The sequence below is a fragment of the Manduca sexta genome, chromosome 14 (assembly GCF_014839805.1).
Source record: "Manduca sexta isolate Smith_Timp_Sample1 chromosome 14, JHU_Msex_v1.0, whole genome shotgun sequence".
In the NCBI taxonomy this organism is placed as follows: Eukaryota; Metazoa; Arthropoda; class Insecta; order Lepidoptera; family Sphingidae; genus Manduca; species Manduca sexta.
In genome coordinates, this window is record NC_051128.1 from 288,153 (window position 1) to 432,331 (window position 144,179).

Sequence of the window (144,179 nt, forward strand, 5' to 3'; positions counted from 1 at the left end):
GCCTAAGGAATTAGATATTAAGTTTCATAATAGATATTTATATCGCCGATGGTAGGCTATATTTTATATCCGCCCGGATAGCGATTACCAAGGTGTTAAAACCCGCCATAGTGACCCACGGAAGTGTGTCGCTTTCCGGAATCAGTCTGTGTATATCCGTTCCAACAGGCCGGCATAATTGTGTCGACTGCCGAGGGGTAATCTCTCATCAGTCGACTTTCTATTGGACCCTACTCCACTTACCATCAAGTACAGTGTCACTTTACCATATCTGTATGAAACAATATCGGCATAATAAACAGAGATTGCAGCCCTGTTCATGACTTAAATTGATAACGTAGCTGCATCTACTTAAAAAGACTCGCAGACGAGATTGTGGTGGCTTGACCGAGTTTTTACCTCATGAAGCTTAACGTGGAGTAATAGAGGCAATGGTTGCGTTAGTTTAATGGATTTCAGGTCTTCTAACCGTTCTGTCAGTGTAAGAATGGTAGAAAATATTTTTAATACAACCACGTATTGCGCTTTCAGAATCGCCTAATGGTCTCACCTCGGGAAGCTCATTCATTATCTTTGCCGCGCCATTATTTATAGAATAGTTTCCCGCACACGTGTACCTTAGTATTTATTATAAGAGAAGTTTAAAAAAGGAATAATGATACCGGCATGTATTATATACCGTCCCACTGCTGGGCAACGACCTCCACTAACTAAGAGGTTTTAGACCTTAGTCCACCACGCTGGCTGACTTCACATACCTTTGCAATTCTTATGAAGAATTCTCAAGTATGTAGGTTCCCTCACGGTGTTTTCCTTCTCTGTTCAGCGCACGATAACTGATAAGCAATAAAGACGTAACTTCAAAGTCGGAGGTGTGAGCCTTTGGTTTGAAATCTTCGGTCTTTCTTCTTTTTAAACCATGCCATTACAAAGAAAGCAAAACACTGCTGGGGTTTCGCTAAGTTTAATTTCTAAAATTTAGAAATTTTTGCCATGACTTTTCTACTTTGACACTGGCAAAATCACTGTCTCCAACGATAGAGCCGCAATCTAAAAATGAATTTGAATTGTGTTTTCAAAAACTGTATGAATTAATAACATACGAGTGTGTTGTGTTAAAAATTACAAGCGAAATACAACAGTATCATTGTGTAAATAAATTGCACACACCAATTAGACGATTGATTATAATAATCAACTCTAATTTATGCTCAAATGTGCATAATGAAATTCAGACGGCGACGATTAATTGGATTGAATAATTATTACTGTCATGTGATATGTAAATTTTCGATATCACTTTACTCCTATGCTGAGAAATTAAATCATGCGAAATTGGAGGGGAATGCGCGTAGTAGGATGAGATGCAAGTAAATTATACAGCTAAAGTCTATATATTTGGTATGAACAATGTTTCGGAGGTAAGTCGCAAAACAATTTTATGACTACAATTGTTCTTATAGATTTAGAATAATTTTGTTTTTATTTTATACAATATTTATTGATTCAAATGTAATCTTCGATCGCCCTCGGGCTATTAAATTTCATAAACGCATAAATATTTTTACGATATCTTTTTATACTATTATACTTTTTATAGTTAAAGGGACAAATAAATATTAATATTTAGATTGAAACAAACTTATAATATGGTGCAACCAAGCCAACAAGGAGAGATTATTAAAATAATAGGTGTAGCAGAACTCGGGAGGAAAAGAGTTTAATTCGAGGGGATAATGCTAGATGCTCCTTTGTTTACCCTTATTGGAGACAGGGTTGTGAATTTGTTATAAAAATAGCAAGGTATCAACTAATAAGTTTTTGAAATTTGAGTTCGTCTTTCAAGCCACTATGTGTCGTGCCATCATGCAATAGTATGTAAGAACTGTTGTGTTCTAGTTGACACATCGCGAGAAATATTTAAAGTAATAAAACTACAAAATAGCTTTACTTTTTATTAATATCAACCTTTAAACAACTTTTTCTTCCTTTCGCTGTATTTTTTCATCTGAAAAAAAGGTATTATTAATTTTAAAAAAAATATCAGGCCATATCATTCCTATCTATGATCTCATATTATAATACATTGCTTAGTAAATATTTATCGCTAAACACTTTACCCCACCCCAAGTTTCTGATTTCTTTTCCTTAACAAGCGACAGCACAGAGTACATACCCTAGTCTTCGGAAATCATTGCTTTCTGTTATCAAATTTGCTTCTTACCAAGCCTATACTATAAAACACCCTTCATCATTTCGTTGTAGTCGTGTATAAAACCACAGCAGATGAAGAAATCTTTTAATTTACCTATTGAAATATCTTCCTCGGAATCATTCCACTTCTGCTTCTGGCTGGTTCCGAAGATCAAGTAAATTGTATTTGTGATAATATACACCGCCGAGGATATGTAGAATACTTTACGCCAATCGTCAGGATCAGTCTGAAATGTTACACTGTTGTATATTCTGAGGTTAAATGTTGGGTTATTGGTATGCGAGAGTTTGTCCAGCAGTGGCGAAAGGTCCGTATAATCCGATTTCTGCGGGCTTCCCTTTCATAATTTATCTAGAATCTGATTATCATAAAAACGATTTGCAGCATTAATGCATCTTAAGACTTATATGTTGTGTCAGGTTTCCTCTCCGAAAACTACACCTTTCGCCACTGTTATCCAGCTAAATAATTGTTGGTCTATTTGGCAAGTAGTAGTAGATGTGGGAGCATTGTTTTCGTATGTAGGATTTGTTAATACAGCCAGTTTTACCTCATCCTTGAGTACCGCTCCAGCTACCAACGGCGCTATGATGGATATGATATTGGCGCTGCAGTTGGTGATGCCCAACAGAGTGCCCGCGAAGTTTGGTGCCAAGTCCAGGTGTACTAGCTGGAAAATAAATATTTTTTAATGATTTACGCTATGAACTAAACGACAGCAAGTGATATATTCACTTAGGTGGTTAAAATAAAATTTAAGAATAATATCATAATTGATTATTGGGTCATCTACTAGTGAGCATGATACTTTTTGCTGGTGGGATATATTTTATATCTGCCCGGATAGCGACCATCATAGACAAGGTTTTAAACCCCGCCATAGTGGCCCATGTAATTGAGAGGCGTTCCGGGATCAGTCTGTTTATATCTTGTTTCCTCAGGCCGGCATAATTATGATAACTGTCGAGGGGTAATCGTCTCTCGGTCGTCGACATTATATTGAACCTCATTCCACTTACCATCAGGTGTAGTGAAGTCATTTTTACGCTCCCGTATAAAAAAATGATCTTGTTCTTCAAGAATGCGTTAAAATGATTTTACCATGAGACCAGTGATGTGTCCCACATTCAGTCCCACTACGATAGTTAGAAGGATGACTGCCACCATCACGTTGCCAGCGGGGGTATAGGAGAGACCGATTAATGCTATTGCTGGCCCGAAGAATCCTGTACATGAAGAGAATACGGCTTATTTAAGATGAAATATGAGAAACTATCTTACTAATACTACTTCATATTTACAATATATTACCTTCTTCGAATTTGTTATAAATAAAAAAGTTTCAGGATATACATCTAGAATATTGAAGCACGAGCATAAATTGCTAAACAATTGAACTTTGCCAAACTATATCTTGGATATACTATACGGTAATTTAATTTCAATAAATACATACGAGTAATTTTATTTCGAGTAAGGATCTTGAAGCAAAAGCTGGACCAGAAGCAAATACGAAATCAATAAACAGGAACCAGCAGAAGGCAAAGAGTTTAGTTCTATTATAATATGGTAACTTGCCAATAGAATTTGATAGTTTTCTGACAGCAGTGACGCTGAGCCATCCCTTATTCGGCATGTAATCCGCAAGAAAAGCGAACGGGAAGCTCAGCAGGTACATGGCGAAGTAAGGTAATGCTGACATCACTCCGTTCTGAAATACCATCACCTCTTATTATACTCGTACACTCACCTTCATCATATTATGTTGGTGGTTGGATATTTATATTCGATAGAGACCATCGTACATAAGATGTGAAATCGGTCATCTACGTAAGTGTGTCACGTTTCGGGGTCAGCCTGGTATAATTGTGTCGACTGCCGAGGGATAATCATCTCTAGTGAGTCGAAATACTCTTGGGAGCCTACTCCCCTTACTATCGGGTGCAGTGATGCGACTTTGTCGTGCCGGTATTAAAAAATAAATTAGTATGCAAAAGAAACTGACTAGGTGCTTGATAACTTATTATTTGATGAGGATTATATTTTAACGTTGTATCTTGACGCCTTATATATTGATATACTGGGGTTAATTTAGTCCCAGCATAGGTGCCCTTATAATAATAATATGTATTACTAAGGCAATCAAATAACAATTTAAAAATACTTGAAACTTACGGCTTTAATGTCGACACCTAGAATCTGTTTCATATAAGAAGGCATCTCAGTCATGAGAGTCCAGAATCCCCAGTTCTGTCCGCAGTGGAGGATGATCAGTGAAATGAAAGGCATGGAGGTCCATATTGCTTTCCAGGGCGTTTTTAGTTTCTATAAAATAACAAAGTAACACTTATTAGAAATGACAATATCCATTTATTGAAAAACCTATTTTTTTTTTTAATTAAAAAGATGCATAATATACTTGCGTGGAAATAATATAAACGTAATATACAAGTACAATACTGAGTAATAATATCTATGCAATAAATAACCTTCTGTTTTCCAACTTGCCCTAGAGAGCTCTGTATATACAATCGTTCCTCTTCGCTGATCATTCTAGACTTTTGAGGAGAGTCTGAGCCTAGGAATATGTAGATGATAGTCCAAAGTAGGCCTACAGCTCCGTTTGCGTAAAATATCGCTGGCCAGCCCCAAATGCTAGCAATGAAGCCAGCAGCCACTAATTGAATTGCATTTCCAAGTTGAGAGCCTGAAATCAATGGTGTAATTTTAAAATTACTTTGATGTTAAAATATTTATTGAAGAGTAGCTTCCGCTCGCAGCTTCGCCCGCGTGGATTTCGGACTTCAAAAATGGAGGAGGTGCTCAATTTGTCGGGATGTTTTTTTAAGTATGGTGGTATGCAGGTGGTCCGATTGTCCTGTCAGGGTCTGATGATGGGATCCTGGTGAAATCGAAGGAAGCTTATAGCATGATTCAGTATTCACGCGTGATGGCTTATTATTAGCGTATTTCATGTATAACTTTGGTGTTTCTATACCGATTTCTATGAATCTTTTTAAGGAATATTTAATAATATTAACTTTTTAATTAGGGATGACTGAGAGTGTTATAAACGTAAGAGTAGTCAAATATAATGAGAAAGCTTCGAACTGCTAAGCTATCGGGAGTTACACGTGTTATTGTGAGTCAACCATAAAAGATAGACATATGCTGTCGCGGGATATTTTTACATAATTTTAAGGCGCACATTTCCGTCAGACATGATTCTGTGTAGCTTTAACCATTAAGGTTGCACACGCGACGGAAGCTTAAAAATGGAGTAACTTCTCCCGTTTTCCCAACATTTCCCTTCACTGCTCTGCTCCTATTAATTGTAGCGTGATGAAAAGTATACTATAACCAGCACAGGAGTATGACAAATAATTGTACCAAGTTTCGTTAAAATCCGTCGAGTAGTTTTTGTTTCTATAACGGTTATACAGACAGACAGACAGACAGACAGACAGACAGACAGACAGACAGAAAGACAGACAGACAGACAAAAATTTTACTAATTGCATTTTTGGCATCAGTATCGATCCCTAATCACCCCCTGATAGTTATTTTGGAAATATATTTCATGTACAGAATTGACCTCTCTACAGATTTATTATAAGTATAGATATAGATAGATAGATATAGATATTTGAAACAACAAAATATATACTATAACGGTATTTTATGTAAAACAATACAACATATTGTAGATATATAGAAAGTAGACCTCCTAGGAAAAAAAAGATGATTGGGTATAAAAAATACATCGAGAGAATACAGTGAGACAACTGTTCCAACATTAATCCAGTCCATTTATATTGACAATAAAACAGCAGAAAAGCTAAATGAATTGGCCGGTGTTATGGATCAAATCAATTTAAAGGCTATATTACCAGAATGTACCAAAGCACCCAGTCGACTCTTTTCTTCCACAGGAGCCCACTTGCCAATCAGGTTGTGTATTGATGGAACAATAAATCCTTGGGTCAGACCTTGGAATACTCTGCATGCACACACCAACTTCCAACCACCCTGGAAAGTGAATATATTACTAAGATAAAGAACAAGAACGCAGTCAACAAAACAAAAAAGGATCATTTTTTATCCAGGTTAAAGTTGTTGATCACAAGTAACTTCATTTGATTTTCTGTTTCTAAAGCAATTTAAACGTGACTTGTGCTACCGCCTGTCTTAGCCGTAAGTGTATCTAAATTAATGCCAAAATATCTATTTTACCAGTTTACTTCGTAAGAACTCGGAAATATCCATTTAAGCTGGTTTCTCATTACTTATAAGTTACCAATTGATGGCCTGGATAATTGCTGCTGTGTTACATTTCTAAAGTTCTTACATAGTAAGCGCTCCATGGTATCAACACGGATACAACAGCGTTGATGCCGATGCAGACTGTGACGAGGATGGACCCTCCAAGCCTGGCGGCGAGCTCTCCCGCCGGGATCTGGAGGACGATGTACCCCCAGAAGAATGACGACAGGATTACACTTTGTTTTTGGATGCTCCAGTCGAAAGACTGAATGGGTAAATATAAGATTGTGATGAATCTGCTTTTGAAGCAAATTGTGAAGTTTTTTTTTGGTAATTCTAAAAACATTACCTTGGGACATGAAGCCTCAGGAGGGGTCGAAGTCAAGCAAGCGGCTCGCCGGAAAAATTTACTCAAATTACTTCTGCAATTTCCATGAAAAAGCTTGTTGCGCTGGCCACATTTAGTAGAAAAAGAGCAGAAGAATATTGAGCTATACCACCACGATCGATTAGATCAACGGTCGGCAACACGCGGCCCGCGAACGTTCTGTTTGTGGCCCGTGATTGTTTTGTAATAAAGCTTAAACATCAAAATAAATATATTAAATTAAGAGTGAGCACCTAAAGCAGGGTTTCTAGGTTTAATGTTATAAGTATGGCCCGCCTTTAGTTAATTTGCCGCGTTGTGGCCCTTGCTTACCAAAAGGTTGCCGACCGCTGAATTAGATCCATTCATGAGAGTGTATAGTGCTTTTATTTATTTTTTGTTTATATAATGGCTCGACAAAGTAGTTACTTTGTCTAGCCACTGCACCTGATGGTATATGAAGGGTCCAGATATTTGATATCTACTCACATCCTCCGAATCTTTATCTGTCATTGCAACGATGGCTATGCTCATATTTACTCTCATGCCGTACGCAAGTACCAGTGCGAACAGCAACAGAATCGCTTGTAAATGGCGAATACCAAATGTACTATCTGGAAAAAAGAATTTGTTACATAGAATATGCTAAAGTATGTGACATGGCGATAAGCTTGCTCTGTTAGATGATGACCTCGGCATACAGAATCGGAATGAAGTGCCGCATTGGTCCACGCTATATTTGGATTTTGTCAAGTTTATAGATGTATGGAATTAATTCTTTAGGCAAAAAAAAGTAGAATTTACCAATACACCTACATAGTGAATGAGTTATCATCTTACCTACTGTTATATTTAGTACACCATTTTTTGCTCGCGGCTCCGTCCATATGGATTATGGAACTCCTTTGGGCTTTCTCGAAATAAAAGTGTCAATGTGTACTCCTAAAAACAAGTAGCCTATTAATCTACTAATATAATCCGTAAGTTACCTATTTTCTAAAAAAAATATGTTTTTTACACTAACTTGGCTTTTTATCAGCGTTGTTTTCTTCGTCAGCCATTTTATCACAGCGTAGTTTCGGTTGCACGCGTCCACAGTTCTTAGAAACTGACAAGTTGATAGCGACCGATTTACTGTCAGAAAATTGTTCTGACATAATTTAAAATTGCGATAAGATCACAGAGACTATGATAAGCTACAAAATTGTTTAGAGTCCTGTACCTAATGTGTCACTAGAAGTTTTAAAGACGATGTCTTCTATAACGTCTCTGTCGACAGCCACTGTTCTTTAACGAAATCGAATATCAAAGAAAATACGACGGCCTGGTTACTTTAATAGTTAGCTAGAGAAAATTCTTAAAGGATATATGTAGCTCTGCCAGTAGTCTCTTAGTGTGCTCGCTTTCAAAGGCTTTATCTTTTGAATCAAAATGGAAAACGCACTTACTTATTAACTTAAAAAAAGGAGATAAAAGACGCCGTACGGAACCCTTGTTGTGTAAGTTTGACTCGCACATTGTTAAAATATTAAGAAACTTCTTATGAATCGCCCCGATGGTGGTAAGCTTCTATGTCAACAGCAAAACCATCGCACAAGTGTGAGTGACAGATAAATAAAAACCGAACGTAATATTCTTATTATTTTCAAAATTTATTTACTTATTTAAAATCGATTTTAAAAGTGAAGGTACACCACAATGCTTATATGGTAATTTAGTGTCTAAATAGATAAACAGGTAAGCGGTCCTCCTGAAAATAGCCGGCGCCTGCCGCCCGTACACTTGAAACAACGCCGGAGGCACGACCAACCCGCTGAATACCGATAAAACCAATGTGTGATTTTTTGCTGCCGAGTATTGTAAATATTTCTATAGCTGAATGTGTATTTATTCTCAAGAACTCTACGTCTTGTTGGCATTCGTGCCTTTTATTTTTCTTACTGAATGGAAGCAAAATTACGTTGACTTTTTCTATGACTTTCTCAAAGCTAAAATAAACTTGAAATGTAAAAGTGGTATGTTGCACTGAAATATTTTTATAATATGAAGTCTTTCGAGCAAATTCGAGCGCAAATTGAAAGGGTTCGTAGGATTGTGAAATTTCTTACGTAAAAATATGGAAGTAGCGTTCACAGACCTCTATTGCGGGTACCGGTCGGGAAAACACTTTGAGACCTTTACATATGTATTGTGCTATGTTTATTGGTTTTATTTTACGCCGTGGATACCAATGGGTCTTGCATGAAGTAATTCTAGCGATACTTTACGAATGACAGACTCTATTAACTGAGCGTTAGTAACAGATGAGGTATTTTTTATTAAAGTAATTAACAAGAAGAGACCAAGGCATGGTAGTAAGGAAAGAAGGGTGAGATGAGAAAAATGTTAGTCAAGCCTTTTGGTTTTCACGGAGGGAAATGGCTACAAAAAATATACTTTTGGGTATAAACGATTATAATTAATATCAAATAAATGTAACAGACTTTACGGATGACCAACACCTCAGTCCGTTCCGTGACTACAAAGGCTGCAAAGACTTGGAAACTTCAGGAGAAAATTATAATATAAAAACCGAGATAAAATCCGCAAAATAATTTTATTTAAAGTCATAATATTTAATACTAAACTGGAAAATCTTTATAACTTCTGTTTTTGCAGGATATAAAGTAGTCTATATATAATAGCACTCAGGAGGAATATAACTTACTATCGAGAGAGATCAAACAAACAAACAAATTTTCATCTTTACGTGTTATTATTTTTATTATCTCCAAAACGCAGAGCGGAGGTGCTAGTGCCAAAAATTTCGCCGAATTTATATCCTAGTTTATTAAGTAAAGCTAGATCAGACACAAATTCAAATCCTGTTTACGTCAATGTATTTTTTCTAGTCAAAAGATGTACATTTAAGTTGTCGGATAGACCAGGGATTTGAATAAAATACTTCACGCATCATGTAGAAGAGCTTATATTCTTTTATATGTACCTGTACTGCCACTAGTCTAAAGAGGCGATGGTGATTTTTTTATGTAGATTTTATGTACTCTAATTTTTATTTCAGTCACTGGTCTATTTTTAAGACATGCAGTGAATTGTGTTCGCAATAGAAAGTTGTTTCTTTATGTTAGTTTGCGATGTTGTAGACAAATATAATACCTAGTCACTACTTCAAAAAAGTAAGGGTAATCCTTTTAAGCGAGTATTCAAGCGTTTAAAAATCTATATAAATAGGTAATTGAATAAAAGTAATAAAATATTTTATTATAATTTATTGTAAAATTAATAACTATCAGGTACAAAAATAACAAAACAGTATCACCTATGATAAATTTATATCGCTTTTTCTGTTCTCGATTCTGGTGGCGCTTCTGAAACAAGAAAAAATATATTCACAAATAAAAAGGTTTAAGACGCTATTTACGAGTTTGTGTACTAACTCTACCAATTATAATTTTTCAAACAAAAATCGAAGCTCCTCACAATTATTAGGGCAAAAAGTTGTCTAAATTGATAAAGTATCAGTCGTTTTCATCTTATTATTTTCTTTGAAGACATATTGGGTTCGCTTTTGAAATGTTCTCGTATTTTCCCTTATTTGAGCTCTGTAATTTCTCTGATATGAAATACAAAGGGAGTAATTGTTTTGAAAGAAAAGTTATTATCATAATAAATGCTTTGGGGGTCGATAAGAAAGGATGTCGAGGCGATGAATGTTGTGTAGGGCTATGTTGACAACCGAATAAAGACGAAAGTAATATTGATAAGGAGACTAACGTTGACAACCGACTCAAAGACGAAAGTAATATTGATAAGGAAAGATGCCGTGACCTCCTCTCCAGGTCGAAAATGTGACATCGAGCACAAAGAAAGGCCTTGTTCCTGTAATTTTACAGGTGAGCCAGCAAATTGTAATCGTGTTTTATTTTTTATTGCTTTTAATGACGAAACGAGCTTGCCGTTCGCCTGATGGTAATCAATACGACTGCCCATAAACAGTAGAAATACCATACAAAGTATTTTCTGGTATTCCACTGCGCTCGTCATCCTTAAACATGAGATGTCTTATTTCGTCCAGTAGTTATGCTGGCTACTTGTATTTGTAGTTGCTGGCTATTTGGCTATCGAGTAAGCTAAAGATGCTCTTTATGGGAATAATGTACTTCACAGTATACGTAATATTTGTTCCGGGGAATCGGTGGAGATATTTTAAATTTATTACGTTTTTATCCGCACACGGCAAAGTAACCCATTGGGGTTATTGGGTGTATTGGAACCTGATAATAAATAGAAAAAAAATTATCTAGACTATCAACTGACGAGAGATTGTCCTACGCTAGTCGAAAGAATTTTGCCGGCCTGTTTGAAACCAGATACACACAAACTAATTCCAGAACGCGACACTTTTACAGAGTCCACTCTGGCAGGTTTTAAAATGGTAGCCATGTTGCATTTAGTAACTTTGAAATAGAAGGTGCTTCATGGCACAACAGAATTGTACTTCTCTAATGCTTACCCCAATACACGGTAATTACTCTACCTATGGTTTAATTCTTAAAATCGTGCCCGATATCGCGATAGGCTTGCTCTCTATCACATCATGGAATACTACACTCTTCTCCCTATCTCTTCGGATATGTAGTCATGATGTGTGTGTCAGAAGAACTTGCATACAGGTACTTGTAAAGACCTACTTATCTAAATGTCTCACCGATAGATTCGCTGCTGCTGGCCTCGTCGTTCCATCTCTGTCTCTCGCTGGTTCCACATATGAGGTAGAACGTGTTGCCAATGATGTAAAGACCAGATGCCACGTAGAACACTTTCCTCCATTCCCCAGGGTCCGACTGTAAGAAGTTTTACGATATTACTGTCACAGTCGCTTAGCGTTGTATAAGTTTTTTGTCTTCAGGGCTTGTAATATACGTTTATTTTTATTATTATTCGAAATATACCAAACCTATTATTCGAATGTTTATTCTGTAATGTTATGCATTGTTTAATATTATTATACGTAACTGATAATAGTTCGTAGATGTATGTTTGTGCTTCTAGTTAAATTTTATTAATATTTTTAAATTTTCGAAAAGTTCGAATAGTGACCATTATTCGAATAACAAGCCCAACATTTTGATGTAAGACTTCGTTATAATATAATTACGATAATAACTTATTATAATGTATCAGGTTAACATAATATTATAATGACCTCCTTTAGAAAGCCTAGCTTTGTAATTAAATTTTCTACTGGTGTTGTTTCTGTTAGATAGCCGTGACTCGTGGATACCATCAGCAGCTTGTTCGTTTCGTCATTCAGTTATATCAAAAAAACTACAAAATGTTATAATATTATATTCAGAAAGAACTAAATCGAAATAAATAGGACTATAGTTTATTAGACATTACAGTGAAGTGAGTTTGTAATACAATGTTTTTTAGCAATTTCGCTATAATCTTTGGACACGTATTTACCTTTAGGTTAGAGACCTTTTCTCGTTATTAAATTGTGTAAAGAACTCAAACAGCTTGGACCAGTAGTTACTAATACAGGTTTTTTATAAATTAATCCTTATGGCTAGTTAGGATAAGATTCTACTTACCTCGTCTTTTAAAATGGCGCCTGCAGCGAGGGGTGCGATGATGGAGATAATGTTGGCTATGCAGTTGGTGATGCCCATCAGAGTGCCCGCGAAGTCGGGAGCCATGTCAATGTGGACTAACTGTTAATAAAATATATATTTTAATTCGGCAGAAGGAGGTAACAAAGAAATCTTCTGCTACTAAATGCCTATTTCTTCTCTTTAAATGTATATAGTGTATCCACTAGGTATTCCATTGGCAGTATGGATGTGCTGGAATAACGAAAACAGTAATCATTTGCGTTTAGAACACCATTATTAAAGACAACAGGCATCACTCCATCAGCATTCCGGCCTGTAATTTCGTTTAAGAATTCTTAAATTTAAAGGAAGGCGAAAACTACGTTTAGAAAAACTGGTGGAATAGTCAATTATTTGAAAGAGGAAATATTCGTAATATCCAACAATACTTACCATGAAACCAGTAAGATGACCAGCGTTCAGACCCACTACGATAGTGAGCAGCACGACAGCGGCAGTCACGTTACCAGCAGGTGAATATGACAGACCAATCAGAGCTATCGCAGGACCGAACAGACCTGAGCAAATATATTTAAATCGATTATAGACCTTATCACTGACTTCATCGGCAATTAACGGCATCGTCACCTGCGTCTAAATTAGCGGCATAAGAATTCTATAGGGTTAATGAATTAGTGATTTTTTTTGTTCAGAGATCACGTTTATGTATAAAAATTCACAGAAGTTATCTGTGGTATTTCTACTATTTTTATCAGACGCTTACAATTCTATTACTAGTTGCGTCGTTTTTCATTTATTTATTTAATTTCTGTTTGATTAATTTCGTTTGCGGGATGCTGACAAATTAGTTTTCTCTGAGACTCGCCGAGCTTCACTGCTCGGTGTCATAAAATGCGTGCCACTGCTGATCCTGGCTTACAGGAGTTGTAGTGATAGGTGTGAGGGCGGGAAAGTCTCTTACCTATAGAATTGTTCAGTTTTCTGGTAGTAGTGATGGTGAGATAGTTCTTCTTGAGGACGTAGTCGGAGAAGAAACCGAACGGGAAACTTAGCAAGTACATGGCCAAGTACGGTAGTGCTGACATCACACCGTTCTGAAAATATATCCCAGAACATTATTAAAATCATTTTGGGATTTTGTTCTATGATGTGATAGGGTGTGAGCCTCTCAGCATGTTATCATTATGTTGTAATATAAGGCGATTGTGAGATTTGTTCATCATAACCCTTCTCATAAGTTATAATTGTCTGACTTGACAAATTAAAAAATACTTGGTTTCTGAAATTACACTATCTATACCAAGGGTACATACAAATAAATAAAATTCACGGTAGAATTAAGAATTTATTATTTTTGAAGAGTCTCGTGTATATTTAACTTACAGATTTTATGTCAACTCCCAGAACTTGGTTGAGGTACGAAGGCATTTCAGTCATGAGGGTCCAGAAGCCCCAGCCTTGGCAGCAGTGCACGAATATCAGCGACAGGAACGGCAGCGAGGTTAAGATCGACTTCCATGGTGTTTTCAATTTCTTAAAAAGTAAAAGAATTTAAAATTTTCCTAGAAATATATTATTTTATTAGTATTTATAGAATATAATATAGGTAAAACTATTTAGATTAAATAATTATCTGATTGTAAGATACCGCATTATAGTTTCTATGTGAATATCGATAAAAATATTAATACATTGTCGATAGTAAAATAAAACCCCCAAAACAATTCGTTCCGATTACTTGCATTCAAGGGTCACCCATTACAATTATTTTAAATATTTCGGCATAATTACAACTCAACGTTATACATAATAAGCGACATTATAAATTACATTGTATTTATCGAGACCAATAGATTCTCTGCCTGGATAAAAAAATCACTCACCCTTGTTTTACCAACATGGCCCAATGAAGTCTGAATGTACAGCTTCTCTTCAGCGCTGATCATGCCCGAAGTTTCGGGGGAAGCAGACCCCACGAACACATAGAACGCGGTCCAGATCGCTCCGAGGGCTCCGTTGACGTAAAATATCACGGGCCAGCCCCAGTATTGAGCTATAAACCCTGATGCTATGAGCTGCAATGCAGTACCCAACTGACCACCTAAGAAGAGTTTATATGTTTAGAAAAGATATATTCTTCTACTCCTAAGTTTTGACTTAATTCGTCTTTTTTATGTCATCTTTCATACAAATTTAGCACGCTAAGTTTCATATTTAAATATAAGGACAAAGCAAGTTTTAGGAAAAGATTCTGGATTTTTTTTAGTGTCTTATAGACACTGACCTCCATGAATTTAGCATAAATAAGAGATTAGAAAGGGCTACAGTACATTTTACAATGCTCGTCTCCGTAAGATGTTTGAAGGTACATCTGAGTATGCCCCAATGATTGCACTGGAAGAGTATTGCTTTTTAGAGACGTAAATCGTGCTTAGAAGGCATGAGATAAAGGAGGGTCAGTCATTGACAGAAGGTGTTTGACTAAGTTTCCCCAAATATTTTCCTTATTAATCTAACACACAATATTTATGCATGTGTTATTGTTATCTTCTAAATTGAGGAAAATCTATATTTTTAATAATAATTTCCTCTTAGGTTAGGTCTAAGAGAAGCAGGTATGGGTTGTGAACATAAAATCCCTGGGTCATTCCCAAATCGGTAAAAGTTGAGTGTGGATTTTTCTTACATCATTTACTCGGAATTAGCCGGGTTTGACGTCAAAAGCTAATGGTTCGTGGTAACAAGAAAACCAAAACTAAACTAAATCCTTTATGAGACTTCCGTGCAATATTGTTACCGAATCAACATTAGCATAATGATTAATAATTTAATAACCTGTACATACCAGCATATATTATGGTTCCCAGTCTACTCTTCTCTTCTATGGGCACCCACTTTCCAATCAAATTATGCATTGACGGATAGATAAAACCTTGCGATAAACCTTGAAGGACGCGGCAAGCGCAAACTGCTTGCCAACCACCCTGTAAGGCAAAGAAATTGTAACCCAGGTGGAACTCCCGAGGTAGTAGTACCTTTTTACAAATAACAACGAGAAGTAATAGGTTGCTGTGCAACTAGAGAATACAGGAAGACTAAAATATATCCTTCCCTCTTTCAAATACTTATTCGTTAAAGGCAGTTCTAACAGCACAATATGGTATAAAAGCTGAATGCGAGAGATATTTTTATTTTACAATATTAAAAAAAAGAGTAATAAATAACAATATACAATTTTAAACTCTGTGGGATATATTTTGAGTCCAATATGAAATGTGGGAATATTGCACGCATTTAACGTTTTTATAGCGGCTTGTGTTGTTAATTAAATCTTTTTAAGCTGGACCGAGCGCTCTGCTGTCACGTACTTCAACCCTTTTGTTTTTATTACTTATTTTATACCTTTTTAAAAACAATTAAGCTATCTCTGACTTCGTGCCTACGTTTGCTTACATAAAATTATATTGGCTTCAAGTATCTATTCATTTACTGTTAAATTCTCTTGGTGAACTTTTCTGTTAATTTTTATACTTCGCTGATGAATTTTTTTTTTTGCGCTTTAATCATAAAAATACTTACATAGTGAGCGGCGATGGGTATACACAACGAAACAATGGAGTTAATTCCGATGGACACTGTGACGAGGATCTTCCCCCCGAACCTGGCGGCCATCTCCCCGCCAGGGATCTGGAGTATCACATACCCCCAGAAAAACGAGGACAGGATCACGCTCTGAGTCTGCATGCTCCAGTCGAATGCCTAGAAGAAGAAAATATGAGCATTTCCATATAAGCATAATTATGAGGGTAAATAGGCTCAAGAAAACCAATCCGGCCATGCTGCTCTAATTTGGAAAACATGAAGCAAATAAATAATGTGAAACAAGTCTTTGATGAGAACATCATCATGAGTTTTGGGAGGTTATAGGATATATTTCTGGACAGTGACCACCATGGTATAATTTCGGCATAGCAGCTTGTCCCGACTAGTAGCTTTCCGGGGCTACACCGAGACCATCTAATAAGACAGATTACCAAAACTTGAAACATTATTGAAAAAGCGTCTCTCATTTGTTAAAATATTTAGGCTTCCTTGTATTTAACACTTGGTCTAATATAGTCAAGAAATAGTAGTACAGTTTTTGTTGAGAAACAATTATCTTGAATAATATGCTCATTAAATTACATCAGGTGTACTCAAATTTTTAGAAACTGTGATTTATTATTTGGAAACTATCTTAAACACTTGTACTTTAAATTCGAGATTATCTAGCTTCTGACATGACGTAGCAGTTAAGACATGATACGGAACATTACCAATATCTAATCATATTTATTGAGACACGTGCACTCTTCAAGTGGAGCCTTGGTTCAGACTTCAGAGTCTCTGACATATCATGTCCGATTAATTTGGAATTTGAATATCTGAAAAATATCTTGAATACTAGTACTGGTCGTCTCAATTCGTATCTGAGACCTAATCAGCTGGCTTCTATCGAAAACGTAAATTAACATCTACCCGCAATTAAAGAAAACTCATATTTAAAAACTGAATTTTGTCCTCGTAAAACATTCTCATCTTTATCAATTCTGATTGTGTTTTTGCGACCGATCCTGATCTATGAATTAATATAATATTAATTAGAGATCTCAGAGAAAAACATAAATTATTAAAACGGCTTGAGATTAAGGAAAGCCTTCCTTTACAATTTAGTTAAGAACTTGAAGACGAAACATTTGAAATTTTAATCTAGTTGAGGAAAGATTAAACCGCACGCGAAAAAATTGAAATGCCTTCCTCTTGTTGCAACAAGGAAAATTGCACGATGAGCTAGCCTATATCAGTATCTGTGCAGATAGCACCGTTATTTTCGCTGCCGAGCAGTTGTCACTATTGTGTTGCGATTTGAAGGACATTGTACCCAGCGTTTTTGCGTTATTTTATTGATATGAAGAACGCAGTACCATGAAAAACATTTCGGCAGTTGTCAGTTAAGAAGATGCAGAACAGAATTCAGGAACAAATATCTGAAGCTATTGTTAGGCTATTAACTCCTGACAACTGTACCAAAAAAATATATAAATTACTATAATAATAAAAGAAAACTGTAAATTATTACTTCGAGATTTTAGTTCGACAATAGATTTTTTTCAATATAAACTCATTGATATCACTGAATAAACTTAATTTTATATAAACATAAATGTTTTATGCACTTCGAAGGTAAAATCTGGCCTAGCGCAAGTCAGCAGATTTCGCTTATGTGAAATGAAATGTATGGTGGACTAAAGCGTATACTCTCTTAGTAGTAGAAGAGGCCAGTGCTCAGCAGTAGGCAGTATAAGGTTGTATTACTTATGTATTAAGTACCAAATTCGTCAAACACTTTATTTAAACAGTGTCAAGGGCGGAAAGGCCTATCGATCTATTGTATAAAATACAGCACGTAATTTCACATACATTAAAAATAAATTATATTTTGTAGCGTATATATTATTACTGAACGTTATAATTGGTTTCCAGTGCTTTTTTATCGAGCAACGGTGTTGAAATGTTTTTTATTTATAATTTAAAGGTATTTTATATACCTTACCGTATTGTATATACCTTAGTGGTCAAATTGACAACTAATATCTGATGTCTCACAGTGACGAGGACAGTTCAATATAATATGTAGTCATTTTTTATTTTTGGCATTTTCTATTACGCGAGCAATTTCTTTTACGGTTAAAGAACTTTATTATCTCATAAGAATTCGATTCACTTACATGAGATACAAACAAAATAAAATAAGTTTATATGTATAGGCTACGAGTACAGGTGTTTGTATAATATCTATAATACATATGCGTAAACATTAATGGGTACAATTCTATAAACTACATTAATTACAATTAATCACAATATTTAAAACTATGAAGGTAGTTCTAAATCGGTGGGACGATGATGATGATGATGCAGTTATGATTATAAATCAAGATACTACACAAGATACAATACTACGAATCTATTATTTAGTGTACTGGGCAGAAGTCCATGATCACGAGACGGACAATATCCATAAGTATCTTAAGCAGGCCTCTTACCAGTGGCGAAGGTTTCAAAAGGTAACCCAAAACATAAAAAAATGCCTAGTTAACATATCGCGGACAATTTAACCGACAACAAACACTAAGACAAACGTAAATAAACCGAAAAGGGAAGCCGGTAACAATGGGCTTGTATGGACGTTTCGTCTCTGCCCATTACACTCTAATGTAAACTTTCTACCAACAATTCTATGTTCTTTGAAAAAAAAATCCAATTAAACATCTCCTTTGAAGTAGGTTAATAAGACGTCTAGTATACTTACGTTCTCATTAGATTTATCTGTCATGGCCACAATCGCCATGCTGATGTTGACTCTCATGCCGTACACCAGCACCATGGCGATGAACAGCATCAGGGTCTGCAGATGCCTGATGCCGAGGAGTGCATCTGTGGACAACAGGAATTTTATAGTAGTTGACCAATAAGCTGATATGTATGTTGACTTATCGTATGGTAAATCATTGACAAGAGGATTTTCTTTATATGAATTTTGAGGGTGTGTGGAGTCTACCAATCTCCATTAGGCCAGTGTGGTGGACTAAGGCCTAATTCCTCTCAGTAGTAGAGGAAGCCCATGTCCAGTAGCAGTATTCTCTCATAGTGGGACATCGAGATGCCTTCAAATCGCATCAGACTCACGACACAATAAGACAGCAACGTGCCATTAATATTTCGTTCTCATACTGTGTTAGTGAGTTGATGCAACTAAATTGCATAGCTAATGAACAGTTATACCAATAAATGACAATAACAATGTTCATAATATACATGATACAAAAACAATTTTATCTAAATGAGATAATATGAAGAAGTCCATCTTCAGATAAGCTGGTCTCGTGATAGCCTAAGGTTGATGAACGCGCCCAAAACTCGTGGAGTTTGTTAAAGATCTTATCATGTAATCTGGGATTAGATTCCGCGAAAACTACAAAGGAAGAGTTCTGATGATCCTACAAATTGGCTTTACCTTGATATGTCGATTAAGATAAGTGTAGGCTTTGTTTTCAAAAACAACGTCAGTGGGCAGGTTTTTACATACAAATTAATGTTTTGACAAGCAGACTTTTTTGTAAGCCACACTTGCCTATAAATATTATCAACCATGTTATCCGATTCCTACAGGCCAGCATAATTGTATCGATTACCAGGGGGTAATCATCTCTCGTCAGTCGACATGCATTTGAATGTTACTCCACTACAAGTGTAGTGGGGTCACTTGGCCCAGCACGTTTAAAAAAAAATACCATGTTGAGCTTTCATTTATTTAGTTAGAAGTACATTGTACTGTGTTCTTTAGAGAAACATTTATTTAGGCTTACAACCATACAGACAGTCAATTTCGCCAACATATAATGCATAAAGCCATCGTAAAGTCGACGACAAATTGACAACCCCATTTCTATAGTGTTGAATCGATAATCATTGGTACATGATTATAGGTTTGTCATTCAGTAGTACACACTAATGCTTTTTATCCTTGAAGGGGTAAGCAGAAGCGCAACTGGTGTACCCACTTTTCGACATGCGTATGCCATATCGGGTACTAATTCCAAGCTCCGGGTTGATACTGAGTAGAGAAACATAATATCACATAAGACTTTTTTAACACGGGATCGAACCCAACTACGCTTATAATTATGTATAATACTATGATAAAACATTGGTATTTTTAAACCTTTATAAAAATATAATTTCTAAATTCCATTGGGAGATTTGTTTGCCGAAATGATTAAGGAAATGAAAATATTTTTATAACTTTTTATAGATTAAATCACCCGGAAAGAGGTTTAAATTCCGCTGGGACATCCTAAATAAACAAAATTTGTTTTTATATTGAATTAATTATTCTTATCAGTCTTACTCTTACTTATTAAAATGCGAATGTTTGTAAAGATTTTTGGATGTTTGTTAGAAGTGAAAACAGATATTTTAACAGGCTCCAAAGGAATTCAGCATACAGACCATGCCCTAAGTTAACATATTATGGCTTTCTTTTAGTTCTAGAAAAGTTAATATTCTGGGACATTATTTCAGGTGTATTTTGAGGATATAAACTCCGATCAAGTTGCCACAATCCATATTGTACTAAATTGTACATACGATGTTATGTTTTAAACGATCCAGTTCTTTTGTTTATCGAACGGTGATGGGAGTAGCAAGCTACTCCCCTTTTTTTTGGGGGGAAATCACTTTAAGATCCCGCATTAGTCCGAATAATCAAAGCGGGTATGTCGAGGTTACCAGCATGCTTTGTACATCGGCGTATCGACTAAAACCTCTCCATAGCCTTCATCGATACATTAGAGGTGGTTTCGAGGTACCATAAGGTACCTCAAATGTCTACTGGAAGAACCTCAGCGGTATAATGTGTAAACAGTCCGTCGGTACATTGAACTCGGCTGGCGTCCACAACAACGGCGAAGACTCCACACCAATTTCTCCCGTTTATGGATGGACATACCGCCTCGAGTGTATGTCTTATAACCCTGATGGGATCTGATTAGTAGTCTTGTTCGACAAGTAGGGTTGACTGTGGCGACATTCTTTTAGGCCCCCGTCCACAGGGTTGAAGCTACTCGCTTGTTGGTGAGCCTACTTAAAAGCAATTACTCAGTATTACGATGGCCTACACTTGGCGTATTTGACAAATATTTGCGTATTTCGGACAAAGTAATATCGACTTTGTGTTATTTATGAACAAAGTTGTCGTTGCTAAATAACGCAAATATTCGCTCAAATACACCAAATGTGCATTCATTACATATTAGCACAGCACCTACTACGTAATATCACTTTATGACACTTACACCTCACACCATGATCACAGTTGTTACGTTTGCTTAATAACATTCTTTACAATAAATAACCTCTCAACACAATGGAGCACAAGCTGTTAGGAGGTAAAACTAAACAATGAGCGTATTTATTCAGTTGGTTACTGACTTACAAGATACCTACGTAGAAAGTCTACAAGGTCATTAGACATCAGTGGTACGCGGTGCATTCATCTTTTTTTTATTGAATAACGAGACGAGCTTGTCGTTCGCGTGATGGTAAGCGATACGACCGCCCGTAAACAGAAGAAACACCATCCAACACCTTTTATTACAAAGTATTGTTTGGTGTTCCGCTGCGCTCGCCATCCTGTGTCATGAGATGTTAGATCTTATTGTGTCCACCAGTTACATCTTTACGGCTACCTGGCATTAAGTAGTAAATCATAAAGTATAACATTGAAATAAAACTATTTTTCGGATTTTATCGCGGGTTTTTTTCTCCTGAATTTTCCGTCGTTTTACGTCCCTTCAGGTAGTGGTTTAGGTGACTCGGGTTTTCGGGTCCAATCGTATTCTTTACTATTTTAGTTTACCACACAATTATAGAACGAAACATCAAACCAGAATCACGATAGAATAGTTTTGCGTCTGCTGTAAAAATATATGAAAATAATGAAATTTTAGTTACTTAAATATTATTTTTTTATCTATTTTGCTTTACTCTTGAAAAATAATCCGACAGACGTTGACCCGAAAGACATATGCAGCATTGTGCGACTTTAAAAAAGCTACAAGTCAGCTTTACGTTTAAAACATGGGTTAAAAGAATGCCAGACTTAATATTTGAAGCGAAATTACTTCACAAAATATTTTATGTTAAATTTTTTAAATTCAACCTCAACGGGTCGAATTAAAAATAACCGTGTTCTGAAATATGCAGAAACACATTATTATTAAAGTATTTAAATATTTTAAATAAATTATTTTTCTTGGTAAGGATAATAACCACATTGAACTTGATAATAGCGACTCTGTTAACCAAAATGGGTAGCATTGAAAGACGTACGTTCTAAAGTTGTCTGTTCGGATTTTTGTCATGTATAGTATATATAGTCAGGTGTATATTCCGTGGTTAGTGGTGAGCATTTGTAACTACCGAGTCTAGTCAATGACTAATCTTAAAGTACTGCTTTAAAACAGTAGTAAACATTACAATTGTAAATGACTCCTTACATATTATAAAACAATTACAAAAAACAACTTTTTGTTTTTGTACACCCTCGCCGTATCTTCTGTCTGAATGCGACAAACTTAAAAACCACTGAATGTATTATTGTCATTATCATTCATGGAAAATTGGCGTATTATATTATGCTCAACTATTCGTGAGAAGCCGGCGTGGGTCATTAGTTAATTATAAAAATCGTTGAATTTCAAATTCTAGTTCAGTAAAAATGTTCACAACGACTCACCAGGCTTTTTTGCAGTCAATTTTTCTGTTAAACTCATTTTATTATCACTTTTTTTAATTCAAACTTTGTTTCTAACACGCCGCCACACAGAGCGGCTGCAAACGATAGATTTATCACGATTAGGTCGTTTCAGGCTTATACTAGCCCAGTATCCGCGTAAAGTTGCCCACAAAATTGCGTTTTGTCAGCGTTTTTTACCCGCTGGCGTTTTTTTACCCGCCAGTACGGCAATCTCCAACGAATACTGGTAAGTTAATGAACTAAACGCTATTCACTTTCAGCAACGAAGGTCATACGTTGATATGAACGGAGAAATTTTAAATGTCCTTGCCGGTTCTTGTGTATAATTGACCAAAGTTTTGCAATACCGATTATTTCTATTTCAGAAAGAAATACTATTTTTTTTTATAGGTTCACAGGAAAGTGATCTTCCTGCCCCTGATGGTGAGTGGAGTGGGGTCCACTGTGGCGGGTTTTAATACTTTGTGTGGGGTCGCTTATCGGGCGAATATCCTGCCACCAGCAAATTTATCAATACCATATTTTGCGTATCACGCCCGTAAAAGTATAAATAGTTTTACATGTTACTCATAGATGGCATTTTCATAAGTCCATTAACTTTTAAAATAATAGTGCCACTGATCGACTCTACCATCATGATCTTTGTCTAGAAAAAAATATGTTGGTTTTCAGGCCTGACTAATTACAATCATCAATAAATATTCAATGCTCTTTTTATTACAATACAATATGTCTATTTTGCAAAAAAAAAGCGGCCTATAAACGAGCCTTATGCCGAAAGACGCCACACATCTCATCTGTCGATAAGAAGTATTACAGTTTATCAGATTTGAAGATAAAACATATTAAGCAAATTTTGTGCTTATCGCTTATATGATAATGCATTTTATGGCGGAGCTTTTGTGTCGTATGAAGCGTCTGGTGAAGGAAAACTGTTCTTTTTCGATTCCATTATTTCCATTTTATTATTCTAAAATTTATTGTTTCTAGTTAATTCATGAAGCGATTTAAGTATCGTAAGCGTCAGTGCATTATTTTTTTAATATTGCTGGTTGAATGACGTGACGACCTAGCCGTTCGCCTGATGATAAGCGATACGGCCAACCATAAACAATAGAAACACCAACCAACAGCTTGAATTACAAATTATTGTTTGGTATTCCACTGCGCTCGCCATCCTGTGATATGAGATGTTATGTCTCATTATGTCCAGTAGTTACACTGGCTATAATGTCCTTCAAACCGGAACACAACAGTGACTACATACTTATATAATACATGGATAGTCTGAGTCAAGTTTTTGGTAATGTAGATATTGAAGAGGGTAGTTTTAAGATATTTAAAGTACCAGATAACTCTTCAGCTTTTGTAATCCAAGATCCTTTCCTTCAATACCGCTTACACATTAACAATTTGTTCGTCGAACATTTATGCTCATTAATATACACCCTTTATTACAGCGGGATTATTGACCGATAAATAAGACTCTATAATTAGTACTATACTTAGTAAGTGAAAAAGTACCTTTGAGTGTTTTATTATTATTTTCTTATGGGGGCTCCACTCCACTTACCATCAGGTGGGGTCCAATTGCCGTGTCAGAAGAAGAAGCCAACAATCAGTTACTATAATAGTAATCTCCCATAGTAACATCTACCGCCTAGGGTTATCTTAACCTTTATCTGTCATAATAGGCTAATGACGTCAGGATTTGTTTTTCATTGTCTTAAACTCGTGTAGAGGCTGATTCTTTCATCTGTCATTTTGTATAATTATTGGTATTGCGAAATCTAAATAAATATAATTCCTACAAACTTTACATTAGGTAAATAAGTTGTTATTGGCAAGAGTTAACAAAGATTTGATTAAAATAATGTAGTTATAAACAGTTAAAATTACACCTGTCTCATTGCCACCATGCCTTCAATATTTAAGACAAAGATATATTTTTAACCGACTTCTTTACGTATGCATAATTAATTGTATTGATGACTGTAAATTGACTTCTAAAAGAATGTGTAGTGGATAGCCCCACGCTACCCCATACCCTTTGTAAAAGGAGACTGAATAATTTATAGGTTAATAAGAGCACAACAAGGTATATTTGTGTTCATAGAATTGATCCTAGTGCCTACAGCTTAGAGTATTGCGCTAGTATGGGTTCTGAAGCTACGAGAGCCTACTTAAGTATGGAACGGACTGCCGAGACGAATATCCGCTGGTTCAAAAAACAAGGACACACACCTCTTGACTTTTTTAAAATTATGTGTGTGTTCTTTATGACTTATCGCTTGCTTTAATGGTGAAGGAAAACATCGTGAGGAAACCTGCACATCTGAGAAAATCTCTATAGGAATTTTAAGTGTGTGTGTACACTACCAATACACACTAGGCCAGCGTGATGGACTAAGACATAATCCTTCTTATTATTAGAGGAAGCCCGTGCCCAGTAGTGGGACGGTATACATACAGGGCTAATATTATTATGTTATTATGTTATTATTATGTGTTCTGTAGAAATTCTGAAGTACTTTGCTTTAACGAGAGCTGATATGTATGCAACTAGCTGCCATGGGATTTTGATCGGTATGTAAGGTTATTCAAGGAGTATGTCAGTCATCCTTGGGCTTACTAAGTTAGTGTTGTTATGTGTCCAGCATAAACTGTACCCATTTGTCTTTGAGTGATGATTTACGAAGCATCTTTAAATCACCATCTTGCTTTCCTTATTTCACTCCAATACACAATCGGAATAAAAATATTAGGTTTTGTAAAGTGGATTTGGTTTAGATTGTCAACAGGCCCCCTGCCAAGTCTAGCAGATTAGATCAAAACATACTGATGATTATTGGTAGTGACCCAACGAGAATCTCAAATATGACAGAACGATAAGATGCTATCAGAAATGGGTCAACTATCACCTTGTCACATAAACTTATCGAGACGATTGGCTTATCAGAGCGTCCAGCTGCTCAATGCTCATGTGATATGCAAAATGTCATTTTGTGATCGATTTTTTTATCTCACTCGTATAAATACGAAAGTTTGTAAAGATGAATGTTTGTTAGAAATAAACCAAAAAACTGTTGCACAGATTTAGATATAACTAGGTGTTATTCATGGCTGTACCAGCCAGAAACTCTTTACCCGCTACAAAAATCCCAAAATTTATGTATCTATAACGCAATCTGTATAATTCCAGCGCCATCTAATTGAAAATCTGATAAAAATTCAAATATATCCCACAGGAGCAAACTGCCGGGATAAAAAGTAACTTATATATTTATCTAGGACACAGTCAATACAAAGTGTACAGAGTTTCATCCAAATCCGTTCAACGGTGCTGCGTTTAGTTTTAACAGAAATCCAAACATTTTCACAAACTGTAATTTTTTTACTTTTACGGAAAAAAAGATGTTATTACGCGTACTAAGGTCCACCCCGGGAACACAACTAAAGTCTTTGCAACGTATAGAAAATTATCATATAAAATCCGCGAAATTTAGTAAAATAGTTTTATTTAATGATCATTAATAACATACATATACGCTGCATTTTATCCCGGGAAATTTTTGGCGCAGGCGAACCCGTGAGCAGAACTTGGTCAATTCGAATTTATCGCGACCTTGTCTCCCAAGACCTTTATCTTTTATCTATATCAGTAGGAGAGACTGCGCTAATATTACTGTACCGTGCTATCGAGATTTGGGCATTCCGCATTCGAGTCCTTCAAAATGGTCATTCCAAATGTCGCAATTTTTTTTTTATTTGTTAAGATTGTACAAGTAAACTTAATATTTTATACATTTTTAAGTAATTATATTATGGAAATAATTTATATATATTCAGTTAATACCTGAAATTTATTAATTACACAATATCACGCTAATTGTAATTATAATACAACGGATATAGAAATCATGTGTCAACCGCAGTATAATTTACCAAAACAAAAAGTCGAAAATATTTGCTGATCTCACTGTTTTAGTGAGATCAAATCTAACATCTTTTAAGTCACTCTCCAAAGGCTCTTAATCTAAAGTACGTTTGATTATTTACATTTTATATTTTTGTATCTAAAATTCTTAGCAAAACCACATTTTTTTTACAATATTCCATATTCTTGTCTAACAAAAGACGTACGCTCTGCAAAACAATTCAAGTCAAAAAATCCAAAACGATTAATCTTGCTAAAAGAAATGCTTCAAGAAGCATTGATACTCCAGACCAGTTTGAAGAAATAGAATGTTAGAATATCTAGATTACTTATTTTTAAAGAAAATTTTCGAGACACAATGGTTTGCTGCTTTTATTGTGTCTTAAAGTAAATAAATTAAACGGCACGTGATATCATATTGTGTTGATCCTTTTCACACAGTGTAAGCATTAAAGTATTAATAAGACTTAGTTTTATCATTAGCCACAGGATGTTCACCGTTGGAAGTCCTTTCCCAAAGATTTCTAAATCGACCTGTTGCCAGCAGACTACATCCAGAATTTTTAATTATATAAGCGACTTAATTGGAGGAATTAATATTATATAATTATAATTAAATAATTCTATGTGAAGCGGCGATAGCCTAGTTGGGTGTGGAATGGACTGCCAAGACAAATGTCCGCAGGTTCAAATCCCAAGGGCAACACACCTCTGACTTTTCTAAAATCATGTGTGTTTTCTTTGTGAATTTATCGTTCGCTTTAACGGTGAAGGAAAACATCGTGAAGAAACCTGCACATCTGAAAGTTCTCTATAGGAATTTGGAAGGTGTGTGAAGTCTACCATCCGCACTAAGCCAGCGTGGTGGACTAAGGCCTAATCCCTCTCAGTAGTAGAGGAGGCCCATGCTCAGTAGTGAGCAAGTATATAATACAGAGCTGATATTATTATTTTTAATTCTATGTACCTTGACTTATCATAAGTGCAGCTATGTTCGCCTACATGATGAATAAAGCATTTTATTTTATTTATTTTAATTTCGTCTTTTATTAGATCGTCGATAGTCCTGCTTACAGGCGAATATCCAACTCTGCGCTTCCCGATATGAGAAAAAATAATTCACTAAAACTTATTGAACTCAGAGGTAAGTTACAAAAATATATTAGCGACTTGTGGCTATGTCGCTTTTCAACTGTTTTTATTTTCGTAAAGCTATAGATAACAATGTACTCGAATGTTTCTCTACGACGGAAATATGCAAGCTAAGTAAAATATTAAGTCAGTTGAAAGATAAATTGTATTTTTATGTGCAGTTTCTTTTGTAAGTTTTTGTCGTTAGATATGAGTATCATTAGAAAGTTTATTGGGACAATAAATTGTAAGATCAACTTTGATCTTAACATTATTTATTTTCCTAGGGTCGAAATCACACAATAATTTTAATGAATTATGATCATAAATACCACCTTTCGCGCCGTCAATAATAAATTGTTTTACAATAATGTATAACCGAATAAAGAACATAGTTCATTCGTTCATATATTTCATTATTTATCTATATTAAAATGTGAACCAATTCTTTACACTTCGTAATCAACGCAAACGCCAGTCTTTTAAGTCTGAAATATGTGGCAGCATTCGAATAAAAATCCCCCCAGAACACAATGTAATGAAATTCTCTGCGAACTGAACACTAATTCCTTTAGAAATGTTGGATTCTTCGCTCTTACAATACTGATTTCATAAAATATTGAAATCGTTGGTGATGAGTTTTTATAGAAGACTGCCTCGGTGGCATAGTTCTGTTGCAGGTAAGGTGCAACACTGCTTTGATGTTCTGGTTTCGAATCCAAGGTCAGTAAGGTGATATTGAGGTTTTTTGTTCAGTATCAGCCCGAAGTCTGGAGTTCGTAGCCAATATAGCGATAGTCTTGTTTCCTATCATATCCTTAATACCACCCAAAGCATTGCCGGCACCAAAAACTAAATCAAAGCCTCCTGATCCAGTTGACATAATTGATTAGCAACATTGAAGCCCTTGTAACTACTGGACAAAATGAGACCTAACATCTCATGTCTTAGGATGACGAGCACTGTGGAATACCAAACAATACTGTGTAATTCAAGGTGTTGGATGATTTTTCTACTGCTTGTGGGCGGTCGTATCGTTAACCATCAGCCGAACGTCAAGCTCGTCTCTTCATTCAAAAGATTTAAAAAAAAGTTAATATATACCCGACAAGATACCGAAGAGGCAAGCTTTGTGGGCTTGATGACGATTTAATTTGACGAGTCGTAGTTTTTCTTAACCGCAAATATTGTTCTTTCAAATCGAAATCCTTATCGCAAGGACAATAAAACATTATCGTCTTAATCTGTCACTCAACTGAAGAATGAGTTAATCCGAGTAAAGCCTGAGCTTACTCCAAAAAATACCACTTTCTTTTTAAAGGTAGTGCGGTGTTCATTCTTATCTACCACATGGCTGGAACGAAATCACATAAATCAAAGTGATGTAACTTTGAAGTTTAATTCCTGTAGTTAGTGGTTTCTTCTTCTTAATCGTTCCCCCATTACTGAGGATCGTGACTCCTGCGTCACGAAATCTGTTTCCAGTTGATACGATCCGTCGCCTGATGAAGGCCGGTGCTGATGGGGATCTCCAGCTGTTCGGAGATCGGGTCTGACCATCTCTTCAGGTTTCGACCTCTAGGTCTTTAGTTAGTGGTTGGTGGTAAAAAAATGTCTTTTCTTATACGTGCATGGAAAAGTGACTCCACTTTACCTGATGGTAAGTGGAGTCCAGATAGAAAGTCAAATGACGAGAGCTGTTTATCTTTCGCCACTTCAGTCCTAACTTCATCAGGAGCGTGCTGCGTATCAAAAGTCAAACTAATAGTTGTAAATTACATTTCGTATCAATGTGTATATAATTTGTAGTGCCTATTTTTACGATAAGGTAAGCACTTTGCTATATTCTAAGATAAAAAAGTGGCTTTTACAATGTAATAATTTAAGGTTAAGTATATCTTTGCATCTAGTTTTATCTAAATCCATTCAGTGGTTTCTACAGTTTTACAGTTAGTTCTAACATCCAAACTATACATGTACCTATAGATTATGTTGTACTGTTTTGTTATATGTATAAATTAGTATTTCTTTATTTATTATTGAATGACGAGACGAGCTTGCCATTCGCCTGATGGTAAGCGCTACGACCGCTCATAAACAGTAGAAACATCATCCAACACCTTGAATTACAAAGCATTGTTTGATATTCTACTGCGCTCGCCATCCCAAAGCAAGAGTTGTTAAGTCTTATTATGTCCAATAATTACACCGGTTACTATGTTCTTCAAACTGGAACATAACAGTGACTACACATTGATGCTTGGCGGAAAAATAGACACTGCGCTGGTACCTATCCAGACGGACTGTCACATATGAGAGACCTACCATCAATATTTGCTCTGACAAATGGTATTTAGTTGGTTCACATTTAATATATTCAAGGTTTTGAATGCAATAGTCTGCAACTATTCATCTTGCGGAATCATTTATCATGTCCGAGTCCATGACGTTTCTTTGGATCTTGGTTTTTGAGAAACTGAATAGAATCTTGGCTTCGCTTTGAATCTAGATATTTTTGCTCCATTTGATTTGAATTAATAACTTTTATATCAGTATATACAGGCTTCAAAACCATGTAGCCCTCGGTTCTTTAAATGGTCAATAATAATGAAAAATATTCGATTTCTGAAACAAGTAATAAACTTGGGATAGAAATACTTTACAAGGTTAATGGGGTGGAAAAAGGCCAGAGAACCGTCAGGAAACTAGTCGCAATTACCCCGCAGAAGAAGTAGGCGTGAGCTAATAAAAATTAAGAAGAAATTGAATTCCCAAAACAAGAAATATCTTGGATGTTATTTGGCGGACAAAAAGACAAATCAACAGTTAAATGCTTCCAATTATATAATGTTTATTTGCCAAATGTAATTTTCTACTGGAGGAACAAAATCTAGATTTTTAATAAATTATATTCATTTTAAATTTATTTCTCTGAAATCCCTCCGAGCCGAGTAGCCACGGTGGCCAATCTCAGCGGAGATAAACCCGGCATACAGGAGATATTATAGTGTACAAGTGTATGCGGGAAACAAAGGTGCACTCTCTGTTCCTTCACACTTATAGTTCAATGAGACATGACTGAAGAGAAATCAGGCGCTTGGCTAATAGCTTTACGAGGTATGGGGGTATATCACAGCACCAATTTCTTGACTCTGAACTGCGAATAAATAATTTAAAGATGGAAAAACCCAGTCTCAATCGTTTTTGGCTCGTCCCGAGATTCGAACCCTGGACCTCAACGCTTTATTCGTATTCGTACCGAGTAGGCAATAAAACTGCGCCACTGAGGCAGTCAAATCTTCCTATCAATTAATCCTATGCTAGTTATGATAGTTATTAACGTGTTTGCAATATCCCTGTCGTAGTAATAGTAGCAATATCACGCAACAACTAATAACTTTTTACTAAAGTTCGCAGGATCTTACTGGATGCAGGTCGCTTCTAACCGGTTACTCTGGAAATCTTTATGGAAGGGCTATGTAATGTTTACAAATAGATGAGGCGATCAAGGCTCTCGCATGATGAAATTTTTGTGTAGGCTAGTGATCGAGTAAGCATGGCACACGAACTAAATTAATCTCCACCTTATACCTTCCATGAATACTTACAATGCCTGAGATTAGTAAAGGAAGGGGTGTGTTTGGGCCATTTGAAGTTTCAACCACCAAACGAATCGCGACAGCACAATATGAACTCACATTTTTTGAAACAGTGGTAACGCTGGGGCCTGTGTGCTTAAATTGAGGCAAAGAAAAAGACACGACTGCATATGGTTTAACGGGAATGGTTGAGAACACGTGACTGGCGCATCGGTCTCTCAATCACAAACAAAAAATAAACGACATTGACTTACAAGTCATGTTTTGGGACTTCCTAACTTCTAAGGGAGCTGATTACCCGTGCAGCTGCAATAGAAAGTAGATTTAGTATACATAGGTGGTATTGCAGTATAATATAGCTGAATGGGAAGCCCATTGTTGGTGCAATAATTGCTTATGTTAGATAGAATTTTGTATTTTTAATTTTTGTGTCAACAATAAATTTCTTTCTTTCTATGCCACGCGTATTTAAACAGCTCGTAACCAGCTCGTAACGCACCTCATCGCGTTTATGAAAATAAAAATTGGCGTACGGAATACCAGTCTTCTCTAATTTCACTGAGATGCCATAACACAGCCGTGTTACGAGTTCACACTGGCATGGAATAAGGCCCTAGACGAGAATACCCATGCTATGTACCTGATGATCCAACATACATTATGCATCCATTCACAGCTTTATTGTACCAGATTGAACACTACATATGATGTCCTTTGTCAGTATCTATTTAAACGAAATTGTTATTTTACCAAAAGGTTACTCTCTAAATAATAAAAATTAAACTACGAATTACGTCATTGGAATGTAGGCAATAACGTAAACTATGAAAGCAATTAGTTGCTATTATAAAGATTTCACGTTATCAGATAAACTAAATCAACTTAGATAGTGTATTCAAGTAGATAGTGCCAGAATTATAAACAAAACATATCTGTATTTTGGATAAATCTTACAAAGTTATTTATTGATTCAATTTTCTTTATGACTAATGAATTAGAGTATCATATTTATTTATTTACTTATAAAAAGTACGTATAAAAAATGAATAATATTTGTATTATAATAGACATACATGCATGTTTATTTTGTATATATTATAGTATTTATGTCTATTTTTACTTAAATATAAAAGAAAACTTTTTAAATAAACTTATCTTTATTTGATGAACTGATAAGATCTTCAAACATTAGAATGTAAAAACAATTTTTCTTCGTGCTTACTTTTTGTTTTCCTACGCTAAACATATTCACCTTACCTACGCTCTATTATCAATATTATAGGGAATTTTGTAAAGATGTTGCATTTTTTTGAAAAATAATTCTCGGGACAAAAGTTCACTGTATATTTCCCGCAATTAATCCAGCCTTTTATCTTAATCAAGTAAATTATTTATTTATCCGAGGACCTACCACATAATATAATAAAAATAATGGTCTATCTATGTATAGATATATATAATGGTCTGTCTATCTAATATTTATACAAAACGTATAAATATTTTCTTAGTTCTAACAATATTTATATTGGCATATATTCTCAAATTGTTGGAATGCCCAAATTATTTTGTCACATGTCTTTGGTTCGCCTTTCCTGATCTATAGGTTTTAAAGAAGAAACTTATTCACACTGAGACTAAAAGGTATGGCAAATAACAACTGACGAAAACAAATATTTTACGGCCAGTGGTCATAATTTATTACCTGACTTATACAAGATAACCTGTGTAACTACTGGACATAATTGGACTTAAAATCTCATGTCTCAGGATGGCGAGCGCAATGGAATAACAAACAATACTTTTTAATTCTAGGTGGAGGTTGGTGTTTCTACTGTTTATTAGCGGTCGTATCGTTTATCATCAGGCGAATGGTAAGATTGTCTCGTCATTCAAAGCATTAAAAAAAAATTGGTGCTCTTAAAGCCTAGTCATAAAATTTCACCTTATAAAATCGTTGATCTTGTCAAAACTTCGATTATCTTTTTATATAAGTAATATAAGATGAAAATAAAAATCTTTTTCGGTTACATTTAATTTTTCCTTAGGAAAATAAAATCGGTCAACAGGTGACGAAAATTACTGTTGCAAAAACTTTTTACAGCCGGCTTTTGGTACCGAGTCGCAATAGTTTCTGCATTGGTTTAACATCTTTGTTTAGAACTTCTGTAAACAAAGTTTAACCGCGTGTATTTAGATTGAAAAAGATTTGCTAACTTTAATTAGTCCTGAAATAGGTTTTGTTTTTTAACGTATTAACGAGAGAAGTAAGCCGTTCGCGTGATAGCAAGCGATACGACAGCTCATAAATAAAAACAATCTAGAAATAATATTACGCACTACTTCGTGCCAGTCTTCCTGGGATATAAGATTTTAAATCACACAATACTTAGTAATTAACATCGAAATTCAACTATTTTCGGATCTTATCGCGGTTTTTTATACCATGATTTTCTCCCGAAGTTTCGAAGATTTTGCAGCCTTCATTTTCACTGGAAGACTGAAGTGTTGGTCGTCCGAAAAGTCAGAGTTACAAAATCGTCATACATGTTGCAATTAATTTTTTTTTTTATTTAGTTTTTGACGGTCCGATCTGCGCAGAATAAGCTCACAGTGTCTTGAAGTCTGACAGCCGATCTTTTAGGTTCCGATTTAATTAAATGTACAACAGGATCCCAGGCTTAATTCGACCTTTTTGTCACAAGACAGAACGCTGTATTGCTATCGCCACTGGGAGTGAATGAAATGTTAATTTCATCGGTCTTACGGCCTAATGTCGCCACACGGAAGTGTAGCAATAAGTAAGGTCCAAGTCCCTAACCCTATGTACCGTCAGCTCAAACTGACCGAACTTTTACACATTATCTTTAATCTATATATACATTATTCTTCAATATTTTTAATCGAAAACGAAGTGAACCCTATGAAGTTTATTTTAGTAAAGAAAAATATTGTTCCTAGGCACACAAAAGTTTAAAAGGAATTTGAATTTAGAATTTGTCTAGCTACATTTGCGGCTGACTGTACTTATATCGACCCACAGTAGTTGGACTATGAATCTCCGTCCTAATAAAATGAAAGATAAAATTTATTTTATAATTGTATTCATAGATGCCAGAATACAAGAAATGCGAAATTTACTTTACGTCACTCACAATGGTATTCGTTGAGATAAACTAAATTTAAACATAACATTATCATTAATCACTTATTTGTACGTGATAGTAGACATAACAACGCATATAAGTAATAAATGGTTTGTCTGTATTATTCTATAAGGGGATAAATTGGGAAAGGCGGAATGTTTGGGGTTTCTGAAATCTCACTTGTCATGATTGATTTTTTGTTCATCATCAGCCTACAGCTGTCCACTGCTGAACATAGGCCTCCCCTAAAGCGCGCCACGCTGTTCGGTCCCCTGCTCTCCTCATCTAGCGTCCACCGGCGATCCTACGAATATCGTCGGACCAGCGGAGGTCGTCCTACACTACGCTTACCGAGACGCGGTCTCCACTCTAGGTCTCGTCTGCTCCAGCGGCCATCGGTCCTACGACAGATATGGCCAGCCCACTGCCACTTCAGCTTTTCTGCTCATACTTCCCTTATCTTCGGCCAACTCAGCATAATACTTAGATTACATCAATTTGATATATTTTTTAGTTATTTTACTATCCCAGTGTATTTTCAATATTGTTCTATTATTCATTCTCGCAAATCGCAAAATGCAGATAATAATAATGTCTTTCTCCTACCTGCCAGCCCGAGCTGGTTACTTCGGTTTGTACATTGTATTCAAAATAAATTTTACTCCTAATTTAAATGTCCATAGTTATACAAGTAATTTTAATTGTTATTTACAAATAAAAATAATTATTCTTATACATTGTTTTGACGTATCATAACTGCAACTTTGTTCGCCTATGTGATAAATAAAGTATTTTATTTTCTTTAAACGGACTTATACACTTTATTGGTACTGAAATATTCTGAAATCTGTTATTATTGTTTTAATGTATCAACCCATTTCTAGCTAACACGACGATAACATTTTGTTATGGTCAAATTATATTGGACAGAAATTTCCAAAATCGTTAAGTCAGTGAACTTTCTTATGAATCATGTTTTGCTTAGTCATGATATTTCACCTACTTTAATTAAGCGGGGTTCACAGCTTTCACGGTAATTTTATTTTATTTACCTGCAATGGTTTTCGCAGATGTAATAAGAAAGAAGACTACGGTAGCAAAATGTTGTGAATATTTTTGTCAGAGATTTACTATGGGTTTAGTATACTATAGTTTGGCAGACCTTGGCAGATGTAAAATTAACATATTCGACAAAATACTATAGCAATGTTTTGTCTTAATTTTTAATTTCGATTTAGCTTTAGAATTAAATTAAATTTAACGAAATGTTAACAGAGATCAATCGTTGTATTAGGAGATAGGAATTACCTGCCGCTAAGCAAATTTTTTGTTCAATTTCGGGTGTGCATTTAACGGCTGCGCAGTGCCTCAAACTTGTGTCCTTGGGTCCCGTGATCCGAGATATAGTTTTGAAATAAACGCGGGTAAAACCACGCGTAGCATTTATAGTAGGTTTGAATTTCATATATTCAAGTTGGTTTTCGTATTTTGCCATATAGTTAAAAGCATTTTCCTCTTTACATGTGCTTTCCTTTTTGTATTATAGATATTCAGTTGCGAATACTAAAACTGCGTTTTTTATCCATTACCTATGTATTTCTTTTATTAAGAACTTGTGTAATCTAAATTTAGTGATTTAAAATGGAAAAAACTGCAAATAATTATTCTAAAGTACCGACTAAGGAGCTTTTAAAAGATCCAGGTAAGAACATTGTAACTACTGAACATAATAAGACTTAACATCTCATGTCTCAGGATGGCGAGCGCAGTAGAATACCAAACAATACTTTGTAATTTAAGGTGTTGAAGGATGTTTCTACTGTTTATGGGCGGTCGTATCGCTTACCATTAGGCGAACGGAAAACTCGTCTCGTCATTCAAAGCAATAAAAAATGACTATTTTATATTACGAATACTGCCTGTAAGTCTGTATGCAAGAGTACTGGGTGGATGACACCGCATTCTTTCTACCACTGTGCTGGGGTACTATTTTGTCACGGTTAGAGGGACTTTATAGCAGGGGTAAAAATATTATGAGACAACATTAATTCAGAGTAACGAGGGCAGTTGGAAGTCTTAAAAAATATTGATGATTTTGCCACTGTCTATAAACAGTAATTTAAATTAGTCAAAAACAACACGGTTTTACTTACGTATACAAAAAGTAGTCGGAATCGCCGACCAGTTTCGACCTATTAAGTAGGTCATCCTCAGGGGAGACTGTTTTTGACTAATTTAATATGTCTCGCGTAAGTTTTAATAATATTATTAACAGTAATTTAGTTCTATACATATAGATACACGCAAGCCTTTCACCCTCGAAGGAGTAGGCAGAAGTGCAACTGTTGCAACGATTTTTCCACTGAGTGTATTCCGTCTCATAATATGATGTGATTTCGGGCACAAATTCCAGACTGCGATCTGATACTGAGTTGAAAATTTCAATTACATTTTGCCCGACTCACGGAACGAACCCAAGACCTGGGCACTGCAGTCTGCAGTCGTAACGTAATATAACTACTAAACGAATAATAAATAAAATAAATCCAACATTTTTCATCAAGGCAGTTAAATAATATTTTCATCAAAAATAACTTTTGGCCAGTTTAAAACACTTTTCAAAAAATATCATTTTACTGTTTATAATCATGTTATCTAAAACTTGTTATACGGACCAGTGGAATCGCGAAAGTGGATTTAACATCGTTTTGACATCAAAGTAAATAAATTGAGTTTTGTCTAACATTTGAAATCATTTTTTTTCAAAACCTGTGAACAAAACTTGCGATAACTTGATTATGCTTCATGTTCAGAGTATGTGACGCTGATTTCAACTACTTAATGAAGCCTAAATATTTTATGAAGCTTTTAATGGAACTCTTTTGAGCAACTATTAAGGTAGTTATATGACCACTGCTTTGAGGTCCCAGGTTGGAATCCCGTGTCGGGCAAAATGGTATTTGTTGTATCCGCTTATTATCAGCCCGGTATCACGAACTTGGCAAAAAAATTATGTCCTGGTAGCGCCTCTGCTTACCCCTTCGGATATAAAGGCGTAATGTGTGTCATTATTTAATTAGACTTTGTATTTTTAGTTTCGTTCATATATTTGATAAGTTTTTATCGCGATGATAAGTTCATGGAAAAGTATTTTTTATTACTGAAATGTAATTTAAATTAGTCCGTGAAATTCCATTAATAACAAAACTCTTTTTGTGTTTAGCCTGTACAAACAGAGAGATAAAATAATTCAAATAAATGGTTAGATTCAGATCATGGGTCAGTAACATTTATTTAATTATAATATCCAATATGTACGTAAACTAAAAGTATAATAAAACGATTATACAATTCATTTTGACATCGCGTTACTAAATAAAACCACATACTTATCTACTTGGAAATAACACTAAATACAATAAGTTTCTTGAGCCGTAGATGTAAAATAAAAAAAGTATAAGTTTCAAACATAATAAATATTAATAAAAAAGTAATTTTCATTTTACGGGCCCTAAAGCTACTACTACTACTATAAGAAAATTCGCTGCAGTGGCAACATATTCGAATTAAACTACAAGTTAATAAAAAAATCTGAAACTAAAAGCAGGATTTTTCGTGAAAATATTGGTTATTAATGGATGATATTTGGCACAATGTCCGCAAAGGTAAAGACGATTATGTGGTTTAATTTAGTAACGCAACGTCAAAATGACCCTGTATAAGTTATTAAGGAAAAAAATAATATTGCAACAATAACAGCGAAGAACATAAAATTATTGTTGGTACAGTAGACTGATTAATTCGTATACGTAAGAACTCTATCAGCAAATAAGTCATATTATAAAGTTTCATAATACATGATAGATATAAACTTGATTTATTTCCAATGTATTTGAATACAAAACTCAAATGATTCTTCGTTCCAGATGCAGAAGTTCCACCGCACTATGGTTTCGGCGTGAGACACATCCAACTTATCATTTTCACTATTTGTCTCAGTAGTAACTTTTTAGCTAGAGGTCATCTAGGGGTCTCCATAGTTGCTATGACACATGCCCATGAAATTAAGGAGACACACATAGCTAATTTAAGTGACGTTGTAGAAGGACTTAGTGAAAACTTTGTTTTGGGAAATGTTAGTGAAAATATAAATGAATCGGATATAAAAAGTATTGGAGCAAATTATTCCGAAATCAAATTTGATGTTAATGATACTAAGGAATGGAATGTTTATAGGGTAAGTCAATTGTAATTTATCGTTTGCTTTAATGATAAAAGACATAAATGTACACATCTGGAAATTCTTTACAAGAATTTGGAAAAAAAGTGCAGCCTGCTAAGTCTTACTAGGCCAGCATGATTGACTAGAACTAAACGGTCTAAATTTATTCCATGATAATATGGTTAGTTCAATAATGAAAACACTTTATATACCAGATTAATTTTATTATCACACATCCAATAATGATGACCAACATAATTCTAGCGGCCTAATAACGTGTAAAAAAACCACCCAAATCTAGAAATTACAAAGGAGCTAATAACTTATATATTTTTTCAGACCTATAACTGGTCAAAACCAATCCAGGAGATGATCTTGGGATCCTTTTTCCTGGGCTATTGCATCATGATGTTCCCGATGGGAATGGTGTGTCAGCGCTGGGGAGGGAAGCTTCCATTTCAAATAGCCTTGTTTGCCAACGGAATTGTGTCATTTGCAACGCCATGGCTGGCTATGTGGGTAAGGTTTTCCCAGACCTTGAGCATTCATTCCTTAGTTGACGGCGCAGGAAATTCACAAACAATTGTATTGAAATCAATGTCAGATCTTTTTGAAAATTATGAACTACCATAATGTTCCTTATTTAATTAAAAAATAGTAATAGCAGTAAATATAAATATAGTTCATAAATTCATCAGATTTTTTTAGTCACACGACGTAATAGCGGGGTTTTTTTACCATTACTAAGAGCTTTAATTTCTTAAGCATTGGATTCAGCATCCCATCGGTTTCACATTACCACAATCTCCAACATAACCAGTGTTTCATGCATGCTAATAGCTTTATAACATATAACATATCTACAATTTGAGATGTCGTCATAACGATTCTTATTTGTTTAATGCCGTCTGAACTTTGACCATTTATAGCCAAACTAAGCAATTGAGGATGTGGCTCCATAATATTAAGTGGACGCTAATAAAAAGCATATCTGCCCAACATCTTGTGGCCTTCAAATACATTATCTTTTTACCTTTATATAGCTTAAATAGACAAATAAGAAGAAGCTCATTTAATTGTTACTGAACATTACCGTCAATATACATGCACAAAAACACCATAGATATTGCAATAAGGACAAGCGGTAACAGCGAAAACGTAGGGTTATTGGATCTACAACTTTTTGGTTGTTGTATTACAAATAGATTCAATTATTATAGGGTGGATGGAAGGCTGTATGCTGTTGCCGAATTATTCAAGGCCTGTCTCAAGCTGGTACATATCCCAGTGTACAGATGTTACTTGCTAACTGGGTGTCTAGGAGCGAACGGGCGACTTTGAGCAGTTATTTGTATACGGGCAAGTAAATAAGTGAAACATATTTTGTTAAGTGAAATATTTTCTTTAATTAAGGTAGTAAAAGAGGAAGGGTATCTGATGATACTATAGGGAACGCCGCAGGGTTTACCATTCCTATTAACAAAAGAATTATGAATGCTAAGTCTAAGGAAATGTATAAGGTTTTGTAAATGCGTGTTTGTGTCATCGACAGTACCAGTAGTTATATCAAAAGCAACCTCGACTTTTTGTAAAACTGCGAAACTAAATGTCGACGATAGCCAAGTTGGGAGTGGAACGGAATAGCATGACGAAAAGTTGCAGGTTCAATATCCAAGGTCACGCGCCTATAGCTTGTAAAGTTATGTGTTTACTCTTTGTCAATTGGTTTGACGGTGAAAAAAAATATCGTGAGGAAACTTGCCCGAGAAGTACTCCAAAGAATATATGTGAATTGGTATTTGTGGTAGATTAAGGTGTAAACCTTCTTTGAAGTTGATAAACTCAGAGCGTAGCAGTCGGAAAGTATATACATGACTAATATTATTAATTTGAACGAACATTTATCATCATATATTATTTTAGGCAATTCTACCGCAGAGTTAAATCTTTTGATGTTACATAAGTCTTTGTTACAAACACGTGCGCTAACATAAGCCTGAGTAAATACATCTGAGATAATGCCATGAAAAATAAACACTCCATACAGACAGTGATATGATGACTTATGAATATAAATATTTTATGTAAAATATATATTATATTTTTTAAGGCCGTAGAAAATATAGAAATTTTAATCTCTTCTGCTATAAATTTGGGTGTTTGGAACACAGATAGGGTCTTTGATTATTGTGTGAACTAATTTTTATCTTAGTAAGTATGCTATAGGTCTTTTATATCGGGAAATATGTTTCATGTAAGCATTTCAGAATCGCGAGCAATATCTCATATACCATAATATAGAGAAGTACTTGTTTTAGCTCACGGCTATGCCTGTGTGTAAAAGATTTTTCGGGATAAAAGTCCCGCTATGTCCTTCCCAAATTCTCAATCACTATACCAAGTTTCATTGATACTAGTTCAGTGATGCTGCCGTGCAACGTAACAGACCAACAAACCAAGTTACTTTCGCGATTATAATATAAACTATGGATTCCAATAGGAGTAACCCTCTGTGTCATCTCTCTAGGTACGACTATAGGAAATATTATAGCCTTTCAAATAGGAGGCATCCTAGCTGAAAGTAGGTGGGGCTGGCCTTCCACCTTCTGGACAGTTGGAGCCGCGTCGTTTGCATCTTTCGCTCTACTCACTGTGTTCGGTGCCGCTACTCCTAAGCAGCATAAATCCATCACTGAGGAAGAGAAGAATTTTATTTTGGGAAGATTTTGCGATGGACCTGTAAAGGTATTGTTTTAGTTATATAAGAAAATTTTGTAATCTCCTAAACGATTGAAACAGTTTTATTTTTTTTAATAGCTTTTAGAAGAGTAATCCAAGCTTTATAATTCTCTGAAAGGTTTTTTTTAATAATTTATATATCTAACTTATGCTAAGATTCGTAAATGTGTTTGGATGTTTGTAAGAATAAACACAAAAATAGTAAATGAATTTCTAGAAGTTCTGAAATATAGGCTTATTTTGTCTCTCGGAGAGTTCAATTTGATTTTTATTATGGTAAAGAACTTTGAGCCACACGGTGCTGCGAGCAAAGTTCGAGTTTAGTCTTACTTTTATTCTAAGATAGAATTTTTACACGGATGGAGCTGCAAACAAATTTCAACCATAAAAATGGACAGCTGAGTTTTATTCTAGGAAGAGATTCCATTCAAAGGCGAGCAGAATGTAATCCTAACCCAAAGTCGTTGATTTATTCAGTCCATAACTTAATTTGCAGAAACCAAGAGTTCCATGGAAAGCTTTGCTCACATCGAGGCCTATATGGGCATCATTTGCGACCCACGTGGGTAGCGGGGTCGCTTATGTGTTCTTCTTCACACAAGTGCCTTCATATATCCATTATATCCTGGGCATCAACGTTAAAAGCGTAAGTGATCTGAAACTGTAAAGGGTAATTAACAAAAATACAATTCGAAAGATTTAAAAGAATGTGTAATCTCTAACACATTAGAATTTTGTCACCAAAACTTCTTACAGTCTTACTTTGTTTACCTGGAAATGATTATATTATATTTTGCTAGTAATTAAAACAGAATATCCTGTGTATAAGTACAAGTAAAGTATATCCAAAAAAATGACTTTTTTAATTTAATGAATTAGTACAAACTAGAACTCACAAAGCATTGTAAGTCTTTGGGTTACCCCTAATTATTTCTAGCCCAAAATAACTTTCAAACTTGAACATAAGGTCCAGCTTATCATCTTATCTTATAAATAAATAAAAACATTGATATTGGTATAATTACTCTTGAAAATGAGACACCTTGTGGACAGCGATTTAATCTTCTTCTTCTATATACTTATAATATATACTTATAATAAATCTGTAGAGAGGTCAATTCTGTACATGAAATATATTTCCAAAATAACTATCAGGGGGTGATTAGGGATCGATACTGATGCCAAAAATGCAATTAGTAAATTTTTTGTCTGTCTGTCTGTATAACCGTTATAGAAACAAAAACTACTCGACGGATTTTAACGAAACTTGCTACAATTATTTGTCATACTCCTGTGCTGGTTATAGTATACTTTTCATCACGCTACAATTAATAGGAGCAGAGCAGTGAAGGAAAATGTTGGGAAAACGGGAGAAGTTACTCCATTTTTTTAGCTTCCGTCGCGTGTGCAACCTTAATGGTTAAAGCTGCACAGAGATCATGTATGACGAAAATGTTCTCCTTAAAATTGTGTAAAAAATATCCCACGACAGTATATGTCTATCTTTTATGGTTGACTCACAATAACACGTGTAACTCCCGATAGCTTAGCAGTTCGAAGCTTTCTCATTATATTTGTCTACTCTTACGTTTATAACACTCTCAGTCATCCCTAATTAATAAAGTTAACATTATTAAATATTCCATAGAAAAGAATCATAGAAATCGGTATAGAAACACCAATGTTATACATGAGATACGCTAATAATAAGCCATCACGCGTGAATACTGAATCATGCTATAAAGATTATTTTTGTATATATATAAGGTCGCGAACGCACAGGCAGGCGGCTTGCTTGGCACCTAGAGGCTAGCGAATCACCTAGCGAGTAGTTTCGTAAAACGAACATTCTCGAACGTTCGCGACCGGCCTAGCAGCTAGGCGCCAAGCGCGCAGTGCGGCCGGTCGCGAACGTTCGAGGATCGGTCGCCGCGCTCGACGCGTCTCGCGGCCGCAGGCATAAAAAGGCGGGGCGTCCGCGCGAGCTTCATACAATTTTGCCTGGTCATAGGTTTGCCTATAATATTAGAGGAGTTCCTTCGATTTCACCAGGATCCCATCATCAGACCCTGACCGGACAATCGGACCACCTGCATACCACCATACATTAAAAAAACATCCCGACAAATTGAGCACCTCCTCCATTTTTGAAGTCCGAAATCCACGCGGGCGAAGCTGCGGGCGGAAGCTAGTTATTAAATAAAATTTTATTATTTCAGAGTGGTCTTTTGTCTTCTCTACCGTACGTAGCGAGTTTCTTTACGAGCGTTGGTTTTGGAATAACATCAGATTACTGCACGAATAGAAATTTAATCAGCGTGAAAAATGCAAGAAGAATCAACAACTCAATTTGTAAGATATAACTCGATCCTAAGTATACCTTTATTAGTTCTGTTATGGTTGAGAAATCCGCATAATTGATTTTCAGATTGTATGCAATTGACTTGTGAATTGCTTTACTAGTATTCTGATTTATTGATGTATCATTCTTTAGATTTCGGATCGGATTTCTATATCAAGTAATTATTTATGGTGATTTAGACAAATTAAACCATCTAATTGCTGGTGGTAGGATTACTCGTATTTTATATTCGCCCGGATAGCGACAACCGTACATGAGGTGATAAAACCCGGTATAGTAGCCCACATAAGTGTTCCATTCCGGAATCAGCCTGTTTATATCCTGTTTCAACAGGCCGACAAAATTGTGTCGACTGTCAAGGGGTAATCATTATAGTAGGTAATATTAATAATAATATCAGCCCTGTATTATATATAGTCCTACTGCTGGGCACGGGCCTCCTCTACTACTGAGAGGGAATAGGCCTTAGTCCACCACACTGGCCTAGTGCGAGTTGGAAGACTTTACACACCCTCAAAAAATCCTATAGAGAACTTCTCAGGTATGCAGGTGTCCTCACGATGTTTTCCTTCACCGTTAAAGCAAGCGATAATTCACAAAGAATACACACATGATTTTTTAGAAAAGTCAGAGGTGTGTGTGTCATTATAGTAGGTAATATTAATAATAATATCAGCCCTGTATTATATACTTTGCCCACTGCTGAGCACGGGCCTCCTCTACTACTGAGAGGGAATAAGCTTTAGTCCACCACGCTGGCCTAGTGCAAGTTGGAAGACTTTAAGAAGAATACACACATAATTTTTTTAGAAAAGTCAGAGGTGCGTGCCCTTAGGATTTGAATCTGCAGAAATTCGTCTTGGCAGTCCGTTCCACAATATTGGCTATACATCAGAATAACATATAGCGTACAATTTATAATGATTTTATGTTATTTGGTCATATAACGATAGTTATCTAATAAGTCGGAAAAAAAATTATCCCGGAAAACTCCTTCACGCGGGCGAAGCCGCGACCAAAAGCTAGTATAATATATACCTTTTGCAGCTCAAGTCGGCGTAGCTATATCGCTGATCCTGGCATCCTTTGCGACCAACACCGTGGTGGCCATCGCATGTCTCGTGGTCGCGATGTCTTGTCACATGGCGATTCACACTGGATGGATGGTAACTGATCAATTGAAATTTTAAAAATAAATATTTTTATAAAAGATTTTCAACATTTTATAATAAACGTATTACGTCTTTTCAATATAAATTTTAATCGACTTGGACACTTTTTCTGATGTTTATTTATTTAATATCTTGTGGCATGTATTTTTATATTATAAAATATGTGGTTTGCTGGGATTCAAAGAAATTTTTAAATTTAATTAGGTTTAGTTCAAGGCTCCGTTTGCTTGAAATATCTTGAATAAAATTTTAAGGTGTACCTTACTTAAAATTTAATCCAGGACAATAAGGTCTATTTCTTTTAGAATCGTGCTTTCATTAAACTTCTTTCAGACCGCCTAAGAATAAAATGAAATATTAGTCAATTATTACCATCAGTGAAGTGCCATATGCCTCTGTTAGAACTGAGCGTATATGAACGCAGACTTCTAGCTAGGATGATTTGTGAGGCTATTGAAATCAAAGAAAATCATCCCAATTTTAATAATGAAGGTAGTTGGAAACCTGCGCACGCATGGAACCGATTTGAACATTCAATTAAATCGCGACCCAATAGATCTGCTGCCAGATATTGTGATCTATTTTTGTTTAAATCGAACCATAAACAACAATTAACTTTTTTGTATAATTTAAATTTGGTAGTAGAACTGTATCCTTATTTTTTCTTACCACCAACTCCTCAGTCAGCTCCGCGATCACGAAGTGCTGCAAAGCCTGCGAAACATCGGATATCAAAGAATATTTAACAACGCGATAGAATCTGCTAATCAAGTATAATTTCAATCCAAATCAATCATCTTAAACACTTACATAAACTTCCACATTTTGATTATAACTGATTACTCTTCAAGGTGAACCACATCGACCTGGCTCCGAACTTCACCGGCACCATCATGTCAGTCGGGAACACTATCATGAACATCTTCGTGCTGCTAATCCCCGTGTTCGTCTCGCACATAGTCACTGACGTGGTACGTACTGGCGGACTAAGTAGGTCGTGATAATGTGACGTTATTGTATTTCGGTATCACTGCCAGGGTTATTTATTGTTACAAGGTCTCGGGTTCGATGCTCAGGTTGGCGAAAATAGTTTTTGTTCTTATCAGCCGTTGTTAAATTTGAGCCAGATATGGCGATAGGCTCGCCCTATATCCTACATGGGAAGCAGGTCCACTAAGTGTATGTTCCTAGTTCAACGGAGTGTCAGTGTGAACTTATTCTATAGGGATTAGGGACTTTCGATACAGGTTAACGATCGTAAAGAACCCCCGATGCGATAAACAGAAATTGAGTAATTGACAAAATATCGATGGAGTTGGCAGTTTAAGTTTAAGGAATTAACGATTGTTAATTTATGCAGAGACTATCGCTCAAGGTAGCCTAATAATTATTTACGTTTTAATGCACCTACATTTCAGTTATAGACGCCTCTTAATTCCTTAATTAATGACTACTTATATTTTTTCATTATATTTCCAATTTAAAATCATACACAGTCCTTAGTTTTTTAGCAAATCGTGACTGACTTTTTTTTATTTTTGCAGAGAAACCCACACCAATGGCGCGTGATGTTTGGAATAGTTGGCGCACTAGCAATAGCCTGCAACACTGTCTTTGTGATATTTTTAAGCACTGAAAGACAACCGTGGAGTTGTGAAAGTAATTTTTTTAATCATAACTTTTAATTTATATTTTTTTACTTTAGTATCCTTTTCCAAAAATTCTTATTCCACTTGAATATTGGTCGATGCAACACATACTCTGAAGCATGGTGCAGAAAATACATACATTTCGACCGCCTGCAAATTTGTACTCAAATGTCTCTGGAGGATTCAATTACGACGGAATCATATTAGATATATCCAACATAGGATTCAATTCCAGAACCTCGTGGAAAATTGTTTATTTCAAATCAGAATCTTATATATATACCTACACCTGAAATAAAATCTCATTTTAACGTAAATTAACAAGTGATAATTTTCCTCTGATGTGTGATTTTCCTCTCCAGATTACGATGCGGTAAACCAAAAAGAATGTGAAGAAAAGGACGAAAAAAGTGGCAAATAAAATAATTAAGTATATATTCAATTTTGTAGTAATAATAATAAAGTATAAATAAGCATACATCTGTTTTTATTTATATGTTAATATATTTAGCTTTATTCACAGCATAGATTCAAAATATATACGTATATTGATCGGATAAATACATTGGTTTAAAATAAAAATGAGTCCGTTAAAATCAGCTGCTGAAGCATGAAATTATTTACACAATAGAAGTTTAAATCTGGCCTAAAATTAATTAACAAGTCTCTAAACAAGTAATAAATTTCTCCGAAAAAAAAATGTTTTAATACACAGAACTATAAACTGTAGTTATTTCGTAAATTAAAATAATTAATCAAACCAAAATATGAAAACAAAATATTTACCATTAAAATTAAACTATTTTTCGGATTTTATCGCGGTTTTAATATTTTACTTTTTCTCCCGACGTTCGACGACTTCGCAGCCTTCATGGTCACTAAAACCGCGATAAAATCCGAAAAATAGTTTAATTTTAATGTTTAACATTCGCGTAAACATAAGAAATCATTATAAAATACTTACCATTTAACATAATAATTATAATAATTATTATTCGCTGAGACAGTGGTATTTTAATGAAAAACATTTATGTATCGGTTCAGTAGTTTTAAGTAATACCTCTCATAAACTTAGGAGTTGTAATGTTTTATTTTATTTAGTTTTGCTAAACCATGCACTTTCGATCAAGTAATTAAGAAAGTATTATTGAAGGTATATTTTAATGAATATGGTTTCAGATTAAATTTGCTATAATTGCCTAAAGCCAAGCTGGAATACTTCATGTCCTTCCATGCGAAACAAAATACGAAGCCTTTCTTATTTACTGGCAAAGATCGAACACGTATCAGTGCCGAAATTTATAGTTTTATTAATACGTGATGGTATAAAAATAGAAAACATAAAATATTATTCAGAAATTCCATAACTATCACCTGACTTCGTTTTTGGAAGCGTTTCCTTACACTTAGTGACGTTTTGTTAAGCGCGATTAGTTACAAACTTTACGCGCGCCTTATACCTTGCAAAACTTATATACTTCATGCCCCTTATATTCATCAAACGCCTCATATACTTCATGAGACTAATATAAGTTCTGCGCCTTATATACTTTTTTTATTGCTTTGAATAACATAACGAGCTTGCTGATTGGGTGATGGTAAGCGATACGACCACCTATAAACAGTACAAACACCATTCAACAAACTTGATTTAAAAAATATTGTTTAGTATTCCACCATCGTGCAACATGAGTCTTATTATGTTCATTAGTTACACTGGCTACAATGTTCTTCAAATCGGAATACAACAGTGACTACACAATGCTGCTTGGCGGCAGAATTAGACTTTGCGGTAGTACCTACACAGGCGGACCTTCACTTATGAGAGACCTACCACCAGTAAACTTAATGTAACTTCAGGCCATATAGGTAAATAGGTGATTTTTTTAAACTCTTGACTATACAGCTTACGAAGCTGTCCTTCGAATAGAACCCCCGTATTTGAAAAAAGACAGATTCGCCCCTATTATAGATGGAATAGGGTCCTCGTGTTTTGTAATAGTTTATACATTCGATTCGTGTATCTAATGCTGGGCTCAAAACAGGGTTTTCCTTTACACACCGGGGCTAGCATACTTTTCTTTCACGGCAGAAAAAGACAAGGAGTTATCTTTTCAGACAGACGATAGTCTACCGAGTATGGAGGAAGAAAAAACATATTTAATAGTTATTCAATGACGTTATTATATAAGAAAAGAGTGAGTGAATGACATACATGATTCTATATGGCGCTGAGACAAATCAAAATTAAACAAAATTACTTTTATCACTGATCTCATATTTGTACGTGATAGTTAGATATAACAATGTACACCTGAAAATATGCATATGAAATAAAATATATTTTGTCTGTTATTGTAAAGATAAGGAACAATTACATGAAGTAGTAATTTGCTTGAGCCTGGATACAATTCAAGCTGGTTTTCTAAATTTACTGTTACCCCGATATACTAATATACCAATTTGGCCCCTGATGGTAAGTGGAATGGTGTCCAATAGAATGTCGACTGATGAGAGATGATTACCCCTCGGCAGTCGACACAATCATGCTGGCATGTTGGAACCGGATATAAACAGACTGATCATCGACACATTTGACATGTCTATTAGTGTTCAATTTAGTTTGACCTGTACTACACTTATAATCAGATTTTCAATAGCCATTTTACCACACAGAGCTAATAATTACAGACAAATAGATATTGTTCCTTTATGGAAGGGAAAGATGTGTCAGTGGGGCCTTAGCCTTTTTTTTATTGCTTTGAATGACGAGAGGAGCTTGTCGTTCGCCTGATGGTAAGCGATATGACCGCCCATAAACAGTAGAAACACCATCCAACGCCTTGAATTGCAAAGTATTGTTTGGTATTCCACTGCGCTCGACATCCTGATATATGAGAGGTCAAGTCTTATTACGTCCAGTAGTTACACTGGCTATAATATAATGATCTAAGTTATTGGTAAAGTAACTGGCATATATAATCAACATTTATTATGAGAAACGTGGCTATGAAGGCCAGGCGCCGTCAACATTTAATTTTGTATTACTGTGAAACTGAAAGATGCGTTAGTAGTCGTATTTAGCAAAGTATTTTTACTATATTTTAATGCAACTCTACTATTGGCACTTAATAATAAAATAAAGCTTATGATTAAAATAGCTAAGGATCTCATGAAACATAACATCAATATCATACAAATGAAGCCGCAGGAATAATATATAGTTGATAGGAATTTCGTATATTAAATGTTGTTTTCCTCATATAATCAAAACCATTTTCTTCTTTACTAGTGTTTTTTGCTATTTCGATTCGCACATGTTAGAATTAAATTACGGACTTTAAAATTTTGTTCCATTAACAATACCGTGTACTGTTTTATATAAATGTATTAAATTCTTATGTAATCCAAATTTATTGTAATTTAAAAATGGAAAAAACTGCAAATGATTATTATAAAGTACCAACTAAGGAATTGTTGAAAGATCCAGGTATGTTAAACGGTATTTCTTTCTTCATAGCACGTTATTAACCTTGTATCTCAGATTAAGGAGTACAGTTCGTTGCCACCAGAGCTTTATATTTCAAAACGTTTGAGATATTGCTATAATTTATGGTCAGTCATGTCGTTTACCATTTGGGAAGATATTTGCTCGTCTATTTAGTTTAATATAACATGTAAGGATTGGTGATGAGCCTCTATAACATCACAGGACAGATATAAACTATAGTTCCGCTCTATGCTGGTGGTAGGATATATTTTATATCGGATAGCGACCGCCGTACACAAGGTGTTAAAACTCGGCATAATGGCCCAAGCAAGTGTCGAATTCTAAGATCAGATTGTGTATATCTGGTTCCAATAGGCCGGCAAAATTGTGACCACTGTCGAGGGGTAATCATCCCTCGTCAGTCGACATTCTATTGGACCCCACTCTACTTACCATCAGGTGCAGTGGGGGTCACTTAGCCGTGCCTTTATAAAAAAAAGTATCCTATCGCTTCGTATTGTAACCCTCATCAGGGTAACCCAATGGTTTCTAAGTTACTAATAGGTATATGAAATATGTACCTTTGTACAAGTTTTTTAATCAATTGCACAAACGTAGGCAATTGGCATAATTATAGTTTATGTAATACATATTACAAATATATTAAATTTGTCGGTCGAACTTCAACAACTGGACGACGACCAGTTAAGATAATTAAGAATTGTATACCAATCAATACACTTCATTCTAGATGCGGAAGTCCCACCAGCCTATGGTTACGGAGTGAGACATATCCAACTCGTAATATTCACAATTTGTCTCAGCACTAGTTTCATTGCTAGAGGTCATTTAGGGGTCTCCATAGTCGCTATGACACGTACCCCAAACCTTGAAGAGACACTCTTAACTAACTTAAGTGACGGTGTACAAGGACATAGTAAGAATCTCGTTTTGGAAAATGTTAGTGAAAATATAAACGTATCGGATATCAAAAGTATTGAATTAAATTATACTAAAATGAAAACGAACGTCAACGATGCTGCCAAGTGGAATATTGAAGTAAGTGTGTACCTGTAAGCTTTATTGGATAATGAGTATACTTAACAGAAACAATATTTGCGTCTGATATTTTAATAGGAAAAATATTTTTGAGCCAAAAATATTATGATTCAATGATCTCTCGAAATAGCAATTTATAAAAAAGAATTCGTCCCTTATTTAGACATTTTCATGAAATAATTGGCTTTATGTCAAGCAAGTTGCTTGTTTGTTGAGCCACAACAACTTTAAGATAGTTAAACTATTCAGAACTATATATAATTACAAAACTAATTCATTTCAATACATTTTTTCCAGACTTATAACTGGTCGAAATCTGTCCAAGAGATGGTGTTGGGATCCTTCTTCCTGGGCGATACGATCATGATGTTTCCGATGGGAATGGTGTGTCAGCGATGGGGAGGGAAACTTCCATTTCAAATATCTTTATTTATTAACGGGATTATATCTTTTGCAACGCCTTGGTTGACTATGTGGGTAAGGAATACATAGGTTTATAAAATCTCCAAAGAATTTAGCAGTGGTGTACTTAATATAGATAGTCGTTCATCCGGACCTTAAGTATTGATATTGAAATCTCACTGGTTTAACATAAGTTATCCTGTGGCAACTTAACATAAGAGCATTAAGTCTTTTGGCATAAGAGCAGTAAGTGGATCGCTTAAATATAGTAAATAGAGTCGGCACAATTTTATCGTCAATTTGATAGTACTACAATAGCATGTTGATAACAAAACTTGCCTAATGTTTTCAGGCTTCTGACCGAGTCAAAATATTTTTCCTTATTATTGTTAAGATAGTTGAATGCCTATTTCTCTTAGTACTATCTAGATATCACAGTCGATAATCACATCAAAATATTTTAGGGATCCGATCTTTAAAGATGAGAAACAGAAATTAAAGAGAGGGTATAGATTATACTCCAGCCTTGTTTTTGGTAATCTAATGGGAACAGTATTGCATATTATAGGGTGGATGGAAAGCAGTATGCTGTTGCCGTATTATCCAAGGCCTGTCCCAAGCTGGTACATATCCCAGTGTACAGATGTTACTTGCTAACTGGGTCTCTAGTAGCGAACGGGCGACTTTGAGCAGTTACTTGTATACGGGTAAGTACATAATAGTTTTTATGTAAAGCATGTAGCTGAAGAGGAATTATAAGAGGCTAACCAAATAGAGTGAAGTGTGCTTTGCTACGTATAAGTAAACGTTGATATTGGCAAGGAAATGGTGAGTTCGCGTCTTCAGCAACATCAATGACTACATTAGATGCATTAGATACATTAGATGTCGGTTTTAGTTTAACCGCGAGACTCCCAACTGAGTTGGCATTGATGTAGTTCTACCAAAAATGAAAAAAAAAACGCGTTTGTTTAACTTTAACTATGTAGTATAGTTAATTCCGTGAAGGTTAAGTCAGTTTTCGTTACTGACACGTGTATCAGAAGAGATCTGAATAAATACCACTAAGATAACGCCACGAGAAAATATACACAAGCCTTGGACAACAATGCGAATTTAAATATTTTATGTAAAATAAACAGCACTGCTCCTGATGGTAAGCGGAGTGGGGTCCAAAAAGAATAAAATTAATCAATGCGGCAATAGCATGAGTAACAATTACTATTATAGTTCGAAATTTATAGAAAAATTTTAAACTAGGAATAAGCTGCTATATCATTTTCTCTCCAGGTACGACTTTTGGGAACGTTATAGCCTTCCAAATAGGAGGTATTCTAGCTGAAAGCAGGTGGGGTTGGCCTTGCACCTTCTGGACAGTTGGAGCAGTATGCTTTGTATCCTTTATTCTGCTCACTGTTTTTGGCGCAGCGACTCCTAAGCAGCATAAATCGATATCTCAGGAAGAGAAATATTATATTTTAGGAAGATTTAGCGATGAAGTTGTTCGGGTAAGTGCTTATGTAATAACTGACTTTTTAGTATAACATATAATTAGGATTATGTCACGTGTATTAAAATGTAACATCTTATGTATAAAATGATTGTGGAGTGCAATAAAATTTGAATTTGAATTTGGATTTACTGAACAGTGTGATGTAAGCTGTGAAATATCATTTTTGTACCGAGACCGATGCTGACGCTACATTTATTCCGCAAAAGGATTTTTACTTAAATAAAAACCCAGGTTTTGTGAAGGTTTGTTTTGTTTTGTGAGACAAAAGTTTGTGATAATTTACACTATCTGTAACAAGCATACATATGAACTTCTTAAGGGATATACATGAAACCTAACACATAGATAACTTAAGTTCTGTATTACTATTATTTCATCCATAAAAGTGCAGAACAGATTTTGATTCCAAGCTTTTACTCAAAGGGGGCTCCCAGCAGAATTTAGTACTTATCCCAAGTTCTTGATTAATTGAGTCTATAACTTTATTTCCAGAATCCGAGAGTCCCATGGAAGGCGTTGCTTACATCTAGGCCTGTTTGGGCCTCATTCGCGACCCACGTGGGTAGCGGGGTGGCTTTTGTGTTCTTCTTCACTCAAGTTCCTTCATACATTCATTATATTCTCGGTATTGACGTTAAGAGCGTAAGTAGCAAAACAAAGTCTGATTAACTGTATTTAATGGTCTCATAATATGATACAGTAACATATAATTGTTACAAAAATTACATCTATATTATAAAAATAACCCTGATGAAAGCCAAATTAGTTTGCAAAGTAAAATTAACCTGTTCTATAAATACTAGCAAAGTATTCATAAGAAGTAATAGCGGAGCCTAAAATAATCTTTAAGCAGAACACATTTTCATTTTCTCGTATATATCGCGTAGTCGCAGCCACCGGTAGTCGGTATTGGTGTCGGAACGGTTACGTTTTTTTTTTTTTTTTTAAATCACCGGTGTAAAGCCCCACTGTCGACATTCAGGATCATCCTAGCGAGCATTTCATCGAGTCTCTAACCCTATGTGCACGCCATACGGTGGTATGAAGAAGAAGACCATCACTAACTGTGGTTGGTATCACCACACCACCCAAAACGAGCGGTAGCCTTCTTCGGCGCATACAGGACAACCTCGGAGTAACTAGTAGAACTAAAATGGCATTGTGGGACCATTCCTGTCGCTAATACGTAACTTTGCTTGACCACAGATATAAACATAACGTGCCTGAGGAATTACCCTTGTAAAAGAAAAATGCCATCTCCCGAATGACAATGTAATTATTGTGAAACACTCATTTATTTCAGAGTGGTATTTTGTCCTCCTTACCTTACATGGCGAGTTTCTTTACAAGCATTGCTTTTGGGATAGCATCAGATTTCTGCACAAATAGAAATTTGGTCAGCGTGAAAAATGCAAGAAGAATCAACAACTCAATTGGTAAGAATATATTCTAGATACAACAGTATCTATATAGGAAAGGCTGTAGGCGCCGCGTAGATGCTATCGACACACTGCTACAAAATAAATAAATATATATATATGTATGTATAAAAGCGAAAGGTTGTCAAAATGTTTGAATGTTAGAAGCTAACGCAGAATCAAGCAATATCTAGATTACATACAATCGCTATGAAACTAATCAACAACCATGTGATCGACATATGATTTAACTAAACAGGTTAAAGTAAATAACGTAATTATTGAAGCAACTGCTTCTTAGCCCAATAAGCTTTCAAACCTTAGTGCTCTGATTATCCCTTCGAGGATAACATATTTTTTTCTTACAGCTCAGATCGGCACAGCAGTATCCCTTATGTTAACTTCCTTTGCGACCAGTATTACGGGAGCCATCACATGCCTTGTGCTCGCGATGGCGTGTCAGATGGGAATCCATGCTGGATGGATGGTAACTACTTGACTGAATTTAATCAAGGTCTAAGATTTCTTAATAATAAAATAAATATTTCGTGCGATTAATCTTAATCTATCTTAATGTATTAATGTTTCATTTATTTTCGGTTTAATCAAATGGAATATTGTCCTGGTATTTAATTAAATACGAGCAGTAATTGCTTTTTATTTAAAAGTAATTTATTTGTTACTAAAATTATATATTTAAGGGTCTAAGTTCTGCATTAATAGAATCGTCCATTTTTTAATTGTAGTCCTTTTTAAAGGTGAACCACATCGACCTGGCTCCAAACTTCACCGGCACCATCATGTCCGTCGGAAACGTTCTGATGAACATCTTCGTGCTGCTAATCCCCGTGTTCGTCTCGCACATAGTCACTGATGTGGTACGTACATACTATATACATACAAAACAAGGCCTTATTGCCAAAAGGTTAGGCGATAGGTCATTAATTCTTTACCAAGCTTATCCTACGATATTTTTCGGGGCGATCCTTCAACAATTTTAATATCATAATAATTTCTTATGTTGACGCGAATATTCGACATTGAATTAAATTATTTTACGGATTTTATCGCGTTTTTTTATAATATATTTTCTCCTGACGTTTCGAAGATTCGTTTCATGGTCACAGGGGGGGGGGCTCAGTCTCCGTAAAAAGCGGTCTCAGTAAAAGACCACGATAAAGTCTATAAAATAGTTTTATTCCAATGAAAATTAGATTTTTCTTATCGAAAATCATAAAAATATAAATAAACTTACTTCTAAATGCGAAAGGTTAGGAAAATGTTTGAATGGAAGATGCAAACACAGAAACAACTGAACGGATTTTAATGTTTTTTGGCACACACGTAGACTGTATTTATAGGCTACTCTTTATGCCGATAACTGCTCTCATGGGACATAATGGTATTTTAATCTTTTTTAAAATAAAAAGGTGGCGCTAGCGTCATACGCTGTTTTAGCAAGTTTTATGGCAGGTAAATATTTTTATTAAAGGCAAAGCCGCGAGCAGTTGCTCGTGTGAAATTAAATTAAAAATATTTATTCTTGTTAAGTAAAGGTTTTTTAATTTTTTTTCTTTTTCACACTTCTCAGTCTAATTCAAACTACTTTTGGTAATCATTTAAAAAAGTAACCTAGAAATTAAACATTACTGTTTTCCTTTCTGCAACAATAAAGTCTTTCAAAAGGAACTAATAACGTTAATGCTTTGATAGAATCTTTTTCCGCTCTCTTGTGATGACAAAAAACACGTTGATCGTTCGACGCCCTTCAATTTTTTTAATACCGGTTAAGACAAAGGAAGAGGGAAACAAAAGGCTCCATTGAGTGGAACGCGGAGTATTGTCCACCCTCAGGGAAATAAACTTGATCGATACATACCCTCCCTACACCCTTGCGTTGGAAATGTGTACAATGGGCTGGGTTTTTAGTTTAGACGATAAATACTGACTGATTCCAAAAGTATTTGTGACTAAGTTTTTAGTTGTGAATGCTTTAGATGTTATAAAATATATTTTTCGTGTCAAACTTCTTGCGGATACGCTTTGTTTTTGTTCTCGAGAAAAACAATAAGCAATAGCATTAAATGCTAGTGGTAGGTAGATAGTGCGGCTTGAGCTGATTTTAAAATGTATACCTATGTGTCAAATTAGTAGGTATGGACGAACTCTCTTGATGGGTTACAAAAAAAAATTGAGATTGCGTTTCTTTTCATATAATACTGAAGTAATTTCGAAAACTGACGTTTCTAAAATATTTTTAATAATGTATTTGTAATGAATAAACTCAAAAAACGACTTACCTGTTTTTGATTAAATTTATTCTTTCACTAATAAGAAACTATATCATCCCTGAGTGGCATTAGACTTTTTATTCTAAGAATGGGCATAACACGGGCTGAGCCGCCAACAATAACTAGTATTTGATATGTTTAGTCATTATAGTTTAATTTAGCTTTATAATTAATATCAGATAACTAACCTGGCCATGTTACAGTGTAATACTTCGGATCTTTGCCGGTCCGTCTCCATTGTCTCTACCCTCTTTGTTAGCCAGAGCTTGTTCCTAAGACGCTGGTGGTTAATTATAATGTGAAATGTAATATACACCTTGTAAGCTACTCTTCGTATTTTAACCTTCCTCAGGCGACATTCTGTACTAACTACACGCCATTTTATTTCGTATTTTCGCGTTCATACTCTTGGTATATCTTTTGTATAAACGTCGTAAGATATTATGATATTTAAGAGGAACCAACCTTACTCTTTTACATTTCATGAAATTGGGTTACGGAAGAGGTTTAGGCAGAGGCGAAACCAGTGCATAATTTATTGAGCCCGGATTCGTTTCTATGAACTGAGAAGGAGTACTACATTGAAATAAAATTACCTATTAGAGTTTTCCGGAACAGTGGTAGTTTGCTATGAGACCATGAAGGTTGCGAAGTCTTCGAAACGTCGAGAATAAAAAACATAATACGTTACTACTACCAATGGGTCAAGAATTAATTTTGTTTATTGCAGAGGGACCCACATCAATGGCGCGTGATGTTTGGAATAGTTGGTGCACTAGCAATAGCCTGCAACGCTGTCTTTGTGATATTTTTAAGCACTGAAAGACAACCATGGAATGATGAAGGTATTTTAAACATTAAATTATTAAACTGATTAGAAACAAATTATATCTATTTTTACTGACTACGGCAAGGCAGGGTAAAGATTGAACACCTATGTTCCACGTGTATGTATTTATTTTATATTCCGTTTTAATTAATTATGCCTTTTTTAGAATTAACAAATGACAAATTATACATTAACTGATTTTAATTTGCAGATTACAATGCGGTAAACGATAAGGAACATAAAGAAAAGGAAGTGAATGTTAAATAAAATTAAGACACACTTTGTAATTCATAATATGATTATTAAAATAAAAACTTGTATAATACCGTTATTCTTATTCGCCTCTTCTGACTTTTTTGAAAAACTGAATGTAGCAGTGCCGTAGAGGGGACAATTTCAAAAAGCAAAACTACGTTATACTATAATAGTTTATAGTAATTCATGGTAACTTTTTAACAAGATAGCGAAGCTGGTGGAATCATAACGACAATTGAAAGGCTAACTGATGGAAGCGACATTATTTTCAAAAAAACTTCACCAGGCTAAAAAACACACACAAAAGTTAAAATGAAACTATTTTTCGGATTCTATCGCGGATTTAAAATTAAGTTTTCTCCCGACATTTCATTTAAATAGATAATAGTTGATTTTAAATATGTTTGAAATTTACTGTCGCATAAAATGTTGCTTAAGCCAATTACCCTGTCAGTCGTCGACATTAATATATTGATCATTCCCTACTGCTATAGAATGAGGGGAAGCATATTATATTATTTCGGCAAACTGATCCCAAAGTTTATGCCGTAGTAAAAGGAGATTTTTTTATAAGGACACGGGAAAATGACCCTTTTGCATCTGATGGTAAGTGAAATGGGGTCTAATAAAGTGTCTGGATGATTGCCTCTCAGCAGTCGACACAATTATGCCGGAATATTGAATATACACAGGCTGATCTAAGAACGCGACACGCTTACGTAAGCCACTATAACTATCAAACATTTCGATTTTTTATATCAATTCTCAAACAAAATAGTGGCCTACTGAAATATTTTCAAATAAGGACCGCACGATAAATGTTTTTTACATACAAATATCAACAAAACAAAATGTTCCACATTGTTATTCAAATTGAAATGACATGCTCCGGTGTAATTTAAATTTGACAACGAATGGTAATTGGAAATGGCGCAATAAAATTGGAAATAAACAGTTTTTGAACTATTCCATTTGCATTCGATTCGAATCGTATGAATACGAACGAGATTCAATGGTAATTGATCAAAAAAAGCTTGGAATTACATCTCTTGAATGAGAAATGATTAATGATATCTTTTAGAACACGGTACGTCTCTTAGTCATCAGAATTAGCTTAAGGCCGCGTTAGGGGAAAAATATCCATCGGTGATGTTACCTCCTTGATGTTTGCGACAAAATTTATACTTGCGTTACCGGATGGCTATTTTCCCATTACAAAAAAACTATCAAATTTATTGGATTTCGAAAAGCCAGATTCTCGAAACCAGCTACTAAGGCAGATTTTCGTTCAACTTCTATTGCTTGCTTTGCAGACCAGCACGAAAACGCGAGTCAGCAGGACAATCCGTTTTAGTCGTATTTTAGCATGTATACGGTTGTCTTTATTAAGTTCAGCAGTGGATTTCATGTGGCTGATGATTATGGTGAGATGTAGTCCTATCATGGTAAATGTTATGTTTAAAAATACTAAGGCTGGCTTTAAAGATGTAGGAAAACATCGAGAGGAAACCTATACATACATATACTTGAGAAGTTCTCTATAGAAATATCTTAGGGAGTCTGAAGTCTACCAATACGCACTAGGTCTGCGTGGTAGACTACGGCTTATTCCCACTAAGTAATAGAGGAGGCCCGTGCCTAGCAGTAAGACAGTATATACAGAGCTGATATTACTATTATATATAATAGTAATTATATACTAAGGGCCTGTTTCACAAAATTCATGTAAATGTTTTCCGCAAGCTAACGTGCAAGACAGTTAGAGCTGAGCGTACTCTTATTTTTAATAATTATAATGGAGCTTGGATTTTATATTTAGTCGCTTTATATTATATTTGATAATTAGCTTACTCAGAATTGTGAAATTGGCCCTATAAGTAGACATTCTTTGCAATCTACCTTTGATTTCAAATATTTCCACCAGTTGGCTGTCAACGGACTCGTTTCCACGAAAAGATAATGTCTCAATGTAGCTGCGTAATTTCTATTTGTGTGAGATAACATTGATAAAGTTACACAACAAATAGTTAAATTGCTTTGACGTGGAGTAATTTATGAATTAAGCCAAAGAATAAAGAAGTCTTCATTAATAAGGAATGAAAGGATGAATGTTGAATGCATCTAAGAGGATAATAAATAAATAAAATTACACATAGGGCAAAACTATGCTATGTCTCTGGGTGACTTCGGCGAGTAAAATCTATACTTATAATAAATCTGTAGAGAGGTCAATTCTGTACATGAAATATATTTCCAAAATAATTGTATAATAAAGTCCCAATTCATGACTGCATCAACTTTACTACGAGTTTTACTTATGTTTAAAGCGCATCGTCAGCCCTTTTAAAAACATCGTGTTTATTGATTTTATGATCTTTTTTTCGTTGTTTTTTTTTTTTCCCAGTTGTGACAGTGAGAAATGGTGTGATTGTAACTGTCTATTCGTGTACTTTATGTTTTTAGTTTGTTACGGCGCGTCGATAGCTAAGGTAACTGGAGCATTTTCAGCAAATGTGAAAGATTTGTCTTAATCCACATTATATTTAGGATTATAACTACTAGTGCTATCTTAAAAAAAATTGTATCAGTTTTGCTCATGGCTCCGTTATTACTCGCTATATTAAAAGACTTTAAAGAACTTTGGGTTTAAGAAACAATCAGTTATCAACTTTGTAATATAATCATCATAAAATTATACACTCCTTTACATTCAATCAGATTTTTTGGAGACCCAACAACCTATTTATTAACAGAATAGAAATAATACACTTAACGATACACATATTATATAATATCTATTTTTATCATAAAATATTAAAAAATAAATCTTCATGAACAATTTTCCGACAAACACGTTTTCTTTAAAGTTCTCTTACATCTGCTTCTGTCAAATCTCCATTCGTATAGCAACCTGTTTAATTAAACGTTATCATTATAATGGAATTTTTTATGGAAAGGAATTTTGTGTACATACTTATTTTTAGTTTTATTATACTTAGAAATCTACTAATCTTTCCTCCGACATAATATATTAGATATCAGTTTGTAAAGGTGTCTGAAAAGCTAATAAATTTGTAGCAAAAATCAGTTAACAGATTTGAATAGAATTTAGCAAAAATATAGACGAAATCTCCGATTTATTCTCTTTACTTTTTATCTCGGGAAAGTGTAATATTTATTTTGGTAAAAGTTATTTACGCAGACAAAGCATTGAGCACACATTTGTATCTCAGTTGCACAATTTTCGCTTTCATTACTCGTCTACTGTATAAGAAATCCGTTGAAAAAGCAAATACAATAAATTGTAAATACGATATGGAGTAAGTTTTTATTACTTTATCAAATAATCTGATAAATTCATTTTCCTATCTACAGTTAAGTGCTCTAAAATTAGAGATAAATTTAACAGAAAGTACCACTGATCTGAGTGTAACAGCGAGATCTAACCATGAGTAGCGCAAAAGAAAGAGGTGACAGCTGTGTCCACCAGCAAGAGACTGAATTTAAAGGTAAATAATCTTTAATCCTATTGACATATTTCATTGTAATTAGTAATTAGATACTGTGTAACAATGTATCCAAACCAGACCGCATTTTTTACTGGTTTACGTTTTGTAATCTCTGCTGTTTATGTGTCTTCTTTTGGTAATGTATTGCTTTGATTGACTGTTGTAATATTAATAATAACGCAGTTTTTATACTGACTTTTTCTGTTGTCAATGCTGTGTGTAACTGTAATTGACTTGCATGTTTGTACTATTGTATTATTATCTCTTATTTAATCTGTATATTAATATAAGCTCTATATTATGTACTTTCCCACTGCTGGGCACGGGCTTCCTCTACTACTGAGAGGGATTAAGCCTTAGTCCACCACGCTGGCCTAGTGCTAATCGATAGACTTTACACACCCTAAAGATTGCTATGGAGAATTTCCCAAGTATGCAGGTTTCCTCACGATGTTTTCCTTCATCGTTAAAGCAAGCAGTCATGCACAAAGAATACACACATTTGTCATGACCGCAGACATTCGTGACGGCAGTCCATTCCACACCGAACTGGGCTATCACCGCTATATGTTTATAAATAAATATGAACGGAAGCGTCGTGAGTAATTATTGAGTGAGAGTAATAATGTTATTAATATTTATAATCATTTCGATCACTCATTCTCACGTCGGGCTAAGACAGTTTGATTATCTGAATCCTGGATTACGTCAGGGGCAGTTGATAGTAAAAACTATGTCAAAATGTTTAATTTATGCTTTTATAGTCGAATATTGGATGAAGGAGAATTTTATTAATACCTCAAGTTTAGTGAACCCTTAAGTTCAATCATTTAATGAATTCAATTTTAAACACAGCGTTAATAACAACCTACCGATATACAGTGTAATTTTTTATTAATAAGATCTTCTTCTTTGACTATATTTTTTGTATAATTAAGCAAAAGTCGATGTAACTTTAATATAAGTTAATAAGGTAATTTTTTTTTATTCAAACATCCTAGTAAGACTTGAGCCACAATTTCGGTTTGAAACAGAATCGCACTTTTAGATGTAATTATAACTGTAAACATTATGATAAAATGATTTCTTTTGTTTACTCAAATGTTAGACAGGTCACGGGGGGAACAGTTATGACAAAATTGATTTTATCTAGTTAAAACTAATTCACTTTTGAATAATAATAATTCCTTATCAAACTACACAAAGAAAAAAAATATTACTAGATTATAACAATAGCAATTCAATAGATTCAGTACAAATTTTTTGAACATTTTTTTTTTATTACTGTGAATGACGAGACGAGCTTGCCGTTCGCCTGATGGTAAGCGATACGACCGCTCATAAACAGTAGAAACACCATCCAACACCTTGAAATACAAAGTATTGTTTGGTATTCCACTGCGCTCGCCATCCTGAGACGTGAGATGTTAAGTCTCATTTTGTCCAGTAGTTACACTGGCTATAATATCCTTCAAACCGGAACACAACAGCGACTACACTGCTACTTGGCGGCAGAAATAGACATTGGTGTAGTACCTACCCAGGCGGACTGTCACATATGGCCTACCACCAGTCGAAAAAGAGTTTACACCGTAAACTAATGCTAAAACAGTCACGCATTTTATTTGCAATTGAAAATTTAAGTGTCTGTTTCACAAATTTTAATTGCCACATCGTATTTAACAGGTAAAATAGATAGTTCGAATTTTATAACTATTTATTTGTAAAATGAGAACTTTCTAGATTGTAACGTTTGTATTTATCAGTTTATACATTTATATGATGAGTGGAATTTACTTTCAAGTTGTAAAAATGGCCCTTAACTTTTCAATGGCAATAAATTTTATAATAATCCCAATATTTCTCAAGTCACAATGTTCTGTTCAATCGATTTCACTTATTAGGAATATTTATCGACTTCCTAATTTGATATTTTAAGTGCTTTATTCTAATAAGTGCCACTTAAATGATTTATATTTTTTATTTCATATTGTTCGCAAAATAAACCATTTAGTACACTCCTTGTTCCAATAAGGGTTACGGATTCAATAGCTTATATTTTATAAAACTTGTACTCCTATCTCAATTACTATTTTCTAAGCAAAGTGATCGTTCTACTTTAATTTGCTTTTAGTTTTCTACCGTTTTAGTATAAAAATAGTAAAAAAAATATTTAACTGCTTTTTCAATTTCGTGGTTCAAAATGGAAGGTCCGCACTTATATTATTGTAGTTTATAGATCTGTCTCTGCTGCTCACCTGCATGCTGTCTCGTTGTATGATATTTTACGAAAGAGTGGAAACTTTATTATCTCTTTAATCAGATGTTTAATCATTCTTAATTGCTTTATTTTTGCAAATGTAATTTTGATCACTTATTATACAATAATGATAAGGGAAGCCACTTTAATACGAAAGTACATAGTGTAATCTCTATAGCATTGTGGATGGTTATGGGCTGGCGTGATAATTTTGAAAAATCAATTCTTAATATTATCTGTCTGTGATTTTTCTTTAATGGGGAAATATAATTGTATGTTATATTTGCTTCAAATAAAATCAAGGTATAATAAGATTGTTTCAATACTAAACTATATTCTTTTAATAGGTAATACAGTAAAATACCTTTATCATCATCATCATCATCATTACAGCCGGGAATCGTCCATTGTTGGGCATAGACCTCCCTCAATGAGCGCCACAGGGACCGGTTCTGGGCCGCCCTCATCCATCAGACTCCGGCGACCCTCACCAGATCGTCGGTCCATCTCGTGGGAGGCCATTGGCCATCGTGGCATTAAAATAGCTTATTAATATTATATAACCTTAAATCTATACTATTATATGAAGCTGAGGAGTTTGTTTGTTTGGCTTGAAACAAACTCTTCAGCTTTATAATATATAAATATAGATATAGGTATATGTTCTGTCTTATAGTTTCAGACTGGGGTTATAGACATCAGCAATGCATTATCCTGTTCTTCACTCTCACAATCGCCTACAGCATGAGATCGTGCATGGGCGTCTCTCTAGTCGCCATGACAGTTCACGATTACCAAGCCAAAGAAAATACCACGCTTAACAGTACGGCAGGCGAAACTGGCGAAGAATTTAAGTTGGAAGGTATACTTAATATTTTGATGCTATCGCCTCCGGTAAGTGTGAAATCAATTTGCTTTCATGAAACATTCATTCTTGTAAATATTAAATAAAGAATTCCTTAATACTTTCATATTTCTTTTAGCGTAATGGACGTTTTTTGGAAGTGATGATGATTTGATTGATGCTGTAATAAAAAACCAGATTATATCGGGTAATTCAATTTTGGTGCCTACAATTTCTTAAATATTTTCGTATCTAAAAATATGTGAAAAATTTTCTTGGGAGGGTACCCATCATACCTATGTGTATACCAATCTTACCTGTGGTAATTATAGCCCACCATCGTGGCTTGTTGAAGGAAAAATCGTGAGGAAACCTGCATACCTGAGAAATTCTCTATTAGGAATTTTCGAAGGTGTGTGAAGTCTACCAACCCGCACTAGGCCAGCATGGTGGACTAAACCTATTCCCTCTCAGTAGTAGAGGAGGCCCGTGCCCAGCAGTGGGACAGTATATAATACAGGGCTGATATCTTATATCGGACAAACAAAAAGAAATATAGGGACCCGCGTAAAAGAACATATAGCTGACGTGAAACACCGACGCTCGACGAAGTCTGCAGTCGCTGAACACTCTGAAGGAGGCGCCAATCATTATCTGCGACTAGACAAGCCACAAATCCTCGCCAAAGAACACCGATTCTTGCCCAGGATGATTCGCGAGGCTATTGAAATTAAAAAACATCCTAATTTCAATAGGGAAGATGGTTGGAAGCTTGCACAAGCCTGGGATCCAGTTCTACATTTAATTAAATCGGAACCCAAAAGACCGGCTGCCAGACTTCAAGACACTGTGAGCTCATTCTGCGTAGATCGGACCACCAACAGCTAAAAATTTAAAAAAAGTTGTATAATTGTAAAATGTAGGTAGATATTGTAACTTTGACTTTGCGGATGAACAACACCTCAGTCCCCCCCGTGACCATGAAGGCTGCAAAGTCTTCGAAACGTCGGGAGAAAAATAAAAAACAAAAAACCGCGATAGAATCCGAAAAATTAGTTTAATTTCAATGTCTAACATCCGCGTAAATATAAGAAATCATTATTATATATACTTATATACTACGTATACTTCGCACCAAGTGCAAAGCGTTGTTAAGATGGAAAATAATAATCATCAATATTTTCAGTATCCAAAATTCAAATGGAGCAAGAAAATTCAGGATACAGTAATAGCATCATTTCTTTGGGGCTACATGATCATTCAAGTTCCAGCTGGGCAGATGGCTCATAGATTTGGCACCAGATATCTCCTTTTTGGAGCCATGATGATAAATTGCGTTGCGTCGATACTCTTTCCCATAGTAGCTTATTATGTAAGTACAGAGGTTGTTTAGAATAAATTTGCTTAGTAGTAAGATACATTGTAACATAGCCTTGTGCAAGAGATTAAGTCCTATCTCAGTGTTCACCAACTTTTTAAATAACTCATTTGTAAGATTTCAAGCTTCCAAACCTACCAGTGCAAGCTTTGCATATTCCCGTCGTGCTAATACTGTGTTTAGTAGGTTGAAATACTTTTTAGTAGTAATATTACAAGCAACCTGATTGCTATAACTTCTTTGAATTTTGTGTGCATTAGGTACAGTAGAGTAATATTGTTCAAACTATTTTGTACCTATTTTATTCTTTCCATCTCTAATTGTTCATAATGTATACCCAGGGTGGTTGGATCTGCACCGTTATTGTCAGAATAATCCAAGGCCTCAGTCAAGCGTGTATAATTCCTGGTATGCATACATTTTTTGGGAGATGGGCGCCTTTGAATGAACGCGGCAGATTGACAGCCTTGACTTACGGAGGTTTGTTAAATCATTGAATTGTTATATTCCTAACTATAATATTAATTTAATTATTATCAAAACTACTCTAATATCTAAAACTACAACAGAAGAATCGAAACAACAAAAAAAGGAAAATGTGTCGGCTCGAGTTCATAGGTAAAACCAACGTGCCTTAGTAAGCTACGATAGCTAAGGGTAACAACGGGCCAAAAATATTCACAATATTAATAAAAATAGATGTACTGTTAAAGACAGAAGGAAAATTAATTGTAAATGGCATTGCATTCTCTGACAAGTTATCAGAAGAGTTACCATCGAATGTAGCCATAATTTTACCATCAGTAAGGCAGAGAAACCATTACAGCTTATATGATCTACTACTATGTTCTTTTTTCAGGTCAAGCATTAGGGACAGTTCTTGGTCTGCCAATGACAGGGTTCATAGCAGCATCTCCACTGGGATGGCCTGGTCTGTTTAGGTTTTATGGTATCCTGTCGGGTATTATCGGTGGAATATTGTGGTGGTTGATAGCTGATACTCCAGGTAAACATTCAAAAATATCTGCTGCAGAGCGAAAATACATAGAGGACGGACTTGGACGGAAAGAAGGATACGAAAATGTGAGTAGTAAACTTCATGTAGATGATGAAGTACAGTGATTATATATAGATATAGGAAGAAAAACAACTTTATTGTAAAATCTCTATAATATGTCTTTGAAAACAGCGTCTGCACTTGTAAGTCAAAATGGATATAAATTCACCACGGAACGCTACTTGGATATTTTTTAAATGCTCCGTCAATTTGCAAAACTCAATCCACTTTTATTTAATTTACTCACAGAGACAAAAGTAAGAATTTTGTCTGACATTACACGATTGCTTTGATGTCACTTCAATACTGCCACGACATCGTATCGACGCTCTATTCTGTTATATAATTAAACAGAATAGAGCGTCACCGTTCCCACTTTTTGTCACTAATAAATAGGAAATATTGATATAAACACAGAACCAAACAGATAGTTATATTCACAGAAAAGAATGGCTGTACCTTGGTCGAAAATCCTTCGCTGCCGTGGAGTATACGCGATTATAGTGGCACATGTAGGCCACACTTGGGGTCAACTGATCCTCTACTCGGAAGTACCCGCCTTCATGGATAAGGTCATGGGCGTTAATATCAAAGCGGTGAGATATTTTGTATTCTGTGTTACGTAGCAGTAGGCCTATTTTGCAATAACTGGATCAGTTAATATTATACTTACCAAATAATAATATAATCCAATTTGGATGGTCCGAACAAAGTTAATATTGTAGCTATATTCTAAACATTTATTAGCTTATTCTTAGTCATTAATAAGAACACTATCCTCGGTAGAATCATAGTTCAATTTACTAAATATAAATTTTCTTAATTTTGTTAGATTAAGTGGCGTACTGAGCTTATAATCATCTAAGAAAAAGATGTTTTGGTTTTGATCCACTGAAATGAACTTTTATATAAATTGACTGATAAACTCTGGGGCAGTTCAATGCCGTATATGGTATCCTAAATCCTAATTCTGTTAAATCTAATAGAAAGTGGTGCTGAAAAACTCAGAAATAATGGATTGTTAAGGAACAAATTTGATTTCCTACTTTTACCATTATAACGCAGTAAATATTAGGTTATAATGGTAAGACTCTTGGTTAATTATTATCCGTTTAGGTAAGTATTGGGTTTAAGGTAGTGCTGAATATGCTGTTTATTATTTTGTTACAGAACGGCTTGCTCACTGCACTCCCCTTTATGGTGATGTGGTTTACCAACTTCTTCTTCAGCTGGATGACTGACATGCTCATTGTGAAAAAGATTCTCAGTGTCACCAACACTAGGAAACTCGCCAACACTATTGGTATTGTATTTATTAAAAACAAGTCTCTTACCAGCCATAAAAATATTCCATATTTTCAAAACCTAAATATACACTGTGCCTTTATCTCCGAAAGGGTAGGCAGAGGTGCAATCGTATTGGGCACAAATTTCAAAATTCGAGTCGATACCAATCATAAACACCCAATATCAATTTGTCAGATCCAGGATTCGAACCCGGGACCTTAAAGCGATATCGTACCTCACACGAAAGAAACATAAAACACACACACAACATCACGCATTTATCCCCGAAGGGGTATGCAAAGGCGCAACCAGTTCACCCACTTTTCGCCCAGTGTGTTTCGTCCCATGATGTGATAGGCGAGCCTATCGCCATATCGGGCACAAATTCCAGACTCCGGGTTGATACTGAGCAGGAAAATCCAAATATCATTTGGTCCGACCCGGGATTCGAACCCAGGACCTCAGAGCGCTGTCGTACCGCGCATGCAGTACAACTACGCCACCAAAGCAGTCATAAACATAAAACATCATACACTATTTTTGTTAAGCATATAATATTGTGTAACCATGAGCCCTTTGGTTTTCAGGCAGCGTCCCAGTGGGTATAGGACTAATAATCCTGGCGTATGTACCAAAAAATATATACGTGGTTGAAACTCTGCTGGTGTTGATTTGCGGTGTTAAGATTGCAGGTCATATGGGTTTCCAGGTATTAAAATTATATCATGTATCTAACAAAGTAATCTAGTAATATACTAAATATCTAGCATAGTTTAAGTAATTGCCTCACAGAAGCTATGCTTAATATAATGTAGGTACTTGATATGTGGTGTTTTCGACAAAATACCCCAGAATACTTCCGAAAAGGTTATATTTTGTCACCAACTTGTGATATTGTATTTAAGCTTAGAGTCTAAATTGAGAAGTTTTTTTTTTAATCTTTTTAAAACCTTTGGCTAGAGAACAATTTTCACAATTTATCTAAAATGAAATTGTTTTCATTTTTAATTATATTACGTATTTTTAATTATTTTTTGTATTGTCGTACTTGTGTACGACAATACAAAAAATAATTAAAAATACGTAATTCATTGATAATAAAGATTATATTTTTCGCTGCAACATATTATGTGAATTAATATAAATACATACGAAAGATTGCTGTATACTAAAAATATATTTTTTATTACATTTCATAAGACATTAACTGCATCTTTCAGGTGAATCATATCGACATATCTCCGAACTTCGCCGGAACGTTGATGAGTTTGAGCAACTTCATCGCGAATATGATCAGCTCTATTGCACCCATCATTGCGGGCTTTATTCTTACTGACGTGGTAAGTAATAATAAAATAGTCCTTGAAATTATGATATCTGTTGGAACATGTTTAAGATCTCTTTTTATAGAAGACAAAAAAACCTAAACGATCCTGATTAAATGGTCAAAATACGAGAAAAAATGTGAATGAAGAAAAGGTGATCTTCTTCATTATGATTCATAAAATACTTATTATAAACCTCTTCGTAATGAGCCACGTTGATAATGGAATCTTAACTTTTTTAATACGTGGGCTATGATGATGATGCTCCAGATGTCGATGAGTGTCGACTGACGAAAGCTGATTACTCCTCGCCAGTCGACATAATTATGCCAATCTGATATGGCGTTTACGTGAGTAACTATGGTATGTTTTACACCTTGTTTACGGTGTTCACTGTCCACGCAAATATTCTACAACCAAGAAGTGTCCTGTTTCACAGAAATGCTTTCCGTTATGATTAAAATAGGTGAAATTAGTTTTAAATTTATAAGACACTTATTAGTGGCTTATGGATTTTATAATTGTTTTCAGACAAGCGAGTACCTCTGGCGACAAGTGTTCTTCTTGGCTGCTGGCCTTTACTTTGCCACTGCCATCTTCTACCTCGTATTTGGGACTGCAGAAAGAGCTGAATGGAATAATCCGGAAGATGAAAAGCGCGATAGTGAAGAAGTATTGCCTATGATGAAGGAAAATGAAAATAAGTAAATAGTAATTATTTTCAAAGGCTCTGAGATGGGTGATGGACAGCTGTTTGGTAGTGCTATTTATATTGCCAGTATCCATGCGCTGAAGAAACCAATTATCATCATACGAGCCGTTAGCTCGCATACATAGGCTAAATTATCATGTAGCCATTATTTCAACTCTTAAAAAATGTAAAAGTATTCAGAAAAAGTAGACCCTTATAATGTTTAAGATTAAAGATTTAAATATTTTTAATTATTGAAAATCTATGCTACCGTTCAGCCAAGGCCGTAAATAATGAAGAAAAGACGCAGATAAAGTAGCTGAATTATTGCCTCGTTGCTGAAATAAGATTATTTGTAATATTTCTATTTTTAATTTTGTTCTACCAATAAAAAATCTTTATTTCTTTCTATTCTTTTCGAAACGTTGCAAGTATTCTATTTTTTTGAAAGTATTTGTTTAAACAATAGAACTTCTTTGGGATTGGGTTGTTGTATTAATTTTATTCATATATAATATAAAAATAAGATCAGCCCCGTATTATACAGTGTCATTTTGACATCGCGTTACTAAATGAAACCACACACTTATCTACTTGGAAATAACAATTTACAATAAGTTATTTGAGCCGTAGATGTAAAATAAAATAGTGTAGGTTTCGAACAAAATAAATATCAATAAAAAGTATTTTTTATATTAAGCACCCTAAAGCCACTACTACTATCCTAAGAGAATTAGTTGTAGTGGCAACATCATACTTTCAGTCAGAAATACATCCACGCATACGCCATATTAGCTTTAAACTACAAAATAATAAAAAAATTAAAATCTAAAATCAGAATTTTTCGCAAAAATATTACTTATTAATGTATGATTTTTGGCATTACGTCCGCAAAGGTGAAGACGAGTATATGATTTCATTTAGTAACGCAATGTCAAAATGTCCCTGTATACTGCCCAATTGCTGGTCACGGGCGTCATCTACTATTGAGCGGTATTAGGCCTTGTCCACCACGCAGGCCTAGTGCGGATTGGTAGACTTCACACACCCTCAAAATTCCTATAGAGATCTCCTCAGGTATGCAAGTTTCTCCTAATGTTTCCTTCACTGTTAAAGCAAGTAATAATTCACAGAGAATACACACATAATTTTTAAAAAGTCAGAGGTGTGTGAGTTCCTTGGAATTTTGAACCTGCTTAAATTCGTCTCGGCAGTCCGTCCCACAACTAATTAAGCTATCGCCGCTCTTTATTTTTAGTTGGTATCCCTAAATTTCGAGACGAGCATGTTGCGAACCATCATTTGCCTGGTCATAACAAATAGCATTTACTGCGCAGGATGGTGTACATAAATCTTCAGCATTGCGTTCATCATTATTGTCACTTCTTGTATTAAGCCTCCTACTGCCAAGCTTCATTGTGCTTTGAATTTGAACACAACAGTACTAGCAAAATAAGAAAATATACTAGTTCAAAATTGGCATGAGCAATAAAGTCTTTGAAATTGGCAGAGAAATAACACTTTAATATTGATAAAACAAAACATTCAACAAACCGTACAACACACATTTCCAAAATATTCCGCCATTTTTCAAACTACAATTCTATAGTTTTCGTCACTAACAGCGAATACGTTTAACTTTTATTTAAAATCAAGATTGTTTTTATTTCTAAAACTACGGAGTCAAAGGTACATTTTTATTATTGAGCAGCACACATAGAATAATTAGGCATCATTAAACTTTAGATCACATGTCTTGAACGCAATACCATGCACTACTTTGTGATTAAACTAAGAACACAACAAAGAGAAAGTGTTATTATTCTTTAATAATAATAATAATAATATCAGCCCTGTATTATATACTTGCCCACTGGTGAGCACGGGCCTCCTCTACTACTGAGAGGGATTAGGCCTTAGTCCACCACGCTGGCCTAGCGCGGATTGGTAGACTTCACACACCTTTGAAATTCCTATAGAGACCTTCTCAGATGTGCAGGTCTCCTCATGATGTTTTCCTTCACCGTTATTATTCTTTGCCTTTATATTATTATTGGTATGACGTTTTATCTTAAAAAAAATCGTCATACCAATAATATTTAATTCTTAAAAATTCAACATAAAATCTTTTGTGTCTAGCAATTTCAAATCTATTGAAAGAACTACCAAACATGTAAATTCAAAACAAACTCAATCGGCTCGTTATCGAGCACCGATTGATTCCATCCAGTGGTTTGAAATAAAAATGTATTCGCATGAAAAGTCTGCGGTGCCGGTGAATCGTGAATAATATTTGATTTTGAGCTATGGTACAGCTGTTCAGTGTCCGGGTAGTGGCCGGGCTATTATTTTTTACGGGTCGTTTGAGAGTCACACAAAATTTATATAAAAATATTGTGAAGAAAACCCGATAAAATAGAATTGAAAAGCATAAACCAGTAAAATATTCCTATTGGATATTGAAGGCTAATCATTCCAGTTTCGTCTAGGTTCTGAAATCGCCGCATGTTGCTGCTCTTTGATAGTTGCTTAAGTAAGGACAGTATTATATATTTATTTTATGTTTATTAAGGACTAGCTTATGCTCGCGGCTTCGCCCGTGTGAAGGAGTTTACCGGGATAAAAGTCCTGCTATATATTTCCTCGGGATAGAAAGTAGCCTATATATAATCTTTCCAGGGTCTTTAACTATCTCCATACCAAATTTCAAAAAAAATATCTAATTCAGTAGATTTTGTAAAAATCGATAACAAACAGAGAGACAAAAAAGGAGTCTGTATTTTATAATATGTATAGATTATAAGTCTTATTGTAAAACCAATTAAAAATAAAATTCTTTTATATATGAACCCCCGTCTTGCATTTAATTCGAGCTTATTCCTACCACTGTTCATATCACACGGTCCCGCCACTGACACTGCACGTCGCTATATATCTAAAGTTCCTGGTTCGTTAACGCGCAATACATAAAACTTCATATTTGCGGCTGGACTGAGTGTAAAGAATTCATGGAATGGTCAGTGAGCTAAAGCCTTGTTAAGAAAGGAAAAATTGGGTGTTAAAGAATAGATGAATGTGGAAATATAATTGAGCCGAAAATAGTAATATAGTATGATGGAAGCATCTTTTTTAATTAACTTTATTTTATTAGTCTCTTCGGTCTATTGGCAGTGTAATTATGATAGCCTGTGATATTCAGGGCATTTTTATGTTTATTTCATTGCGACACTCTTTTGTTGACCTAAAATAATATGTCAGGATCTATTTTAGCCAGAGCACAGTACAATCATAATACTTTTAGTTTCAGTAAACAATCTAAAAATATTATCATCATACTAGCTTGTTGCCAAACATTCCCCCTTTTTTAGCAGTTATAGTATTTCCTTTTTCATCTGCAATCTTTTTAACAATATCTGGCAACTTCATACTGCCAAATCTGCCACTTGATTCCAGAATTTTATCAGACAATGGTGCTAGCTGGTCCATTCTTGTTCTAAATTGTCTGCAGCATGCCTCATCTATTTGTAAACCTAGAACATATATCAAAGTAGCGCAATTTATTATCACAATGCGTTCTCTTCTAATGTAGCTGCTTTCAAATGCCTTCGGAACGGTTTTTCCGGATAAAGGCAAATGTAAATTTATCTCGTTCCCGTTTATCTGAAATGAGATCACATTTGGGTATTCTTTATAGTTTAGTAAAAATGACTATTCGGTGTTTTATTTCCTAGAAAAGTATATATTTAAACCTTTTACCCATTTCATAACGCCTCTGATCGAATTCAAACAGTGGAAGGCATCTATTTAAGTCTATTTAGAAAAATCATGGTTTACAACTGTGTGGTTATTTTGTATCTCTCTCATAATTCTTAGTAGTTAAATAATTACATAAATAAGCTAAGCTGGTTCTACATTTTGCGACATTATGATTAGGCTCTATCGGTTTATAGCAAGAAAGACTTCTTTAATAATGTTCACAAGGTATGATAAAATTTGAACTAGTCTAGAATATAATATAAATGCTTACCATCAAAACGTAATGAAACTGAGCAATAATTATATGATTTCAGAATTTAATAAAGAAGAAAATCTATTGGCATTTGAAACACTCTCGTAATACAGATTTATAAGAATCCACGAATGTATAAAATTTGAAAATAAACACAAAATAAATTAGCCTTAGTTAATACGTTAGTAACTTAGATTACACAGAATCACATTAAAACAAATAAAATGGTACGAGTAAACGAGATTGGGAAAGAAAATTGCATATCAGGCGATCTTAGAGCAAAGAGCAATAATTTTGACGTGAGGTTTCATAGAAGTTTTGGCATTGGAAGTAAAAACAATAATTATTTGGATTTACATAATATTCTTATAGTAGAATTCGGCGGAAACAAGCATCTATAAGTGATGCATGAATCGAGCACGTCTTCTCTATCAGAAGGCTAATACAGTAGTCAAAAAATACACATCATGTCTTTACCCCCGAAAGGGTAGGCAGAGGTGCAATCAAGGCGCCCACTCTTCGCCATGTGTGTCCTATCTCATGATGTAATAATCTGGGAGCCTTTTACTATATTGGATCCAAATTCCTGACCCCGAGCCGTGACTGAGTAGCAAAAACCCAAAATCACGTTGCTCGAGCCCGGATTTAAACCCTGGACCTCAGAGTGGTTTCGCACCGAACACACAACCCAACTTACCTATCGAGGCAGTCAGCCACGCATAAGTTGTCAATATATTGAAATAAAAATAAGAAAACGAAGATCAACGTGGCTTTTAGTAATCTTATTTACTGTATGAAAGAACTTGAAATGAAGACGTTGTTCAAATGTTTTCTTATACATTCATATAACATTGATATTACAGTGACTACTATTATTATATTCTGAATATTGTCATAAACAGTATATATATTTTAGTTCAGGAAGTTTCGTATATTTCATGATCATCGTCACCAACTAAGTGAAATCGACTGCGTGACATAGGCCTCTCTTAAAAAATTCTACATCTAGCGTCCTTCTATGACCTTTATCAAGTCGTTAAGGCGAGTGCTCTTCTTTATTCCAAATCGTATACTTAGCGATGCTATATTCTCAGTCAGCATCAACTTTATTACATTTTTATTTAAAATTCTAGAGTTGCTCTAATCCACGGCTTCAAAGCTTATTAATTATTATTAACATTTGCCCGCAGTTTTGGTCGTGCATTTTTTTTTAAATTAACACACACACATGTGTATGTGTTTAGCCATGTGTGTGTACACATCACGTCTTTCTCCTCAAACGGGTAGGTAGACGTCCACCCAGGGTACCCCACTTTGGCTTGTGTGTTTCGTCCCATGATATGATAGAAGGCGAGCATATCGCCATATTGATTACAAATTCCAGACTCCAGGTTGATATTAGGTAGAAAAACCCAATATCCCTAAATTAAAATATACAAACCAAAATAAAGTTTGATTTAAGTTACTGACGATTAGTGAAAAGTTAAGGTGATCTTTTTAATCTGTTGTTCTAAGAATCATAACAAGCAATACGAATTAACGAACTATTTCTGAATAATGTAGATTCAAATTTAATCAAATTACACTTTCCTATGATAATGTAGTTTATACTCAGATAGGTTAAAGTAATATAGGGTACAGCATATCTTTACGATTTAATTATTTATATTTTAGTTAGGCACAAACAGACTTATTTTTTTATATTAGTGTAGATTAAAAAATATCTCCGATTCAATTTCTTAGCACTAAGTAGGCTCGCTATGAATATCTTTGTTGTTCTTAATACGCATGTAGTAATTCATTAGACGATTTCTTTCAGTCATATTGTATAAATAATTTAATGATTATTTTTGTATGAAACCGCTTAAATATTTTTTCTTCTCTTTATCATGCACTGTAGTTTATACCTTAAACTGATTTTGAAAAGAGCAACACCAGAGTTTCTTGCCCGTACTTCTCTGGTGAGAACTGCTTTCCGAACTGGTGGTAGAGTTAATATTAACAGAATCTAAATAATGTATAACATTTTACGGGTTCAATAAATCATTTCATTTCAAATTCAAAGGCATCCAGGCTCCTGTTGATTTAAAAAATAATTATTTTCGGTAAAAAATTAAACCAACTCCAAAGAATGCGGAGATTCCGGTCGTATTTTTACACAATGACGAGACGAGCAGGAGCCTTATTGTATATCCGACATGATATTTTGACAATACGTAACAACCCCGCCGCATTTAATAGCCGTCTTCAATAATCAATCTCAATATCAATCTTCAAACCGACTTTGAGAATAAACCAATTAAAATAAATAATTAGTAAGCGTCAAAATAAACTTTGTTCTGATTGATGATTTTTTGAGATAAATCGAAAAAAGTCATTGGGGTTGTTTATTTAAAATTTTGGTAAGACAATATAAATTGGCATAAAGAATATTTCACTCTAATTTCACACAAATAACGTGACACGGTTGCATGTGAATTTACGCTGTCTTAGAGTACAATGCGCCTGATCGCTCGACTGACGCACAAGCGTCACACTAGAAGTATTGGCTTTCAATAAAGTAGGATTTTACCAACACTCATTATTAGCAATCACACATTGTTTGGATCTGAGGACGTATCAGCCTCTAACTATGTAGCCAGACAGCTGACAGTAACCCGACTTTGATTTTGTAGACTATCCTGCCCTCACAAGCCAATTCAACTCCTGTAAGCCAGGATCGGCAGCTTTTCATGACACCGAGTGGTGAAGCGTGGCGAATCTCAGGGAACATTAACTGTCTTTATCACGAACAAAATTATGAAATAGAAATACAGGGAGGAGTTGGAAAAATGTTATTGTCCACTTCCTTCTATAGTAAAGTGAGCCTGTGCCACGTTCTGTCAATATTTTTGTCATAGAATTATAGATACGAGCAAAACTGCGGGATTCAGCTATTATAAAATTATTCTCTTGAATAGATATCTGAGTCTAGACTAATAAATGAATATCTTAACAAAATTAATAAAGAAAGTATAAATTCGCAATAAACACTTGATTGAATTTAGTTTATTAAATTTACAGCCAGTAGCGTAGTGGTTGATGAGTCTGCTAACAAACGAAAGGTCCCGGTTTTGATACTTAATCTGAAATATGTGATATTTGTTTACCTAATCACGCATATAGCTATAATATGTAACCGCATATACAGAGGTTGGTCCCGGAAGACACTTATGTAGGCCACTTTGGAGGTTTTACACCTTGTGTAGGGTTATCGCTGTCCGGGTATAATATCATGGGCTCAATATTAGAAGTCCTATGTTATTTTTCATTTATATTGTGCGGTGTAACTATTGGACGTAACAAGACTTAACATCTCAAGTCAGGATGGCGAGCGCAGTGGATCACCAAAGAATACTTTGTAATTCAAGGTGTTGGATGGTGTTTATGGGCGGTCGTATTGCTTACCATCAGGCGAACGGCAAGCTCGTCTCGTCATTTAAACAAAATAAAAAAATATTTATATATTTAAGATTTCAAATTATCCCATTTAAAGACAATAATTCATATTTCCCCTTTGTATATTCTTTGGGATTAACGGAAATTTCACTAAAAATATTTAGAATTCTATGATATATAATTAAAGCACATCAAATTGACCCTTGTCATAGTCTGCCAGTGATATATCCTACCACTGCCAAACAAACAAACTTTAATATTATAGTGGGACTTAGATATGTAAAAAACCATACTAAGTTTCAATTTAACCAAGCGCGGTTACTAGTTTGCATTGCACCACTCGCCGCAGTTAATTTAACTTTTTATTTAACTTTCAAAGTTTCCTTCTAGCGCGGAAACTGTTAAGAATTGCACAATATAAATACAAAATGCGGTGTTTTATTAAGTACATAGATGCGGTTAAGGTGTCAGCGTTTTAAAATTTTATTTAAGTGGGATATAGTCAAATTGGTTGTTGTAACTTCTCGTAAGTCAATGAGTTTGTGATAGTAATTGATGTTTTTCTAGAAATGTCGCCTTTTAAAAAGGAGTAATGTGAGCAGGGGAGAGTTGGGTCTTTAACAATCAACAAGGAGTTTCAGGTCGCTGATGCATTTCGAATGGTGAATGATTTACAAAGGCCCAGAGATTCTCTTCCCTTTCCTAAACTATCCAATTTATGGCGGGCCGACGACACATCCATATTATAGCATTTCATGGCACAATATTTCAAAACGGCTGAGCAGATTCCAAAATAACCCCATGAGTTATAAACAAACCACAATCGCCTACAGCACAAACCATACCCTATAATTATAATAAAATATTCACCACATTCAAAACATAGAAAGAAGAAATGTGAATTTATTGTGGTTAGCTCTCGACGCTAGCACAAAAACATTTAACTTTTTAACAATTTCGCCTCGTGAAAATTGTTTTTCGCCCCACGCCTTATCTGAAAGCGGACAAACTGCTAAGTAATTAAAATTTTGTGGTGACTAAATTCCGAACAGTTTCACAACACGTACGCTGGTATTTTTATTTTTGATGGGGTTAGCTGAAGATTAGAGCACATACTAGAATGTCCACACCATTGTGTTTTGCAAGCTTATCATATCGGGTTTGTTCAACTATATAGTGGGGTCGGCACTTTGGATACTTTTTAAAGTATGTAGAAAAATATTTGGCTTATTTATGACCGGGCACTTACTTCCCATCCCGATCAAATTGTGTTTTAAAACCCTAAAAAAGAAACTGACTATTGTTCGACCTGAAATTCGAACCTAAAATCTTCACGCCGATAATCCAAAACTGTCACTAAACCAAATATTATATGAAATCCATACGGGACGTATCCTTTAATGTAAGTCAAAGTGACTTAAAAAAATTTGCTAAAATAAACATTTCTCAAGATCACAAATTGAGCCGAAACTAACCTAAAATATATTCATTCAGTTATTTGTGAATACTTTTATTAAGGACCCTTTTCAAGCAAACGAGCTTGAACAATTAATTCCTAGCATATATTTAGCGGCTCACGAATTAAAAGCGGGAATATGCAAAGATTTCCAAAAAATCTTCTATAAAAGCTCTCAAAGCTGTAATTAAGTCTTTTTAAAAATATACACTACCAAAATATTCCTTATAAAATAGTATTTGAATAACTTTAGTGGTTAATTTACTAAGTTTTAACACTTTAATAGGTCATAGTTACGTAGTAGCCCGAGATTAACAAAGGCGTCTTGTTGGTTCGTATAAAGAAAGTTGAGTACGGGTCATCTAATGCCTTTGTTTCCGATGTTATAATGTTCATCCGAAACATTTATATATTGGTCAATGCATTGCACAATTCCATTAATATTCATGCATATTTTATACGAAATGAATATGTGGATGTGGTATGTGAATTTTCAATGCGGGTATATTTTAAAATGTGTTTATATTTTTTACCAATTGTAGGTTTGTTTTTCTTCTAATTCTTCTAATTGTACTTTTTTTTTAAACGAGTACGGCAAGGTCACGCAGCGGCGATAGTCTAGTTGGGTGTGGAACGGACTGCCAAGACGAATGTCCGCAGGTTCAAATCCCACGGGCACACACCTCTGACTTTTCTAAAATCATGTGTGTAATCTTTGTGAATTTATCGTTCGCTTTAACGGTGAAGGAAAACATCGTGAGGAAACCTGCACATCTGAGAAGTTCTCTATAGGAATTTCGAAGGTGTGTGAAGTCTACCAATCTGCACTAGGCCAGCGTGGTGGACTAAGGCCTAATCCCTCTCAGTAGTAGAGGAGGCCCGTGCTCAGCAGTGGGCAAGTATATAATACAGGGCTGATATTATTATTATTATTACGGCAAGGTTACCCCTCTGCATCTGATGGTAAGTGGAGTGGGGTCCGATAGAATTTCGACTGACGAGAGATTACCCCTCGGCAGTCGATAAAATTATGCCGGCCTATTCGAACCGGAAACATACTGGCTGATCCCGGAACGGGACACATTTACGAGGGTACAATGTCGGGTTTTAACACCTTGTGTACGGTGGTCGCTATCCGGGCGAATATGATACCATCCGCAAAATAATGGCAATGTAATAGTGTATGATAAATATTAAATCAGGGGCCTTATTCTCTATCCCGCACGTTATTTTGACAGTGTGTAACAAGCACGTAACACTACGCATCATGTTTAGGACTATAGAAATTTGGCTTACAGAATACCATTCCACGCACATTTCTCAAAGATAACATGACACGGCCGCGTTACGCGTTTACACTATCATTCAGAATAAGGGCCCTGATAAATAAATAAATTACACGCGGTATTGTCACTTGATCGCAGTATTGTCCTTATAGGATCACTTTGTTGTCCGTCTGATCCGTCAAAACCCTTTTTCTCAGGTCTTTATTAAAGCGTGAAAGGTTTAAGAGAATTTTTCAATCGGATTTTCAGCAAAAAGTTACCTGGGCGGAGCTAGGACCAAAAACTAGTTAAGAATATACTAATGATTTTTATGATTAAACATTATTTTAAATACATATTAGTAATAATTAAAATTTTAAATTTCAATGGCGGTATTAGACTGTTTTTGACACAAATCAACTGCAACTGAAAATTAGGCCATCAAAGTTTTTAATTCTGGCACCATTTATTAAGATTTTTTATTAATATTTAAAATACTGCAGCGCCTCAAGCGCATAGATCATACAAACATAGATATAAGTATGTATAAGCGGTAGGCACAGGATTGTAATCGCCGGTACTTTTTAAAATAAATCAGTTAACTTCCGACCGCAATGTTTTAATGACGCTTTATAATTGAAATAAGTTTTACGAAAAATGTCTATCATAAATGAAATTATTGAAGTGCATGTACTACATTGTGGACTCCTAATATGCAAAAAGTACCTATTCGTTACGTTTAAAGTTCTAAAATAGTATCGAGTAAAAATAATCTAAGGCCCCGGCGAGATTCGAACTCGCGATCTCCTGTTTACTAGACAGGCGCTTTAACCAACTAAGCCACGGCGCCTGATGAAATACTATGTGAAATAATTCTTAGCTGTTGTATCATCTTATTAAAGTCAGTATTTATTTTTGGTAGTTTCGAGGATGAATGCCCCTACAAACGTACGCGATAGACAACGCTCTTAAGTCTTAGGTTCAAATTCCGTGTCGGAAAAAGTTTCATTGGGTTTTTCTGCTTAGTATGGCGAAAGAATAGCTATCTATCACGTCATGAGATAGAACACACTTGCCGAAAATTTTATGCCCTGGTTGTATCTCTGTCTACCCATTCCAGAAACATATCATGAAGTGTGTAAGGACTAAAGGGCGGCTTCAATTTGCGACAAATTAAATTCTATACAAAAACTTATTGTTGACTAGTTTTTACTAGCGACTTTTCCTGCGTGTAGGAAATACCGGTGTTCATAATGAATCTCTTATAGTCGAATTTCGGATGACCGAGACCAATCTCAACGAAGATCAACCAGGTACGCAGGAGATATGACGCACATACTTGAGCACAATACACAGGTGCACTCTCTGTTCTTTCACTCTCATAGTCCGGGGAGCAGCCAAGGTTTATAACCGGGGAAAGATCAGGCAAAAGATAACCCCCTAATTCATAGACGTTTTTATCTAAAGACAGAGCAAAGCTGTGATAACAAAACTGTGTCTCAGTGCTGACAGCATGGCAGCCTTCGCAGTGCGTAGACATAGGGCCGTTGTGATTGGCTAATTTTGAGATAAAAAACGTCTATGAATAAGAGGGAACGTCTTAAGGTACTTTCCGAGGCACGTATGTATCACACAGCCAACTTCCTGATTCCGAACTACTACTAAAAAAAAAATTAAGTTAAAACCCAGACACAATTATTTTCCAAAATATGCTAAAACAAAATGTTCCCTATTTATTAAATACTGTTGAATCCACAAATCCTAGTATTGCTTTGGTCGGAACAAAGTTATTATAACACAAATCTGTAAGAAAAAACTAAAAGGAATATTTAATCTCATCTGTTGGTAGAAAGAGCCAGAAATTTTTCAGTGTTTATACAACAGGCGCCGTGGCTTAGTTGGTTAAAGCGCCTGTCTAGTAAACAGGAGATCGCGAGTTCGAATCTCGCCGGGGCCTAGCAACATACTATATTTTTACAATAAAGTTTTGCACATTACCAAATAAAGAATTAAAATACAAGTCCTCAATCAAGTTAATACTTTGCATCTCATTAGATAAAATCCTGTATGCGAAAACGTATTTTACGACTAATGGGAAAGAATAGTAATTACTGAAATATGGTGGCTTTCAACTTCCAGTTTTTTCACTGGCCCAAAACGCAATAGAAACTATTTTGCATCGGTTTTGAGATCGTGGTATCGCATGTTGTAGAGCGTAAATAATATATTTACGGTATTACTCTAACACTTTGGAAAAGCCTACTCTTATGTAATTTAAAATTATAGTTAGTGTATCGACTAATAAACTACTATACTAATGATTTATTAGGTTTACGCGAATTTAAATTGACATAAAACTATTTTATGTATCGGGGTATATATTATAATTTTTCCCTGGCGTTTCGAAGATTTTGCAGCCTTCGTACTTCGTAGTCATGAGGGGGGCTGAGATGTTGGTCGTCTAAAAGTCATAGTTTAATATTTACCTACATTTTACAATTATACACAATTTTGTTTTGCTTCAACTATTAGTCAGTTTTAGAAGTTTTTATTAGACAATTTTCTAGCCTGTTCTTAGATAATTAAATTAAATTTGTTTTTAAAAATTAACTGTTTATGACTAGTTCTTAGACTTTGTTGAAATTATTAAATATTTCGTCGTAAGAACGTCTAATTTATTCGAATAATAAATTAATGAAAATTGTATTCGCTGTAACAACTTTTGTTCAAGCTTGCAGAATTTCATTATAAATCTTGTGTCTGTCAAAATAAATTAATTATTAAAATCTCATTACAAGATAATTCACAAAATTGGTCGTAAAAATTCATATTAAAATGTTTTCCAAAACAAGTTTCGATTTATAACATTTGATATTTGGAAATGTCTCGTTGGTCTAGTGGCCGCATTATTGGTTTGTCACACCGGTTCGATGTTCAGATAAAGAGAAATTTGTAGGATCCTAGCTTTGTATCCCAGCTCTACCCGTGTTAAAAACATTTCCCTGTAACAAAAATTTAAACTCGCAAGATGATTAATTATTTAAAGGAATTGGCAAACCCGTTTTCTTAAGTCCATCCTTATCCATATAACCTGCCAAAATTCACACCTACTTTTACTTTTTATCTTGACTTTCCGTTTGCTACATCCCAAGATTTTAGGCTTGAAATAGTCCCCTAGAGTAAACATCGAGAGACATGCTTTACATTTTCAAGTATTCGAGTCAATTTTTTTGGGCCTAGCGTGGCGTCCCTCTTTCTGTTTTGACGCATTACGTTTCGTTCATTTTATTTCTTACTCTCTTGACGGTGTACCCTCAAATAATAAATACGCCCCTGAGGCAATTCTGTACTGAATAAGAATGGACGCCCATGTACGGGGGGACATTTGTCGCGGCCCTATGCACAAAGTCAAGTGTGTATACCTCATTGTTGCCAAATTACATTGAGATCTATGAGGGCTTGCGAACATTTCCTGGCCTTCTCCCCTCTTTCCATCTTAAGAGGGTTCCTTCTCCTTCCCCCACACTTCCCTTCCTCAGATATCCCCTCACAACTTTCCTCCTAGCCCCTGCAGTACATAATTCTAGGGATTCCAAAATCCTATTCGCAGGTTTCTCCCGATGTTGACTACGGGGTCCGAAACACAAAAAAAAAACGAAACTATCCAGGGTTGTTTGATACGAGTTGTTATGACTATTCAGTAAAAGTTATGTAACTCAGATTCCTCGGATGTATTTCATTAATTCTAAAAATATTCTCTCGTAATTTAAAACAACATTTCCTGCTAGTAAAACTACGTGTATAAGGTAAGAGGCATCGTGTCACTTCTTCAACTAAAACGAGTCGTGTCGTTAGCAACTACAAGCTTCAAACAGGTTGCAGTATTACTTGTGACCTAATAAAAATGATACTGGATGATACGGATAAAAAAAAATATAGTTTTAAATTAAATAAAAAAAGAAATAACTGTTATACAAAAATAGTTCTTAATCTTAATCATAAAAAATATTTAGAATATATTAAATATCTGCCCAATTCTAATAATTATGTCTTTGGAATGGTAGATCTCTCAAATCACAAGTAAATATAATATTCTGAATGACGAGGTGAACTCTTATAAACACTAGAAAATAACACAAAACTTTCCTTTTTCATATAACTCCCTGTATCTTATAAAATAACACACAAAAGAATAATCTAAATTCTATCACGTTACAAAGAATTTCATAACATGACAATATTACGTATAAATCAAATAAACCTTCACTCCGTCACTTGGAAGTTAATAAAACAAATTAAAATGAAACAACAGTGTTTCATTTAAAATAAACCAGTGTCGCAAAAGCTTTAAGCTCATTCCGAGAGCTTCGCCGCCGTGCCGAAGACGTAATCTGGTTAGTCGCCGAGGGGTTGCTTTCCATTAAGGCATTTAATGTAATAAACGTTGATTTAAGAACGAAAATAAAATGTGTGTGGGCTTTGTGTGTTTTAGTTATGGAATTTCCATAAACGTGGTATCCAAAAGGAATTTTCTCAGTAACGTTTCATTTGGCTTGTAGGCGCTTGGTTCTCGGTATTTTGTGATAGAGGCTACATAGGATGAATGCCTTTCAAGGCATCTGGATCTGGTCATCTAAGGTGCTACACAGACCCTGTAAAGTAATTGCTAAAACACTATATTACCATGAAACCTTCAGATCATGTTAAACTGATTATGCAATACGTATGAAAAAGGCAAATTTTTTAAAACATAAAAAAATACATTTTTTTAAAGAAATATTTATATATATTTTTTGAGTAGGCAAAAGAAGTATTAATACTAGAGATGTAAAGTGATCAAGCATAACACATGAAGAATTTAGATTACATTGATTTACAGCAATGTATTAGTTAAATGTGTGATTTTCCCTTTTAGAAACTGCCAGTACATTTATTGCTCGTTCACATTCCTATACATCTAAAACTTTAAGTACCAAATTCTTTATGCAAAGCGATGCTCCCATAATTAGTACTTTCACGCACACAACTTTTATACCCAAAGGAGTAGGCAGAGACGCAACTGGTGCACCCACTTTCCGCCTTGCGTATTGATTAGAAACGCTTAATATCACTGCTCAACCCGAGAATCGCACGAGACTTCAGCACTACAGACGTACCGTAACACTACGCCACCGAGGCAATATTCTGCTTTACAATGCGGTAATAATCACAGCTAATTGCCTACTCTTTATCTATAAAACATCGAAACAAAAACATAACAAAACACGAAACGTATGAAACAGCGCGGAAACGCCACAAAGATAAGCCTCGAACATTTTAAGACAAACAGAAATATTTGCGTGTTCCTTCGTTGGGTTTAATACACCATTTGTCTCACAAGAACCTTGCTGTTACAGTGAATTGACAAAACAGAGATAAAAATATTACAGACAAAGACTACAGACACATCGCTAGGTAAGGTAGGTTCAAGTCATGACTATTGACATTTTGAAAATACAGATTCCAGGTTGATATTGTGGCAGTGGGCAGGACATATCTGTCGAATAACCGACAATCGGTAAACGAGTTCTTAAGTAGAGATGACGACGCCGCAAATGTAGTGTAGACGCCCTTCAGCTAGGTGGAGCGAAAGGTCACTGGCAAGAACTGGATTCGAAAGCTACGGTAAAATGGCGCATATTTGAGGAGGTCTCTGTGCAGTATTGAACGAAGATATTGGCTGATGATGACGATGATGAGACTGATATTATACAAAAAAAACCCAATGTCAATTTACCCTTCCAGAGAACCAAACTTTTGAGACCGACACAAGCAAGGCAGCCGTCCAAAACACATCTACACCAGTGAGGCAGGATATTTTAAAAAGGAAATTTGGGTTTAGGTTAAAGGTAAAGGTTCAGTTTTTATTTTGATCAATCTGAATTTTTAATCATTCAATATGTCACAAAAACTGGATATATATGGACATCCAATCCCAATATCTGTCCAGTTATCTTCCATTCAATAACAAACTCAAACTTGGTGTTAGATGGTCGTTATTCCTTTGGCATTGAAATCGATAGCAGGGCACAATACCGTGACACATCCAAAGTGACGTGTTGACGAATGCTGTGAAAGCGTGTTATTGCTTCGGCAGCGTGTTTCGAAACGGGAATAAAAAAGAAACTAGGGGACGAGAAAGTCACCTGTATTTAACTCCTATGATATATCTGGAATAACAAACTCAATAAGACACCAAGTTATTAATTCAAAATTCTGTGTGGGACTATACCACACTCAAGGATCTTATATCTAACGAATTAATCAATTCTGCTGAACCATCGTAACAATTCAATTTAAACATAACATGCAATTTTATTATTATTAAAGCCTTTCTTATTTCCCATAGCCATAAAAAAGGTAAAACATCCAGTAACATGGCACAAATACGGAATTGCTGACATCACTCCACGAGGCGCGCCACTGAAACTGCGCCTGCGCAGCCTTGGATGTTAACATCGAATTCGTCACTACGCAGTTATAATATTTTAGTTTAGAATTAAAAAAAAAAAACAATAAAATTAAAAGCCTCGGAAGCGTTATTTATTGCGGGTACGCAACAAAAATAAGCAACGTCAGTGAAAAATGATGTTCAGTAAAATATTCGGAGGTACAATTATCACAATAGGTAATCTAATTGCTGTAGTACCCTAGTTTTTCACCTATTCATGTATAAATATAATTACAGTGGCTGCTATTTTTAAACCTTATTTTAAAATTGACTTGAACCAAACAGAGCTTTGTAATACGCAGGCGCAATACATAGTAACAAAAGAATAAAAGGATGCAAAACGTAGCATTCAGGCTGGTTGAACGCTGTTCTTTTTTCAAATATCGTGACGCATTTTCGTTTCATAACGTTTCTAAAGAAATTTCACTTCAAAAAGTGGCTCAATTATACAAAGTGCTCTTCTAAAATTATGTAAAGCCATCTTGTAACTATCTAATCAGACGATTCCAAAGCGAGAATTTATTAATTACAGTAATAAATATAAAGGCATTTAGACCAAGACGGATTAGACCCCGCTGACGACCTAACTTTATCTTCAGCTATAAATTAGTCTGAAAGTTCAGTGTACTTATTGGATTAGAGAGCACCAACTTGTTAACATTTCTGATTTTAGATTGATATACAATTAGGTTATTGTTAACTAGGTGTTGCGCGCGGCTTCCCCTGAGTACAATCTTTGCCAAGACAGAAGTCACATAGGTACTGTTTCAAATTCATCTAAATGTGTGCAGCGGGTTTTGCGTTTACTTCCAACAAACATCTAATATATTTCTCAATATCCGGGTAAGCTATCATCGAATATAAGACGACTAAATACAAACGTCATATTCCCCAATGAAATGGTAAACAATACCGTGTTATATTAATTAACTGTCTTATACGTTAACTGGTGCATGACATATACTTGTCATTGTAAAACGAGCCCTAAGATATATAAATATTAACGCTTTAATCCCGGAATTATTTTTTATATGCCAAAATTACGATTTATAAGGAGGATTTTGGCAAGGGAGAGGGGATATTTGAGCCTACAGCAATTATCTGGAGGTAATTCATATCTATTAACAACATAACGTCCGACGCAGACGGTCGTTAATACTTCGTGTGGAATATCCGAATAAAATAAATCGCGGCGTTCAATAATTATAGACATTAAATACGTCATCCATTCTTTTTATTTACGTTTATTGCATGGCTTCAAATAAATAGATTAATAAATTAAATTGACCCACGACGAATGCTCAAAGCAATCTGTAGTTACGTGTAAAATATAAATGATGTAGCGAATTTGATTCAAAATTTGACGATGTGAAACAAAATGAAACGGAATAATTTATTTGAACCTGTAAAATGATATATAGTATATAGATTCTGTCAATATTTACTCTACAAGTTCGGAAAGCAGTTCTCACCAGAGAAAAACGGGCGAGAAAGTATAGTGTTGCTCTTTTCAAAATCAGTGTTGACGATGAGCCAGTACTCAACCAGTTAAAACAAAAATATTTATTCACATACGATAATGAAAACTCTCAAGTGACAAGGAAGTACAGAAAAACAACAATTCATCGAGTATAATTAAAATTATAACTATATTTCACTAATGTAAACATATCATGGGTCAGCTAACAACTTGTCAATGTCCAGTAAGCCAGTAAATTTAGAAATATTATCACTGTATGGTTAATGCATTTTACCCCCGATGACATACAAAGTTCTTAAAATATTTGCTCTCGTTAAATAAAAAGGCTTTACTTAAAAAGGATATAATATCACAATAATATCAACCCTGTATTTAATACTGTCCCACTGCGGGGCACGGGCCACCTCTACTATTGAGAGGGATAAGGTTTTATTCCACCACGCTTGCCTTAGATTGGTAGACTTCAGACCAAATTTCTATAGAGAACTTCTTAGGTATGCAGGTTTCCTCACGATGTTTTCCTTCACCGTTAAAGCAAGCGATAACTCACAAAAGATACACACATAATTCAGAAAATACAGAGGTGTGCCTTTAGGTTTTGAACATGTGGTTATTCGTATTGGCAGTCCGTTCCACAACCAAGTAAGCTATCGACGATTTTAAAGGATAATGGTCGTTAGTATAACGTTATTTATAACAAAAGAGTAATGTACTTAAACATTACGACCCATCTTCATTCAATTTAGACATGCCAAAACCCTGACACAAAGGCCACATAAAAGGGCAAAAATAACACGAAATTCCTCAAAACCGAGTGGAGGGTTTTCGAAATATTTGACATTATTTTCATACTTGATTAACGTATTACCTACGTTATAATGTATATTCACATTTTATAATATATAATAGAGAGTCGATACGGTTTAGCCAGTATTATTTTTTACTTAAAATATATGTTTTATAACAATTGAGCCACGAGTATAACCATCGTCTGGGAAGTGCTCATTATTACTCACACACACATACACACATCAGGTATTTATCCCCGAAGAGTTATGCAAAATGCATTCATTACCAGGGCACCCCCTTTTTGCCAAGTGGGTTCCGTCCCATGATGTGATAGAGGGCGAGCCTGTCGCCATATCGGGCAAAAATTCCAGACACCGTCTGATACTGAGCCGGAAACCACAAATATCTCGTACCCTCATTAATAACAGTAGTATATAAAACGTTGAATGACAAAGTATTGCATGTTTCTGTACTACGCTCGTCACCCTCAGAAATGAGATATCAAGTTTCATAATGCTCAATATAATATGTATATGTTACTTTTATACCGCGAAAACTTTGTCCCGCGGGTGGAGCCACAGGCAAAAGCTAGTGTATTATGAGACAGGACAAAATTTTAGTAAGATGAGGCACTAGGTCATGCCGGACCCTTCTAAAAACAAGCAAAGCAGTGGACTGACATGCAAAAAACCTAAATGTAGAAATTGTAGAATTATAATTGACGAATACACTGGTTTTTTTTTCTAACCTAAAGAACATAGTTAAATTCTACATGACTGTGTGTCCACTCCTTAAGCCTGTGTATAGATATACCAACAAAACCCTGATGGATTATGATTCTAAAGAACGACTGCCAGCGTGCGATAAGCCTCTAAAACTTTTTGAAATTGGAATTTGAATGATCTTTACGATTATGAGAATATGCCTTTTGAGCCGTTGTTAGCTGAAAAGAGTTTCTGTACGTTCTTTAACTACGGGCATGACAATGCGTACCCACTGCATCTGATGGCAAGTGAAGCAGCCCAGTGGGGTTCAGATAAAGTATCAAATGACGAGACATGATTACCCCTCGTCAGTCGTCACAATTATGTCGACGTGTTCGAAACTGGGTATACGCAGGCTAATATCTGAGCAAGACAAATTTATTTCGATCACTATGGTGTATTGTTCAAAGTTAATATGTACATGGTAAATGTGACGTCATCATACGAGAGGCATGTGTATCAATACAGGGAAAATAGCTTCTGACTTTTCTATAATATATATTACCATGTTAAAGATTTAGCGTAAACCGCCTAGCAGATAAATACATAACCTGGCATAGGTCACAGGATTTGACTGAAAGCAGGCCCCTGCCAACAGACTGACCTGCAAACCGTAGAATTTTATGTCCAACAATGGAAAACGTGTGTCTGATATCAACTATAATAGTAAAGTTATAAACAATATTTCAAAAGATAGTAACATAGCCTGTACTTTTATACCAAATTTATTCTTAAATATTATTCTATTAATACATTGTATAAAAATTTAATAATTTATATTTATTCAATCAGCCTACCTTCTACATAGACAAAATATTACTGATGTCCTTGGCGACCATTCTGAATATGTATTGTGTGTTCAGGTGATATAAACGTACTTTACATACATTAACTGATTTATACTTGGTTATTGATACGATTACAGTCTTTATCTAAATTCTATTATTTGTAGGTAAAAAAAAAATCGTTCAGCGGCGATAGCCTAGTTGGGTGTGGAACGGACTGCCAAGGCGAATGTCCGCAGATTAATAATGTTTATTTATATCCTTATAATAATGTTTATTTATAAGGCAATTATGTACTTATAAATAAACATTATTATTATTTACTCGAAGAAATTGACAGTCACTGAAAGAATTATGGATGTGCAATGTGTATCCAGTAAGGTAACCGTCTATAAATATTCCAACAGTAGAATAACACATTACCTCTGCCTATTTGGCTGATAAAACCATTATAACGTAATGCCACATAAATGGCGATAACCTAGAACATTTAGAACGTTAGAACGGTTGTGGAACGAACTGCCGACACGAAAGTCCAAAGATTCAAAACCAAAGGGCACACACCTCTGACTTTTCTAAAAAAATCATGTGTGTATTCTTTGTGAATTTATCGTTCGCTTTAACGGTAAAGGAAAACATCGTGAGGAAACCTGCACATCTGAGAAGTTCTCTATAGGAATTTCGAAGGTGTGTGAAGTCTACCAATCCGCACTAGGCCAGCGTGGTGGAGACTAAAGCCTAATCCCTCTCAGTAGTAGAGGGGGCCCGTGCTCGGCAGTGGGCAAGTATATAATACAGGGCTGATATTATTGTTATTTATTTTATAATAAAAAAATTATAATAATAATTAAAACTATTATGTGCATACATATAACATATACCTAATATAAGTCTTTATTATATAGTTTCTCCCTCCGTTGAAATTTTGCAATGCCCTACAGGTTCAATAAATAAATACTGGCAAGTTTTACTTGATGATAAGCGTCATGATTTAATAACAGAATGACTGCAACTACAAATTATAAAGCCAGGTATTCGACGCGAAAGAAATAACAATATAAAAAAATAGGTTCGGTCAATGACAATAACGAGTCTGCGCGTGACGTCATTCTAGTAATGAAATTTACTTTTTGATGCGTCTTGATTGTAAAAGAGTTCGTTGTTCAGTAACAAGTGGTTGATTCATTTGTTTTTCTTACTTTTACAAATAATTATGTTTATTGTTGAAGTTGTTTACGTAAATATTAGCTTAGGAATCATAATATTGGTTATGTGACGTCAAATTCTATGCTTACTAATAGCCGTTTTTCAATATATGATCCCAATCTCTATCTTTAATTCGATTTTGAGAATGAACCGATCAAAATAACGTATTTGTAATCATTTTAAAAAATCTTTGTTATGGTTGGTCTATTTTTGAGATATATGAAATTATATTTTTTATATCCCCGTGAACTGATGTAATAATGAAGTTGTTGTATGTATGAATAAATAAATAAAAAAATAATATGGACACGAAACAATTTACAGTTGATCATTCATCATATTATAATCGCTAACCACAATTCAAATTCATAAATTACCCAACTTTTTACTATTTACCAAATTTAAACATGATTCCAGAAATATCCAAACATAATCAGCGCTTTACAAATTTATTCAGTTTAAAATGTATTTAAGTTGTATAAACAGCTGTACTAATAAGGCTTATCGTGTGTTAACAACTTCACGTATTAAATGTAATCTGTTTATATAATATTGGTTATGCTAAACCATATATGTATAGTTGACATTTAAGAATAATAATGTAAACCTGGGATTCGAAACCAGGACTTTCTGTTTCATAGCATCAACGTGGCAAAATTACGTTACATTATGCGAAAAATTTGTAATTACTCTATTGTAGTGTTAGAAATGATTCGATGACCTAAAAACCATAAATAATTAATACAAGTAAATCCACTTCTCTACAAAATTGGTAAAGATTTATACAATTGGACCATTTATTTATTTATATATGCAATGACATACCTTATTACAGCTATTTATTAGATAAGAGTGTTATATCATAAACACATTAGTACCTATGAGAAATGTAATAAAATTGGTAGACGATAGATTTAGGACAAGAGAAGTCGAGTACGATTCAGCTGTGTATACTTATTGCGGGAATATATTGTACAGACAGACAATTTAAGTACATCTTACTAATATATAGAAAAGCTTATGAAGATGCTCGGATGTTTGTAAATACGTAAATCACTAAATGGTTTTGAATAAAATTTGGTACACAACTAGTTCAAGAACAAGTAACATTGTATGCTACGTTTAAACTGAGCAAAGTGTTACTCACACTGGTACTTTTAAAATCAGCTGAGCCGTGAGCAAAATGTAATATAGTAAGATCCAAGTAATATGAATCTAACCAATTTTATCTTCCTCCAGAGGCAATTCTTCTCCACACCGAATGCACGCCCATGCACGGAGGGACATTTGCCGCGGCTCTAGGCACACAGTTAAGTGTAAACCTTCTTGTTTATCAATACACATTGAAGTTTATAAGGTTTCGCGTACATTTCCAAACCTTCTCCCCTCCGCCCATAATAACAGGATCCCTTTTCCTTAACCCACACTTACACAGATATCCCCTCAATTTTCCTCCAGAGCCCTGCAGTCGCTAAGCTAAGGGATTCCAGTATCCCATTCACAAGTGTCCCCCGGTGTTGACACACAAAAAATACAATATTATATTCTACGAATTGTCTTGTTTAATATAAATTATATAACAAAATTATTTTTATTTATTTATTTATTTAGTTAGCACTTCATATACAAATGTATACAGGCGGACTTAATGCCATAGGCATTCTCTAGCAGCCAACCTTAGGGTGGTGCCGAGATAATCATGGTAGGTGCATGAAAGAAGGGTTGAAAATTTAAAAGTTCAAATGACAAATAATACAATATATAAATAATAATATATATATATATATATATAGCCGCGTAGTTGAAAATTATGCGTATGTGCCTCCAATAGGAACTGCCATGAATGCTCATAAACAGAATCATCACCGGAAACACAAAATACTACACAATCCCTTGCCAGTAACACTCCAAGAATCTTAACATACTACTTGATAAAAACCTAATGCCTTTTCTAACAAACGTTGGACCTACTTTGTGTTTGTTATACCTCACAGGTGTTATATAGAAAATAGAAGGTATATTAAGTAGCTCATACACACTACACGCAGTTGTTGATAACCGAAGGTTTAAGTTGGTCGTGATGGTTGTATTATGGGTATTCTTCGGTGTAATGCTAAGCGTTGTTGAAGGTCAATTGCAGCGTAAATACGTGACGGATTTCAGAAATGCTTTCGATACGAAGTTACACGCGAGTGTGTTGGATGAGGAAAAGTGTTTTAAACAGCTGGAGATCTTGAGTAATCACTCATTGGGATTACGATGTAAGTATCGGTTATTGTCTTTTTAAAAAAAAATATTTATTAGAGATACCATTATATAAAATACGGTGCATTTTTTAATACAAAGTTATAAGGGCGTATGTTTACCTTTTGAAGGTATCCACAACTTACAATTAATCATGGTTTATAACAATCTCGTGGTAAGGTATGGAGAATTATGTCTATTTTGTTTGCACGGAGGATGTGCACTCTGCTCGAGATTGTATGAAAGCCTCGGTGGCGCAGTTGTTCTGTATGCACGGTACGGCAGCGCTCTGAGGTTCTGGGTTCGAATCCTAAATCGGGCAAATTGATATTTGGTTTATCACTACCGCTCAAATCAAGGAACGACTAAATGATTATGTTCGGCTCTTTGCCCTTATGAGGAGGCTTTGTAGCATGTTAGTAGTATCTTTAATTCGCTTTAAGATTCAAAATAATATCTTACAATTTAAATAAAGTTTCACAACTTTCTTCTAATGAAACGTGTAGAGATTACTAAAAGTCAATGTAATAAGGCGCAAAACATAACAAGGGAAAGTACGTCAAAATATGGAAAAAACATTAATTGTATGAAAACAATTCCTTTGATAAAGTATAACAATTTGAGAGTTGGGACGTTACAAAGCGAAGTATAATGTTCAACTTTTATAATTATGTCGGAAACTTCATCTGTCTTTATCGTAAGCGATGTGTTTCTGGTATGTGGTGTTTATTTTTTATTTAATTCACATTTTCCTGGTTTAGTGGTGATGTATGTAATCTTATTAAATTAAGTGCGGAAGTTCATGAACATTTTTGGATGTTTATTAAAAGTAAACACCAACTAGGGCACCTACTTTTCACCTAGGGGCGAGCCTCGCGACTTCAAGCAGAAAATCCCAAATATTTGTGGCGCGACCTGGAATTCTAACCTAGGACCGCACACCGGTCGTTCTTACGCAACACAACAACCCTACCGAAACACTCAACAGTATTAAATATGCCATACAGACAGAGCGTGTTGGAATTGTTAGATCTTTTATATCTCTTGCTCCTATACGCCGAATCAGCAAGCAACAAATAGTTAAATTGTTAATCAAAATATGTTCCTAATTGAAGAGTTAATTCGAGCAATGAGACCAAACATTAATTCAAATAGAATCTTAGAATGCACGCGAGTTTACGCGTTAGCTATGCATTGGAATGGAATGGTAATCTGGATTGAAACCACGTAATTTCCGACTCGAATAGGTACCAGGAGCTCACTGCCGGTTGAGTTCATTAGGTATTAATACGTCTCTAATCTGCAATTAATCTTTGAATGTATACCGATGTTGTAAAGTTTGTTTGTTTCTATGAAGGGGATGTTTGAAGCTACTGATGCAATTGTGGAAAATCTTTCTATGATTTAAACCTACATTATTTCCACATGATTAATACTTTAATTAATCTATACTTATAATAAATCTGTAGAGAGGTCAATTCTGTACATGAAATATATTTCCAAAATAACTATGAGGGGGTGATTAGGGATCGATACTGATGCCAAAAATGCAATTAGTAAAATTTTTGTCTGTCTGTCTGTCTGTCTGTCTGTATAACCGTTATAGAAACAAAAACTACTCGACGGATTTTAACGAAACTTGGTACAATTATTTTTCATACTCCTGTGCTGGTTATAGTATACTTTTCATCACGCTACAATTAATAGGAGCAGAGCAGTGAAGGGAAATGTTGGGAAAACGGGAGAAGTTACTCCATTTTTAAGCTTCCGTCGCGTGTGCAACCTTAATGGTTAAAGCTACATAGAAATCATGTATGACGGAAATGTTCTCCTTAAAATTATGTAAAAAATATCCCACGACAGCATATGTCTATCTTTTATGGTTGACTCACAATGACACGTGTAACTCCCGATAGCTTAGCAGTTCGAAGCTTTCTCATTATATTTGTTTACTATTACGTTTATAACACTCTCAGTCATCCCTAATTAAAAAAGTTAACATTATTAAATCTATATACTATTATATAAAGCTGAAGAGTTTGTTTGTTTGTTTGAACGCGCTAATCTCAGGAACTACCAGTCCAAACTGAAAAATTCTTTTTGCGTTGGATAGCCCTTTATTCGTGGATTGTTATAGGCTATATATCATCACGCTATACCCAATAGGAGCGGAGCAGCAATGGCTAATCTCTGGAACTACCGGTCCAAACTGAAAAAATCTTTTTGCGTTGGATAGCCCTTTGTTCGTGGAGTGCTTTAAATTATATATCATCACGCTATGACCAATAGGAGCGGAGCAGTAATGGCTAATCTTAGGAACTACCAGTTTGAACTGAAAAATTCGTTTTGTGTTGGATAGCCCTTTATTTGTGGGGTGCTATGTATGTATGTAGATCATCACTCTATGACCAATAGGAGCGGAGCAGTAATGAAACATGTTGCAAATACGGGGACAATTTATTAGTTTTGAGAGCTTCCGTTGCATGCGCTGCGTAAACGGTTAAAGTTATGCAACAATGATGTATGACGGGATTATTCCTCTTAAAATGTTCTAAAAAAATATATTATAAAACTAAGTCCCCCGCTGCATCCGTTTGCCTGAACGTCTTAAACTCAAAAACTACCCAACGTATTAAGATAAAATTTGGTATGGAGACAGTTTAAAACCCTGGGAAGAACATAGGCTCGCGGGAAACTACTACTTTTATAATGGAGCTTTAGCCTGAAAAACTTTATAACGCGGGCGGAGCCGCGAGCAAAAGCTAGTTATTAATAAAAAAATAATATCAGCCCTGTATTATATACTTGCCCACTGCTGAGCAATGGCCTGCTCTACTACTGAGAGGGATTAGGCCTTAGTCCACCACGCTGGCCTAGTGCGGATTGGTAGACTTCACACACCTTCGAAATTCCTATAGAGAACTTCTCAGATGTGCAGGTTTCCTCACGATGTTTTCCTTCACCGTTAAAGCGAACGATAGATTCACAAAGAATAAACACATGATTTTTAGAAAAGTCAGAGGTGTGTGCCCTTGGGATTTGAACCTGCGGACATTCGTCTTGGCAGTCCGTTCCACACCCAACTAGGCTATCGCCGCTTACTATTAATTATTATCTAGAGAAATATTTGAAGTTATTGATGCAATTGTGGAAAATCTTTCTATGATTGAAACCTACTTTATTCCGACATGATATAATACTGAAATTACTTTTTATATAGAATAATATTTGAAGTTACTGATGCGATCATGGAATATCGTTTTATGATTGAATCCTACTTTATTCTTAATGCTATAAGTAACTTTTTATCTCGAAAATAGATATTAAGCCTTGGAACATTAAACGTGGACGATAGCTGGGAGCAAAAATTAATATCATACAATACTTACCTAGCACTGTAATGTACAGTTAGTCACAAAAGTAGCTGAACAGCTTCAAAACTTCAAAATGCTTCAACACATTGACACTCAAATATTATTTTTTTCTAAATCTAAAATAAATGAAATCTTTGAATACTTTAGTGACGTAAATACGATTGTTGAGGACCCTAACCTTTACAGGCGATTTGTTTTTTTTTAGTAGCTAGTTTTGTTTCTGAGTACTTATTTGGACATACCCTAATAAAAACAAACTTAACTTACAGTTCTAGACGCCACGGGCAAAATCCCAAGTGGTATAATGGAAGGAAACTTCAACGCTCTCGGAGACTATTTTGAATGTTTGGCCATCGACCAAGTCTTAAACAACTTGGCCTTCCAGGGGAAATACTGCTCCCTCAAGATCCCTATTCAACAACAGCTGTTGGTCAGTGAAAAGTCTCTTGCCTGGTCAGATATGGCCTATCAGCTTGGCATCGATGGTCTTCCTATTAATTATTATGTGGACATGTTAAGAGAGATCTCTGATAAATCTTTCACCAATGTAAAGAAGTACATTGATAATTTTACAGGATTTGGGCAGAAATTCAATATAAGGTTAGTACAGATGTTTCATCTTCTTACTTTTTGAAAACCAGTAAAAGTTATTCACCTGGTTTAATTTATTGTTTTAGGTCTTTCTGTCTTAATACATAAATAAATCATCTTTGTAGCTAGTGTAACCACTAGACATAATATGACTTGACATCTCATATCCTGAGATGGCGAGCGCAGTGGAATACCAAAAAATACTTTATAATTCAAGGTGTCATATGGTGTTTCTACTGTTTACCGGCGGTCACATCGCTCACCATCAGGTGAACGGCGAGCATGTCTCGTCATTAAAAGCAAATAAAAAAATAAAATATGCTTAAATAATTTAACCGTAGGTAATTTTTTCGTTGTTTTAAAGTATGTATGGTGATTTTTCAAGACTAGAAGCTACCTTGCCTACCGATCGGTCTTGTTGTCTATAAGGATCGTAAAAGCTTTTAGGGATTTCTGACTTTTAAAGTCCTCAAACTTTAGATGGTACCATTGGAACCATTAGAACGAACGGCTGGCTCGTCTCGTCATTCAAATCATCAAAGAAAAAAGAAACACCTAGATCAATTGGCCTTTTTTGCATTCATTGCTTTATTATACCGACTGTACTTTTTTATTTGTGAATTCACATTTTAATAACTTTAAAAGAATAGTGAGTCTTCTAAGAAAGTTTTTTTGTAGCTACCACGGTTACGGTAGTTGGCGTGCACCATCTCACAAAAATGTTATATTACATGTCTAGTGCCTCAGAATTGACTGCCTTGGTGGGGTACTTGTTATGCGTACGCGGTACGTAAGACTACCGCACTGAGGTCCTGGGTTAGAATCCCGGGTGGGGTTAAAAAATAACTGTGACTGGCTTTTCCCATCTTAAAAAGATTCGTTTAGACTAGTCGAAATACGACTAGAAAGGATTCAATATGAAAGAGAGAGTAGAGAATTCAATAAATATCTACCATCTTTTTGAATTCCTTTCTAGGATCTGTTAATTAAAAATATCTTGCTATGATAATGATTTAATCATTTGCAGTGACGTCGGCAACTCATTGGTTCCTTTCAATATCACCATGGGGGTGTGTATTCCCCACACATGTACCACGGAGCAAGTCGTTGAATACTTCATCACAAGATACGTTCCGGTGTTAAATTTGACCTACTCCGAATTCTTTTGCCGTCTGCCAAACGACAAGCCGTTCACTGCAGCTGATTACACAGTGATGTAAGTATCTATTTTGTTTTTTAATTCGTCATTGAATATTGTTAAACAGCTATATAAGTTTTAGATTTACATAAGTTAAGAAAACTATTTAGTAGATTTTTTCGTGAAGGTTTATTTAATTTTACTGCCGCCGTGGCGTGTTAAGAAAAAATTTACGACGTTAACAACTTCGTGTATAAATACTTTTGCGACTTAAAAATCTTACGTAACTAGCTTCTGTAAATAAAACTTTCAAATGTAATGCCTGCTTTATGATGTATTTAAGTCTGAAGAGTATTTTTTTAAATTTATGTGAGTTTTTCTATGCAGAAAGACATTAGAGACGCCCGGGATTCTAATTTCGTCCCGCTACGACGATGCACTAATCACTTATTCATCATTGTTTGAAAAAACCAGTCAAATTTAGGATACATTAATCCCTTACTCTATGTCGTCTGGGCAAATTCTATCCAAATTAATTCTTAGTATATTTAACTCTTCAGATGTTGACTTTCATATTGGCCAGTGCCTTAGCAATAATTAACTTTAAAATAAAAGTACACGAGAAGGTCAGGCTGCAGAAATACTACGACAAATCCAAGCCTTGCATCTTAGTTAATACGACCACATAGTGAGTTGGTTGTAATAAAAATTGTAATATGAAAATTTTCTTATTTTTTTCAGTGTTATTTTTTCTGTATTAGGAGTTATCACTATCATTAGTACTTCCTACGACATCTACAACACCTTGATATTAAAACGCAGTAAGTATCTAATTTCTTAGATTTTTTCCGAATTACTTGGTTTTTCGTGTAAATAAAAGCTAAATTCATTTGATCCGCAGTAAATTTCACTGTAAACTCATTAAAGTTGGTTTTGTCTTATAGCCAAGTTGTGGACATGCCTTTATCAGTAAAAAATTCAAATAATCTCAAAAGATGAATAAGAGGTAGATCCATGAATTATTCCTTTCTCGTTTTTAAATATTTTTTTTCAACACAAATAAAAATTGATATAAGATCTTGTAATAGTGAGCCAGCGATGTTTTAATAATTATTAAAAATTTGTAGATCGATCCGAAATAAACCGTCTGTACCAAAGTTTCTCTGTATACACAAATACACGGAGATTAGTAACATTTATTCAAGAGCCAGGGTCTTTGGATTGCGTGGACGGCATCAGGACCCTTTCCATGCTGTGGGTAGTTCTGGGCCATACTTACACTTCGATAATGTTTGTAGGAGTTCACAACACTAAATATATTTTGGAGGTAAATTATTTCTTTTATAAGAAATTCACTATCAGCCATTTATTAGCGTGACAGTTGTATTCAAAAAAAATTAATTTTCCATTTGGGAATTCATAAGCCTATATTGACAAATTGTTAATTTTACAGTTCAATTTTTATTTACTTGCTTACCTTTTACCTATATCCAAGGTAAATGCTGTTGTCTTGTTTCTGAGAAACCGAATTGAAACCTATATTTGGAATATCAACTTCTATTATCAATTTCATTGTAGTTTAATGTTCCCATAAAAAATAGGAAGTATGGCATCACGTGACCAATGTCTACTAATGATAGTTTCCTAATAAACTAATATTAGTCTTTATTTTCTAGTGGTCAAGGTTCTTTACGTCAACATGGCTCCACTCAGCAACTGTCACAGTGGACACGTTTTTCTTTCTCAGTGGCATGTTGTCCGTTTACAGTACAGTGAAAAAGTTTAATAGAGGTAAGAACGTTATGACAGACTTTGATTATCACTGTGGGTTTGAGACAGTTCTCTAGGGTATTATCACTTTTTTTGTAAAAGAGGACTGTCTAAGAGACTTGTACTGGCCACGTGGCCAGAATGGGGTGTCGTCCGTACCTTTGTACATTTACTGGTAAGAATGAACACGGGGATCGTTTTTAGTCGCATAATTATTTTGCTAGTGCAGATCACCTGATCCTGTATTGGCCACGATCAAATACTATTTATGTAATTGTATTTTTTTGGTACCTGGACGTAATGGTAAGTGGAGTGGCGTCCAAACAAAGATATGATTACCCTCGTCCACATAATTATGCCTGTTTGAAATACACAAGCAGTACACAGGCCACTTACGTTTCTTATGTTTCAGGGAGATTCATGAGAAATATTCATTTCTTCTACATTCTACGCCTGTTAAGGATGTTACCGCTTTTGGCTGCAATGGTTCTTCTACAAGTGTCGCTGTTGCACCACGCTTCTGACGGTCCTAACTGGAAAAAAGTCGCGTCCTCAGTTGAATACTGCAATAAGTTTTGGTGGAGTGCCCTACTTCATGTACAGAATTATGTTAATCCTTTAGAAGTTGTGAGTAATCGTGCTCTTTATTTTCAAGTAAACATTACTTGAAGTTATTTGCATTGTGTTCATCCAGGAAAATCCCACTGTTATCATTTTCTTGATTAAAGTAGCGTATATTTTTATCCAGCACCGGATCTATACGTTATTTGTCAAGTTCAATAGAATTGCGTTCAACACGAAATAGAAAATAGTTTTTAAAGACCATAATTACGTATATTCTATTTTACAGTGCATTGGTCCAACCTGGTATCTCTCCGTCGATGTTCAGCTTTACATACTAAGTCCTTTAGTCATCGTATGGATGTTTGGCAAGGAGTACGTCGCTTTCATTGCGTTGGCAATTGCAATTATTTTGTCGTTGATCGCCTCTACTTACTACAGCTTTACATATGACTTGGGAGTAGTGATCGGCAACCCAGCGTAAGTATTTTTACCGCTTTAATAGATGTGATAATTCTGACAACCGTCGGTAATCGTTGTGTTCCAGTCTGTGCTCGTAAGTCAAATATTACTAAGCCCCATGGAGTTAGTAATTCCTATATATTTTTTCCTTCTGAATTTTTCAAACTCAATAAAACCCCAAATATATTGATATTCGAAAAACTGCGAAATACAACATTAATTTGATAAATTGAGAATTCATGCTACGGATGTTTAGAGGGTTACACCAATATTTAAAAAAAAACATAAACAATAAACATTAATTTATATATGTATATGAAAATGTTCATAAAGCATTGCTTGAAGATCGTGAGTGACAAAGCGACATTTTCTTTTTAGACGCACTTTGGAATTTGACGATTACCTTGTTTACTACTACTATAACACTCCGGTGAGAGCGTCGCCGTTTATTGTCGGAATGGTGTTCGGTTACTTGTTGCATTTGTATAGAGGCAAGACCCCTAATATTTCCAAGGTGAGTACGCAACAAAATATATCGTTAGATACCCAAGTTTCAAAGCGTAAATGCACCAAATCGAAGACGTATTTGTTCATAGTCGATGATTTTAATGAATTTTGGTTACGTAAAAATTCTAGAATAAAATCTGCCTACTTCTACCTCCTATAGTTATGAAATCTACTTTAAAGTTCTGAGTTAGCCTGCATCAAATATTCAAGATTGAATAGAACACTTCGTATTTGTGCTCAATCAACATTGCCTAATGGGGCTTCTGCAGACTTCAGTGAAGCTACCATTCTCTTTAAGGATACTTCCAACTTGCTTTAGGTTGCCGATTTCCAAAGTGGTCTAGGTGGACCCCCAAGGGTCCAACTAGAGCACTTGACGGGGGTCCATGTTGGCGTAACTAAAAATGGGGAACCACAATTCGTAAGCGGGGATCCACGACAATGTATCTGGTTTGATAGTAAGGTACTAAAATGTTTCTTGACTTCACCTATCAATGTAGGCGGATAATATTGGTAGGAGTCGTAAGAAGTAAAATCGTGCAAGGGGTCTATGAGAAAAAAAAGTTTGGGAACCTCTGTTTTAGGTCAATACAACTCTTCTTTGGATGCTGTCGATTATGATGCTGACCTTCAGCATAGTGTGTGTCTACCCGACGATGCAGAAAGACTATGACCTGCAGGTATACGACAATATTCTCAACTCATACATGAGGTTCATATGGGCGTGCGGTCTCGGATGGGTTATTTTCGCCTGCGCTAAAGGATATGGTGGTAAGCGAGAAATTTTAATATAAGTTGTATTTCTTCATATGCCATAAAGTAGGGCCAATAAGTGTTTGCATCCATGTGGTTTTAACTCTATTTTTTATTTATAAAATGCAAGAGAAGTTACTCTGCATATTAAATAGAGGTCCAAGAAAGTTGGCGACCAACCAAGGATGCCTCCATCTTCTAACGGTCAATATAATTAAGCATCTTATGTAATTGCTTCTGGAAAAACAACTTTTTCTGTGGAATTTAATACAGGTCATTATTTTCCCAAAGGTCAAATATAAGTATTTCCTATCCAGATGGGATTTCCGATGATAGCCAATAACTGATAAACTTTCTTATTTGTCCCGCAGAAGGTTAACAACGCTCCAATTCAAAAAGTCAACAGCATGCAACAGATTAGGAATTATTTTTTTCATCTTCCTTTATCTTATATATTTTTTCCAGGCCCTGTCAACTGGTTCCTATCACTATACTTGTGGAAGCTTCCTGCGAGGCTCTCGTATGGAGTGTATTTGCTGCACATGCCCCTCATTTTAATATTACAAGGGAGCTGGGTGAAGAGTCAGTACTTCTCAGAATATGATAGTGTAAGTAAATCATAACTAACACCAGTTTATAGCTCTTCCTCGTTCGAATACTGGTCAATCTAAAATGACGACTGTTAATTTAGATATAGGAGGTAAACTCTCAGTGTAACGAACACAGATTTATTCCATAAACTCCATAATTCAAGGTTTTAGATGGAGTTATTAGCATATATGCTACCAAAGTACCAATGTTTCATCTCTAAGACTTATTTTTAATTTTTTATTCTCAGACCTCCAGATTCATGGCCGTCACAATGATGAGTTTCATGCTCAGTTTCTTCATGACCATAATAATTGATTCTGCGTTTTCTACAATTCTTAAAATGTTCCTAACTGGTACGTATTATGGGTTATTTTAATCCGTGTAATAAAATAGTGGGAATGTGGGCATCATCTGAAATTGGATCTGGACATAATATTATTATATTTATCGTATCTTTAAGATATATTGAAATATTCTTGATTGAATAGAGTAAAGGAAACAAAGAGTCGAAGACTTTTAAGTTGCATTACCATTACTACCAGGAATATTAGTTTTTGAAAGGACATACTGCGTCTTATTGGAAGCACAACAAAATCTATATATACAATGTTGAGTAAGGCTTCACATCAAACTTAATCACGCGCGAATTTATCACCCTTTATTTAAATTTCATAACGATCCTACCACAATCAATTTATGTACCCACAGAAAATGCTTCGGAAGCGCATATATCAAAGTTTTGCGTCGTCAATTCGCATTATTATAATTGTCCTGAGCACAGGATTTCAAATCTCTAATAAACCGTTCATGTATTCAAACCTGAAATTTTATACAAAGCATTTAAGATTTATGAACCGCAATAATATTCTGGTTTCTTAATCCTTTATGAGTTAAGAGTTAATGTGCTGTAGACGTCATTGCTTTTTTCTTCCATCTTATATTCATGGAAAATATTTCGCTTTATGGAAATGTATGTGTCGAAGGTGGGAAGGCTACCAACATTATAATAATAAGCGCGTTACGTTGAGCCGATTGTCTCCAAATAGATGAATCATTAGATTTTGTTTATGGTTGAATGAGTTTCATAAGCGATCCCAATGTCAATCATCGATCCGATAAGGAGTCTAAACCAATCAAAATAAGTGATTTGTGCTTACAGCTACTCATGCGTAAAAATATTTTTTCCGTTATAAAATTCTCTATATATTTTCTCAAGATTAAAAGTATGTCCTTCTCAGGGTCGCAAACTATTTTCATACCAAATTTCATCGAAATCCGTTTGGTAGTTGAGTTTATTGCGTTTAGACAGATATGGCGAAGGATTTGATTTCTATTATGTAAAGAATGTATTTTGTCTCTTTTACAGGCAAGTCGACACCACAAGCTTTAACCTCAAAACCGGAGATAGAAAAATGTAATAGAGAACAAAATTTTTACAAAACTAGTTTATGAGATTATGTGCAATATTTTAGTGTAGGTGTGATAGACTATATTTAAGTAACAGTTCAAATGAGAGAATGAAAACATCCAAGTGGATTTTTATTTGAATAATACCTAAGACTATCATCTCCCTTGGTTTCGCCATAATTAAATTATGACCGCAACAAAACAAGCCTCAGGCGGCCAATTCTTATAAAATAAAACAATAAGATTATTACCAGCCCTATATTGTCTATTGCTGGACTGGCCTCTATTACTATTAAGAGGTTCTATAATAGTACGATGTATTTAATTAATTATTGTTGGAAAATAAACATGTGGCTAGGAAATATATTTTTTTACTGTTTTATTTAACTAATAGTGATTTATCTATTTCAAGGACACATTTATAGGTGGAAAATGAAGCACAGTGAAATTTTAGGCGTCCATATTTATTTATATTTATTATCAATTTCATTTTATATGAAGGGAAGAAAGAAAGATTTGACGTCAACGAGGCATCTGGTCATTACGCTCGTCGTCCAGAAACCTAGTGTCAAATGCCAGAGAGAGTTCCCAGAGATATAAAGGCTTATCCGGTCAGCATTCATGCTGGCTACAAAACCTCTAAATCTTAATATAACAGTACTGATAGTTTAGTGCCAGAAATAGACAACACGATACCTAGCCAGACTAATCCATGAAACTTGTCTAGTAAAACCTTTCTAGGACCCTTCATATAATCTAAAACCAAACGCACACACCCCTTCGTTTACCGATACAACAAACTACGGGAAACTCCGTCAGGCCTTTGATTGTTCCTTTATCATTGTTAGAGCTTAGACAAACCTCTTTATCTCTATTAAACAGCTACTGCAAATAGTACTAATATAGCGTGTCTAAATTAGATATGTATTTGTTTCTCGGAAGAACATGTGTAGTTCAGTGGGTAACATACTTATAGCTATGTGTGTCACATAATGTCGATTACTAATGACAGTTGAGTGGAAGCAATATTAGTCTCTATTGTCTTTAGGTATAATTGTGAGGTTACTGTAGCAAAAGCTCTGATTTACAATGGGTTCGATCCTTGATCTAACGATAAATATAAGAAGAAAAGAAAGGACGGTTAGAAGACGTAGCATATTGGACAATATACAATCTAATAGACCGTAAGTATACTTAAAACAACAGCTTCCTGTCCAGATACGCCTGTCTCTACACAAGGCCAGGTTTTAGTACAGTGTAGTAGAAAAGTATTGACGAAGAGAAGTTGCATACCTCCAAACCAACTGATGATATCCAAAGGACCTGAGAAGCGCAACTGGTGCAGCCACTTTTCACCGTATATACCTTTCCATGATATAATAGAAGGCAGGCTTATCACATCAGGCATTAATTCCAGACTCCAGATTGATACTAAATAGAAAAACCCAATATAGCCCGACCCGAGGATCGATCCCGAGACCTCAGCACTGCAGTCCTATCAACAGCGGAGGCATATAATCATTGGCCCTGTTCAGACCACGTGATACGCCAAAAATAGTCTGCGGTCACACGCGGTTGTGACGTGTGACGTCTGTTTAACATACACTGGATCTAATTCCGACGTAAATATTTACTTGATGCGTACAAAATATAATTAGTTATAGAAAGTGTGTACGTTTGTTTGTTCAACGTATTCTAAAGTAGAGTCGCGAAGGGTGAAATATCTTGAAAGGGAACCCTACACAACATATACGTAAGAAAGAAAGAGAAGAAGGTTTTTATTTTTAAAACAACTACTAAGAAATTTACGATACTAAAGGAATGGCTGGCATGAAGGGAGTTGCTGGTTTAGAACCTCTTGCTTTTCGAAGTTATAAGTGCATTCTTTGTGAATTATGATCGCTTGAACAGTAAAGGAAAAGAACCTGAGGTGACTAACACACATTTTATGGAGGTGAGTCGTCACTCACATGTTATATAATGATAATACCAGGCCAGCGCAATACCTAAGCTGGCATGGGCTTCCTCTCCTCTCTCCTCTTTCTATTGAGATGGTGTTGGTTTTAGCTCACTCCACTGGTGCCGATTGGAAGAATTCACGATCTTTGAAATATATATGGAGAGTCACTAAGTATGTAAGATTTCTTTTTTCCCGAATGAATTGACAAAGCTTATTTAATTATTACTAATTTACAAAAGTAATTGTTCTTTTGCTTTACAAGTGGGGTTTTGGAAGGGAGCGAGTTCCGCTTTTGATAGACGTATATTATCATTATATAACACAAAAATATAAAGTCCCAATAGACCAGGCTATTCGCATCAGAACAAATATTATGTTAGTTACAGCCCGTCGCCTCAGTTCTCGGGGGACGAGTGTTATTCGCAAATATTTATTCCGGGTCGCATTATTTGACCAAACTCTCTACTCTAATACTATTATAATAAGGAAATAGACGTGTATATTTCAGTAAAGGAACATTTTATTTGTTACAAGCGTGTCAAATACATACAGCGAAGTAAGTGTATGTAGATGTTTGGATGTTGGTCAGAAAGAAACCACAAGTATATTCAATATTGATAAAGATAAAATTTGGTATACATAGAAGAAATGATTTCTTATGTTTACGCGAATGTTCGACAGTTACGATTATACAATATTGTATAATTATAAAATGTAGGTAGATATTGAAACTGACTTTTCGGATGACCTACACCTCAGTCCCTTCTGTCAAAAATTAATTGTGCTCGTGCAGAGTTAGGAAGTTGGCGGTGTAATATCTCCGTACCTCGGAAAGCATGAAAGCCGTTGGTCCTACACTTAACTTCTCTCCGATCATGTCAGATCACCGTATTACCGGACTATGCGAGTGAAGGAACAGAGAGTGCATCTGTGTATTGCGTACACACTTGTGTACTACATCTTCTGCGTGCCTGGCTGATCACTGTTGAGATTGGCCACCGAGGTCGAAATTCGGCTAGAAGGGACTCATTAACGAAAACTAATTACGTAGTATTGTACTATTTCCGACGATGTGCTACTTTGTATATCGGGAAATTATCAAGATGGTCATTTGCTGGGAAAAAGATTTCACTTATGCGGAGCCACGAGAAAATATAGTGTTTTATAAAGTACGCAATATGTTCAATGCTTTATTAGCAATAGGGTTTATAATGGCGCTTAAAAGGTCGTTGCTGGAATAAAAAGTAACCTATAACAGCACTAGGGCTAGGCAATATGTTATAACTATTTAATATAACATAACATGTAGCTACCTGATATTGAAAGAATTTTCAGAATTGTTACAAATTCCTAACTTAAAAGCTTTAACTCTTTGTTGAAAAAGATTAAACTTCAACGTGTAAATTCCATAAATTTCATTTATATTGCTAATTAAAAGCAAATCTAGTTCACAGAAAAGAAAACTTGATGTAGATATCGAACCCACGGTGGTTTGTTTTAAAGTCCATCATCCACTATGCGACAGATAACCTAAAAAAATATTTATATAAAGTATATGGAATAAATCAGCGTACTTTCAATATTAATGAGAGACGGGAATTTATTAATCCGAAAAATGCATACTTAATAGAAATAAAGCTATAGAACCATTAAAATTGACTCGATTTAAGAATTTTTAAATTACAGACTCGCAAGCAAAACCTGGAACGTAAACAATGAAATACGTTATACATAATATAAACAACGGCACGTACTATCAGCATGTCAACTAGACTAAAACTTAACCATTACCGACAAAGCAATTTATACTTTACCTTCTAAAACATTAAGTCTGAATATCAACAGACAAATATCGTCGATTCCTTATTAAATACTCAGTGCAATTTCCTCTTAGCTTTCATTCGTCCGCGGAATGTAATAGTGAGTGGTGAAAAGCAGTGACAATATGGTCGAAGAAAAAAGAATGTCTTTAAAAATGCTTCGGCGGGAGCCGGGCCGGCTCAGCGTATCGGCTAAAAGTAAGAAATTTGTAGTTTCCTGTATGCGTATGCGCACTCGCTATATTGTTTATTGTAATTTCGAGGGGAGTGCTTTCGTTTATTTTTATTTAAAATTTAATTATTTCTTATTACATGTAGATCTTATTTTAAAGACATAACATTATTAATTTGTTAAAAAAACATATTATTATTTATTTATAAAAAAGTATAAACAATGTTCTTTAAATTCCATATTAGTTTTTTTTTATTGACGTTAAATACGAAATATAACAAAAACCGTAATTACCTTTTTGTATAAAAGTTTTCAAGAATAAACAAAAACTTTTGCATTTATCCTATTCTAAATTCACTGTAAGCTCAATAATGTAAATTATTAACAATAAATACCAAAATAAACTATTCTACAAAATTCACATTTTTATTTCACTATTGACACACATTCGACGCGGAAATCAATCCACGCACTACACTGTCGTAGCGTTGGCAAAAATAGTTCAAATAGTTAAATTATTTATAAACATGCGAAACATTAAGTGATATCATTAGAATTTATCCCTAATTCTAAACACTCACACGCCGCGTGTTTCGCGTTTATATACTTGTGTTTTTTCACGACTTCTTTTGAGATTTATTGTTCCTTTTGGATTTGGGGTAGAACTTTCAATTGTGAAAACAACGGCTATCGAGAGAAATAGAGATATTAGGGTTACTCTTTAGGACAAGAAAATTTGTTATAGAAAGTATGTCTGGTGTAAAGATATGAGATAGCTTGTTAGCTACGTAAAAGTTATAAATACACCAATCTTCAAATAGTAAGAATTTTACGTCTGGTGCCCACGTGTGTATGAGAAAAGTAAATTATCGCACTTAGGAATACAGTAGCTTTTTATATGTCAAAGAAATGTCTAAATCAGAACATTTCTATAAACAAGCTCTGTAAACAAACAAACAAAAAATATGTCAGTAAATATAAGTAACATCATTAAACGTTTAGAGCTACTTTTCGCTTTATTAATGGCCATTCGGCTGCCAATTTATTTCTAGTTCACTATTAGTTTACTATCTCGTGATAGTGTTGAATGGATTAATCAAATATTATTAGCAGTGATAGTAAACTGTAGCTTTAAGCCCCGGCTACTGTCAATGTGGTTTAGCAAGGAATTATATGTTTCTCGTCAGTTGACATATTGACCCTAAATTTCCTATTTTTTTTATGGGCGAAAACGCGTTGTCTTTACCATCACTTAGAGGTTATGTTGGTTTTACCGATCTCACGGCCCAATGTCGACATTCGTGAGTATAGCTTCTTCCGAGCGAGCATTAGATCGAGTCCCTAACCCCTGTATACCTTAGACCGGCGTACCAATCAAAATCGGCCTTCTGCGGCGCATACGGGACGGTCTCGTGGTATCTTGTTGCACTAACATAGCTCAGAACGGTCCTTGATTCAATATGGACCCTACTTACCAACAGGGGACCTTCTTGCTCGAATACAATTTTATCATACATCACTCAATAAGTGCCTCCATTATCCAGAATTAAGAGCTCAAATTAAAAAGCAGAGCACGATCTCAACAATCGGATCATTTTCAACTAATCAGAAACTTTAATTGAATGAAAACAAGAAGCTGGTCGACAAACCAGAGTTTATTGAAGTCACGTCTTTACTCTACTTATTTTTAAGTAGTTAATTTAATTAGTAATAGAATATGACAAGCTAAATTACTTTTGGTATAAAATGGACAGATTAGTGAGTCGGGAAATCTTTAGGGAAGGTCTATGTTTAGCGGATTTTATGTGGATATTGATGATATATTTTAAGTAAAAAAAGATTGAATAATGTTATGTGCTTCAACAGTAGTTGTATATAAAATAATTAATACTGACTACGTAGCTCTTCATAATAAGGTATAAATCTTGTCCTCTCACGTAGATAAAATATATATACAATAAACAAACATAATAACTATTTCAATGCGGGGATCGAATCATTAAAACATCGTGTGCCAGGCAGCTATACACCGCAACACTGAGAAAATGAAAATCGATTTAAAATCATATTTCAATAAATGAAAAATGTTAAGTTTTCATAACATTCACTTACAGCTTTCAATAGATGGATAAAAGTTAAATTCAAATCCAATTTTGCCAATTTCGCATAAATTAAATAATTTTAAAGCTTTTCTACAAAATGAATCGCTGTCATTTTAAGAAAGGATAAGTAATTTATTGCTTCGATATTTTAAGATGAAACTAAATAATTGACCGATTTGTCCTACGATGAACGCAGACGGTCGTATATAATCGGTTTTAGTAGACATACAAATTGAAACATATGACAATCAATACTTTGAAACTCTCGAAGAGAGAAAAGAAATGAAGTATTCAATATTGGTTCTAATACTAATGAAGGTGGTCAGCGGCGAAGCGTCCATACAACTTGATTCCTACCGGCTTCCTTTTTAGGGTTATTTACGTTTAAGTTTTTATTTTCTGTTAAATTGCCTTCGATACGTTAACCAAAGCACTATTTGCATTGGGTTACCTTTTGAAAAATTTCACCCTTCGCCATTGAAAGTGATAATGCTAATTTTGTAAAATGAAACACTAATTCCAACTGATTAAAGAAGTTGTAAGTCGGTAACAATTTTGTCACAATAAAATCAGTATTTTTATGGCAAAGAGCCAACGATTAAGTAGGTCTCTTGATACGTGTCGATCACTGCAAATTAAATCTCAATGGCAGAGAAATCGTGGGTCCTTTGACGACAGTTATAGAGAGGAATTGAGACTTTAAACCTCTCGTAATTTTATGGGCCACATGCAACTGATAAATCTTCGCTTTGTAAAAAATATTGGGCAGAATAGATAGGAAGACGCAACGTAGGCAGGCCCCCCTCGAGGTGGACCGACGACCTGGTGAGGGTCGCCGGAGTCCGATGGATGCGGGCGGCCTACAACCGGTCCCTGTGGCGTTCAATCGGGGAGGCCTATGTCCAGCAGTGGACGATTCCCAGCTGAAATGATGAATAGAACAGAACAAAGCAAAAAAAAATTATTAAAAGTATTGAATCAGCACTAAACGGAATACCAACTCAACGGCTAAAGACGGTCGTTGACAAAAATCCATCTGCGCCCACTATTAATGTCTCCAATAGAAGATTCTATTGGACACGTATTACACGTTTTGAAAATACATCAGTTTGTAATGGGATTTGAAGGCTAGCTGCAACAAGACAATAAATCTTTAGACGAGCGCGGTTCGAAATTCTATTTGAAATATTGTGCAGGGCTTTCTCGAAATTTTTATTTATATCTATATACATTTATATTTTGTAGACAAACGATAATCACCTGATGGTATGTGAAGAATCATAATTACTGTAAGATTAGATCTGGTTAAATTCAGGGAGATGGATGGTTGTAGGAACAATATTTTCATATTCTGTCTAAAATATGCTTGAAAAAGTGTATTGTGTCATCCTCGTATTGAAGTAGAAAGAAGAGTACGATAAGTGATGAATGTAATAGGTGAGGAATTATGAGCTGTGTGGTATATGACGGAATGTTTATCAGGAAAGGTCATGTAGACCTTTCTGGCAACAAAATTATACCTGATAATACTGCAAAGAGTGTTTGAAAACTCTTGACCCCTGCTTTCCTTTGACAGTTCATTAAAAGCATGTAACACACCTCATCACGTTTATGACAATAGAAATTGCAACACTGAATACCATTTCGCATAAATTTCAGTAAGATAACCTAACACGTCCGTGTTATGAGTTTTCGCTGTTATAGAGAGTAAGCTCCCTGATTAAAAAGTCAATTAAACAGTGCCTGCAGACTATTGTTTGTCTACTAAAATAGTGATACCTCTTACCATGCTAACCTCTGTTTCTGATTCCCCAGAATTTGGCTTCGGTATTCGGCACGTGCAGATGATATGCATGAGTTTCTGCATGATCGCGCTGTTCATAGCACGCAGCAGTCTTGGTGTGGCCATCCTCGCTATGACTGACGTCACGCGGCGGAACGATTCCAATGTTGAGGTAGGAATTATTTTTCTATATTTTTGGAGTGGTAGGGTATGGTAGGTTCCGCCCTGTGGAATGGGGGCGTTTGAAGAATTCCACCACGGTATCCCCTGCCTGTCGTAAGAGGCGACTAATAGGGGCCACGAAGGGGGTCGTCGGCGGGCAGCAGGGGGCTGTCCGCCCTACTGCATTTTTGTGCATCCTTGCACATTTTTCGGTTGACCCCCGGGATGGACGGCAGTGTGTAGTTGGCCTCATGCTGCCGTAGACGCCGAGGGCGTCCTTCGGTGCGTGGGAGCTTCTGAGCCCCCCCCCCCCCCCCATAGGAGACGGGCCGCAAGGCGGCACCCGCTGCGGACGAATACTTAGAAACTTCCGTCAGAGGAAGCCCGCAGTCGTCCCTAATGCGCCGAAGAGGGCCACCGCGGAGTTTTAGCTGGTAGGCCGTGCATAGGTTAGTTGTACTCGGGTTAGGGACTCAGCCCGGCGGTCGCCCGAAGGTCGTCATCAAATCCGGGCGGCTCAACGCCGGGCCGTAAGGCACGGTTACCCCAGCATAACCGCTCAGTCGCCCCCCACGAAGGCTGGGTGGTAGTAATAAGGGACTTTCTCCGCGAAACCAAAAAAAAAAAAGGGTATGGTAGGTTATTTGCATCCGCCCGGATAGCGACCCATATGTATAACCCGTCATAGTGGTTCACGTAAGTGTGTCGCATTCTGGGATCAGCCTTTGTATATCTATTTCTAAATAGGTTTGCATAATTGTGTCGACTGATGAGAGACAACCATGTCTACACAATGTAACTAAAATTCCAGCTTGGGCGTCAGGTAAAGGGAGAAAATTCATAATTTTAGTAGAATAACTCTCAAAAATTCAAAATAAAATTCTCTATGTTAATGATGATAGATGAGCATAATGCTACAAATTATCAAACGATAAATACAATTTATTATAAATAAAATATAATCAGTGACTATGTAGCCGGAATTAAAGAGAGAAGAGCCAACTGAAAGGACATGGAAAAATAAATACATCATAAGTGCCAGTTCGCTCATCCAAGTAGGTGCGACTTCATTTGTGTCCTTATTTTCAACAATAATAAAGAGCCCTACCTAGCTAATCTATCATGTTTCTTGTATGAGATTTAATCACATATATACCATAATTGCACAGCAAAGCAAAAGTATCGGAAAATTTGTTCGTGTTCCAATTGAAAGTCATTATGTTTATTGAATCTGTGATATAAATGTGTAAAAAGGCTACAAGAATCTTAAAACATCATAGCTATCAGCGCGTAAAATATTGTAGGATTTGCTTTGTCATATTCAGGCGTCATAGCTAGTATTTTTAGAAGAGTATTTATTGTACTAACGTTAGTGTAAATATTTATTTGGGATTGGGCAATTTCACTTTCAATAATTTTTGGAAAATTTAAATTTTATACACTTTTATTTGACTGACTGATTGTTGATTAATTGATTGACTGTAAATATACAACTGAGTATATACACTGTTGGGTCCCGCTTTGAAGTACATTGCCGATAGCATAATTACTGGGCATTATGAGACTTAACATCTTATGTCGCAGAGAAATGAGCACAATAAAGTACCACACTGTACTTTGTAATTCAAAGTTCTGTATGGTGTTACTACTGTTTATGGGCGGTCGTAGGACATACATACGGTATATTCGTCTCGTAATGTAGCTATATGAAACAAAAAAAAACTGACAGTGAAACAGCGACATTTTCTGTCTATAGACATTCGACTACTTATATATAACTATAAATCAAATTACATCGAATCTATGCTAATATTCATTGCTAATTTTCCTTGCCAACATAAATCGTTACAACCAATAAAATATATATTTTTTGTTGCCAGTACGTAACATTATGCAACCATATCGTCCCAAAATAATTGTTTAAATATTAGACATAAATGAATCCATTAGCAAACAACGCATGTCGTGGCAAAAACTTTCCTAAATTTGGACGTTAAATACTATAATATTTGTGACGTAAAATTTCACGCTAATCATATGTAAACGTAACTTTTTCTTTACAATATGATAGTAACATTTAGTGAAAAGTCGCGTGTCTTTTATTTATTTTCGTTAATGTTTTCCCACGCATTTATAGAGTGAAGTATAAATAATTCTTATCATACTGCAGTGATAACCACCTTTAGTTGTAATGTCAAGTGTCAACCAAATAAATCGTGACTGGAGATTTCGTCTTTTTTTATTGCTCTTTTTTGAATTGCTTGCCATTCGCCTGATGGTTAGCGATACGACCGCCCATAAACAGTAGTAACACCATCTAATACCTTGAATTACAAAGTATAATTTGGTATTCCACTGTGCTCGCCATTCTGAGACATGAGATGTTAAGTCTTATTATGTTCAGTAGTTGCACTGTATACAATGTTCTTCAAACCGGAACATAATAGTGACTACACACGGCTGCTTGTCGGCAGAAATAGACATTGCAGTGGTACCTACCCAGACGGACTCTCTTATATGGGAGACCTACCACCATAAGTCTGTCATATTTTGTCTTATTAGTGCTGCTAATCATTTACCAAAGAATGGCAGCACGCTTACTTCCCTCATCTTTTGAAAAAAAAAAAGAAACTTCAATCTGTTTAGAGCGGTTTACTTTGTTCACACAAGACTCCGTTTTTTATACGAGCAAGGCAAATCAGAGCCACTACACCTGAAGATAAGCGAAATGGGGTCTACAGAGTTTCGGCAAACGAGATGATTATCCCTCTTCAATAAATATTTCAACTTTTTTTTTGCTATACGGTTATATGATCAATTCGTAGTATAGACTAGAAAAATGCAGTAAAATTATAGTGTCCCGAAAATCGATATGAATGAATATAAGCATAGGAAAAACAAATCGAATTTAGATTGAAATTATTGATTAATAAAGTAAATTATTCGTAATATATTTCAAATAATATTTAATTGTTTCTGTCCTTCACAAAAATGAAAATTCAAATAAGAGGTAAGTTGTTCTGGCTAAGAATAATTTGATCTGAATTTCATTATTAATTAAACTATAAATCCTTTTACCCCATTACACCGATATTCGAAATTAGGATGAAATATTTCGAAATATAAAAAGCTAATCAAAATACCAGATTTACAAATAACAAAAACTGTTTAATCGCGTATCAAATACGATTATCTATGTATCGAAACGTTGTTGCCATTCATCGTCCGCTTATTGTTTTAGGATAAATCCAATTCCCAGAGCCGATATCAATTTTTAAAATCAACATTGTTAATTGAAGGCCAGATAAACCGGTTTTTTTACATGTATACGAGCATTCACTTCTTTATGGGCAAATTTTGACAATTTATTCAGTATCGGAATTTTCTAACCCGACAATATAATCGAAGCCTAAGAAAATTAAGAAATAAGAATAATGAAACTACAGAAATATAAGAACCAAGGCCTGTAGGTTAGTTTATAGTTAGTAGAATAACTGTTGTAATGTTATTATCCATACGGGTTGTTACCAAAGTCATTCCATTGTATGGAAAACTACAGACTTCCCAAACAATGGAACTTTTAAACATTTTAATATAAGAGTATAAATTTTATTTATTTTCTTGATTAAATAATCACTTATACGTGTCATTTTATCTATTTCATACGTTTTATAATTTATTGCCTTCGTTTGTTTCATTTCTTGTTGACTTTGTAATTAAATTGTCAACAAATGTGATTTCATGGCTTTTTGTTGAAGATATTTATTTGTTATATGTGTAGGATTGTAAACAAGAGTTTGCACTTTGCTACTTGCACACTTTTTTATGGACAAGGCAATATGACCCCACTGTACCCGATGGTACATGGAGAAGGGTCCACATAGAGTGTCGACTAACAAGTTAACCCAATGTCATTCGACACAATTATGCAGGAATGTTTGAAATCGAATAAACACAGCCTGATCTTGGAACGCGATATACTTACGAGGGACACTAAGGCGGGTTTTACACTTTATATGCTATGGTCGCTATTTGGGCGAAAAAAAATAACTTCTCACCAGCAAATTTACTTATCCAAAATAAGTGGAAATACGCAAATGGACTTCTTTTTTATATACTGTTGTAGCGTTGTAAGGGGAAGATTTCCAGTCAGGCAGATGTTGCGCCTGACCGGCCGCAGCCCCTCCCATAGAGGAACGAAACCATCTGCTCCTGTACAGCGGCATCAACCTTTACGTCGCTGCAGTGGTGATTCCGACGTGATATTGACGAAATGGCGTATTTATTAATTGTGCCGCTACACTGCCACTACTACCACAAGCTTCCTCTAAACTACGTGTCTTGGCTTCGAACCAGCATCATGCCTCTGCAGTCCATCCCCCCCTCCCCACTTTATATCCTTGTAAATTCTAATATCCCTTCCGCAGATATACGAGTGGGACAAAAAGACGCAAGGCTTGATCTTATCCTCATTCTTCTGGGGCTACATGACCATGCAGATCCCGGCTGGTCTCCTCGCCAAGCGGTATGGTGGGAAGGTGATCTTGTTGGTGGCATTACTGGCTAATGGAACCATCTCCATGATCCTACCAATCGTTGCTAGTGTGGTAAGTTTTAATCTTGATACGGTATAGTGGTTTTGATATCAGATCTGTATTATATACTGTTCCACTGCTGGGCACGGGCCTCCACTACTATTAAGAGGAATTAGGCCTTAGTCCACCATGCTGGCCTAGTGCGGATAAGTAGACTGCACACATCCTCAAAATTCCTATAGAGAACTTTTCAGGTAAGAAGGTTTCCTCGCGATGTTTTCCTTCACCATTAAAGCAAGCGATAATTCACAAAAATATGCACATTATTTTCGAAAAATCAGAGGTGTGTGCCCTTGGGTTTTGAATCTTTGGACGTTCGTTTCGGCAGTTCGTTCCACAACCTACTAGGCTATCGCCATTTATGTGGCATTACGGTATAGTGGTTTTATCAGCCAAATAAGTAGAGGTAATGTGTTGTTCTACTGTTGGAATATTTATGGACGCCTAGCTTACTGAATCCACGTTGTACATTTATGGTTCTTTCGGTGACTGTCAATTTCTTTGAGTAAATAATAATAATGTTTATTTATAAAGTACATAATTCTCGGTGATGTCCACATTCAGTTGTGTCTGTATCGTTTAAAAATTAAATTGATAGCTTGATGACGTTCTTTTGTGCGTAACATGAATAAATCCAAATTAATAAAGATTTAATAAAAGAAAAATAAAAAATAATATGTTTGAAAGGTTTCACGCATAAACCTATACCTATTTCGATATAATTTTGCATATTTGAACATCCAGAAAAGATTAGTACTTATAGTATTATCCTTTACTTGTCACAAATAGTATTCCAAGCGAAACCGCAACCAAAATCTGAAAAACAATACCGTTACTTTATCACAATCTAGAAATCTGTATGACCCAAGGAAGAGCTTAAACAGTTGTGTATTATTTCCTCGTTCCATTTAGTGGGAAGCCTCTAATGTAAGCGCACAATAGTCCACTTTAATTTACTTACTTCAATGTTAATTCAACGCTCGGAGCTAAATTCCTAGCGGAATAATTTCTCCGCATTTCACTCTGGCTTCTTGAGTAAATCCGTGTTAAAAGCTAGTTTAACTAAAGATTTATTTCTGTTAGTTTTCTGGTCAGAATAACGAGCGGCGTGCTTTGTGGACAACTGGTTGGTGTTGGTATTTAAGTTGTGGCCTTTATACGAGATTTACTCATCTCGTTATTTAATTATATCTTACTTAATATTATCACTGCGAAAGTTTGTGATGTTTGTTTGTACTGGCAAACTGTTATGCGGATTTGGATGATGGGGTAAGCAGAGGAGAAACTAGATTTGAAATAGAAAAATAAAAAGTCGCTTGTACTACTTATTGAACAAAGAATTTCATTTTTGATGGCCTAAGTACTCTGTTTATAGTTACTGGACTTGTAAATACTAACAATATTGGTAATTACTGTGCATTATGAGACTTAGCATCTTGTCTCAAGGTGACTACTGCAGTGGAGTCTCGCTTAGAAATTTGTAATACGAAATTCTGTATCATGTTGATACTATTCATGGACGCTCATACCGCTTACCGTCAAGTAAGCAGGACGCTCGTCTTTTCATTAAATTGTAAGAAAACAATACTTGCGAGACGGACGACGGTCAATAGAACTAAATGCCGAAGCGATGATTTTCGATATTCATTGAATTACCAATACAAAAAATTGCATACCTAGTTATCTACCGGGTATCCAAATGTAATGTACGTAATGGTTTCAGGGAGGTTGGAGTATGGTGTGTCTCTGCAGAGTGTTAATGGGTCTCACGCAAGCCTGCCTCTTCCCCGCAAGCCATACCCTCCTTGGCAGGTGGCTTCCAGCTAATGAACGGACTACTTTGACAGGAATCGTCTACGGAGGTATTGTTCTACATGGATTATTTTAGCAAAGCTGGCAAACAATTACCAAATATGTCATAATATGATTAGTAATATCCATTAAACTCCGATACCAAACTGTAATTGAGCTGACTGGCGTCGGTAATCATCTCTCCAGTCTTCACTCCCATTTCAATGCTTCCCAGCTTACCATGTCCTTACAAACAAAAAAGCTTGAACACACATTGTGAGAAGAACCATAGTTTCGCTGTTAGTCATAAATGAAGGAATAGGGTTTAGGGGAGGAGTGTTTCGGCTTTTCTATATCTCATCCATCCTACAAAACACGATGTCACTACGCGTTGAATTTCTATGAGACAGTCATACTAGTCAAGAAGCTGGCCTATTCATAATGTAAACAAATGTATCTACGAACAGTACAATCTAGGGATCCTAGGTGACTATTTAGTTATTCATTACACTTTAAACTGGGTTCTTGATAGTGAATTTCATACAGCAGTAAAGTACTTCTAAGCATTTTTTGTTTAACCTAAATTTCATTGTTATTAAACAAGAAGAAAAATCTCAGCATTTATTTGGAGTCAGATAAGTGCCCACTATTACACTAATGTAAAACGTTCAGTATTTTTTCCACAGAATAATCGTGATATGGATCAGCTTCTAAAAATGTCATACAAGCTTAAATATTGCCTATGATATTATGACACAAAACGAATTTCATTACATTTAAGCTGTTTGCGAAATAAAAATCTCGAATGGCATGAGAGGCATAATTTATTGTCAATGTTCCGCATTAGGTCTGCAGTACTGTTAAGAGTTCTATAGAGATATTTAACTATTACAGCAAGATCTTATTATGGCTTACGAAATGAAATACCAATTATGTCTTCACCACAGAAAAGCCGAATCAACCGAAATTAAAGCAACTGTCGTACGGAAAACTGACGTGAAATGACAAGTTTTGTGATGTTTCATTGCGTTTTGTACGATTAGTCAAATGTCGAAGAATAACCTGAAATTATTTTACTATTTAATGGTTATTCATAGAATAGAAATTAAATTCATAAGTTAATCCTCTCAACGTAAGTGATCACAACTAAATAGATATTGTCAAGATAATGACTTTCTCCCTCTCTTTCCTTGCAACATATCTATATCATATACTTTCAACTAATCTACGATCATATCTTTGACACTCATCCATTAACACTAATTCAATTCTTCTTTTCAGGGTCTCAAGTGGGCACAATCATTGCAATGCCAGTATCAGGGATATTAGCAGAAACAGCGATGGGGTGGAAGCTAATCTTCTATAGCATTGCTGGGTTGATGTTCTTGACTGCTGCGATATGGTTCTGGTTCTCAGCCAGCTCTCCTGAAGAGCATCCCATGATCAGCGAGGAGGAGAAGTATTACATTGAGATGGGATTGAACATGACTACAGGTCAGACGAAGGTAATTACATTGATGGTATAGTTGTATTGCCTGCGTGGTACGAGATCTGTCGGTGGTCTCGAATCACAGATCGGGCAAATTGATTCTGGCTCTTTTACTCTTTATCAATCCGGAGTCTACGATTTGAGCCGAATATAGCGATAGGCTTGCCCTCTATGGCGTCGTGAGATGGAACACACATGGAAACGAGTGGATGCCCAGCCTCACCAATACCTACCTCTTCAGGAATAAAGACATGGTGTATTTTTAGACAGTAAGTGATCATTGTTGAATTCTGATCGCAAAGAGCAACAAAGCCAGAAATCTCGCTTGCTATAATTATATAGTAGTTTTAAGATATGTTCCTTTTAAAACATTGATAAATATATACTAGAAAATTTGTGGGTGCTTCCACAATATCTCAGAACAGATATTGAGAAATAGAATAAGGATTTTTGGTATTGGGACAAAGGATAAGGATATAAATTGACAAGTCATCTTTTAAGCTAAAGAGTCCTACAAACAAAGATACTTTGTGTTTTTTTTTTTTTTATTATTTTTTTTTTTTTTTGCTTTGAGTGACGAGACCAGCTTGCCGTTCTCCTGATGGAAGGCGATACGACCACCCATAAACAGTAAAAAGACAATCCAACACCTTGAATTACAAAGTATTGTTTGGTATTCTACTGCGCTCGCTATCCTGGGACGAGAGATGTTAAGTCTCATTATGTCCAGTAGTTACACTGGCTACAATGTCCTGCAAACCGGAACACAACAGTGAATACACATTGCTGCTCGTCGGCAGAAATAAACATTGCGGTGGTACCTACCCAGGCAGACTCTCACATATGAGAGACCTAACACCAGTAAATTACAATATTGATTACTTTTCAGGTCAATCGTCCCACACCGTGGAGGGAGATGTTTAAGACTGGGCCTTTATGGGCGATCGTGGTATCTCATGTTGGAGCTGCTACTGCTTTCGTGTTATTCTTTGTGGACACGCCCACATATTTGGAAAGGGCAATGCATATATCCTTAAGAAATGTAAGTACCTACATACAATATAATACTAACGAATTATATAAGAGACTTTTAAATGGATGACCCTACTTAAAACTTTATAAAAACAATAATGTTTCACTTAGCAATAACATTATTGTTTATTTTTTTTTAAACGGGTTTAAATGAATTAGTATGTATGCGCATTAATTGAGAGAATAAAACTTTATCGCCGTGAATAATAGTTTTGTCATTAGGTTAACTAGCATCTTGCTAACATGCTTGACATTATTCTTTCTCTTCAGAGTGCCCTGCTCTCCGCATTGCCTTATTTCGGCATGTGGGTAGGCAGCGTTGTATCGTCAACCGTCTGCGAAAAGATTTACAACAGAGGCCTCCTGTCTGTCACCTCCTGTAGAAAAATATTTAACTCTTTAGGTAACTATTTCTTTTTTTATTGCCTTAGTAGGCAAGCGAGCAAACGCTCTGCCTGATGGTAAGCAGGAGCTGCCATTCATGGACTATAAAGCAATGCTAGAGGCACAGCCCAGCTGTTGCTTGCCAGGAGTAAGAACCATTATATTAAGTTCTAATATAGCGTGTTACTGATGTACTGCTTATGGGTAGTTTTAGCACCATCGTTTAAGCTAGCAACAGATGACTTTCGTAATTTAGTTGTATCAGAAGAAAACTTAAAATTTCAAAATAAAGAAGACGTTTTCTTGCATTGTCGCAACGGTTTTCTGAAACCATGATTATTTTATTAACAGCTATGTTCGGGGCGGGCGCCGGGCTGATACTCCTGGCGTACCTCGGCCCGGACCACAAGAACATCGCGATAGCTACACTCATAGGTGTATTGACTATGTGCGGGTTCACGTCTGCTGGCTTCATGGTAAGATTAATATTATGTAATTTTATTTGCACAAAATCATGAGGTGGACAGATGACGTCATAAAAGTCACAAGGGTTCGCTGGATGCGGGCCGTTTACAATAGGTCGATCTGGAAATCTTTGGGAGGGGCCCATGTTCAGCAATGGACATCCTGCGGCTGATAATGATGACGGTAGGAACAATTAAAAAGAACACATTATATAATATCGCTGGCTCAGTACTACAAAGTCCTACTTATGTTGCTAAAATTTTATTAAAAAAAATTACTTTGGGTAATTTAGAGAAGATTCATGGTTCCCGTTTATTACGACTTTATGTGCAATATCCTATAGAGAGATTGAGACATTTGTACACAGTTTGTGATTTGCATAATCAGGAATACCTACAATTTTACTTATATATTGTACAGGTATTAGAAAAGCGGCGATAGCCTACTTGGGTGTGGGACGGACTGCCAAGACGAATGTCCGCAGGTTTAAATCCCAAGGGCACACACCTCTGACTTTTCTAAAAAATCATGTGTGTATTCTTTGTGAATTTATCGTTCGCTTTAACGGTGAAGGAAAACATCGTGACGAAACCTGCATACCTGAGAAGTTCTCTATAGGAATTTCGAGGGTGTGTGAAGTCTATCAATCCGCAGTAGGCCAGCGTGGTGGACTAAGGCCTAATACCTCTCAGTAGTAGAGGAGGCCCGTGCTCAGCAGTGAGCAAGTATATAATACAGGGCTGTTATTATTATTATTATTAGAGTATACAATCTAGACGATAACTCGGTATAGACTATGAAAGGTAATTCAAGAAAAATCTGTTCTCAGAAATAAAAAGCCAATCATTTGTACATCCACTGAAGCTCCTTGAAATATCATCCAATAGTTTTATCTCGAACGATATTGAAATTCAATGTGTTTTGTACGATTGTGTCTGCAAATCTAAAGGTGCGGTCATGCCGAGAGCTATATATTATTATATAGCATTCACTCCCTTTGAATAAGCTAGTGAAAAATTGCCACACGGTGAAAAATAAAAAATATCATAATTGTAAAATAAAAGTACGAATAAATGCAATATGTTAACAAAGTATCGAGAATGTTTATTACTGGATATATTACATACGAACTACGTTTCTGACATGAGGCAATATTTTTTTATCTACTGCCTCTTTTCAACTTCCATTCCTACTTATTACTTAATGATGGGCAAAGCACCAACAATGTGTGGAGCAACCAATAATTCTAACAATATAACGGTTATAAAAAAATAAAACACCAAATAGTAAATCAATACTATTTCCAGGTGAACCACTTGGACTTGTCGCCCCATTTCGCTGGCGTGATGCTCTCTCTCACCAACTTTGCCGGCAGCATTGGAGCCGTCCTCACTCCAGTGGCGACTAGTCTCATTCTACGCAATGATTCGGTGAGTATTTTAAGCACCGATTATTGGTTTTATTGCACCAGGCATTAAAGATAGTTGGGTTATATTTAAATACTATAAAATATATGAGGATCAACAATGTTTTTATTGCCTAAGTAGACAAATTTGCAAGCAGTCCACCTGATGGTAAGCGGTAACCACTATCTGTAGACTTATGTAATATAAGGGGCATAGCTTAGCCGCTGCCTACCATATCGACGACATTCGCCATTTAGACGAGCATGAATTCCAAATATCACAGCACAGCCCGGGATCTGGAATTTGTGCCCAATATGGCGATAGGCTCGACTATCACATCATGAGACAGAATGCACTTGGCAAAAAGTGGGCGCCGTGGTCGCACCTCTGCATACCCCTTCGGAGATTGAGGCGTGATGTTGTGTGTGTGAATTCCAATCACGTCTCATCAAAACGAGCTATACGAGTAGGGTTTTTAACAATATATGGGATACAAGCCAAGAGCGTGATAATATAATATGAACGTAATTTTCCAGTCTGACATGTCACGCTGGCGCATCGTGTTCCTGATGACGGCTGGCTTGTGCGTGGGCTCTAACATAGTCTACGTGATCTTCGGCAGCGCGGAGAGACAACCCTGGGACAATCCTGATTACAAAGACAGGAGGAAAGCTGACCCAGGTGATTATATTTTAAATAAGAAATCGACGAAATGAAGCATCATAACCAAAGGCAATGAACACACTGGGCTACACGAATTGTCATATCAGTTTTACTCTATCAGTATTAATTACCTTACTTCGTGTTTGCTCTTAAGACAGAGATGCTAAGCGTCGTATTAATTAATTAATCATAATTTTGAGCACGATCTTAAGTAGACGTTTAACGTATTTGAATAAAATTTGAGTTATCATTTAAGCGCCTGTTATTAGCTACGTTGGTTATATACAAAAAAAAGGAACTCAAATGTCAAAATCCGTAATGCTAAGACTTCATACATCAATTGACATATTCTTGGTGTATCTAATGAGGAACATAAAATGCTGATATAATAATTAGTTCAGAGTGAAATTTAGTGGTATTTCTTAATGCGGCTATTAGTAAAAGTATTTTGATATCACTACATACAACGGAAATACCTTAAATAAATAGTACGTACCCAGCACATAATTGGCATAAATAAAAAATCTGTGCAATACTTATATACCTCTATTGCTTCTGAAATTCAACATCTCAATACAATAATAAATAATGATATTTATGTAGATATACAAATTGTTTTCATCTAAATCTTTCAATTTAAATTCTAAATAGTATTGTGATCTTTCGGGGTAAATATTTACAGGAGTATTTACTTTGATAGCTTTGTTTCAAGTCGTTGCATGTATAAAGAAATTACTTTTGAAGCGAAATATATTACTTTGTACAACTTAATTTATTTTTACGAGGCAAAGATAAAGTCTCTAATTTTTTACGTGCTGTGTTTGAAATGGTTTTTTGGTACAAATGCTACGTCGATTCATGAGGTTTACTATATTCCCTTGTAGCGTTAGTATTGAAAGCTATCAATAACTATAATGATAGACTCATCTAGTTATAACATCATATGAAGTTCAGGAAGATGGACTCGATTTTAGTATAATTAATATGCACCAGTATACTTTGAACTACAAAATTCTATACGACATTACTCATGGGTATAATACATTAATGTTGTCTTTACATATCTCTTTATAAATAACAATGTCTTCAAACTAATACTTTTTAACGATAGAAATGAAATGAATAACGAAGAACTACTACCTACCGAAATTATTTTAAATCGAACATTTAAAGTATTATTTATGCATGATAATCAAGTATCTTTTAATATTGCAGAGGAAGTACGACCAGTAATGACCATGAATACTAAAGAAGATGAAAAGAAAAAAGAAGCTCAAGCATGATTCACGGATATGAATGAAGTTAATGTAAATATTATAATAAATAATGTACATAGTAATAATGTTTTATTTTCATCACTACTAACACTAATCCACCTCTTTACGAAGCCCAATGATATTTTAATACCATATGTATGAATACCGATGGTATATTCCATCATAATGAACCTGAATTTACAGCATTGGGCGCCATTCACTTGGAATATAAATCCACTCCCAGTTCTATACTGTAATTTGTTATTGTCTGTAGTCTTATATTGATAAGTAATTGTTCATAACTTAAGCAGCTTACATGTTTAATTAAACTGTTAATGTAATTCAATTTGTAAATAAAAATAGATAAATAATATCCTTTGGCTCACAATAGTTATATTCTTAAAAATTATGATGTTCGAAGGGATCATATAATCGAGAGGAGTAGGTCGCAACCCTAATTTGTAGCGCTATGCAATATGCATATTGATATATAGTTTTAGGTTCCTATAAAAAGAAATCAGGAATAAATTTTAAAAGACAACCGTTTATCCTGAAAGATCTGAGGAGACTGGCGGAGAGCAAAGATAGCTAGTATATATTATGTATGGAAAGGATGAGAAAGTAACAGGGAAGAACAAGTTACGCATGTTCAACGGGGCCGGAATGTATGTCAATGAAGGTGGGCATATTTCCAGTTTCCAAACTAATACTGAATAGAAAAAGCAAGTATGACTTTATCTGACCCAGAATACAAACCCAGGACGAACGCGATAGTCGTATCGTGCATGTAATATAACTACGCCACCGAAGCAGTATAACAGGAAATCAAGAGGTGAGTGAAGTAAATTCAAAATATATAATTGATAAACATCTTACTCAGTTATTTATTCTACAGCTAATTATATTATTACACTGTCTATCATGTATGTGTTTAATGATAATAGCATTTTCTTCAAGTAACTATTGTTTGATTCAAATAGGTGCTCTGTTGACAACCTTACGTTGTTTTCTATAAACTATAAAGATAAAGTGTTAATTGATTCTCTACTCTAAATTGAATTGTAGAAGACTCAAATTGCAGACTGACTGCATGATTATTAGCATAAGGAAGCAAATAGATAACTCTTATTGTTAATTTTATCTTGATAACGTTTGTTGAACTAGACGTACAAGATTTTTTTTCAGTTGTAACGTTAATGTGATTAAAATAATATGGATGTTGAGTTTCTGAGGTGTCAATATGAAGATGGGTTTAGTGGAGTTCTTACCAAATATAGTAAGTACCATTTTTATACGGCATTGGCGAAGTGAATTTTGGACTGATTGCACATGTGCAATCAGTCCAGAATTCATCCCTCATTCCTCATCATTCATCCCTCGAATCATCCCTCGCCATTCGATACAATTATGCCGGCCTGTTCGAGACTGGGTACACTTGAACTGACCTCAAATTGTGATTCCTTATTGGGCAGTTACAAATATATTAATTCTAACTTAGTTTAATATGGCTGTCTAGGTTTTAAACAGTTGCTCTAGCCAAAATAGGCTAGGAACACATCACCCTTTGAATTTTTTTTAGCAAATCTAAACCGCGCCTAATATTATGATAAACCGTATAGTTAGTTAGTAGTTAGTGTACCTAGTTGCTAAGACTCATTCCGTAAACATAGCTCAATACTCATGCCTTTTACCCCTCCAGTCGTTCACGGATGCTACCCATATTTTTTAACCTATTCAAACCAGTTGTCATAAACGAAAGACCTACCATCCAGTATCTATATTTCATCAACTATATAAATAATGCGTCTTTACGGTTTTAACTGTCCGTCAGAAGACTGGTTATTTTGCTAATCAAAAGCTGACCGGCATTTATCAAATTCCAGGGTTCAACATCGGCATCAGGCACATACAATTGTTGTACATGTTGGCTAGTTCTGTGTCTCTTGGGTTGGTGAGAGGCAGCACTGGTGTGGCTGTGCTGGCCATTAATGATGAAACTAGACTCAATGATACGTATATACAGGTAAACACAATATACACTCACTGTCATGCTTTGTTTTTATTGCTTTGTATGACGAGACGAGCTTGTCGTTCTCCTAATGGTAAGCGATAAGATCGTCCATAAATAGTAGAAACACCATTCAACACCATAAATTACAAAGAATTGTTTGGCGTTCCACTGCGCTAGCCATCATAAGCCATGAGATGATAAGACGTATTATGTCCAGTAGTTACAATGGCTACCGTGTCATTCAAACCGGATAAAAACAGTGACAACACAGTGCACACTGCTGCTTGGCTGCAAAATAGAAATTGCAGTGGTATCGCAGGCGGGCTCTCACATATGAGAAACCTACCACCAATAAAACAATAAAGGGCATTTTACACGAACTCTCCCATAAGTCAGACACACATACAAACAGTCTCTTACGCGTTTTTTTATCCCTGAAGAGGTAGGCAAAGGCGCAACTTTAATACACTTTCCGCCGAGTGTATTTCATGCCATGATGTGATAGAGAGTGAGCCTATCGCCATATCGGGCACAAATTCCAGACTCCAGACTAATACTGAGTAGAAAAACTGAATACACTTGGCCTAACCCTAAGATCAAACCCGTGACAGCACTGCAGTCATATCGTAGTACAACTATGCCACCAAGGCAGTCTCAAACAAGTCAATTGAATACAAATTAATGTTGATAATTATTATGAGTAAAATCATCATGACTTCGTGGGTCTGATGATGATGATAGTTGATTATTGTTTGATCAATTACTTAAAACGTATTTTTCAGGTGCATAATTGGGATAAAAGAATACAAGGTGCAGTGCTGTCATCTTTTTTCTTCGGATACGCAATGACCTTAGTGCCTGCCGATTTATATCTTAAAAGAATTGGGGGGAAGCTAATCCTTACCTTAATACTTGCTGTAAACGGTGCATTATGCGTTGCAATGCCAACCATTGTTAATAAGGTATGTACAGAATATCTACTTGAATAACCGTGATGTTGTTATAATATTTATACAGTATAAATAGTTTATTTACAACGATCTCAAAGAAAATCAATTTTTTGAGCATTGCGTTGATGTTGCGCTTCTTTGTTATTTTTTGTGAACATGTAGAACTCTTAGCAAACCCAAAATTATTTTTTCATATTCATTGGAAACTTATCCTTGATTCTTCTAGCATTGAGGTTGATATTTCAGTGCAGGTAACTAGTCAATAACCTAACAGTTTAACATGTTTCTGCTATAGGATAGGGGGTGGTATTAGAGTGCAACTTGCCTTTCGGTAAAAAGTTTCTACTATAAAAATATCATGTTCTTCAGGGTGGTTGGGTGGCAGCATGTAATGCTCAGCTGTTCATGGGAATGTCTCATGGCTGTTTCTCCTCTGTCTATGAAACGCTTTTGGAAAGATGGACACCACCAAATGAGAGGGCTGTATTCAACAATATAATATACTCCGGTATGTGAATAATACATAATTATCAAATACACAGTCATAACACTTATATAGATTTCAAATTGCCATTCCTTTTAATTCCACACCAAAAAAATATATTGAGTAACACCTCTTTCCTTTGAACCGAAGAACTATTGCATTTCAGTCATAAAACTGAAACTGGACGCACAAATATGAATTTACTCAAAAATTTACTTTATAAAGAATTTGATGCTTCTCAGCCTTACTCCACCACCGATAAGTTAAACTTCATATATTCTTCTAGGACTGCACCTCGGCATCATACTAGCATTCCCAGTATCAGGACTGCTGTCCCAAATGCCACTGGGATGGGAGTTCATATACTATGCTCTTGCAATGGTCACGCTATCGTTGGCGGTGATTATTGGGACCCTGACAGCGAGCACACCGGAAGAACACCAGGCTATTGGAGATGATGAGAAAGAGCATATTAATGAAACACGAAGTCTTTATCGAAAGGTTAATTTTATTTTTTAGTTGAAAGAAGGATTAATAAGGTCTCTCATTGGTAGGTAATAAAATGCACTAAACATCAATCCATAAAACTACAAAATAATGTAATTAGCAGCTCTCAAACATTGAAGAATGAATCATGTATCGTAAGAAATAATACTTAAAGTCGTAAAACATCGTATTTTATTTCAGAAAGTATTAAGAAGACCTTGGCGTCGAATAGTAAAGTCGCCAAAATTTTGGGCTATAGCATGCGCACACGCAGCTAGTAACGCATTATTTGTTTTCCACCTGACTGTCGTTCCCTTATATTTCAAAATGCAAGGATTACCTAAATTAACTGTAAGTATATTTTTTATTAAACGTCATCAAATCTCTTAGTAAACTGAATTGTGACGTTTAGTTGCAATTGCTAATTTGCTGAAAATAAATCGTCCAGGATTAAAATTAGTCATCGAATTAGCCATTGGTCTGATATAATTTAAAAAAAACTAGATGCACAAGTAAATTGACCACATTGTACTTCTCTTAAAACTATCTCTTACACCATGTTTTAGGTCCACTATTATTCAGCCATGCCTTTTGGAGCAATGTGGATTTCTAATTTAATAACAACCAGTACTTTGGATTGGATGTTGAAGTTTGGATGTATGGACTACATTTTCAATATGACCTACTTCAGAAAACTTATTAACGCTTTAGGTAAGTTAATTGTCCATTCAAAAGTTACTATAATCTAAATCCCGTTCCATGGTCTAATGGCATAAGGACTTCATAAAAACGTCTTTAATATTAAATTCGGGTCGAGACCTTATATACTTGGGGATAAACCACATTATATATTTCTCGTTGTATGAATCGTATTTGTTACATCGATTTACAACCATCTCGCCCGGACTTCAGTGGCTGTTATTTTATGTGTTTGTATAAGTTATTTATACAGAGTTTTTAATGTTCGTGCGTGCCGAAAACAAAATATTACCTTTACTATTTTGCAAAATATTTTAAGCCAAAGCAAATATTGTGAAAATAAAACATTTCTACGAAAATTTCATATTCGCATTATAATTCTATAGTAAAATAAAGCTCTCGTTTACCACACAACATTATAGTATTACGTTACCCATTAGTGCATCCTTTTCGTTTTATAATTTAACAAACCTTCGAAACTATTATTATCAATTTATTAACTGAAGTATTTATACGTTTCTTTTTACTTGAAAAAAAATATCTAGTTTAATATATATTTTTTGATCATTAATCGTAACTAAAATTTTACGTCGACGTAGTCAATAAATTTTGAATATTTTTACAAGTTGTGCCTGAAATAAACTCAATTGAATAATTACTCGAGACGATACCTTGTAATTTGTGTATTTCCAGGTGCATTTGGAGTGATTATTGCTCTAACTATCTTACCGAGTTTGGGAGTTGGATGGCCCTCGACGACTGTGCTAACAGCTGTGTTAGCAATGCTTGGCTTCCAATTAACCGGCTTCTTGGTTAGTGTTTTACTTAATTAATTTATACTATTGCATTAGTCAATGGTAATGCGATGGTAATATGTAGTTTACATCCTTACATATTATAAAACAAACTCCTGCACCGAATCTTTATTTTTAAACACGATAAATTAAAAAACTACCGTACGGATTTCGATGATATTTAGTATGTAGATAAATAGTTTATAACCCTGGAAGCACATTAGGTTACCTTTTATCTCGGGATAATATATGGCGTGGCTTTTAACACGGAAAATTTCTTGCATGCGGGTGAAGCTGCAAAAGCTAGTATTATCATGATAGGGAAATTTATAAATTATTCGCGAAAACAATATGAAATTGAAAAGAATTAGCGTCACTATTTCTATAAATAAAGTTATTTAATGCAAATTAAACAATATGATGGAAAATATTAAATCTATAAAAACTAAAGGGGTGTGTATTTTGATCTGAGGAATTATCATTCTGTAGACAAAACTATAACTTAGCTTCAATTCGTAAAATGGCAGTAAACGAATGCTCTGAAGTACATCTTAATAATATTTCTTAAAACATTTTATTTCATCTATTCTAAATTCCACTTACTTTCTCACAATTGTATTCTTAAAGATCATAACTTGGAAATAATAACAGACGCAAACAAGGTGCGATTAAAGTATAAAATATAAAAAGATGCAAATATTTTGCAATTAGTACAATGCAATGCCTTTGTGCAAGGAAAGTTGCAAGTTCATAACAGACGATTAGAATTTATTTCTTCTAACTATAACTTTTCATTACCTTCTCTTGTTTATTGCTTAATAACGTTATTACGTTGGAAATATTAATTCCAACGTATAGACTATAGATTATTTGCATAATATTCGTGTGAGTAGATTCTTTTCTATTTGCTATCATTGCCAGTGTTATTGAACTGTAATATTATGAGACATAGACTGTACTTCATAATGTTCAAGTAAAGTGAATTCATTGTTTAAGATTCGTTTGTCTACGATTTATTAGGTAGTTTGACACTTATATTTGTTTGCACTATCCGATTAACGCACTATCCGATTATATCCGAATAATAACGTTTACTCAAACATTCTGAATTAGGGCCTTAATGGAAACATCGTTTAGAAGGCCAGGTTTGGGTCTTCTATATTATGCCTTCAAGGCGTTACAATCTTCAAGGTTCACATATTTTTTTCGTTTGCTCGAATTAAATTTTTAAATGTTTTTTTTTTTTAATAGAATTCTTACAAAGACATGTCAGAGAACTTCGCCGGTACTCTACTGATGATGACCAGCGCCTTCAGCAGTATCATCGGTGCTGCCGTCCCTTTCGTGTGTGGATGTATACTTAAGGATGATTATGTAACAATATTTTCTCTTCATTAATCCTTCTACGATCCGTATTGTATTTAAACACTAGTTTAAATATAAATTTAAAGCGCATGGACCACTAAGTTAATGCGCTTTAAATTTAACGCGGAACCTATTCGGCTTAGTTTTTACTATTGCCTGGTTAAAATCGATAGCTTCTGGGCATCAAAACCCGTTAGTAAAATGCTCGCAATTTTTTCCCTATACTGCGAATTGCACCCAAGACCTTTCACTTTCATTTCATCTGCACTAGTTAACATCGATAGCTTCTTTTTTCCCATACTGCGAATTGCAACTACCTTTCAGTCTCATTTTGTATACTCTACCATAATACCAAACAGGCCACCCCACTCTCCATATAATTTTAATTATTTCAGACAGACTTAAAACGATGGCGGGTAGTGCTGCTCACTTTGGCCAGCATCTACGCGGCATGTAACGTCTTCTACATAGTATTTGGAAACAGCAAGAGACAGGACTGGGACCAGGAGAATGTTGCATCCAAAATGGGACATTATAATTGTGTTATTGGTAAGCGATTTAATACCATATTTCTGTAGTATTAGGATCTAATGTCAGCCTATAACAAAGAGCATTAAGGATTGCGCCGACGTTGTCTTATGCCAACAAATGGTATACCACTATGAAACTGACAGTTGGTAAAGCAGCAACTTCAAAAACTTTCATAATAGCGCAGTGTTTCTTGGTGTAAAGTTGGAAAGTTCTGCGCCATGCCTTAATGAAAAGGACCGTTATGCATATGCTTCTATCATCTACACAAGGCTCAGTTACATGATCAACACCAACGAAGATTTTTTTATACAAAGTGACCCCACTGCAAATGATGGTAAGTGAAGTGCAGTTCACAAGAATATCGACTGACAAGAGATGATTACCTCTTGACATTCGATACAATTATGCCGGCCTGTTGAAACCGAATATACACAGGCTGATCGCGACACACTTACGTCGGCCACTATGACGAGACACGATGGTCGCTATCCGAGCGGATATAAATATACCCTAGCAGAAGTAATCTGGAAATATCCTATCATTATCTTATCACAGCCAGGTCTACGATCATAAGCTAGTCTATTAATAGTCTATTAAATAAATGGCGTAAGTAAGCCCGATGAACAACAGACCGCACTATGTTATAAACCACGAAGCTTGTAATGAACGTTGCCTTCGTTTCTCGGCTACCTTAGAAAATATTATGTGTGCACCGGTACGGTGTAACATTGTTTTTGTTAATTGAGTAGAAAGAATGCATGCGCGACAACGCTCTGAGGTCCTGGGTTCGAATCCCGAGCAAAGTGATGTGTGGATTTCTCTGCTCAGTATTAGCCCGAAGTCTGGAATTTGTCCCCGATATGGCGATAAGCTCGCTCCCTAACACATCATGGGACGGAACACACTTGGCGAAAAGTGTGTCCTAGTTGCGTCTATTGCATTCCCCTACAGGAATAAATGCAGGATGTGTGGTAGATTTACCTTTTTTCAGTAGAAAGAAGGTTATCAATACACATTTTAGTAAGTTAATCTGTGATAAACGCTTTTGATTGATTTTTTAATACAAGAGGAGCAAGCAGTCTTAAGTCTAAGGCAACACGCAGACGCTGTTAACTCCCACAAGATAAGTCACAACATGACGAATTAATATTATATTTACAATTTCGGCAACTAAAACTTAAACAATTTTAAGTCGAGTTTCTGATAATAGTTGGCAGCGTCTACGCGGAGACTAATAATAGGGTTTCTATTATGCAAATATACAAATTAAAATTTTAATACTAAATTACGCGGAACTATGCTAAAATTTCTAAGATAACAGATGCATATAAAGTCTATACTTTTTATTTGACGACGAAACTATCTTGAGACAATTACTATTTTTTTAATTTAAATATTATTCTCCAGATGTAACCCAAGTCCAACTGGACGAATTCAACACAAGAATGTTTCGGGAAAAATACGTTGACGACACGACTTTCTGACAACAGATGTCCTTCATTAGTCAAATTGATTTACGCGAGTTAAAAATGGATCATTTGTTTAATATTAATAAAATATAATGCAAACATAACTTGTTGTTTTAGTTATTATTAGTAGTGACGTTGTAGACTGACTCGATGGAGTAGTTGTAACTTGTAAGGTGCCAGTTTCGAATCCCGGGTCGGACAAAATGATATTGGATGTTTATGTTAAATATCAGCCCAAGTCTGTTTGTGTCTGATATGGAGAGGGACCCACCCCCTATCACATCACGGGACGGAACTCACGGACGTCTAGTGGGTACCCTAGTAACACATAGGTGGTGCATAGGCCTACCCCTTCGGCGTTAAAGCGTGATGTCAATTTTGTTTTTTTTTTAATAAAGTAACACGGTAGGTCTCTCATATTACGTGAGAGTCCGCCTGGGTAGGTACCCCCGCAATGTCTATTTCTGCCGCCAAGCAACAGTGTGTAGTCACTGTTATGTTCCGGTTTGAAGAACATTGTAGCCAGTGTAACTACTGGATATAATAAGACTTAACATCTCACACTCAGGATGGCGAGCACAGTGGAATACCAAACAATACTTTGTAATTCAAGGTGTTGGATGGTGTTTCTTCTGTTTATGGGCGGTCACATTGCTTACCATCAGGCGAACGGCAAGCTCGTCATTCAAAGCCATAACAAAAACAAAAAATCCTTACTGAAATATCAAGCCAAGTCAACCTGTCAACGTCGTCCTTCATTATTTAGATAATAAATCATAATTAAATTAATTTCCTAATTAATTGCGAGGAGGGCCTCCCTCCTTCGCAATTAATCACTTTCTAAACGTCTCTTCACTTCGGATAGTTGTTAATGTTTTTTCCTCTTAGAAAGCATTAAATTGTATTTTCTGTAGTCATCTTCCTAGTTAAATACTTATGGGAGTAAAAAAGCCAATAATTTATTTATTTCATTTTAGAAATGATAAAAAACTAACCCCCTTATTCATAGACGTGTTTTATCTAACGACCGAGTAAGGCTGTGATAACAAGTCTGTTTCTCAGTGCTGACGGCATGGCAGTCTTCGCAGTGCGTAGACGTAGGGCCGTTGTGATTGGCTAATATTGAAATACAAAAATAATAACCAATCACAACGGCCCTATGTCTATTTCTCTATTATCTTGTTATCACAGCTTTACTCCGTCCTTAGATAAAAAACGTTTATGAATAAGGGGGTAACTATATAATTATGCAACATTATACAGGGACATTTTGACATTACGTTACTAAATGAAACCACATACTCGTCTTCACCTTTGTTGACATTGTGCCAAAAATCATCCATTAATAACGAATATTTTCACCAAATATCCTGGTTTTCTGATTTTTTTATCATTTTTTAGTTTAATGCAAATACGGTGTGTGAGTGAGTGTATTTTTGTCTTATATTATGTTGCCGCTGCGAGGAATTCTCTTAGAGCAGTAGTAGTGGCATTAGGGCGTGTAAAATGAAAATGACTTTTTATTAATATTTATTTTGTTTGAAACTTATACCTTATTATTTTACATCTAAGGCTCAAGTAACTTATTGTAAACTGTTATTTTCAAGTAGATAAGTATGTGGTTTCATTTAGTAAAGTAATGTTAAAATGTCCCTATATTCTAAACTAATTACAGACAATAAGCCTCCATCTATAGATATCTAAAGTAAGCATCTATAAACTAAACTAGGACCTTATCTTATTTAATTGTAAAACTTCCAGACAATTTTCGTGAGCAGCAGATAGGCAGTTTCGTCTGTTTCGGTACCACTGATAGGTCTATTTCTAACGCTAAACAGCATTTTGCAAGTACTGATCTTGGTTGAAGGACTGCTCAGGATACTTAATGAGAATTATGAGACTTAACATCTCGGTGACAAGCGTAATGTCAATCCATACTTCCATACTAACAAGGCGAAACTAACTTTATTTGTTACCTTTTCATTTCCAAATTGCAAAACCGATTTTGATGCAATTTGGTACGGAGATAGTTTGAGATCCTGAGGATATAATCTTTTTATGCCGAATATAGCTGGACTTCCATACCGGAAAAATCTAACACGGGGGTAAATCTGCGAGCAAAAGCTAGCATTATATATTTCACCAAGGAAACTACCTACCATTTATAAAGAATAGAACTTCAATTACTTTGTTTTGTTTTCTAAAAAGTAACTTTGTTTTATACCTTCCAAGAAAAAATCTTTTAAACCCAGCATTATCTCTTCCCCTCCAAGAAGATAGCAAACACATTTGAAATAACTTTTAACCATCTTAAGAATTTTAAGCCGTGATAGTCTGTTTGGTTGTGAAATGGACCTAGACTAATGTTCGCAGGTTCAAATACCAAGGACACACACCTCTGACTTCTAAAATTATGTGTGTATTCTTTGTAAATTATTGCTTTCTTTAACAGTGACGGAAAACTGAATATCTGAGAAGTTCTTTACAGGAATTTTGTGGGTGTGTGAAGTCTACCAATCCATACTACGCAAGTTGGGGGACTAAGGCCTAATCGCTCACAGTAGTAGAGGAGGCCCGTGCCCAGCAGTGGGACAATCTATAAGGGCCCATATTATTATTGTTAAGGATGTTTCGATCAAGTCGCACTGTAAGGTAATGTATGAATCTATCCCGGCCGAATTTCAGCTACGGCAGCCAACAGATATCAGTCAAGTAGGTACGCTGAAAATACTATAGTGCACAAATGTGAACAAGTATGTGGTGTGAAAATGTGTACCAAGTGACGAACAAAATTCAATTTAATCGCTAATAAATTCTACTCGTTAAATAAAAGAACATATTATTTAGAAAGAAAACCGTTGTTCCCCTGATTAGTTCCCGATGAGGCATTAAGATTATCCTGCATTAACTTCTGCGCTTATTTTTTGATATCTCAGCCTTGTGTCCGACAGGGGAACTGACAAATTTATATCTACACCAAAACGAACGAAAATATTCTTTATTGTGTGGATAATACGGTGGAAGAAGATCGTTTTTTGCGTGAAGACGGAGGGTCAACCTTGGCAGGGTTTGGGAGGTCAATATTTTGCTAAGTCCCTCCAGTACGTCCTCGGGGATTTGGTATTTAATCCCCCGATAAAGTTCGCTTAAGGTTGTTGACGCGTGGAAATTGGTATACGCGTTTAGCTCCATTATGTTTGGTCTTTACTACGTTTATTTTGCAAGATATTTTAGACGTTAAAGGATTTAGTTGTTAGTAAATATTTACCTTTACTGATAAGCAAGAAATTTTAGACTGCCTCGGTGGCTTAGTTGTAACGTGCGCAGTATAACATCGCACTGAGATCCTTGATTCGTATTCCAGGTAATGTTGCATGCAGGACAAAGTAATGTTCGGTTTTTCTACTCAATATCAGCTGTCTGGAATTTGCACCCGATATGGCGATAGGCTCGCTTAGTCTCATGTGATAGGATGTAACACATGATTAAAAAGTGTGTGCTCTATTTGCAAATATGCCTACACCTTTAGAAATAAAGGCATGATGTGTGTGTCTTGTGTTTTTTTCCTTGACTTGACTCATATTTAAAAGTTTACTTTATATGAGATATCTTAGCATTATTGACAATGTATGTTAATACTTTATAATTCAAGGCGTTGAATGGTGTTTCTGATGTTTATGGGCGGTCGTATCGCTTGCCATTAGGCGAACGGCAAGCACCTCTCGTCATTCAAAGGAATAAAAAAAATATCCCGGATCTGATTATTATATGTGATAAACTTCATCGAAATCTGTACAACTATTTATGCTTAAAGCTCACAAATCCTTTCACAGTTTGATTTTCAATATAAGTAAAATATTTTTATATAGGATAATAAAAGTGCAGATACCAATTCCCACACTTCAACAATAACATAAATTAGTGTTCTGGATATTGGACCCCAACATTAATCAGATTTGAACATTGGACGCCCGCTCCTATTATTTATATATAAAAGTATACGTGTCCTTGTGTTTTACTTTGGGACGTTCTCGAGGTTGACGACTTGGTTCTTTAAAACTTATTGTTAGAAACAACTTTTTTTGTTTTGGCGGCACACATCCTTATTGTTTCAGACTATGATTTTGTCGATATTTTTATTTTATCCCTTTCGGTTGCTTTAATGTATTTATTTTTTAGGAGTGTAAAAGCCATTTATTGTATGGGATGATGACTGATATTAGCTCTACAAGGCGTAGCGCATTAGATGCGACTCTATATTATTTACTAAGTACTTATTGTTCGCGGATTCGCCCACCTGAAGATTCTTTCTTGCTACAAAAACCCATTAAACACTATTCATAAGCCATAAGACAAAAGCGACTATAAAAAATAGAATAAAATGCTTTATTCATCACGTAGGCGAACATAGTTGCACTTATGATAAGTCAAGGTACATGAGAATATTTAATATATTATTAAAAAGGTGATTAAAAAATCATCATTTTCGAAGGAAAAATATACTGTATTAAAAAGCCTGTTTATCCAGGAGAGGGTCTACCTGTGTGACAAATTTCATCCAAACTCTTTCAGCTGTTTCTGCTTTTACTTTTAACAAACAGCGAATGTTTGTGTCAATTGATGAGGGGTCATCGTCTATCGTCAGTCATTCTACTGTCCCCACTACACCTACCATCAGGTGCAGATTAAAAAAAATTACTTAGATATCTTTAGGAGCGGATTATATTTAGACTATTTATGTTCAGTGGATTACGTTTCTAACAATGATTATGGTGATTGTTATTCTTTATAGGCTGGTATGGTACTCAACATCACGCTAGCGTCATTCCGTCGCATGAAACATTTATAATGTAAATGTGTAATAGATAAGGCAGGCACGTCACGTGATATAGTTAGTTTGTTTCGCAAATATTATCTATTAAATATTGGACGGGCGTGTTTGGCATAACTAAATTACTATATTGTGCTATTTTCGTGTCTTTGTAATTTCAAGTGATTTACTTTCCTTTTTATTTTTCACAATAATTGTTTAATGGCTTAATGTATTAATTGTAACGTGTAGTGCTTCGTAAACAGCACCTTGTTCTGTAAAATCTTGGCATCTGAAATACTGGATAATCTAGTTCAGATGCCAAGGTTCCACGAATTTGTAAATTATGAAGTGTTACAATAAACATTTTATTTATATTATTAAACTAGCTTTTACTCGCGCGTTTTCCGGGATAAGCTTCTCAGGGTCTTAAACTGTCTTCATAAGAAATCTCATAAAAATTAGTTCAGGGGCCTTATTCTCTATCCCGCACGTTATTTTGACAGTGTGTAACAAGCACGTAACACAACGCATCATGCTTAGGACTATAGAAATTTGGCTTACAGAATACCATTCCACGCACATTTCTCGAAGATAACATGACACGGCCGCGTTACGCGTTTACACTATCATACAGAATAAGGGCCCAGTAGATTTTGAGAAAATCTATAACAAACAAGCAGACAGAAAAAATGACTTTGTTTTATTATACGAGTACGTATAGATATATCATGTCATGGGCCGAAAGACTGAAAGTTCCTAGTTTATCATTCACTCATTCACGTATTCGCTCATTCCCTCACTCACGCTTTTATCCTCGAACTCCAATAGTAACTCGGACAAAGTAAGGACTCCCACTCTTTGTATATCTTAGCATATTCATAAATATAATCTGGGGCAAGATGACTTTAACGAAAATGTCTCCAACATTTTAGTAATGCAACCTCAGAATTAAAACTAGAACCTGTAAATATGATGATTATTAAAATAAAAATAAAATAAAATAAAATACTTTATTTATCACGTAGGCGAACAAAGTTGCACTTATGATACGTCAAAACAAAGAATAAGAATAATTATTATTTCTAAACAACTATTAAAATTACTTATATAACTATGGACATTTTAAATTAGGGATAAAGTTTATACAAAAGACAAGGTACAAACCGAAGTAACCAGCTCGGGCTGGCAAGTAGGGGGAAATAGAAGGGTTATCTCTGCACCACCCTAAGGTTGACTGGTAGAGAATGCCTATGGCATTAAGTCCGCCTGTATACGTTTGTATATTAAGTGCAATAAATTATAATAAATAAATAAATACTACTTCTAGACCAGACGATCTACAAATCTATACTTCCATACTATTATATAAAGCTTAAGAGTTTGTTTGTTTGAACGCGCTCAAGGATTGTTTCAAATTAAATAATGATTTTATTGTTGGATAGCTCATTTATCAAGAAGCTTATAGGCTATGTAACATCATTCATTTCCAATAGAAGCGGAGTATCAACAAAAAAAAATTGTAAATGGGGGAAAATGTATACACTGCGTAAACTGTTATTTTTATTCAACAATCATGTAAGACGGTACTGTTCCTCTTGAAAAGATCTAAAAAATATATTTTAAACCAATGTCCCCCGCCGCACCTGTCTGCTTGACGCTATAATCACAAAATCTACTTAACGGATTTCAATGAATATTTGGTATAGAGATAGTATGAGACACCGGGAAGAACGTAGGCTACTTTCTATTCCGGGACTTTTATCCTGGAAAACTTTCTCCCGAAACAATTTATCCTGCAGGCGGAAACGCGAGCAAAAGCTAGGCTACAATATAACAAAAAATATTAAACAAATAAATAAGTAAATTAAAGAACGAATATAAGAGGTTTAGAGTCTCAAGCCAATATGTAATATAGCAGAAGGTAAATTTCCATAAATAACTGATTTGTTCTCTGATAGCGTTGTTTATTATGTCACTGTGATTGTGTATAACACTAGGTTTTCATTCGATTCTACCCGTAATACTATAATTAATCATTAAAGTATGTTTGTTTTAATATTTGTTAGTGAATATTGAAGACTTGATTCTTAATTGTATTTTGATTAAGCGTCGCGCAGACGCTGTTAAGTTGGTGAGAAACACTACACTGTTACGAAATTGTCTGGTACTAAACTTTTTGAAGCATCTGTCAGTGTCCAGTATATCGGCGCAGTATTATCGTGTTTTTAGTTCGAGTTTAAGCGTCTGCGCGGAGTCTAAACGATGTTGATTATATTGAAACTTCTCAACGTTTAAATAAAAAATTATAAGCATATACAAAAGTCAATCTAACCTATCCAAATACATCGTAATAAAGTATTTTTACTTATTTATTTATTTCAATATCAACACACAGCCATTACAGGTTACACCCAATACGACTGCCGGAATAATTAATAATAAAATAAAAACTTACAACTATGTTTTATATCTATATTTTATAAAAATAAATTATCTAAGAAAAAAATAGTAGTACTCATTATCCGTTTAATACGATAACTGTTTAATAAAATTAACTTAAAACTGAAACAGGTCCTAAATATCATAATTCATAACAGAGTATAATTCAGGTAATCTATAACAAACAAACACACAGTCAACCTCAGTGATAGTATTCAGAGATAATGTTACTACTGTCCTGCCGGTGACAAGTAAAGCTATGTAAATTGCGTCTGTTGCAAACGATTTTGTTCCATTTTAGTTCATTATACATAAGTTATGGGAGCCGAAAAAGCCGCGTACTCCAGTGTCCCTGTGAAGGAGAAATGCGGGGGTAAGTATCATAATGATTGTATTTTTTTGTATGCGAAACTGTCGAAGAGTGAAACGTCTATGCACAGCAATCACACTGGAACTCAGATGTAAAAGGCCATTAAAAATATATTATTGTTAATATTATGTGGTTATTGACACATTCGTTCATAAATTGAAAATTATATAAATAAATAGTGTATCGTGGGCAAACGGTGATAGCCTAGTTGGGTGTGGAACGGACTGCTGAGACGTATGTCCGCTGGTTCAGTACCCAAGGGCACACACACCTCTGACTTTTCTAAAAGTTATGTGTGAATTTTTTGTTAGTTATCGCTTGCTTTAACGGTGAAGGAAATCATCGTAAGGAAACCTGTATATGTGAAATGTTTTCTCTAGGAATTTTGAGGGTGTGTGAAGTCTACCAATCCGCACTAGGCCAGCGTGATGGATTAAGGCCTAATTCCTCTCAGCAGTAGAGAAGGCCCATGCCCAGCATTGGGACAGTATAGATATAATACAGGGCTTGTATTATTGTGCATTGTGGAAATTATAATTTATTGTACTAAATATAGCTCTCGAACATCTCCTGCTTATCTTTCTATTTGTTTAATTTTGTAGGGCGTAGACTGATTACAGAGCCCGAGTTCTCCGCACGATGTCGTACACAGAATGCCACTGCCAATCCTGGCTTATAGGAGTTGTAATGGCAAAAGTGAAGGCGGCATAGTCCGGTGACTTAAATAAACTATCTTGATTGATATCTCCGAATCGTGATGCACCAATCATAACAACTTTAATTGTATTACTTCTTTTGTTTGATGTATTTTGGGAAAAAATTAATAATTATCATGTGTAATTAAGTCAGTTATAAATTAATTATTTGTATTTTCAATCAATAATAGACTAAGATCACGGTGGTGTAAGATTTACATCATTTTAGGCAGGCTGAAATTTGAATAGATAATTATTACAGGTTATGTATGTAAAATGTGTGAGTACTTGTTACTGTGAATGTCGGGACCTTTAAGAGATAAAAGCAAGAAGCACATCAATAAAATACACATTACATGACATTTTATCTACAGGTTTAAAGAGAACTGATCCAGCTAGATTTAATCCATATTGTACGGCGCGCAAAATTGCAACTGTCAAAACTAAATTCGCAACTACAAATAAAAGATTATGAAGATGATTAATTTTTCCAGTGGGACTAATAGAAAATCATTCCCATCTTCATAA

The 144,179-nt window shown here is 35.2% G+C and overlaps 8 protein-coding genes and 2 non-coding genes across 14 annotated transcripts in view; 7 read left to right on the plus strand and 3 right to left on the minus strand.

The window, feature by feature from the left end:
• Positions 1-1,942: 1,942 nt before the first annotated feature.
• Positions 1,943-7,979, minus strand: LOC115442937 (putative inorganic phosphate cotransporter). Its single transcript, XM_030168145.2, has 11 exons — positions 7,870-7,979; positions 7,335-7,459; positions 6,564-6,743; positions 6,106-6,244; positions 4,705-4,922; positions 4,391-4,540; positions 3,794-3,926; positions 3,317-3,441; positions 2,766-2,885; positions 2,309-2,441; positions 1,943-2,008 (listed from the first exon to the last, which is right to left on the minus strand). The coding sequence occupies exons 1-11, from the start codon at positions 7,904-7,906 to the stop codon at positions 1,971-1,973; spliced, it is 1,398 nt and encodes a 465-aa protein (XP_030024005.2). The 5' UTR covers positions 7,907-7,979; the 3' UTR covers positions 1,943-1,970.
• Positions 7,980-10,099: 2,120 nt separating this feature from the next.
• LOC115442928 (putative inorganic phosphate cotransporter) lies at positions 10,100-22,934 on the minus strand. Its single transcript, XM_030168135.2, has 11 exons — positions 22,803-22,934; positions 18,816-18,940; positions 16,043-16,222; positions 15,309-15,447; positions 14,347-14,564; positions 13,847-13,996; positions 13,425-13,557; positions 12,896-13,020; positions 12,443-12,562; positions 11,554-11,689; positions 10,100-10,213 (listed from the first exon to the last, which is right to left on the minus strand). Exons 1-11 carry the CDS (start codon positions 22,837-22,839, stop codon positions 10,176-10,178), a joined length of 1,401 nt encoding a protein of 466 aa, XP_030023995.2. The 5' UTR covers positions 22,840-22,934; the 3' UTR covers positions 10,100-10,175.
• A 13,175-nt stretch (positions 22,935-36,109) lies between these two features.
• On the plus strand, positions 36,110-47,255 carry LOC115442925 (putative inorganic phosphate cotransporter). Its single transcript, XM_030168132.2, has 11 exons — positions 36,110-36,335; positions 38,560-38,870; positions 39,195-39,374; positions 40,076-40,214; positions 41,383-41,600; positions 42,091-42,240; positions 43,814-43,946; positions 45,004-45,122; positions 45,980-46,099; positions 46,673-46,787; positions 47,140-47,255. Exons 1-11 carry the CDS (start codon positions 36,275-36,277, stop codon positions 47,196-47,198), a joined length of 1,605 nt encoding a protein of 534 aa, XP_030023992.2. The 5' UTR covers positions 36,110-36,274; the 3' UTR covers positions 47,199-47,255.
• A 2,765-nt stretch (positions 47,256-50,020) lies between these two features.
• On the plus strand, positions 50,021-70,871 carry LOC115442923. Of its 2 annotated transcripts, none has more exons than XM_037438451.1 (19): positions 50,021-50,267; positions 51,019-51,326; positions 51,624-51,803; positions 52,297-52,435; positions 53,019-53,236; positions 53,734-53,883; positions 54,545-54,677; positions 55,028-55,146; positions 55,406-55,537; positions 57,681-57,795; positions 64,480-64,697; positions 65,834-66,019; positions 66,367-66,505; positions 66,885-67,108; positions 67,526-67,678; positions 68,253-68,385; positions 68,957-69,078; positions 69,590-69,709; positions 70,226-70,871. In XM_037438451.1, the coding sequence occupies exons 1-19, from the start codon at positions 50,207-50,209 to the stop codon at positions 70,400-70,402; spliced, it is 3,027 nt and encodes a 1,008-aa protein (XP_037294348.1). In that variant the 5' UTR covers positions 50,021-50,206; the 3' UTR covers positions 70,403-70,871. The 2 variants fall into 2 exon arrangements, with proteins under 2 accessions (XP_037294348.1, XP_037294349.1); XM_037438452.1 differs by having other exon boundaries at positions 55,418-55,537.
• A 10,458-nt stretch (positions 70,872-81,329) lies between these two features.
• Positions 81,330-81,403, minus strand: Trnat-agu. Its single transcript has one exon. It is a non-coding gene; the product is annotated as a tRNA-Thr (tRNA).
• Positions 81,404-82,436: 1,033 nt separating this feature from the next.
• Trnat-agu lies at positions 82,437-82,510 on the plus strand. The gene has a single exon. It is a non-coding gene; the product is annotated as a tRNA-Thr (tRNA).
• Positions 82,511-93,789: 11,279 nt separating this feature from the next.
• On the plus strand, positions 93,790-105,817 carry LOC115442935 (nose resistant to fluoxetine protein 6). 2 transcript variants are annotated; one of them, XM_037438453.1, is made up of 13 exons: positions 93,792-94,328; positions 97,955-98,285; positions 99,304-99,492; positions 100,156-100,235; positions 100,542-100,741; positions 101,091-101,205; positions 101,597-101,811; positions 102,035-102,225; positions 102,586-102,721; positions 103,299-103,485; positions 103,933-104,075; positions 104,306-104,411; positions 105,425-105,817. In XM_037438453.1, exons 1-13 carry the CDS (start codon positions 94,148-94,150, stop codon positions 105,508-105,510), a joined length of 2,160 nt encoding a protein of 719 aa, XP_037294350.1. In that variant the 5' UTR covers positions 93,792-94,147; the 3' UTR covers positions 105,511-105,817. The 2 variants fall into 2 exon arrangements, 1 of the variants encoding a protein (XP_037294350.1); XR_005112327.1 differs by lacking the exon at positions 105,425-105,817 and having other exon boundaries at positions 93,790-94,328; positions 103,299-103,394.
• A 3,490-nt stretch (positions 105,818-109,307) lies between these two features.
• Positions 109,308-126,628, plus strand: LOC115442921 (putative inorganic phosphate cotransporter). The gene is made up of 11 exons (XM_030168127.2): positions 109,308-109,443; positions 113,335-113,474; positions 117,892-118,071; positions 119,783-119,921; positions 121,132-121,355; positions 122,229-122,381; positions 122,642-122,774; positions 123,107-123,231; positions 124,528-124,650; positions 125,163-125,307; positions 126,505-126,628. The coding sequence occupies exons 1-11, from the start codon at positions 109,371-109,373 to the stop codon at positions 126,570-126,572; spliced, it is 1,503 nt and encodes a 500-aa protein (XP_030023987.2). The 5' UTR covers positions 109,308-109,370; the 3' UTR covers positions 126,573-126,628.
• A 1,041-nt stretch (positions 126,629-127,669) lies between these two features.
• On the plus strand, positions 127,670-135,438 carry LOC115442920 (putative inorganic phosphate cotransporter). The gene is made up of 11 exons (XM_030168126.2): positions 127,670-127,821; positions 128,429-128,568; positions 129,339-129,518; positions 129,876-130,014; positions 130,277-130,491; positions 130,678-130,827; positions 131,043-131,187; positions 131,869-131,987; positions 133,221-133,343; positions 133,730-133,883; positions 135,273-135,438. The coding sequence occupies exons 1-11, from the start codon at positions 127,758-127,760 to the stop codon at positions 135,347-135,349; spliced, it is 1,506 nt and encodes a 501-aa protein (XP_030023986.1). The 5' UTR covers positions 127,670-127,757; the 3' UTR covers positions 135,350-135,438.
• Positions 135,439-142,815: 7,377 nt separating this feature from the next.
• Positions 142,816-144,179, plus strand: part of LOC115442922 (putative inorganic phosphate cotransporter) — a 13,061-nt gene continuing 11,697 nt past the window's right edge. For 2 of the 3 annotated variants that reach the window (XM_030168128.2, XM_037438455.1), the window contains exon 1: positions 142,817-142,959. In XM_030168128.2, coding sequence (XP_030023988.2) covers positions 142,905-142,959 — 55 coding nt within the window. In that variant the 5' untranslated portion in view covers positions 142,817-142,904. Of the gene's footprint in view, positions 142,960-144,179 lie in introns of all 3 variants that reach the window. The other variant, XM_037438454.1, reaches the window with a different exon arrangement.

Bases quoted from the DNA above. Each gene is read 5' to 3' on its own strand.
- LOC115442937 (XM_030168145.2), bottom strand. From the start codon at position 7,906: ATGGCTGACGAAGAAAACAACGCTGATAAAAAGCCAA. The intron at 3,442-3,793 runs GCAAGTTACCAT...CTTCATGTACAG, and splicing joins AAAACTATCAAATTCTATTG to GATTCTTCGGGCCAGCAATA. The intron at 2,442-2,765 runs GTAAAACTGGCT...GTAACATTTCAG, and splicing joins GAGCGGTACTCAAGGATGAG to ACTGATCCTGACGATTGGCG.
- LOC115442928 (XM_030168135.2), bottom strand. From the start codon at position 22,839: ATGAGTTTAACAGAAAAATTGACTGCAAAAAAGCCTG. The intron at 18,941-22,802 runs GTGAGTCGTTGT...TGTTGTCCACAG, and splicing joins ATTGACTGCAAAAAAGCCTG to ATGCACTCCTCGGCATCAGG. The intron at 13,558-13,846 runs GTAAGTTAAATA...ATATATTTTCAG, and splicing joins TGGGAGTTGACATAAAATCT to AACGGTGTGATGTCAGCACT.
- LOC115442925 (XM_030168132.2), top strand. From the start codon at position 36,275: ATGGAAAAAACTGCAAATAATTATTCTAAAGTACCGACTAAGGAGCTT. The intron at 42,241-43,813 runs GTAAGTGATCTG...TTATTATTTCAG, and splicing joins TGGGCATCAACGTTAAAAGC to AGTGGTCTTTTGTCTTCTCT. The intron at 46,788-47,139 runs GTAATTTTTTTA...TTTCCTCTCCAG, and splicing joins ACAACCGTGGAGTTGTGAAA to ATTACGATGCGGTAAACCAA.
- LOC115442923 (XM_037438451.1), top strand. From the start codon at position 50,207: ATGGAAAAAACTGCAAATGATTATTATAAAGTACCAACTAAGGAATTG. The intron at 53,237-53,733 runs GTAAGTGCTTAT...CTTTATTTCCAG, and splicing joins TTAGCGATGAAGTTGTTCGG to AATCCGAGAGTCCCATGGAA. The intron at 68,386-68,956 runs GTATTGTATTTA...TTTGGTTTTCAG, and splicing joins GAAACTCGCCAACACTATTG to GCAGCGTCCCAGTGGGTATA.
- LOC115442935 (XM_037438453.1), top strand. From the start codon at position 94,148: ATGGTTGTATTATGGGTATTCTTCGGTGTAATGCTAAGCGTTGTTGAA. The intron at 100,742-101,090 runs GTAAATTATTTC...TTTATTTTCTAG, and splicing joins ACACTAAATATATTTTGGAG to TGGTCAAGGTTCTTTACGTC. The intron at 102,722-103,298 runs GTGAGTACGCAA...CCTCTGTTTTAG, and splicing joins AGACCCCTAATATTTCCAAG to GTCAATACAACTCTTCTTTG.
- LOC115442921 (XM_030168127.2), top strand. From the start codon at position 109,371: ATGGTCGAAGAAAAAAGAATGTCTTTAAAAATGCTTCGGCGGGAGCCG. The intron at 121,356-122,228 runs GTAATTACATTG...ATTACTTTTCAG, and splicing joins TGACTACAGGTCAGACGAAG to GTCAATCGTCCCACACCGTG. The intron at 125,308-126,504 runs GTGATTATATTT...TTAATATTGCAG, and splicing joins CAGGAGGAAAGCTGACCCAG to AGGAAGTACGACCAGTAATG.
- LOC115442920 (XM_030168126.2), top strand. From the start codon at position 127,758: ATGGATGTTGAGTTTCTGAGGTGTCAATATGAAGATGGGTTTAGTGGA. The intron at 127,822-128,428 runs GTAAGTACCATT...ATCAAATTCCAG, and splicing joins TGGAGTTCTTACCAAATATA to GGTTCAACATCGGCATCAGG. The intron at 131,988-133,220 runs GTTAGTGTTTTA...TTTTTTTAATAG, and splicing joins TCCAATTAACCGGCTTCTTG to AATTCTTACAAAGACATGTC.